A 144179-nucleotide genomic window follows, 5' to 3' on the forward strand; every position below is an offset into this window, starting at 1 on the left:
CAAGGCAGATGAGTATTCACTGAAAGCTTTTCATGGCAGAAATACACCCGGAGCGCTTGCCAAACACTGCCGAGGGGCGACCCCGCTTAGAAAAAATTTCTTCTAATTGAAAAACCTTATTTCTAAAATGTTTGATGTTGTTTTGCCCGGGGTTTGAACCCAGGGCATCCGGTGTGGTAGGCGGAGTACGCCACCATCACACCACGGTGGCCGCCACTTGATGGTTTATATTTAATAAACATGAAAAGTATAATCGCTCCCTGGGTTATCACCCACACACACATGCAAAAAAATAATTGTTTGTTTATATGTCTGTAGAATATTTAATTTATGCCACCACTTTGCTGCTTTTGACTCATAAAATGTTTAGCTTTTTTTTTTTTTTTTGGTTTTTATATTCGATCGTGGCTGGCTGCTAATTTTGTAGCGGCAAGTTTCTCTTTATGGTCAAATCAAAAGTTGGATGAAAACATTTTTGGTATAAGTTGCTATTGTTTGTCTTATTCATTTATATTTATGGTTTGATTGAATTGTAACAAACAAACATTCACTTTGTTATTTAGAACCTTCTTAAATTTAGCACTAAGATTTTACCTTTAAGGCTTTTATTGGGAAATAATTGAAGGAAATGCGACTCAATTGGCATTTCTGTGATTGTTGGTAATTGCACAACTGCACCTTTGATTGTGAATTACGCAACGACAAGTGTCAATAACTTTGTACAGCTGGCTTTTGTTGCATTGAATAGCCGAAAGGTTTCTGGTTGACAAGTTTTTTTTCGACATCGTACTTAAACAGGAATCAATTAAAAAACTACCGTCATGTCATTTTACGCAGATGCTAAGTTAAATTTGGCTATTCAAAAGCATTCTTGCCAATTTTTGAATAAATTAAGATGTTGTTTGAATTGTTTAAACTATTTTAGTATGTAGTAGATAAAGTTCGTTATAGTTAACTTAGGCGGTAAGCTTTTATTTTGTTTTGGATATTTCAGCTCATTAGCCAAACTAAATTTCAAGAAGTTCCACTTAAAATATGGATAAATAAGGTTAGGTTAGGTGGTAGCTGCTCTCATAGGGGAGGCTCACTTGGACAGAATCAAGGTCCGTTGTGATACCACATAAAACAATGGTGACGTCGGTTTAGCCACGTAATAGTTTCGAATGAGACTGATCTCAACCTTCGATAAATCCTCGGGAATACTTTCGCATAGTTATGGCAAAAGCTGGGCAGTCAAGCATAAAGTGACTCAATAATTTCACCTCATCATTTTCTATACATCTGCAGCAAGATGAGGTTTCCAGTATATTGAAACGTACCGCATGGATTCCCATTGGACATTGGCCTCTCAGAAACCCCAAAAACCATTGATATATGAGCCTTAGTGAACCCAATCATTTCGGCATACCTCCTGCAATCAACAACTTTCTGAAGAATATTTCTACCAAGTAAGGGGTCGAGGCCCATCTATGCTGGAGCAGACCACTGGAGCCCCAAAATCCTTACAGCCATCTTCACCCGGATAAATTTTACCGATGCTAGCTAGGAGATCCGCTAGACAGTTGCTCGGGATATCACTATGCCTCGGGACCCATATAGTCTTAATCACAAAATAGTTCGATGTAAAGGCAAGCGAGGTCAGGCACTCCCAGTACACCCTCGATCGCACTATAGTTGAACTAAGGCTTTGATAGCCGCTTGGCTATCAGAGTAAATGTTGAATTCCCAACCGTAGTAGTAATGGATAGCATTTGATACACGGCGTATTTAATCATGGCAGGAAAACGCTGCAGTGATCAACAAACTTAGACCTACGGCTTACATTGACAAAAGACCAACTGGGGTACTTGAAGTTAGCGCTCTGAAATTCTTTTTATAAAAATTTTAAATTCTCCGTAAGATAGATATGGAACAAGTAAAGTTGTAACATTAAAATTAAAAGGTTATTTCACCTTCACGGTATTTCTTTTTTGATATCCTAAACAATATTTTCATTATACTCAAAAGAAACCAAAAATTCAATCTTTTCCACCCTAATACATACACAAACAAACCTCGCTGAAGTTTTGTTTAATATAAAACTAATTCCAAAGTAATCTCAACCACTGAAAAATTTGATCATCTGCCGATTTCTGTAGCTTAACTCTTACTCCTACGGTTACTGCTCCCCTATTTCTTCTCTTCCTCTCCCTTTCTGTGGCCCTCGGCCTCTCTCTATCTCTTTAAGCCCCCCTTCCGTCACCCTTTTTTTATTTCTTACATTCCGTCTCTTTCTTTTGTTGTCTACCTCTTAACTCTCATTTTAATTTTCCAATTTATTTCTGCTGCTGTGTGAGATTAATCCCTCATAAGAAGCTTCCTCTAAGTTAAAAAGATAACTTGTCGTGCGTGTCAAGCGGGTCTTAGAGTTATAGAGAATTTAAGAAATGCTTTTACTGTGGCGTTGAACGGCCAAATTTGGTCGTTAATTAAGTAGCCCAAGTTATTCCCAATTAATGGGTTAGAAAAATGTAAGTATAATGGTTTGCATCTAATAAATAAAACTTATAAATAACGAATCGTCTTTTACGGATTTTATCTTGCAATTTTCGAATGATATGCTGCCATAGTTTGAGATATTGCAAATATTATACGAACGAATGAGGCGAAACAAACGTTCGTTTCGTAATGGAGAATGAGGCCCTCATTCTCAATAACGAGTGGATTTATTATTGCACATAAGCGTAGGTGTGATATTTATTCGCCTTTTGTTATATTTGGCCGTATTTAGCCAATCATTTGAGACACTAATTTGGCAAATTTACACATTCGAATCAGCATATATGTATGTATATGGGTGTATGTAGTGTAGTTAAAGCTTATAAACCATACAAAGCACGTAAACTTATATAAACAAAGACATCTTTGTGAGATTTAAACGTTAACACGGATACTCTGGGAACTTATTAAGTTTATAAATACCAAACCTTTTGATATAACCTTCAAGAACAACAAGTTATGACACATGAATTTTTTAAATTGCCAATACCTTACAATGCCTGCCTTTATTGCAGCCAATAGGCCTGAATACATTCACGACGGCGGCTACAAAGCAATATCTATCTACTTATTTGTACACATGTTCTTATGAGGGTCGATGTCAATAAAAACTAAAATAGAAGTAAAAAACAGATGATAAAGATGAAATCATTCATTTATATATATTTCCAATACAAACACATTTTTTTTTATGTTTCCCAACTGTTTGCAATAATTAACGTTTGTTGCTGCCGCGGTTAAACTAACCAAGTAACCAATCTACATATATACTTATACTGAACAATTTTCCGTCATCATTTGGTTTGGAGGCAAACCGGTTTCGCCGTTGCGCCTTAATCAGTGTCATTATTTATTCTGATCTATTGTGGTCGTTTGTCTTATATTTACACTAGCAGACCCGGCAGACATTGTTCTGCCCTAAATTTGGTCTATCTGCGTAAATTTTAATAAGCTTTTTCCGTCTAACTCTCCCTTTCCCCTCTTCACTTTTTCTTAATCCTTTTATTTACTCCTCCCTCCGTCTTTTTCACTTCATCTATCTCTATCTTCTTCTCACTCCATCTCTTTCTCAGTCTCCTTCTCCTTCCCTGTTTTCTCCTATCTCATGTTCTTCTCATTCTTCTTCATCATTTATTGCCAGTCCAAGAGGGTGGTATCTATTTTGTTCCAGTCCCGAGTCTCATCCCCAGTCCGTCTCTTGTCTACTTCCCGGAAAAAAGGATCGTAAATACTAATATAGGCAAATTTATATACCAAATTGCAGGAAAATCGAATAGTACGTATGTAAATAGGTATGTGGGTATTATTAATTCATGTCTTTATTTCGGCTACGCATGCATATTTATCAGTTTTGACAGGTTGATGTGACTATATCGAATATAACAATGAAAATTACTTTAAAGCTCTCAGGAACAGCTTTCATTTGTTTTCCATATTCTATAAACACATTCTAGGGGTGCCCGCGTCCACGTTTTCGCTTATACGCGAGACCCTAGTTACCCGCGGGTACGAAAAATACCCCGTATCAAAGTACTCATAAACAGCTTTCATTTGATACCCATATTGTACAAACATATCCCAAGATTACCCAGGTCCACGTTTTGATCTCAAGACCCTAGCCAGAACGGGATACAAATTATCCTATGTCTGTCTCCTGGTTCTAAGCTACCTCTCCACCAATTTTCAGCCAAATATGTTCATCCGTTCCTTCCTCTTCAATCACTCTTTATCTATTAAAAAAAAAAAAGCGCATTAAAATCCGTTGCGTATTTTTAAAGGTTTAAGCATACAAAGGGACATAGGGACAAAAAAAGCGACTTTGTTTTATACTATGTAGTGATGTACATCCATACATACCTATAAACCTACGCCCGAAGTTAAATAACGCAGCGAATGCTGTATATGTCACTCAAAAGCAATTAGCACGCACAGTTCACAGCGAACAACCACACAAACACATTTTTTGGTAAAAATGTTACTTTTGTTTAAACAATTTGGCTGATATCGATGATAGCTTTGTAAACAAAAATGTTATGATTTTTTACTACATTTTGGCAATTTGCCACGCCCCTTAAATATATATCTTCAAATTATATTAACTGTACCATCTGACGTAGCTAAGCTTTCAAATGCCAAAGACCGTTTTAAAATCGGAGCATTCTGTGTGAAGTTATTTTATAAGATTTATAGATAGATAGATATAGATATAGATTTCGTAGGTGCCTTAGCAGGTATTGTAAAATTTAATGCTTGTGTATGCACATACATATATATATGTGTGTGTTAAGTTTTCATGCAGAAACGGAGATGGATTTTTACTAACTAACTTGTGTTATCAGAGGCAGGTAAAAGTCAGTAATTTTAGTCGTTTACCCTTTTTTTTATGTGTCTGTTGATTTGGTTGATTTTTTTGTTTTGTGGTTATTTGTTTATCGTAAAGAAGTTTTAAAAGTTCAAATATTTTGTCAGAAATAATGTTTGTCTGTTCGTTTATCCAATCCTTGGTGGCTACGATGGTCGTCAAGCTCTGCCTTACTGTCGTTGTGATTTGCCGCCGTCGTGTTCAATGTAATCTGGCCGCATATTTAAATTAAACGCATTTTCCTTATACTCCATTTTATTTATTATCGTTAATAGTTTTCGTTTTCTTGCTTATTTCTTCATCTTAATTTTTCGTATCAACTACAATGCAATACTTTCATATGAGTTCTACTATTTTTTATAAATTTTTTGTATTATGTATTATTTTCACATTCTACACATATAAATTTTTATCTTTTTACCGAATCGTTTAATCTTTAATACTACATACAAATAATATTTATAAGTAATAATTACACGTTAGATAAAATACAATATAAATAGTTAAGTAGGCTTATAGACTAATATTCAAATGTATATAAGCATACTAGCATAAAGAATAAAACATAAAATTAATTAACAAAATAAAAAAATTAAAAACAAATTTAATTAAATAAAAATTAAATAAAATGAAATACAATAAAAATAAAAAATATTATATATTAAATTTAAAAATAAAATTAAACAAAATAAATAAAAATTAAATAAAATCAATAAAAATGAAATAAAATAAACCAAGCTAAAATAAATAAAATAAGATACGAAATAAAATAAAATAAGATAAAATAAAATTAAATTAATTTAAATAGAAATAAAATTAATATAAATAAAATAAAAATAGATAAAATAAAATTAAATAAAATAAAATAAAAAAATTTAAATAAAATATACATAAAATAAACTTAAATAAAATAAATTTAAATAAAATAAAATTAAACTAAAAAAATAAAATAAAATACATTTAAATAAAATGAAATACAATGAAATAAAATAAAATAAAATAAAACAAAATGAAATAAAATTAAATAAAATAGAGTGGAATAAAATAAATTTAAATGTAATTAAATTACATAAATAAAAATAAAGTAAAATAAAATAAAACAAAATAAAACTAAAATTAATAAAAATAAAAAATATTTTAAATTTAAAAATAAAATTAAACAAACTAAATAAAAATTTAATAAAATCAATAAAAACTAAATAAAGTAAATCAAGCTAAAATAAATAAAATAAGACATTAAATAAAATAAAATAAAATAAGATAAAATAAAATTAAATTAATTTAAATAGAAATAAAATAAATATAAATAAAATAAAAATAGATAAAATTAAATAAAATAAAAGAAAAATTTAAATAAAATAAACTTAAAATAGACTTAAATAAAATAAATTAAAATAAAATAAAAAATAAAATAAAATAAAATAAATTAAAATAAAATAAAATACAATGAAATAAAATAAAATAAAATAAAATAAAATAAAATAAAATAAAATGGAGTGGAATAAAATAAAATTAGCGATAATAAAATTAAATGCAATTAAATTACATAAATAAAAATAAAGTAAAATAAAATAAAACAAAATACAAATAAAATTAATAAAAATAAAATAAAAATCCAATAAAATAAAGTAATATCAAATAAAATAAAAAGCATTATATCTACTTAAGAAAAAAATATAAATAACTTTTTTTCTTACGTTTTGAGTTGAGTTTTATTGGTCTGACAACGTCTAAATATGGGTTTTGCTATTTTAGATTTGGTATTTTTTAAATTATTTTCAAAATATTTAGTGATAATACAAAAATTAAAAGAAAATAAAAGGTGACTAGAATAAAAAAGTATAAATTTGTTCTATTAATTAATATATTGCAACATTGTTAGAATAAAACTTGTTTATTTTAATTTATTCTTTTAATAAAGACTCATATATACATACACATAATTATAAATTACATTAAATTTTTTTATTTATACTCGTTTATAGAGCAAGTGACTTGAATTATTATTATATTTTTATTTTAACTCAGATATGTTCTCAATATATATATTATAACGTTACTCTCGTACACAAACATATTTATACTTAGAATGTTTAATAATATTTACCTTCATTAATATAAAATCATTTACAAATTTTATTTTCAATTTTTTTTAAAAGCTCTTATGCTAATTTTTGTGTATATTTTTTTTTTGTTGTGGTGCTGCTACACAATATGACGTTTAAATTTAAAGATGGCTGAATTTTTCATTTGTAGATTTGTATCGAATTTTTTTTTTATTGAACGACTATTTTTTTTTATATTAGTGTGGAGTTTATTTACAATCCTTTTCAAGGTAAATTTCCTTTAGAGTAAAATATTTATGAAATTTCATACAAATACATAATTCTTAAAAATATAATTCTTAAATATCTGTATATTTATATCATTATCTATAAAAGTGGCCAGCTCTACTACAACAGTTCTTGAGTTTTTTGAATTTTAAATCAAAATTACTTAACTTATTGCAAAATTGTTTTTTTTTTGTAATTATTGAGAAATATTTTACACTTCGAACTCATGCTAGAGCTGGTGTGTTTTATTTTTATTAAATATTTTTTCTTTTTGCGATTTTTTTTTTGTATTTTCTTAATTTTTTATTAAGTTTTCGAATTGCACAGATCAACCAATAAAACAGAAATACACGTCAGTAGGTTGGTTGACACAGTCCTTACAGTGATATATGTAAGTATATTTTATGTTTTTACGTAAACAAAACTAATCTAGTCTATAGAATATGAAAACTTTGGGTTTGTGTAACTTATTCCAGGCTTATCAGTTAGATTGGTAAGCCTTAACCGGGCAAAAGCGATCATCATCTATCTATTAAATGAATCGTAAGCATTTCTGTTGAAAACACGGCCTTAGTGTGATTGTTGTTGTAATAATGCTTCGCCTAATTCAATACCCAGCATCAAAAATCGATACATATTCAACACTTGTAGACAGTTTTTACTTTTCAACTACAACTCATAGTACTCTTCCAAAAGATTAATAGTGACGATTTAGAAGGTTCAACGGGGCCATAATAAATAGTTCCCGTGATAGTCCGGTTTGTGCCTTAATGGCGTCAGTTACCTAAACGTACCTCATATATCCCGCAAAAGATCATCCACAACACAAAACCTTCGGGGAGTGTATTTATCGGTAGAACAAGAGTACAAGAGTATGCAGTACCGTCTGCCTTACGACAACATATACCCAGCTATCTTAATCTCTTCTGATATTAATATCATACGGGGTTTAGCCTTGTTGTGACAATATATTCACAATATTTCTGACAATGAACGAAGGAAGAGAGTGGGTTATGGGTCCAGGTATATCCATTTAGAGCTCACATTTGCCAAACGTTAGGATGTGTAAGTAGTGTACCTCTCGCCAAGGGCAGAGATACATAAATAAGCCGGAACTTATGTACGCTGCCAAATCAATTCCGAAGTTATTAAAGAGCTAACCCCCTCCATTTGTTTGACTTGACTCTTCTCTCAAATGCATAAACTCCTATATTACATCTTTACTTCATCATATAGTCTGTGGTCTTAAGAATTGCAAAAACCTAATCATACTCTCCCAGAGAAACCTTTAATCAATTTTCGACACATCAATTAAAATTCCTTTACATCAAAACGCGTTTCTCCACCAGAAGCAGTAGCCCTTGTTTCCTATGCAGACGAATGCACCGAAATGGAAACAGGCTCGGGTCTCTCCATAAATGAACTGTGCTCCAAAATAAGCAGTTATCAATAGAACATTCACAGCATCTTAAAAGTATTAATAATTTCCTCCAGATACTTGCTGTAAGCCCTTATGGGACAGTTATCAACTATATACAAGACAATAGGACAGCAGCTCTTGTGTTACACGTTGCCAGTATGCTTACCCGACGAAATATTTGAGACTAGCAAGACACTTGAACACCATTTGCACAGCGATGTAAAAATAATAATGGACAAGGACTTCATGATCCAGTTCCACCTCCGTTGTGAATAGATGGACACAACAAAATGAGCTTTTTTGAGATCTGACATCACGTAACACAACAATTTGATCTTCAAATATCCTACTACTTATTGCAGACGATAAAATCATACCTTTTAAATAGTCGAGTATGAGTCTGGTCCAACTTGGATCTGAGTAGTGTAGTAGTTTAAACACGCACCTATTCAAACCCAACACCAACTTAGTTGAGGAAGGTCCTGTGTTGAAACTGCTAGTTTAGGTGGTCTTGCGATTGATTCTAATAACTTGTCAATGAGTGGTTAGATTCAGTGATAGAACGATACGAGTACTGAGTAAGTAGTATCGATTTGTATTATTTCGTTTTCGATAATTTTCAGTGAGTACTACGTAAAGACTTTTTAACAATGAGTCCACTTGCAATTTTGAGAATACTTAAGGCTTTATTAAGACTTTTTTCAGGTCCAATCATACATATTTACTGGCTTCCAGGTCATAAAGAATACAAGATAACAAAAAGGCTGACGAGCTGGCAAAGGAGGATGCTGCAATCGATGAAGTGATGGTAGAAATTCCAATATGCTTGGGAGAGATCGAAAGGAGGCAGGTGTTGCTTCTGATCATTCAAGGCGTGGAAAGAGGCGCGGGCGGCAAAATTTCTAAGATCAAGTGCAAATCCTATTATATTACATTTGGCAGATCTCGAGTCAGCTACTAAGCTGGGTGCCAAAAAAAAACTTCTCGTTTTTACCAAGAGTACGGGGTAATTTATTTCCGTTTGGTTGTCGAACAAATTATGGTAAAGCATTTAGTCTATGTTTGGCCGTTATTGACGGGCCAGCTGAACCCACCCTAACCTGAGACTTCCAATTAGATCTTTGTAAATGGGTTATGCGATTGAAAGCTTACGCTCCGGCCAAGAAAGTGTTTCTATCGGAACCCGCCTATGGAAGCAGAGGTAGAGGTCACATTCCGCTGGAAGGACCAGGTAGAAAACGATTTAAACTCCCTTGGTGTGACAAATTAGCGCCGGTTGGCAGAAAGAAGGAGCGACTGACACGCCTTGTTCGACGGCCATAACCGTTTAAACGGTTAAGCGCCAATTAAGTAAGTAAGTAAGTAAATGAGTATGAATTCTTCGACTGAAACACGTGTCACATGGTAGGAATGACCGGTGGCCGCCTGAGTGTAGTGACATCGTGCTAGCCTACCACACCAAAGGTATTGCAATCAAGACCCGGAAAAAGTATTATCGAAATCTGTAGTAAGAAAGTTTTTCAATTTGAAAACATTTTTCTAAGCGGGGTCTCCACAACGCCGAGTATCTTTCTGCCATCAAAAGTTACTCAGCGAAATTTCATCTGCTATGCAGATACGTTTCTGAGTTCGCATAAAATATGTAGGTGTGTCCCGCCTATTTGTTGTATTTGTAGGAAAAATAAAAAAGGAGCACGCCGCAATTTAGAAAAGTAGTCCGGCCTAAATCTGCTCTGAAACTTTTATCACTTGTCCTGTCTCTTGATTGGGCAAAAGTATTGTTACAACAACAGCAGCAAGATGCATATTCTAAATCTGGGACTAATAACTTGGCACAACATGCTGGCAAACTCAGCCAGAACTCTACTGCTGTTATGAACTAGTATTCTCCAGATATACCAGCAGATAAGCAATGGTTAAGCTGGTGAGCTTTGGGTATAACAAAAATATTGCATCAATTCAAAACATACCTCCCAACTAGTTTCTATTACTAGTTTACACTCTAATTTAATCACTTCCACTTAAACTAAAAAATTTTGAAACTTGGAAAACAATTTGATTTGTTGATTTCGTTTTCTCGTTTACAATTACGCCGCCTTCCTGATTGCGCGCCAGCCTGCTTTACAGCTTCTGCCTTATGGCATTAAAAAAAAAATGACCACCCGTTAAAACAATTCGCTAGCCTTGCTATCTCATTGCTCAATCTGCATTCAATTTGGATTCTGTTGCACTTCCATCTGCACTGGCACGTGCATTTGCATTTGCATTGGCACCGAAACAGGCATCGACGATACCGGCGACATAAGAATGATATTAGTTTTACCCTCCTTGTCAGTGGTGAATTGTCCATGAATTTGTAGTAATTCAGATTTCTCTGCAGCACCACCCGAATCATTACGAGTTATTACACAATATTGATTGCCATTGTAGGTGACGACCGGTACACTATTGTTGCTTGCAGCAATGCTAGCGTCACTACCTCCTCCACCATCACCACCACCACCAGCGCTATTACCACTACTAGCAATAACGGTAGCATTGGCATTATTTGTTGTATTTGATGTGATAGTGGCATTATTGTTATTTATGTTTGAACTTGTAATTGGATTAATATTGGAGTTGACGTTGATGTTGTTGTTGTTGGCATTGTTAACAGCGCCGGCAATATTGTTGATGTTGGTGGTAATATTTTGGTGATTATCTGCAGTGAAATTGATGCCATTTAGTTGCGCTTGGACGTATGTGGCTGCCGTGGGGGATTGTGCAAATAAATGGGAAATCTGGTGGAAATGAAGCGAATCAAAGTTAGTGAAAGTGTTGGTTACTGGAGAATTGTTTGACGAATAAAATGGAGTGAGTACAATCATAATATCAATAAACATTTAAATGCAGGAGAAAGAGGGAAAAGAAGTAGAAGAAAAAAGAAAAATATATAAACACATATGTATGTAGTTGTAAATAAGGCTACAATTTATTTTTTAAATAACATACAAACATACACATATACTTAAGGCAAGTGGGCAGTGGTGGGTAGGGATCTAAGAGAAAGGAAGTAGAGCAATTTTTCCTGGTTACCTCTACTATTGGGTTTTACAAATTTTTCCGTTTTATAGGGAATCGCGGAGTGAACACAAACAAAAGTTCAAGTTTGGATTGAACTAAATATTGTATACCCAGTAGTGAGTCGCAGCAGCATTCAGTTATTACAATGCTGGTATCACAACCAATTTAAAAAAAAAAAAACAAGTAAGGAAGGCTAAGTTCGGGTGTAACCGAACATTGCATACTCAGCTGCCAAATTACAGCTTGCAAAACTTTTATATTACCTTCTTTTAAAAGTGGGAGGTGCCACTACCATTGTCCAAAATTTTACTAATTTTCTATTCTGCGTCATAAGGTCAATTCACGTACCAAATTTCATCGCTTTATCCGTCTTTGGTAATGAATTATTGCACTTTTTCGGTTTTTCGAAATTTTCGATATCGAAAAAGTGGGCTTGGTTATAGTTCGATTTCGCTCATTTTAAATAATAAAAAAGCGATCTGACATGAGTGCCCAGTAACTTACATATAAAATTTCATTAGATACTTTAAAATTTACTCAAGTTATCGTGTTTACGGACAGACGGACGAACGGACGGATGGATATGGCTTAATGAATTTCTATTTTCGCCCAGATCATTTTGATATATAGAAGTATATATCTATCTCGATCAGTTTATGCCGTTACAGGGTACCGTTATGTGAACAAAATTAATATACTCTGTGAGCTCTGCTTAGCTGAGTATAAAAAAAATTTTGTATTTGTTCAGATAATAAAGGGTTACCCATTAGGTTAAGTTGAACTGGGCGGTCCATGAGGAACTCACATAGGCTGAACAAGTCTGTAGTGTTAACAGAATTTTTTTTAACGACTAAACTGAAAAATCTCATCAAAAACCACGACCTATTTTACAAGATAACTTCGTCCTCTTAACAAATGCTAGAAGCTTTCTAGGACCTTTGGCACTTGCTGCTTCTAGATCTGACTGCCGTATTACTCCTTATAGCTGTAGTCTTAGCGTGCCAAGCGTAGAGCACGAGCACAAGACGTGCTCGATCGTTTCCTCCTCCAACCCGCACTTCATACATCTGCTATCACTAACCAAATCCATTTTTAAGGCATGTGACGCTAGAAGGCAGTGTCCAGTCAGAATACCCGTCATGAGTCTACAGTCTTCTCTTTTTAATGATAGAAGTAACTTTCTTAGTCTAAGGTAGTAAGACCTACACATGATCTTCGACATTTTGCAGCACGCGCTTGGGTCCACGCCTTTTCCGCTTGGTCGATCATGTGCACCTCTCACCTTCTCTTAATCCCACCCAATCTAATTGGGACGTCTACGGGGCAAATTTCGAGCGATGCGCCCGTTTTAGTTTGTTCATCTGCTTTTTAAGTCCCATATGCCCTGGGACTCAACATAGATGTATGCTTCTCCCTGTCCTGATTCTTTACAGGAATTGCTTATAGTCTTACACAATTTTAGATGCTGTGCTATGCGAGGCTATTGCCTTAATTGCTGCTTGGCTGTCAAAATAAAAGTTGACGCGGCTGCAACTTAAGCTATTTTTACAGAGTTTCTACTACTTTGGTTACGGCTATTACTTCCGGATAAAAAGCGCTACAGTTATCTGGCAGGATCTGTTTATTTCAGGATCAGCATAATATACCACAGACCCTACTCCTTCCACTACTTTGGAACCATTTGTATACACATGTATCGCCTCGTTCGCAATTTGAGCACCCTTACGCCAACCATCCCCCTCTTTTGTGGCTCTAAGAGCCCCTTCGAAGCGTAGATACGGAATCGGGTAGTCTGTTCGCCCTGTAGTTGATGGCTTTAATCGATGGCGTTGCAGTTGCTAACGCTTTGTACTTTGCCACCAGGTCTACAGATAGCATGTGCAGAATGGCATACAGTCCAGCCGTCGGTGTATTTTTCAGGGCTCCCGTAATGCTAAGCATTGATAGGTTCTTTTTGTTTGGCTGCCCACCAAATTACGAGTCCATAGTTAGGAAGAGAGGGCGACTGTTGGACATTTTTCCCTCAATATCAATCGGATACAGACTCAACATCACGTTTGTTATTAGTGTAAGTGTTGTACTAAGGGCCCCGATTCCAGCCTTTCCGCAGTTTAAGAAGTGTTTAGTGCTCCATACCAGATCAGAACGCCATAGAAGAGAATCGGCTTGACTTCCATATCGTATAGTCAAGATACCACCCTTAGGGTAAGCCCCCGACGTTTCTTAATTGCCCCTTGACAGCAGTACAAGGTAACCGAGGTACTTGTAGCCCTGATTTACAAATTTCCCCAGAATTGGGATCTGTAATATATGTGAAAACTTCCGTCAAAATTTAAAATTTAAACGAATTAGGTCGAAGATTAGCTACAAGAATCCCTGGAAGGACTCGAAATCTCCATAGTTCTCGACCCACGTGCCACCTTCTGGAATTATATTTCTCCTTTTGTTGAATTGCCTTGGTCCTTAAGCTATGTGTGAAGTTGCAATTTCGTAGCTCAACTTAAATTTTCTTAAAATTTTATGGCAAATATTCTCCAATTGGTACGAGATTTCAATACTGAATCTCGCTTCTGGCGCCACATATCGGAAATTTTCCCCCACTAATGCTTTATCATCGAGTTCTCAAGTACATTTGGGGTATTAAGTTTGATCGCAATATTCCATCCCATCCCATTTTCGAAATATTCAAAATACCTTGCGACACTTTTTTGTCACAAGAGTTGAGTTGTCATCTCATATGAGTTTTCTTATTATCTGGACAAGTGCACCACCTCGCGGAATTTTTTGTTGGTAACTTTATTGCGTTGTCATGGTGTGCCGATCTAAATTTGAGAACCAATGAGAAGTTATTATCGCAATATCCACATGGTCTAAATGGATTTTCTATATAAGTATCCATAAATATCTTGATCTCTGCTTCATCTAGAAGCTACTTATATCCCGAAAATTATAATCTACTTAGAAAAGACGAAAACTATATTCAAGTTTCAGGTCCCTATGTTATCGACAAGTTACCCAAAAACCGATTTCAAAATCCCACATATCGCATAAGTTTATCTATTATCTCGATCTTTGAGAAGTTAAGTACTTGAAAATCGATGACAAGACTCGATCAAGATATCGGCCTATGCGCCACCTAGCGGGATTTTTCTCTTTAAGAATTTAAGTACTTGAAAATCTATCATAAGATTCCTTAATTTCTTATTGAACTTTGAGGACAAACATAAAGCGGACCTATTATAAAGGAACTATTAAAGAAATGTAGTTTTCAAAACATAAAATCGTATCCAGTTGGAAACACTACTGGGTATATATAGTATATACAATGAAACATGCATATTTATGTACAAACATACCGACTTTTACATACAAAACTGTAATAAAAGATAAAATTATTTAATTATAGTTACCTCATTGTGATTGCGGTTGTTGTTGCTATTGTTATTATTATTATTGCTACTGGACATATTATTGTTGTTATTCGACATTGCTGCCGTTGTGGAAAATAATGTCGATTGTTGCGTGAACTTCTTAAACTTTTTGCTCATATGAGATTGCTGTTGTTGCTGCAGATTTTGTTGTTGTTGCTGCTGTTGCTGTTGTTGTGTATTTATAATCATATGATTTTGTATGATTATTTTCTCTCGGCGTGCATTCGTCTCAGCTTGCATTTCATTTTGATTGGACTCATTCGGAAAATTATTTAGTTGTTGTTTCACTACTGCTGCATTGACTATTGTTGGTTTTACTTCATCCATTGTTTCCTGTTCCTGTTGTCAATACTATATGAAGAAAAAAGAAAACAACAAAATGTAATTGATACATTATTTTGGTTTCAATCCATATTCAAAGTGTGTCAAATTTTAGATCATCAACCAACCAACCTCCAGATGACTCTTAGCATGCAATGTCCATTCATCTCGATTTGAGAACATTCGTCCACATAGCTCACAAGTCCACGATAGTTGTTGTTGATGATGATGTGGTATGATGAGGCCTGGTATGGCTGTTGTTTGTGTATTATGCTGTCCGCTGGTTTGAACTATAATATTTTGTGTTGCTACTTGTACGGCTTGTTGTTGTAATTGTAATTCCAAATTTTGTTTATTGTCTTCCTGTTCGGGTTCCTTTTTTTTTATTATATTATTGAGCCGTTTACCCAATGGTGCTATGTTCGTTGGTGTTACATGTTTAAATTTATTCATATGAATCACAAGTTTATCGCGCCTAGCGAATGCTTTATTGCACACCTGCAATAGAGAAGAGTAATATTTTGTTTTTGTATTAGTTAAAAAGTATTCGTTTGATTATTTCAGGTGCGTGGTTTTATATACTTCACAAATATAGGGTTTCTCGCCAGTGTGAATACGCATGTGAATAGTTAGCTTATCCTTTCTTGCGAGTCCTTTGCCACAGACAGTGCATTCGAATGCTTTGTTGTTGGGATCTATAATTTGAATAAAGGCAATAAGTTTGGAATCAATTATTATTTTAAAACTTTGGATACAAATTCTGGTATGCTGATTGTGAATTTTTCTTTAAGCCCAAACTTGTAGTATTATTCCTATAACCAGACTTCTGAGACGCTCCTTAAAATTCGTTGAAGTTACTGCATAAGTAGGGCATAACAATATACACCGACGGCTCGAAAATGGAAAAGAGAACTAGAGCTGAGATGTACTCAACACATCTATTCCAGGCCGAGGTATATGTCATAGACAGAACAGCAAAGCTCATTCTAGATAGTGCGATCTCCTACACCGACTTTATTGACAGCCAAGCCGCCTTAAGGGCATTAGAGTCCAACATGATAAAATCGGATATCATGCGGAGGTGTAGAGCCTCTCTGGCTTCAATAAGTCATCTCAACGTCTCCCTTTGCTGGGTCCCTGGGAACAGCGGTATTGAAGGGAATGAACTCGCCGATGAGATGGCCAAGAAAGGTTCCGATTTAGACATAAGTGAGGTGGAAAGCTCCGTCCGACTACCTCTGAATTATCTCCTCGGGAGAATCGAAGAATATGAGAACAGGGCGACGGACGTGTTATGGACCATGGGTTGATTGTGAAGGTACTTATGACCATGATTGGATAGGAAAGGCACCAGCTTCCTTCTCTAACTGAACAAATCTGCAGTGAGGGTACTTACGGGTATCATCACATGTCATTTTGCCATCGCATCAAAGCTCCAACGGTGGCGAATACCAACAAGCTCCCTCTGCAGAAACTTTAAGGATGCGGAGGAAGAGCAGTCGATCTACCACTTTTTCTGGCGATGTCCGGCTCAGATTTCTGGGCTTACGGTTCCTAGACAACCTGGCGGATGTTGGGAAGGTGGACGTCTCGCTTCTTCTTGGGTTCATCAGGGAAAGCAAGTGGTTCGTTGAGGACCACTGGGAGGTAATGGGGTTCAACCAATGTGCCGCCAACCTGCACTTACTGAGACCACTCAAAATGGACAAATATATCTCCAAGTGGAAGTGCGGGTAATATCCACGCACGCCCTCTTAACGCATATATGTATACATATATAATTATATATATAGCCTACCACTTCTAGCACCCCCATCCTCCACGATTGCAGTTTAAAACAGAAAATATCGCACAAGAGTCTACCGTTCACCTATAAGAAGCCACCAGTCTTCATCAAACATGCACCGATCCATCGTGCACTATTTCCGCCGTTGTATAACTACTGGTAACTTTGGTAACACCGGTTTTACTATTAACCATCCGCCGTCAACTACCAACGATAAACTGCTGTATCGTTAAACAGTTCCTTTGTTCTATCCACTAGCACCGACTAACCCTCATCGTTCCAGTTGGACATACACCATCTATAATTCACCTTTAACAACCTTTTAGTCAAGAGTTCTTAGATCACCATCCCACGCGAATCTTCACCACCACCATACTTCACCAGTCGTTCTAGATACCAGGCAACTCCTCCTCCATTTGCAGTTCTCCGATGGGCAACTTTCGTACAGTTCACCGATCTCGAGGTAGTAGTCATCTACCGCTCATCTCTTCATCAAACCGATTAGTTACAGGTCAGGTAGTCACGTGTGCCTGACTCATATTACCTACGCACTCAAGGTATTTATAAGTAAAGGAAGAGAGGCCGTTACTAAGTTTTAGACTTGCTGAGTTCTATTCCTGCCTCCGACGAGATCCACCTTATATATGTCGGCACAAAACACCTCACCTTTCGTAACTGTGGCCTCTCAAATTGATGTATGGTTTTATAAAGCTGAGTTGAATGATTTTGTAAGCATTGCTTTCCCATTCGTAATTGTGGAAGCATCGCCAAAATGGCGGACAAAAGTAATTACACTACATATTAGTTTGATATGAGAAGAAAGCTCGGTCTTTAGGCACCCGAATATAGCCAAAGTGATTTGGTTACCATACCGATTGATTCGTAGCAAGCTCGTTGCCCTTCGTAAATCAGATTTTTCCATGAAATCTCCCACTAGTTGTCGCATAGAATTGTCAGTACGTTAATGTCATTTCAAAAAACCTAACATGTCAAACTTACGGTCACACTGGCTTCAGTACTTTGAGAGTCACTGCGTTGCAACCATAACTATCCGTAACATATTCACCAATCCACTGATTTAGAAATTGTTCGAAATGTCTACAATGCCTACACCGAGTATATTTGGTATGATGTTCAATGCCATGAGCTCTGTTTAGCCAATCAGAACTGCTTGCTACGTTTAACAACTTTTTGCAGGCAAATACTTTATTGCAGTGTATCGGTTTCACCATCATTTTTGATACTTTGCGGCATGTTTCGCCAATAGGCGTGGTAGTATAAAACGGACGAGGCTTTCCTAGGCCTATCTACCAACATAGGCTTAAAAGGCAGTTGCCTTCTTCTTATTAAACAAAATAAATACTTGGCGCGACTTACATCCGACGAGATTTAGGCCGAGGTTCTCTTCAAATTTGCATCGTGCTTCTTTTTTAATTTTCCCTACGAATTGGCGGGACGCGACCTAACTACGACTCCAGACGACATTTGCAAGGCAGATGTATTTTCACTGAGAAGCTTTTCATGGCAGAAGTACAGTCGAAGCTACCCTTTGCCTCTTTACGAAAATTTATAATATAGGTTCAACTTTTTAAATAGTCACCTAATGATATGGGTAATCAAAATCTATCCTTTAAATCTAGACCCACACAATTTTATACTTTCTACTTGCTGCCTAAAACCTGAAACATCCCCTCGTTATAGTATTCTATAAAACATGATTACAATAAATTTTTTATTTTTATTTTAACACAAGTTTCGACCCTACTCACTTTTAGATGGATTCGTTTTGCGTACACCCGATGAAGCCTGCTGCACCTGTTGCAACGCCTTCAGTCGACTGGCCGGATGCATTGAGCCACCCTCAACATAGGGTTCAGTAAATGGTATAAGATTTGGTTTAGGTATATTGTAGGTGACATTATCTGGCGACCAACTGCCCAAACTTTGTAGAACACGAACGCCACCCTCAAAACCCATGCCCACATCATCGGGTACAGTGAATGTACTCTCGGCGCCACCCGAACTGGAGGAACTTATTTGTGGCACTTTTATTGTGCTGGCATAATGTGCCTGTTGTTGTTGTTGCTGCTGCTGTTGCAATTGCTGCTGTGTAGAGTTGTTATTGTTGTTGTTATTATTATTGTTGTTGTTGGGTGAACTCTGTTGCTGTTGTTGTGCGGAATTCGTGGACGTTTGTTGTTGTTGCTGCTGCTGCTGTTGTTGTTGCTTAAATTGTATTGCCGCTTGTGCCATTTGTTGTTGTACGGCCATGTGCGCCTCAAGGTATGCATTCTTTTGCGCAACCGTCATTTTATCCATATTAACGGTACCGTCCTGTATGAAAAGAAAAATTATTTTTGAGAAATGCGAAAGTGAAAATGTAGGAAATAGTTAAGCTACTTATGCAGCTATTCTTGGTGTCAGGCTATCAAATCGGGCTTAGCGCCTAAAAGTATATATTTAGTTACATTTGCTACATAATTACCCATTGGTTGTTTTTTACTGTTTGCGTGTTTCGTTTCCACGCTGTTTCAAGCACATTTTTCAAATCAAGTTCACGCTCTAGTATTATCGCTCTCTCATTTTACTTCTATCTCCCTCTCTCGCTTCCACTTACACTTCCCCTCACTCACTTTCTCTTTCAATATTCTATCATTATTCAAGTTGCTGTTTTTATTTTACCCTTGGAACGTTTAGCTCTTTGAAACATATTTTCGAACGCATTTCATAAGCTTAACTTGCTTTTCGTAGCAAATCACTGCTTTCTTCATAACTTCGCTCATTATTTTTTGTAAGTGTATTTCGTTTTTATTTTTAAAAATTTGAGCTCTTACTGAAGTTATTCAACTTTTGTAAGCTGGTTAAATATTTTTTCGTAGAAATTGAAATTCACGGAAATTTTAATGAAATTACGTGTTTGTACGTATATATTTACTCACAGTTACTGATTCTTGTAATGGTACAATCCAATTTCATAATGTAATTTTGATTAATTACCTTCCTTCACTAAAAAAAATTCTCTGTGAACACTCAAAAAATTTAAATTGAGTTTTATGATTTCACAGCCCCCAGAAAAAAAAAAGTGGGATGTTCAACGGAGGAGACAGGTCAATTCTTATGGATTTTTGGTCGCTGAACACGAATCCGTTGTCGGAATTCAAAAGTTAGCTCTTGTTTTTTTCTATCCTCAAAAAACTCCCGTTTTTCGTCTCAAAAACTCGAAAAACGAAAGTTTTTTGAGGTTAGAAAAAAAACTCAAAAGCTAATTTTTGAATTCTGACCCACGATATTAAGCGTGTTCAGCGACCAAAAATCCATAAGAATTGACCTGTCTCCTCCGATGAACATCCCACTTTTTTTCTGTGTGGTTGTGTTTCCAATACCCATGATCCTCATTAGGTGGCTCTTAACCGCCTAACCAATTTTTGGCCGTTTAGTTACAAGTCACACCAGGTACCTATCCCTGTTTCGCGGTAACTGACGCCAAGTGAGAGCGAAGAGGGAGGTCAAGTTTTTTTCAATCTGCTTCTCCCAACTCACTGGAGGTCTCCCCTTTCCTCTGCTTCCAAATTGCGGTATCGACTGAAATACTTTCCTGGCCGAGGCGTCTTCGCTCATTCCAGCCAATGAAGTTTGTGGGGTTTTGTTCACTGCACTATCTTCATATCTGCGTAAATCTAATACAGCTCATCATTATACCTCCTGCGAAACTCGCTCGCCATCGCGGACAGGTCCATAAACCTTCCGGAAAACTTTCTCTCGAATACTCCAAAAGTCATCTCTTTTTTTCTCGACATCGTCCATGATTCCAAGCCATACATTAGGACAGATATGATGAGGAACCTTATTTTTCCATTGTCTACTCAGTTCATAGTAGCATTTGTGTGTCATTTAGTAGAGCTTTATTATATACAAGCAACCTATTTTCGCACTGTCAAAGGCTGCTTTGAAGTCGGCAAAAAGATGGTGAGTGTCTATCTTATCGTGAATCTTCTCAAGGATTTGGGACATCGTGAAGATCTGCTTGATAGTAGATTTACCAGTTCCAAAGCCGCCCTTAGATCCAGTGAGTTCGTTGACTTTTGGCTCCAGTCTATCGCACAGAACGCGAAATCGAATCAAATACACGATATTAAGCATGCTAATTTCGCAGTGATTGGTGCAGCTTGCGTGGTCGCCCTTCCTGTGGATTGGGGACAGCACACCTAAACTTCAATCTACATGCATGCGCTCATACTTTGCAAAGGAGTTGATGCATGCTCTTTACCAACCTTTCACTTCCGTGTTTGAACAGCCCGGCGGGTAGTCTGTTATTACCTGGCGCTTTGCGACTTTTTAGCCGGGATATTTCCATTTCGTCATAGTCGGATGCAAGAATGTGTTTTCCATCATCGGCGATGAGGTTCGCCTTATCCCTCCTTAACGTAAGAACACTGTGTACGTCAGTTCTTAGGTTGTCATTATCATTCATGCAGGAATGTGCCCCGGTCTTGAAACCTTCCGTCATCCGGCGAATTTTTTTGGAAGATTTTTCCTACCAGCCAGCATCTAAAGCTCTTCGCACACACGCCATTTTTCCTCAGGTGTTTTCTTCCTAAATAGCCGTCCCTCGTCCATCTTAGCCTTACCGTAATGTACCAATATGTCGCGCGCCACCGCGCCCGTACGCAGCGTGGCCCTAAGGGCAGGGTACTTCTCTTCCAAGACAGTGTCATAATCCCCATCTTTGCCAATTGTTTTTCCTGGCTCACCATAGGTTTCAAGGTGCCAGCAGCGGTGGTACGTAATGAGAGAGAAATATGCCCTAACTGCTCGGCCTCATTGTCAGTTTGAAGATTTCTCTATAGAGCGTCTCTTGCTGGGACAAAAATTAATATGTAACAATTTTTGTCCCAGTAAGAAACGGCAAAGGGATGCAGCACAGGGAAAGCTCAGATTATACTACTATCTAGAACGTTCATAGGGCCATCTAACCTTGGAACCCTGCAGAACACGCCTTAACTATTTTCAATCGGTACCAAAATTAATATATTAAATTACCAGCTATAGTATTGTCGTTTTTGCATATTGAAAATCAAAAAATTGTATTTGAATTTTTTGAGTCTCCGTAGGACAATCGAATTTTAACGACCCCTTTGCGATACCTTAACTATCTACAATCGGGACCAAAATTTACATGTAATATTGTGGCGAATATTATCAGTTCTATACATAACTACGCTACTACTAAATAAAAGCACAACAACAATAAAGGAAGCAGCCACACTTGTGTACATGAACACATCAAAGTAAGCCATTTACACATACACATATGTAGTCCTCAGCTAAGAGCAGAAGTTGTTACTCCCAGATAAACATGCATATAGCTAAATAACCAAGTATGCGATACAACTGTTCCATGTTCTTGAAAAGTCTAGACCTTAGGAGAAATATGCGAACGAGGCAACAGAGAGTATAAAAGCAACGTAAGCTTAGGAATAACTAATCAGTTTTATTTAAACACGCTATTAGTTAGAAGTGAAAATGTGAAGTCCTACGCCCGAAGTAGACTAAATAAAGACCATTCTGCAATACTGAATATTGGAGTTATTTATTCGACAGTTCAGCGATTCGAACGTTAGTAGAAGGTGATTCTTTACAATATTTTTGACCTTGAACCACCCTAATATACAGCTGCGAACACGAAAAGAGCGCAGACATTTTTTCTAAATTTCATCAAATAAATTTATCTTTTTTTGTTATAAATAATTGAAATAAGAACTATACAAACAAATCTCAAAACTGCTTTCGAAAAAATTTTGAAATTTAAAACATTTAAAAAAAAATTGTTCACTTTGTGTTCGCGGCTGTTATATCTTCAAAACATTTCGTCACATTTTGTAACCTTTCATATATTGTGCACTTAAGAATTTCTGTGATTTGATCGCATTTCTTCTTATATTTCCCAAACTGTATGGGATATTAAAAATGTATGTAAAAATTACCTTCTCTGAACTCGTAAAAATAATAGTACTTACGCTTCTTCAAGAAGAAAATTTCGTATTTGCAATGAAGTCAAGAACAAGTGTCCCATTTTAACTTCAAGTGATTGTCTGTATGGTTTGTGGGTAAAATAAATCTAATTTGTGCGTGTGCGCGTACCCCCGTTTGTTTGTGAGAGAAATTCAATTTTATTCTTAGTATTTATACCACGGTTGCCACTTCATTAACTTTGGATCAAAAATTGTCCATTAATTCACGATTGTTAGATTGTTCCTTATCCTCTGGTTTGTGACTTTTTATGGAACTACTTATTTATATGCAAATAGTAGTTTAAGCAAAAAATAAAAATTGTATTTTGTTCGTTTGTTTATTTATGTAGGTCCTTGTAGCACTAACAGAATGCCATGCGATTTTCGTACAGAACAAGCTCTGCCGAATATGCTAAGTAGTTGCGTAAATTAAACGAAATTAAAATCGTACCGTATAACATTTCAGGAAAATTGTGAAAGTATTCCGAGGTTTGTTGAGAGTGTTTGTCCTTTTCTTTATACATAGTTTTGTATCCCAAAAAAAAATTGTGTGTGGCAACCATGATTTTCATATGCCGGTTTGAGCTGTTCATTGCCGTCTATTACTTATGTAGTTATTTATGTATAGGTATGAGGTGAAAGTGCTTCAGGATGTTTTTTATGCAGAAGCGAACAATGCTCCCCGAAACAATGAAATAACCTTATAAAGTCCATAAAAGACACACTTTTATCTATGAATGTGGCTTGAAGTTGGTGAGTGAGTGTGGTTCATTGGGCAGTATTCAAGAATTTTGATGTATACAGACTTGTCATTAAAGTTCGTCAATTAAACTCCTTTTTTTCAAAATTTTGAAAACGAACTTTTTCTAATTTTGTAACTGAAACTTTGACAACCCGTCCCAAAAATATTTTCAAAAAAAAATCGAAAAAAATATTCAAAGTTATTATTTGAAGTTCTCCACTTTTTTTTTTTGAATATGCAGCCCAATCAATTCTAGCCTAACAAAGTAAAAATTATAGGTCTCTCAAAATAAGCATTGATTTTTCCAATTTTCTTCGAAAAGTATTTCAGACTTCCTGCCATAAAAAGAAAAAAAATTGTCCACGCTTTGCATTAAGAAAAATCTAGATTTCAGAAAGAAATTGCCAAATTTAATTCGAATTTTGAGAGACTTATAACTTGTACTTTGTCAGACTAAAATAGATTGGGCAGCAAAACTGCATATTTAAAAAAATTGCAGAGAAGTTCAAATGAAAAAATTAAAATTTTCTCGCATTTTTGAAGCTTTTCCGCTTCGTATTTGTGGTCCGATTTTGGCTCATATTTAGAACACACAATACACACATTAATAGAAAGCGACGTATGAAAAAAAATCGCTACCAGGTGGCGCAAGGATCGAGATAGTAAAAAAAATCGTATTTGGGGTCCGATTTGGCTCATATTTGCAACAAATATTACATACAGTGCGGTAGATGTGACATCAAAATCAAAATACTTTGGAGTTCGAGGAGGGACAATCATACGTGGCGCTGAGTCGAGTAAAGTCTTTGGAAGGATTATGTGTTGAGGACGTAGATTGTAACAAATTGGCAGGAAAGATTCCTTGTAATAATGAGTCAATAAATGAACTAAATAAGAATCAGAAATAAAATTAAATAAAGACTAAAAGCTTGAATGTAAAATAATTAAAAAAAAATGTTTAAGTTAAACGATTTTATTGAAAAAAATACTTACATTAAGTAATAATAATACTGAAAGCTAGTTAGGTCCTAGGAAATAGTCATCACATTCCTCATCAATCTAGGGTGTTGGTCAGACAATGAAATAAAAGCGTTGGGCGCGTGAAATTTCTAAACATGTGAGGCGTAGCTTAACATGATTAAAGCCGGAGTCATTGGTGCCGTATGTCGTATCGCTGTATCCGTACCCCTAACGTAATCAGCTATTTATCGTTACGGCGGTAAATCAAAACCCAATTGGTTGGCTACGATACGGTTACGCCCTTAGCGGCACCAATAATCGATTGCATTGATTCTCATAAGATTGGTCGAATCAGCTGTTAAAAGGTTACCGATACGGTTACCGATAAAGCACCAATGTCTCCAGCTTAAGGTTCAGTTGACATTACTTATGACTATCAATAGAAAATTGACGCGTCCAACGCTTTTGTTTAATTGTCTGATCAACACCCTAGATTGAAGAGTTGCGTGATGACTAGTACCTAGGTTAGGTTAGGTTGAACTGGCCGGTCCATGAGGTCCTCACATAGACTGATTGAATCCGTAGTGTTACCAGAAGTTTGTTTTAACGACCAAACTGAAAAACCTTATCGCTTCCTAGAAGCTTCCTAGGACTTAAGCCACTTGCTGCTTCTATATCTGACAGCTGTATCACTCTTAATAGCTGGAGTCTTAGCCTGGTAAGTGCAGGGCACGAGCAGAGAACGTGCTCGATCGTTTCCTCCTGCAACCCGCACTGCCTACATATGCTATCACTAACCAAGCCTAATTTAAAGGCATGTGACGCCAGAAGGCAGTGTCCAGCCAGAATACCCGTCACGAGTCTACAGTCCCCTCTTTTTAATGATAGAAGCAACTTTGTTAGCCGAAGGTTGTAAGACCCCTACATAATCTTCGACATTTTACAGACCCGTGCTTGAACACACGCCTTTCCCGTTTGGTCGATCATGTGCACCTCCCGCCTTCACTTAATCTCGCCCAGTCTAATTGGGACGTCTACTGAGCAAGCTTCAAGGGATGCGCCCTTTTTAGCTAGTTTATCCGCTTTTTCATTCCCATCTATTCCTATATGCACTGGGACCCAATATAGATATATGCTTCTCCCTGTCCCGTTTCTCTCCAGAGACTGCTTAAACTCTAACACACATTTAGATGCTGTGCTATGCGAGATTATTGCCTTAATTGCTGCTTGACTGTCAACATAAAAGTTAACACGGTTGCAGCTTAAGCTATTCTCTTCCAGGGTTTCTACTGGTTTGCTTACGGCTAATATTTCCGCTTGAAAAATGCTACAGTAATCCGGCAGCCTGTAGGATCTGCTTATTTCCGGATCAGTACAGTATACCGCAGACCCTACTCCTTGCACTACTTTGGAACCATCGGTGTACACATGTATCGCCCTGTCCGCCATTTGCGCACCCTTGCGCCAACCGTCCACCTCTATTGTGGCCTTAAGATCTCCCTCGAAGCGCAGATAGGGAATCAGGTAGTCTGTTCGTCTTGTGATTGATGACGCTATACTACTATGATCATATGGTCGGCACTCAAGCTGCCCCGAAGCACCGAGCCTGGTTTCGGTCGTTAGTGCTTTGTTCTTTGCTACCAGTTCTACAGGTGGAATGTGCAGAATGGCATACAGTGCAGCAGTCGGGGTTGTTTTCAGGGCTCCCGCAATGCTAAGCATCGATAGTCTGCATACCCCCTCTAATTTTTTGAGGTATGTTGTTTTTTGTGTGGCTTTCCACCAAACAAGAACTCCATAGTATAGAATAGGGCTTACAATCGCTGTAAAAACCTTATGAGAAAGAGAGGGCGATAAGCCCCACGTACACCCTAGCATTATTTTACATGCATAAAGTGCCGTTGAGGCTTTCTTCACTCTCGCCCCCACGTTGAGCTTCCATGGCAGCTTTCTGTCTAGGATGATTGCTAGATATTTTGGCAAGGCTTCTCCTGTAAGGTCACCCCTCCTAACTTAGGCCTGGTCTAATTTGGGACCTTGTACCTCTTTGTAAACAAGACCATATCCGTCTTATCCGCATTGACTTTCAATCCGACATAAGATGCCCAGGTATGAATATCCCTAAGCGCCCGACCCATTAAAGAACTAATCGTTGGAAGGCACTTTCCACTTATGACAATTGCAACGTCATCTGCGTAAGCCGTAAGCTTTACAGGTCATGAGGGGCTAGTACCTAGGACCTAACTAATTATTTTCTAGCTTTTAGTATATTTTTACTTAATGTAAGTATTGTTTTCAATAAAACCGTTTAACTTAAGATGTGTTTTTAATTATTTTATTATTAATATAAACAAAGTTCTGCCAATTTTTTTAATTGCAATAATAAAATTTAAAAAAATGTTATTCAATTAAAATAAACGCAAAATTGAAAGTAAAATTAAACAAAATAAAAAAATTATATAAAATAAAGTGAAATAAAATAAAACAAAATAAAATAAAAATAAAATAAAGGAAAATAAATAAAAATAATATAAAATAAAATAAAATAAAAAAATTTAATAAAATAAAATGAAATAAAATAAAATGAAATGAAACAGAATAAACTTAAATCAAATTAAGTTTAATTAAATTAAGCAAAGTAAAATAAAACAAAATTGAATTAAAAAAATTTAAATAAAATAAAATGAAAAAGAAAAAAATAAAATAAAAAATTAATTTCAATAAAATATAATATGGAGTAAAAAAACAAATGAAAAAAGAATAAAATAAAGCATAAGAAAATAAAATAAAGTATAATATAATAAAATAAAATTAAATTAAATTAAGCTAAACTAAATTAAATTAAATTAATTTGTTCCATTTAACAAAATAAAGTTACATTTTATTAAATTAAAAAATGAAGTAAAATATATAAAGTTAAATAAAATATAATAAAATAAATAAAGAAAAGTGAAAGAAATTTAAAACTAAATAAATGAAATTAAATAAAGCAAAATAAGATAAATTCAAATTTAAAAAAATGAAATAAAATAAAATAAATTTAAAAAGAAATTGCTTTAATTAAAAAAAAAATTCAATAAATGCTGAGTATTTCTTCAACTTTCGCTTATTTCTTTATACTATCGCTTATTATACTTCTTCAACCAAATAAAAATTTCATTTAACATTCTTCACCAAAAACAGTTTTTTCTTCACTTTTTTCGAGACATATTTTTTCTTAATTTCTTTGGCCATCATTTGTAGGTATGTATACTAATGGGGAGCTCACTACACCGCCATGCTCTTCCTTATGCCGTTACTATAGCCGGCTGCTTCCTGATTACAACACTGTAGCCAAGCTAGACATACATAACTACGCATTTATTTACATATGTACATTAACAAACAAATTTTTTGCAGATTTGTATGAAAACCAAAAAAAAAAATATGAATAGTTGTTACACATTCACCAGTTTCTGCTTCAATTTACCATTTTCAATTATATTTGCTTTGATTTGTTAAAATTTCATCGTTTTCGTGCTCATACGGAAAGAAATGGCACTTTTTTCATTGCACGCCATAAAAAACTTCGCACAGTCAGCAAGAAAAAAGTCAATCGATAACCGTCAATTTTGTTTGTCCTTTCGCAATTTAGCTTTGCACAATATGGGAATTTTCGCTTTCACTTGTGCCTTTCATCTGAACTAAAATTTTTTTGAGTTGCTTGAATTATCCTTTTCTGTTTTTAATTTTTTTTTATGCAACTTAATTTTAACTAAAGCAAACAGTATGCGCTTTGCGGTTTTTCTTAATTATGAAAGTATATTCTTATGAAAAAAATTTTCATTTTCATCATCACCTTTTGTTGTTTGTGTATGTATTGCGAAACTGATTTGCCACTCATGGTGTACCAGCAATCTTCAATTTAACTTTTTCGTACATTTGAATTTACATTTGAGTGATTTCATATTCAGAAAGAGCATATCACTTTTTGTTGTTGGTCCAAATGATTGTAAGTATTAAGTATTATATGATTCGTATCGATGTGAATCGAAGTGCCCCCCGAAGTAATTGCCGTTTTGTAATTGTTGGCACTAATAATGCCAATGTCCTTTCTACTTCATCAACTGTGCGCGCGTCAATAGAGCTCGGCCCCCAACTCACTAACAACACGACACTGGGTAAACGCTCCCCCAAAAATTATGCTTCGAAGGCGCTAATCATATTTTACTCATTTAAATATTTATAAAGAGGTATTTGTTTTCCTGTTGTATATTAATAATATTTTTACTCAATTTTTGCACAAAATAAATACTCAATTTAAAAATTTTGTTACTTTGCCGGTTTCCTCTTTTTGCACGTCCACAGCGCTATGACGCTCCACCGAAGAATGTCAGGAAGAATTATTCGTCCTCTATTAGGCATGCAAACGCAATTTAACTACGAGAGAACAATAAGCTTTTTCTTGCTCTATGCAACAACAATACACCGGTTGCCCGCTACATACTCGCTTGATTTCGTATCCTTGCTTTGTGTGCCGTCGTTTCCCTCCCACAGAACAAACATAAATAAAAAATGTTGCAGCGTTGCAAAAAAGCCATACGCAATGTCAAAGTTGGTGTACATTGAGGAAATGTTGAGTGAGTATCTACTCACAATGCCTTTCCAAGTGCGCTATGCCTTTCTCAACTTTTTTTCCGCATATATACATGCGTATTTGTTTGTTCAAATGCCGGCCGGTTGCCGGGGGTGTTGGGTGGTTAGTGGGTGGTTTTTGATGCCGTTTGGCATTCCAAGAGTCTCTTCTTACTGTGCTTGAGAATGGAACAACGTAGAAACGAAACAATGCAATGTACGTATTGTAGCGAAGTATAATTTGTATTTCCAATAAGCTTGAGAGTATTTTGTTGAAGGCAAAAGAAAAGTTTGATATGAAAATTATGTGTTTGAAAGATGGCATGATGGAATAATTTATGACTCAGCTCATTGCAAACGTGTTTCGAAAAACTTTTCGAAGTATGGAATTCAGAACCGAAGGTAAACTTGAAACATAAACCTAGTCCTGATATCTAAGCCGAAGCGAGTTCGAACCATGAAACAATACCGAAACGAATCCCGGATTAAAAACTGAAACATTAATCAAATTCCACACACTACCCGAAATCTAAATCGAATCAGTAACCGAATACAGATACGGAACATACTGCTATGCCGGATTTTGGAACATAGTAAAAATTAAATGTCGAACTGAGACCCAAACCAAAATTTTAACCAAAGCCGAAACAAGGACCGAGTCTGGAGTGTAACTAAAACTGAAGCAGCAAAGTCGAAACACGAAACGAAGCCGGTACCGATAACTGAATAAAACCTTTATTGGACCAAAATATAGCCGACGTCAGAACGAACCTAAAACCAGAATCAAAACTGTCCCTTAACCAAAATTTTAAGTGAAACCAAAGTCCAAATACGAACCGAAGCTGAAACTGTAAATGGAAAAAGAGTCAAAACCTAAGCCGTCGCGGAACTATAACCTTGACCTCAACTAAAATTCAGTGCAATCCAAAACCATTACCATAGCCGAAACCGAAACCGGAATCTAACCCGAAATTGAAACCGAAACGAAACTAAACCAAAATCGGAACAAATACGAAAAGTGTATTCAGAAACTGAACCAAACCAACACCGAAACTATGGTAAACCGAAATGGGGACCGAAACAGAGATGCTGTTGTAGTGTTAACAGTGCTCAGCTTCATTCAATCACTCAATAATTCACTATCATAAGACCTGCCACGGAGTCCAAAGTAACTTACAGTTGTAACACAGTGAGAGGATGTATAACGAAAGCCAACCGAAAACATAGCCCAGAACCCCAGACTGAATCGGAACCGGAATCGAAATGGAACCGGTGCCGAAGCTGGGCCTAGGCCGAACCCGGTACTATATGTACACATATTAAAGAGGCTAGGCCTGGCGACCCCAATTTCCTCATGGATCTAGGGGGTGGGAGGGCGGTGTGGCCCAGAATGTTTCATGTGGTCATACAACATACATTTGTCCCCGAGATGGTCTGGCTAGTACCTTAATGGTGATTTTTACCGGAACGTACCTGATCTGCATCCGGAAAAGGACCATCAACACCGATAACACTCCCCGAAACTTTAGTGGAGTGTCTTTATCGCTACAATAATAGTTACAAGGCAGATGAATTTTTACTGCGAAGCTTTTCATGGCAGAAATACACTCGGAGTGTTTTTCAAACCACTGCCGAGTGATGATCCCGCTTAGAAACTAGAAGCTATTAGAAACTCTTTTCTAATTAAAAATACTTTTTTCAAAATGTTTGATGTTGCTTTGCCCAGAATTTGACCCAGGACCTTCGGTGTGGTAGACGGAGCACCCACAGCGGCCGCAATATTACTGAAACAATTCTTGGTACAATTGTTCTATACCACAGAGACCTTTAACAAAAACCCTGGGAAATGGACTAGAAGAAAGTAAGGATTTTTTCCGTTTTCCGTAAATAATCGAAATTATCAGATTCCCTGAAGAAGACGCGAAAGCGTCGAAACGCGTATGAGGAAAAAGCTAACTTTTACTTTGCTTTCTCAATTCTCTGCCGAAAAGCTTCACCAAAGCAAAAACTAAGTTAAAATCTTTGTCCTAAAAATAAAACAATAGACAAAATTGTCCATTATATTGACGTTTTTTGATTAGTTTTTCAAATTATTTTGACTTTATTATGACGTCGAGTGGAAATCTTGAATCGAAAAGTTTGATCGAGAAAAACTTTAGAACATAATGACCAAAAGTATTGTCTCAAAAAGACAATTATTTTTATGTTTCATAGAACCTAGTTACAAGTTTGTTCATAGTAATTGCTTATGTCGTAGTATTGTAATTTACGATACACTCTAATGTGTGAATGGCTTGTATTGGTACGTCGTGACGTATGAGTAACATTTTAAGCTTCGGAAAAAAATAACGACACACCCTACTGCACATATCAATATGTACCTACAATATGCCTCAATAACACCTGTATATGAATGTATATATGTATGTATATATCTGCCGTAACCGTTAGTTACCTGAAAATTAATAGTTGCCGTCACCGCTTGCATTGAATCGGCATAATTTTGCAATATATTTTCAATCTGCAATGATGTTTGTCGCCAATCAAAGAGTTGTTCCACTTTAAGCACGCACTGCTCGCAGATATTCTTTGGTAGGTAGTCGTCCTTGGATATCTAAAAATGTACGAATATAAACGCGTATGAAAAGTTGTGCAAAAAAAAACAGAAATGTTGAAATTTAATCCAAGCATGCATTCGCTGTTAATTTTAGTGAATACTTGATATCTAATATTTTAAACAGTTAACTACTAACTTAGTACTGATTGCTAGATCTAAACATCAATAAACATTATTCAACTAAAATTTCCCGCAATTTCAGAGTTGATAACCTTAGTGAAGCACATGGGCTTAGCATAATGTAAACTTTGTATTATGTTAAACATTTCTTTGCACGCAGGTTACGATGCGCCCAAAAAATCGTTGACTTTTCACTCCACAGGCTTTTTTAACTAACGTGCCTCGCTGGTTACTTATTTTTCAGCAGGTACTAATTATATATGTATGTATATGTATATCGGGGCATTTCTAACTACCTAAAGATATCGGCACAATGAAATTTTTCACATAGATGCGTTTAACACAAGCTTATGCATTCCAGTAATATCGCCACAATCAACCAAGATGTTCCGTTTATAAATATTGTAACGAATTTAGTGCAATTCCGCTTATTTGCAACCTTCTGCTAACGTTCGAATCACTAAACTGTTGAATAAATAACTCCAATATTCAATAATGCAAAATGGTCTTTATTAGACTACTTTCACAATAACACTTCTACTTCTCAACGGATAGCACGCTTAAATCAAACTGATTACCATGCCTCAGCTGGCGCAGCTTTTATACTCTTCGGTTTCCTCGTTTGCATATTTCTAGGCGTTTCTAGAATTTACTATTTGTTTACCAGCTATAACTACAGATGCACTATTATAGATTGTCGCATAGCCATATGCGCGTGTATATGTGAGTGATACTTCCACCGATGATTTCCTACTTTTGTGAGTATCTCAGATATATGCATGTGTTTGTGCGTTTCTTCCCGCTGCTTGTGTGGACATATGTGTAGACATAATGATTAATTTGTTTACGTACATACAAGTGTGGCAGCTTGCTTTATTGTTGTTGTGGCTTTATTTACTTAGTTTCAGATTAGTGATGTGAGTATCACTTAGTGTCACTAGAGATAACTAAAACTACACACAACCTTGCGCAGGAAGGAATAAAGTCGCCTTACTTTTAACGAAGTTGAGGAAAAGAAGAAATGCCAAAACAGATGCAAGTATTCACGATTATGATAGGTTTGGTTAGGTTAGGTGGTAGCTGCCCTGATAAGGATAGCTCACTTGGACAACACGAAGGTCCGTTGTGATACCACATACACCAAAAAGACCGGTGACTTAGATCTAGCTACTTAGAGAATCGTTGAGTAGCAACGAATGATACCGATCTCAACTTTGGATAAATTCTCGGGAGATCCAAGTGAGTCGCGACCGAAATACTTTCGCCTAGTTCTGGCAAAAGCTGGGCAATCAAGCATAAAGTGATTTGGTGATTCCACCTCATCATCCTCCATACAGCTGCCACAGGATGGAGTTTCCAGTATATTGAGACGTACAGCAAGGATACCCATGGGACAGTGCCTTGTCAAAACCCCAATGATAATTGATAGGTGAGCCTTAGTGAACCCAATTATTTCAGCAGACCACCTGCCATCCACTTACGGCCAGAAAGATCTTGCTACCCTGCAAGACGTGTTTTCCGCCCAACGTTTGCTGAGCTGACTCGAGGCCCAGCTATGGAGGAGCAATCCAGAGGTGGTCAGCGGGATCCCGAAATCCCTACAGCCATCTTCATCCGGTTCAGTTGTACCGATGCGGGCTAAGAGATCCGCTTGACAGTTACCGGGGATATCACTATGGCCCGGGACCCAGATAATCTTAATTGTAAAATAATTCAATGCAATCGCAAGCGAGGTCAGGCACTCCCAGACCACCCTCGATCGCACTGTAGTTGAGCTCAAGGCCTTGATAGCCGTTTGGCTATCAGAGTAGATGTTAAATTCCCTAACCGTAGTAGCACTGGATAGCGCCGCATCCTTAATCGCAGCAACTTCCGCTTGGAATACACTGCAGTGATCAGCCAACTTAAACTTGCGGCTTAAATTTAGCTCTTGACAAAAGACATCCCCACCAACCTTTCCATCCAGCTTCGACCTATCCGTGAACAAGTTAACCGGTCCCATTCCCCAGATAATTCCACTTTCCCACTCCTCTCTCTCTGGAATGACTGGGGTGAAGGTTGTATAGGGAGCAGTTATCGGCATACAATAGTCCGTTCTGTCCGAAGATTATGATAACACGGCTAGAAAGTAATCTGAGAAATTATTTAAATAGCCTCGTCCCCATCTTGTTATGGGCTATGATATATAGCTCTGTCTAGGTCCCCCAGCACAGAAAAGGATTTTTTGCTAGCACTTAGTAAGAAGCTTTCGTCTTGGCATGCCACAACATAACTTTCAGTTCAGCTATGAATGATTGGAATGTGTGGGTGGAGCGAAAGACCACGTCAATCTTTGCAATTTCTATTATCAAAATTCTCGTTATTTGGTTCATTATAAGGTCCATCCCTCACTAGTGCTTGAAGCGTAGACGGGGCATTACCCTACAGGAATCCGTGCAATGGGGCTCAGTATTCTGGAAAAATCTATGTTTGTTGCATGGTGGATTACGAGGTGGGACATCCAATCATATCGTACTTGATTGCTCCCCTTATGTAAAGACAAAGCGTGAATATTTCGGTAAGAATGATAGTGAATCCATGTTGGAAGTTTCGGGGATAGATTTTTGTCTCATCCACAAGCATATCTTTACTACTTAATGATAATAAACCGATTTTGCTGTTAGTTAATGGGCATCACCTCGAGTTGTAAAGTGCTCGAGTGAGTCGACTCCGCCTTATTGAAGCAACGGTCTTTAAACTTATCGCTTATAGGGTCCTGTAACAACAAATCACTAACAAACTAGACCTTTCCGACCAGGGCCTTCTTGCCCTCTTCTCCAATTTACCATTATCAATGGAATACTCCACGTACATTCAAGCATTGGGTATAAATACAGCGTAGCCATCGAATATTTGCAGACAAGTACAAATGTATGTGCATACGTACATATGTATGTACAAAGGTATTCGTAATAATCAAACAAAACATTTGACCCCCTTATCCTTGTACATATAACACAAGAACTACATCAACCTACACACTGGTTAAAAGAATGTCGTTAGAGGCTTTCAGCCACCTCAAACAAAAAACTTTTAAAATTCGACACACTTACATACATACATACATTCATTAATATGCACATGCATTCATACATACTTTTTATATGAGCAAGTTAAAAATATTATTTGATTTTTATACTCAGCTGAGCAGAGCTCACAGAGTATATTAATTTTGTTCGCATAACGGTACCCGCTAACGGCATAAACTAATCGAGATAGATATAGACTTCTATATATCAAAATGATCTGAGCGAAAAAAGAAATTCATTTGGCCATGTCCGTCCGTCCGTCCGTAAACACGATAACTTAAGTAATTTTTGAGGTATATTATTGAAATTTGTAAGTTCCTGGGCACTCCTGTCAGATTGCTATTTAAAATGAACGAAATCGTACTATAACCACGCCCACTTTTTCGATACTGAAAATTTCGAAAAACCGAAAAAGTGCAATAATTCATTACCAAAGACGGATATAGCGATGAAACTTGGTAGGTGGGTTGGCCTTATGACGCAGAAAAGAAAACTAGTAAAATTTTGGACAATGAGCGTTGCACCGCCCACTTTTAAAAGAAGGTAAATAGAAGTTTTGCAAGCTGTATTTTAGCATTCGTTGAAGATATCATGATGAAATTTGGCAGGAACGTTACTCCTATTACTATATGTGCGCTAAATAAAAATTAGCAAAATCGGATGACGAACACGCCCACTTAAAAAAAAAAATGTTTAAAGTCAAAAATTATCAAAAAATTGAATATCTTTACAGTATATAAGTAAATTGTGTCAACATTCAACTCCAGTAACGATATGGTGCAACAATATACAAAAATTAGACAAAACATCAAAATGGGCTTGGCTCCGCCCTTTTTTATCCTTACTAAACTTAGTTAACGGACTTATCTGAACTCACTTCATCTTGGTATTAAAAACGGGCGAAATCCGACTATAACCACGCCCACTTTTTCGATATCGAAAATTTCGAAATATGAAAAAAATGCCATAATTCTATACCAAATACGAAAAAAGGGATGAAACATGGTAATTTGATTGGTTTATTGACGCGAAATATAACTTTAGAAAAAACTTTGTAAAATGGTTGTGACATCTACCATATCAAGTAGAAGAAAATGACAAAAGTTCTGCAGGGCGAAATCAAAAGCCTTTGGAATCATGGCGGGAATACTGTTCATGTTATTACATATATAAATAAATTAGCAGTACCCGACAGATGATGTTTTGCATCACCCTGGTCCACATTTTGGTCGATATTTTTAAAACGCCTTCACATATAAAACTAAGGGCCACTCCCTTTTAAAATATTCATTAATACCTTTAATTTCATACCCATGTCATACAAACATATTCCAGGGTTACGCTAGGTTAATTTTCCTACATGGTGATTTTCCCTTATTTTGTCTCCAAAGCTCTCAGCTGAGTATGTAATGTTCGGCTACACCCGAACTTAGCCTTCCTTACTTGGTTTTTGGTATTTTTTTTTTCTTTTTTTTTTTTTTGACACTAACATTTGTTGACATTAGCGTGCGCAGTTTGTAGACCAAATTCCTCTGCTCCGCCTCCTTTTCGAATAAATGAATTTTGGCGGGACCATTTCGTATTGAGCAGAGGCGGCAAAGTTCAGCAAATGTTGTAAAGTTCAAATCACCGTTGTAGACTTCATGTGTTTCTTGCTGTTGTTGTTGCTGCTGCTGCTGTTGATTATGTTGATGCTGTTGTTGTTGTTGTGTGTTGTGTTGCTGGTGCTGGTGCTGGTGCTGATGTTGGTGTTGGTGTTGGTGTTGTGCGTGATGTTGCTGTGTTGATTGTGTTTGTTGTTGTTGCTGTGACTGTTGCGTATTATTAGCGCTCAACATAACTAAGTTTTTCTTTTGCTTGCTGATTGCTGTTATTATCTGTTTACTTTGTTTACTATAGCATTATCGGCTTCCTCATCAGTTGTTTTACATTGAAATCTGCAAAAAAGGAAATACAAAATACAAAAAGTTATGTAGGTACATAAGTACGTATTTGGTATGTTGTAGTTGCTTTCAGTCAAAGAAAACGCGGCCGATATACTTAACTAAGCATAGTGCTTAAAGGTTTCCCTAATCGTTAAACCTTTAGTGATAGTGGTAGATGGTTTAAAGACAGTGAATACTTCTAGTTATATTGAGAATCTTTCATCGTTAGGATTAATTGGGGTTCAATCGCCATAGCGAATTATCACAACTCGCGCTATCCTTGTTTCGCGATAATTGATACCCATTGGGAGCATTAAGAAAGACGAAATCTTTCTCCACCTGCTTCTCACAACTTAGTGGAGATCTCCCTCTTCGTCTGCTTCCAAATGCGCTTATCGTTACTTTACTTTCTTTGCCGGATCGTCATTGTCCATTTGCATAACATCACCCAGCCAACTAAGTATTTAGGCTCTGGATCGTTGCACTATCCTCATATCTGAGTACGGCTTTACGAACAGAACCAGAAACCTTTCGGAGATCTTTTCTCTCAAACATATCCTGATATCACTTTTTGATCAACTCGGAACTAGGTATTTTAGTACTGTTTCGAGATTATTTAAGGACCATATGGGGACGAATTTAGGTTTGTTTAAAAACTAATTTAGGACAATTTTCGCATTACTTTCAGTATGAACTCAAGAATTTTCGTAATCTTTTTATATCATTTGGAAACTAATTGGATTCTTTGTTATAACTATTTTGGGATTAATTTGAGAATTGTGCACCAAATTCGAAAAATACTCATATTGCCCACAAAAATCTAAACAGCGATTAACTAAAAAAACTCAGTGTTTCGATCCGGAGTCTTCTCTATTCAATTCTTAAAAGGGTAGACATTTTATTGGATAGCCAGGCGGCTCTTCGGGCTCTAGGGTCGGTTTAATGTATCTTTAATATTTTGCAAATCGTAACATACGGATAGCATAATGGTTAGTAGACTTCCCCGACGTGGATCGGCAGAAGGGGTTGGTTTCCAGTCCTTATTAACGGTCATATATTTCAGCACCAACTTAAATAAACGGTTTGCAGGCCTCCAAAGTTTCTAGAATGTTTTAAGCTTCATACAGCAAAATTATCTTTGAATAGGACGGATTCACTTCAACCAAATACGTCATTCACTGGGTAGCGGAAGTAAAAATTGCAATGACCATTGGGGCACGGATGGGATTGAAATACAATATTTCGTGTTGCAGTTGGAGTTTTGCGTGGGAGGAAGAATCAGTAAAGCCTAGATGCTGCGATCGTCTAGCGAACTTCCTAAGTTAAATGAAATCTGTTGCACGTAATTAAGGCCTGCCAAAAGGCGTCCTATAACGACGACTTAACAATCCTTGTCAGAGAGAAATTATTTAATACACTGAGGAACATTTTACAAGAATACATTGGTGCCTGGAATAGGAAGTCGAAATAACGCTTTCAACCCTAGTAAAACGTAGCTCATTCTGTTCATGATGAGGTACAAAATTTCACCCTCAATTGGATATTAAGATGCCCTGCTATCAAAGAACGAATGCTGAGGACCCTTAAGCAAGAACCATTCATTGGCCTTATGATATCGCGTTCAAGCCAATTCTCTTATCATGATGTCTGGTCTGGTGAACAGCACTAGTCACCTCTTTCACGGTGAAGAGGATAAAAGTACTGGTTGGATCAGATCCTATCGTACCAATTCGAAGCGCAAAATAGTTGCAGGCTGGATGGCAATACGGCGATACGCAGAATTGAAGCTTGTGAATCAAGGGCAACCCAGCAGATGCCGTTACTGTTATGGATGCTTTAACAGTTAATGAATTCATTATTTACTCATATACATAATCGAGATGCTATCCAAGCACTTAGCTCTGCCACCATTAGATCGAGGCCTGCCATGGATTGCTTAACCTCATTCGCAGTGGCATCGAACTAATTTTTTTAATGAAACTTAAAATAAAAGTGGCTTGGAGAGCATAAGAGTCTCCCTGACAACTCTCACGTATGTACATATGTCTTTTTTAGTGAGCCCCCATCCACGGCGACGGCAGCGTATATTACTGCATAGGTGCACATAAATGGTTTATTATTTATAGTGACATCACGACGACACGCTCCTGCACAGCCGTAAATGACAGTACTCGGCAACGCCATTCATTTTCACCTGATCTACCCACCAAGTATTCCGTATGATAATGATGCCAACTTTTGCCTTCACGAAGACATCATACAGTGCGGGCATCGTTACCTCTCCTTGAATGAGTCCAGATAATTCAGTTATATACTTTCAAATCATAGACTTTAAAACGTTTGCCGTGGTCTTCATCAGAAAAAAAAATATCCTAATAAATTTTTATCAGGGATCCAAACTGTTATTCCTTTGATACTAAAAGTCCTTTAGAAAAAATTATTTTCGGACGTTTAACCTTTTAATCCGAAAAAAAAAATTATTTAATCCACACTTTTGTTTTTTTAAAGACAGAGTAAAAGTCCAAACCTATAACTATGAATGCTCATTAAAATTACTTACTTAATTGGCGCTTAACCATTTAAACGGTTATGGCCGTCCAACAAGGCGCTCCAGTCACTTCTTCGCTCTGCCAACTGGCGCCAATTGGTCACACCAAGGGAGTTTAAATAGTTTTCCACCTGGTCCGGTACTCGCCATCGCCAACGGATAAAGGTCCCTAAATATTTCGAAGAAATTTTCTCTCGAACACTCCCAGACCCGCTTCATCTCACGTTGTCATGGTCCATGCTTCTGCACCATATAGCAGGACGGGTACGATAAGTGACTTGTAGAGCATGATTTTCGTTTGCCGAGAGAGGAATTTGCTTTTCAATTGCCTACCTAGTCCAAAGTAGCATTTATCGGCAAGAGAGATTCTTCGCTGGATTTCAGAGTGGACGTTGTTTTTAGTATTAATGCTGGTTCCCAAATAAACGAAGTAGTTTACTATTTCGAAATTATGAGTACCAACAGTAGCGTGGTTACCGAGGCGCATATGCACTTACTCCTTGCTTGATGACAGCAGGTACGTTGTTTTGTCTTCACTCACCATCTAACCCATCTTTACCGCTTCTTTCTCTAGTTTGGAGTAAGCAGAACTAACGGCGGGGGTGTTCAGGCCGATGAAATCAATGTCATCAGCATATGCCACCAATTGCACGCTCATCAAACTATGGAAAGGAATACATACGTATAGTACTATAGGAGTTGGTTATAGTTTTTTGATGACACATTTTATAGTATTAGTAACAAAAATGTTGAAGTGTCCTTTCAGGCTTCAAATCCGGTTATTTAGGATAATAGATTAGTAAACAAGTAGACAGATTTGGCTGAGCCGTTCCTTAAATATTGTGCCGCACCTTTATAGTGCCCTTTAGAAACAAAAGTTCTTTTATTTTCTATTGATAGTTGTATATAAGACCAACTGAACCTTAATAAGGTTATGTTATGCCTCACATTTTTAGAAATTTCACGCGCCCAACACTTTTATTTAATTTTCTGATCAACGCCCTAGATTGATGAGGAGTGTGATGACTAGTACCTAGGACCTCCCTAATTATTTTCTAGCTTTTAGTATTATTATTACTTAATGTAAGTATTGTTTTCAATAAAACCGTTTAACTTAAACATTTTTTTTAATTATTTTATTTTCAAGTTTTTAGTCTTTATTTAATTGCCCATTATTTCTCATTCTATTTAGTTCATTTAGTGACTCATTATTACAAGGAGTCTTTCCTGACAATTTGTTACAATCTACGTCCGCAATACATAATCCTTCCAAAGACTTTAATCTACTCGGCGAAACAAATGCTTGTCCCTCCTCAAACTCCAAAGCATTTTGATGTCACTTCTACCGGACTGTATATAATATCTGTTCCAAATATGAGCCAAAACGGACCACAAATACGATTTTTATACCCAGTTGAGCAAAGCTCACAGAGTATATTAACTTTGATTGGATAACGGTTGGTTGTACAGGTATAAAGGAATCGATATAGATATAGACTTCCATATATCAAAATCATCAGTATCGAAAAAAAATTCGATTGAGCCATGTCCGTCCGTCCACCTGTCCGTTAACACGATAACTTGAGTAAATTTTGACGTATCTTGATGAAATTTGGTATGTAGGTTCCTGGGCACTCATCTCAGATCGCTATTTAAAGGGAACGATATCGGACAATAACCACGCCCACTTTTTCGATATCGAAAATTTCGAAAAATCGATAAAGTGCGATAATTCATTACCAAATACGGATTAAGCGATGAAACTTGGTAAGTGAGTTGAACTTATAATGCAGAATAGAAAACTAGTAAAATTTTGGACAATGGGCGTGGCACCGCCCACTTTTAAAAGAAGGTAATTTAGAAGTTTTGCAAGCTGTAATTTGGCAGTCGTTGAAGATATCATGATGAAATTTGGCAGGAACGTTACCCTTATTACTATATGTCTGCTTAAAAAAAATTTGCAAAATCGGAGAACGACCGCGCCCACTTTTTAAAAAAAATTTTTTTCTAATTCAAATTTTAAATGAAAAGTTAATATCTTTCCAGTATATAAGTAAATTATGTCAACATTCAACTCCAGTAATGATATGTTGCAACAAAATAAAAACATAAAAGAAAATTTCAAAATGGGCGTGGCTCCGCCCTTTTTCATTTAATTTGTCTAGGATACTTTTAATGCCATAAGTCGAACAAAAATTTACCAATCCTTGTGAAATTTGGTAGAGGTTTAGATTCTATGACGATAACTGTTTTCTGTGAAAAAGGGCGAAATCGGTTGAAGCCACGCCCAGTTTTTATACACAGTCGACCGTCTGTCCTTCCGCTCGGCCGTTAACACGATAACTTGAGCAAAAATCGATATATCTTTACTAAACCCAGTTCACGTACTTATCTGAACTCACTTTGTATTGGTGTAAAAAATGACCGAAATCCGATTATGACCACGCCCACTTTTTCGATATCGAAAATTACGAAAAATGAAAAAAAATGCCATAATTCTATACCAAATACGAAAAAAGGGATGAAACATTGTAAGGTAATTGGATTGTTTTATTGACGCAAAATATAACCTTAGAAAAAAACTTAGTAAAATGGGTGTGACACCTACCATATTAAGTAGAAGAAAATGAAAAAGTTTTGCAGGGCGAAATCAAAAGCCCTTGGAATCTTGGAAGGAATACTGTTCGTGGTATTACAATATATAAATGAATTAGCGGTACCCGACAGATGATGTTCTGGATCACCGTGGTCCACATTTTGGTCGATATCTCGAAAACGCCTTCATATATACAACTACCACCACTCCCTTTTAAAAACATCATTAGTACCTTTAAATTGATACCCATATCGTACAAACACATTATAGAGTCACCCCTGGTCTACCTTTATGGCGATATCTCGAAAAGGCGTCCACCTATAGAACTAAGGCCCACTCCCTTTTAAAATACTCATTATCAGCTTTCGTTTGATACCCACATTGTACAAACGCATTCTAGAGTCACCACTGGTCCACGTTTATGGCGATATCCCGAAAAGGCTTCCACATATAGAAATAAGGCCCACTCCTTTTTAAAATACTCATTAACACCTTTCATTTGATACCCATATCGTACAAAAAAATTCTAGAGTCACCCCTGGCCCACCTTTATGGCGATATCTCGAAAAGGCATCCACCTATAGAACTAAGGCCCACTCCCTTTTAAAATACTCATAAACACCTTTCATTTGATACCCATATCGTACAAACAAATTCCAGAGTCACCCCTGGTCCACCTTTATGACGATATCTTGAAAAGGCGTCCACCTATAAAACTAAGGCCCACGCCCTTTTAAAATACTCATTAACACCTTTCATTTGATACCCATATCGTACAAACAAATTCTAGAGTCACCCCTGGTCCACCTTTATGGCGATATCTCGAAAAGGCGTCCACCTATAGAACTAAGGCCCACTCCCTTTTAAAATACTCATTAACACCTTTCATTTGATACCCATATTGTACAAACGCATTCTAGAGTCACCCCTGGTCCACGTTTATGGCGATATCCCGAAAAGGCGTCCACCCATAGAACTAAGGCCCACTCCCTTTTAAAACACTTATTAACACTTTTCGTTTGATACCCATTTTGTACAAACGCATTCTAGAGTCAACCCTGGTCCACTTTTATAACGATATTCCGAAAAGGCGTCCACCTATAGAACTAAGGCCCACTCCCTTTTAATATACTCATTAACACCTTTCATTTGATACCCATATCGTACAAACAAATTCTAGAGTCACCCCTGGTCCATCTTTATGGCGATATCTCGAAAAGGCGTCCATCTATAGAACTTAGGCCCACGCCCTTTTAAAATACTCATTAATACCTTTCATTTAATACCCATATCGTACAAACAAATTCTAGAGTCACCCCTGGTCCACCTTTATGACGATATCTCGAAAAGGCGTCCAAATATAGAACTAAGGGCCACGCCCTCCTAAAATACTCATTAACACCTTTCATTTGATACTCATATCGTACAAACAATTTCTAGAGTCACCCCTGGTCCATCTTTATGGCGATATCTCGAAAAGGCGTCCATCTATAGAACTTAGGCCCACGCCCTTTTAAAATACTCATTAATACCTTTCATTTGATACCCATATCGTACAAACAAATTCTAGAGTCACCCCTGGTCCATCTTTATGGCGATATCTCGAAAAGGCGTCCATCTATAGAACTTAGGCCCACGCCCTTTTAAAATACTCATTAATACCTTTCATTTAATACCCATATCGTACAAACAAATTCTAGAGTCACCCCTGGTCCACCTTTATGGCGATATCTCGAAAAGGCGTCCAAATATAGAACTAAGGGCCACGCCCTCCTAAAATACTCATTAACACCTTTCATTTGATACTCATATCGTACAAACAAATTCTAGAGTCAGGCCTGGTCCACCTTTATGGCGATATCCCTAAATGGCGTCCATCTATAGAACTATGGCCCACTTCCTCTTAAAATACTCTTTAATACCTTCCATTTGATACACATGTCATACAAACACATTCCAGGGTTACCCTAGGTTCTTTTTACAACGTGGTGATTTTCCCTTACTTTGTCTCCACAGCTCTCAACTGAGTATGTAATGTTCGGTTACACCCGAACTTAGCCTTCCTTACTTGTTTTAATAATAATAATAATAATAAACCCAACGGATTAATACCCTCCAAAGCCCGCCCAACCGACACGAGGGGCGCATCCGCATGACGCACGGATTTGTTTTTGTTTTTGCCGAGTTGTTGATAGGCGGAGGTTTGTTAAGCGTCGAGATCTAAAACTGCTCAGCTACAGAATAAAAATCATCAGCTGAGTATTATATACACAACAGTAGAAAATTATACATATAGTAAATTGTTAAATAAGTTAAGGATTTAGCATATAAAGATTTTTATTTTTTTTTTTTTTTTATTTTGTTACGAGTTAAGATAGGATAGGACAGTTTTCCTTATAGTAAAAAGTGAATCCGTTATATCAAATGAATTCGAGTGAGAGTTAAAATCATAACACAAACACCGGAAAGGTTCATTTAATTCGAAGTTAGTTCTACACTGCCTCAAAAGAAGAGGTTTGTAATGTGTTGACACTCGTGATGGGACATTGAAGTTTACTTCGTTCAAAAGAAAGGGGCTAGAAATTAGTCCATTCAGTAGTTTAGCCATAAATAATACGCCTAGCATTTCTCTACGGCTAGGGAGAGTTGGAAGATTGATAAGCTTTAACCGACTAGTATAAGGTGGAAGATTATGTGCAGAGTCCCAATGAAAATTCCTTAAAGAAAAAAGTAAAAATTGCTTCTGTATTGACTCAAGCCTATCTGCATGAACTTGGTATCGCGGATTCCAGACTGCTGATCCGTATTCTAGTATCGGCCTAACTAATGTGGTAAAAAGGGCTTTGGTTACATAAGGGTCACTAAATTCTTTAGACCATCTCTTCACGAATGATAGAACACCTCTAGCCTTATTGGCAGTAGTCATAATATGAAGGTTGAAACTAAGTTTAGCATCCATCGTAACTCCCAAGTCAACAAAATAATTTACTGATGCAATACAAAAATTATCAATTACGTAAGAGGCTGCTGGCAAATATCTCCGAGAGAGGCACATGAACTTACATTTATTGATGTTCAGCGGCATTGAATTCGCGTTGCACCAAGCAACTAAGCAGTTTAAATCCGCTTGAAGCAATGGACGTTCTTCAATAGACTCATAAGACCTAAAGAGTTTTACATCATCAGCATACATTAAAATTTGGAAGATGACTGCCCTGTGGGACGCCAGAGGGAACATTAATGACCTCTGAAAGAGTATTCTTAAAAATTACTTGTTGCATTCTACCGCAGAGATAAGAAGATATCCACTGAGTGAGACCTGGTTGGAAACCAAGTCGATCCAGCTTGTGGATAAGCAATGAATGGGAAACTTTGTCAAATGCTTTACTGAAATCAGTGTAAATAACATCGGTGTGAAGATTTTCTCTAAATCCATTAGAAACATGCGTTGTGAATTCAAGTAGGTTGGTAATGGTAGATTTGCCTCTACAGAATCCATGTTGAGAGTTTGCAATTAATGCAGAAATGGAAAATGTTAGCTGATTAGTAACAATGGCTGCAAACACCTTTGGAATGGCAGACAATTTTGCAATTCCTCGATAATTTTCTACACATGACCTACTGCCGTTTTTGTGGAGGGATATTAGAAAAGATTCCTTCCAAGCGAAAGGAAAAACTCCATGTTTTAGGGACATGTTGAATAAATCAGTTAGGGGCAGATAAATGTGTTCTGCACATCTTTTAAGAAAACATGTGGGAATTAGATCAGGACCGTATTTATAAGATTCCTTCAAAGAGTTAAATATGTAAGAACCTCTTCTGGAGATATTGATGGAATATTAATTGCATTAAGTGAGTCAAGTTTATACGGGTATTCACTAGACAAAGAAATTATTTCAGCGGAATAGTTAGATTTGAAAAATTGTGCAAATAAATTAGCAATAACTTGATCGTCGCTAGAGAAATCATCATTAAATATCCTTGCGCTACCTAGCGGCGATTTTTTTCATAAGTCGCTTTCTATTCATGTATATATGTATTATGTGTTCCAAATATGGACCAAATCGGACCACAAATGCCATTTTTTGAAATATTTCGATGCATGCGCCACCTGTCAGAGTTTTTTTTCTTATTATTGCATTGTCATCGGGGTTTGACCTATATTCCAAGTTTCAAGCTTGTAACTTGTCGGGAAGTTACTTAAATTTTAATTACAAAATTCGTTCACAGCGGCCGACCGGTCGGCCGCTACACACTACAGAGACTAGCTAAATAAAATGGTTTAAAAAATGATTAGACCAAAAGCTGCTAATTAATATTCACTTCCCCGAAAATCGAAAAAATCGTTTCTCAATTGCTGTGGAATGCCTCTTATAATGTATACAAGCCGATAATCGGTGATGAAACTTACAAAATAGGGCATTCTTAAAACAGACGAATTAGCGCGCTGTCGATTCATTGAATTAGAACCGATGAAAACGAGTTGTTTAGGCACCTCAGAGGTCATACAAAAATGCATTAAACCATCGGTGCACCACTAAGCGAATTTGACGCATCAAGTTTAGAACTTTATGGTTAAGAATGCAGGGCGCCATGTAAAGGGTGCCAGGTAATAATTCGACGCCACCCACTAACCTTGGCGAAAAATCGATATTGCACTTTTCCAATGACACAAAATTCGTTGCAATATCAAAGAAAATGCCAACACAGCGAATGCGTAGATAAGTGAGGGGTGGAAAAAAGTATAGAAAAAGTGCATGAATACGTGAAAAAAATTTAGGTACACTTAAAAGTATATACATTGCAAAATTTTGCGAAAGAATCGCCTTTGAAAGCCAAAAAAAAAACCAAATTAATTTCACGCATCCATCCATAGCACAGTTACCTTTTTCGCATAAAAAATATTTGTTTGCTTTTTCCAAAAAATCGTTATCGAATGCGTTGCAATGCATAGGAATTTCATATTCGATGATCGCAATTGCTGACCCCGCTGACCACTTACTCTGAAGTAAAATTTGCCATTGCACAAAAAGTGTTTACTTCTACTTTTCGTCGTGTTTTTTTCTGGATGTAAGACCCCGTACATAAATTTCACGCTTTTTGTATATATTTTACTATTTGCTTTTTACTTTTTTATTTTTTTTTTATTTTTTGTTTCTCGTTATTAATGCAATTTCACTTCTCAAACCACTTGAAAAAATACTCTGCCACTGACATTCACATTTTCGATTTATTTGCCTTTTTACGCAGCAATCAAATCCTGCAAATATTACACTGAAAATAATTTGTATATTCATTTGCTTCTTTTGCACTAGCGTTATTGTATTGCTATTGTTGTTGTTTTGTGGTCGAAATGCACTTTACACTTTGCAGATTATTAATGCGGCAACTGAATGTTTTGACCAATAAAATTCCGGCCTACTGCCTTCCTGGTATCAGCTGGCCGCCACCTCCAACTTCTGCTGTTGCAAATGCACTAATGTCAAAATAACGTGTCCCAAAATTTATGGTTATCCTATCGTATGATGTCTGCAGTGCGGGAGTGTGGAAAAACTCACCCCAACATAAATTTGATTGGCATTTCCGCGTATGCGCAAGGCAGAAGCCTCGAAGTAGCGATGAAAATCGGTATGAAGGGCAGGTTTTGTTAAAATTTTGTTATGAGCCGTAATGATAGAGCACTCGGATGTGGACAAAAGCGGACATTACAGAACTAAAACATTTATAATAACAATTTGATTTGGAAATACCACTGCTTCCTTATATTCTTAGATTTTGGTTGGTGAAACAAGCCTGAAAGATAAGCAACATTCCTCTAGAACCGAATGTGCCGTACTCGGGATTTTAAGACCTGTCAAAAAAACGTCAACAGGTTGGCCATTAAAGTGTAAAGTCAACTCCTTCCCACACGAATCTACAAATTAAGTGCAACATTGTGTACCCTTTGCTAAAATTCTTTGCTGTACAAACCCAGCAGGAATAATATGCAACGAGCTTTTAAATATTCATAGGTAAGGTTAGGTTAGGTTGAGTAACGGCTGTCCAGTTAAGAAACAGCTCACTTGGACACTTTTATGTTGGTCCGTTGGGTTAACACATACTCTAACAATGAAAGTGGCTTCCAGTTATTCAGCGAATAAGGCACACATCGATCTCGGAAATTTTGTTCTGAGAGTTGAGCACGTCCCGACCGAGATGTGTACGCCTCGTCCTCGCAAAGGTTGAACAGCTAAGCATAAAGTGACTGGATGATTCCACCTCATCGTATTCCTTGCAACAGTTGGGTAAGACGTAGTAAGTGTTGACCCAGCGGGGTAGGGAACTTAGAATATACCCGCGGTACGTATGCCTGTCTTAAGAGGCGACTAAAATACCAAATTGATTCAAGGGGTTGTGTAGCGCAACCCTCTTAAGGGGCTGTCAGCGCAATTTTTAGCTTCTTCAACCCAATTGTCAACCTTACCTACCCATGGCGAATCCTGCTTCTTTAACAGCCGAGGCCCTGGCGACCCCAAGTTCCTCATGGATCTAGCGGGTGGGAAAGCGGTATGGCCTAGGAGGTTTCATGTGGCCAAAATAAATCGTTCCCGAGGTGACCGGGCTAGTACCCCTTAATGGTGCTTGTTACCGGAACATACCGGATCTGCATCCGGCAATGTACCTTCAACATCATTAACGTAGTAAGTGTAGTAAAACGTACCGCAGAAATAGTGCTCAGTGCGCTTTTAACACTCCAATAACTATTGGAAAGATGAGCTTTTCTCAACAACGGGACAGAAAGACCTCGACATATAGTAAAAAGCATTCCATAGCACAATTTTGCTATCATTGCGTTTACGAAAGGGCAATCACTTTAAATTTTTTGGAGACCCATACTTTATAGTGACCATAAGAGGTAGTCAATTCTTCCATATTCCAATGACATCACAACATTTACTGGATTGAGGTTGTCGTCTCCGCTTTTGTTACTTTGGCGCTAATTGAGTCAAGAAGCATAGAACAAGTGGCCAGTGGAGTCCCGAACTCTCCACTGACAAACCCGTTCAATTCGCGCGTACCTATCCGCGCCAAGAGATCAGCCGGATAATTGTCAGGGATGTCCTCACACCCCCGCATTCACAGAAAGTAGTTGAATGACATAGAAAGTGAGGTCAAGCAATTTTCCTAGGTAGCCAGGAACCGACTATTATTTTTTTTTTTTGTCCTTAAATAAGCAATTTACTACTTGTTTAAGGGTTTTAGAACGTCCAGACTCTTGCAGGAGAAGGCCGCTTGGCTGGATGTTGTGCTCGTAAATGGAAAGACTGACATCAACATCATACGGGAAACGCAATAGACGCGGCAATGTAGATTTATAATACGAACTTGCGTCACCTATCGTAGTTTACATAAGAAGGGAAGCGCAATTGAAGCCACATTGCTCCTTCAGTAGTGGAAAGAAGACTTCGCTGCCTACTACTATCGTTGCGGCCGACGTGAATAAGAACCCTTTATATTAAAAACTGCAAAGATACGTGATTTTATCGACAGGGTGGGCAAGGAAGGGGTCTTTGGTCCTGCAGTCGAACAATTTGGTCTCCAGGTTTATAACGAAAAAGTCTACGCGACGGAGAAGGTTCACCATATGAGATTTGACTACCATATTTTTGTCAGCTTCAAAGCAGCTTTCGACAGCGCCGAAAAAAGATGCTTATTGTCTGAAGTTTGAACTTAAGCCCTCTGCAGAGATTACACGGCTTTTCGAAATGACGTTGAGCAACACCATCATCTCCGTAAGCTTTGAGAAGACCTCTCCGATGTCAAACGTGACTTAAGACAAGGCGACTGGACAAGAATCTTTAGCACCAGATTCAACCGCAATGGCCTTAAGAAACGAAGTTCGGGCTTCTCATGGATAAAAACGCAAAAAAACTACGCGATATGGAAAACTAGGGTTACCCGAAGTACTTGATTTGATCAGAAAGAATAACATGTGTATTTGCGCCTTTGTCATCCACGTCACTGTTGAAACAGCTAATTACTCTAGTCAACAATCACTTGTTTGAACTCAGTAGGGAATTTAAAAGTTGAGTCTTCTTTTGACAAGGAGACCTCCTGATAGTGCCTTCTCAGGCTCATGCCGCCATCGGTTTTGCCAACCAACAAACCCGCAAAGCGTCTCAGTGTTGACATGGCAACATATTCGCAAAGTTACTGATGGTAGATTTGAAGGCCGTGGGAGGCCTCTAGAGGCTCCTTGTGACACTCCATCGAGACTGTAATAGTCGTATCGTATGTGGCAACATTACTATACCGCGATTTTTATTGCGCTTACCAATTTTCCGCAAGAGAAGACAATAACCTTTATACGGGTGGGTGTCACTGCAGGTGTTTCAAGTGCTGTCGATCGATCAGGATAGACATGGAACCAAGGGCGTGGCTGGAAAGTCTCGAAGACGATGTGCAGGTCTCATGGTCTGAATGTAGGCTCACGATGGGTATTCTGACTGGACACTGCCTTCTGGCGTCACATGTTTTAAAATTAGCCTAGTCAGTGATAGTAGCTATATGAAATGCGGATTGAGTAATTTGCTCTAGTCTTACGATCGGCAGAAAAACTGCAGCTATTCGGGTTGAGATAGCTATCAGATCTAGAAGCAGCATGTAGCATAGGTCCTAGAAATCTTTATCTCTTTGCAAAGAGGACGGAGGTCTTTTATAGCGTAGGTGCTGGTTTTTGATAGGGATTTCCATGTTGGTCGTTGAGCAAACTTCTGGCAACACTTTGGACTCATTCAGCCTATGTGAGGTCCTCACAGGCCGGCCGGTCAACCTAACCTAACCCTGTGAGGCCACGTAAAGCACACAAAAGTGGAAAGATTGGGTAATGTTTAAGATATAAACCCGTCATATTGGAGAGCTAAGACCAAATCTACCATCATAATTGGCGATCGGGCCGTTATCAGCGTCGAAATGTATAGGATTACATAAATGGCATTGCCAGATCCTGCTATCATTATACTCAGCTGAGCAGAGCTCACAGTGTATATTACTTTTGTTCGCATAACGGTAATCCGTAACGGCATAAACTAATCAGATAGATATAAACTTCAAATTGATCTGGGCGAAAAAGGAAATTCATTTAGCCATGTCCGTCCATCCGTCCGTCCGCCCGTCTGTCCGTTAACACGATAACTTGAGTAAATTTTGAGGTATCTTGATGAAATTTGATATGTAGGTTCCTGGGCACTAATCTCAGATCGCTATTTAAAATAAACGAAATCGGACTATAATCACGCCCACTTATTCGATATCGAAAATTTCGAAAAATCGAAAAAGTGCGATAATTCATTACCAAAGACGGTTAAAGCGGTGAGACTTGGTAGGTGGTTTGACCTTCAGACGCAGAATAGAAAATTAGTAAAATGTTGGGCAATGGGCGTGACACCGCCCACTTTTAAAAGAAGGTAACTTAAAAGATTTGCAAGCTGTAATTCGCAGTCGCTGAAGATATCGTGATGAAATTTGGCAGGAACGTTACTCCTATTGCTATATGTGTGCAACATAAAACCTAGCAAAATCTGATGACGAACACGCCCACTTTAAAAACAAAATTAAAGTAAAATTTTACAAAAAAATTGAATATCTTTACAGTATATAAGATCGCGGGTTCGAATCGAGCTCAAGGCCTAACAATAATTTTTTATCATTAATATTGTTATGATAAATTTTTTCTTAATTGAAAAAATTTTTTTAAATTAGAATAGAAGAAAGAAAAAATTTTAGACAACTGCCAAAGCTCGTTGTATAGATCCATTTCGGGAACTGCTAAATTCCTTCATCGGCAACGTTTAGGCGCCGCTGCTATAACCATTCAGCCATCACAGCGGTTTTTTGTTTGTCTTCATTAATCCTACTTCTATTCTGTTTCGTGCCAATTGATATTCACAACACTGCGACATCTGTTGCAGAATGGCTGTGAAAATTGGACTTGTTTGTTGGCAATGCCGCCATAGTGTCATAATTTATTGACACTTTTTTTTCCCCGTGCTCTGGGATGTATTAACAATTTTTGTTGTTATATCGGCCTACTGATTTTAAGATCGCGGGTTCGAATCGAGCTCAAGGCCTAACAATAATTTTTTATCATTAATATTGTTATGATAAATTTTTTCTTAATTGAAAAAATTTTTAAATTAGAATAGAAGAAAGAAAAAATTTTAGACAACTGCCAAAGCTCGTTGTATAGATCCATTTCGGGAACTGCTAAATTCCTTCATCGGCAACGTTTAGGCGCCGCTGCTATAACCATTCAGCCATCACAGCGGTTTTTTGTTTGTCTTCATTAATCCTACTTCTATTCTGTTTCGTGCCAATTGATATTCACAACACTGCGACATCTGTTGCAGAATGGCTGTGAAAATTGGACTTGTTTGTTGGCAATGCCGCCATAGTGTCATAATTTATTGACACTTTTTTTTCCCCGTGCTCTGGGATGTATTAACAATTTTTGTTGTTATATCGGCCTACTGATTTTAAGATCGCGGGTTCGAATCGAGCTCAAGGCCTAACAATAATTTTTTATCATTAATATTGTTATGATAAATTTTTTCTTAATTGAAAAAATTTTTAAATTAGAATAGAAGAAAGAAAAAATTTTAGACAACTGCCAAAGCTCGTTGTATAGATCCATTTCGGGAACTGCTAAATTCCTTCATCGGCAACGTTTAGGCGCCGCTGCTATAACCATTCAGCCATCACAGCGGTTTTTTGTTTGTCTTCATTAATCCTACTTCTATTCTGTTTCGTGCCAATTGATATTCACAACACTGCGACATCTGTTGCAGAATGGCTGTGAAAATTGGACTTGTTTGTTGGCAATGCCGCCATAGTGTCATAATTTATTGACACTTTTTTTTCCCCGTGCTCTGGGATGTATTAACAATTTTTGTTGTTATATCGGCCTACTGATTTTAAGATCGCGGGTTCGAATCGAGCTCAAGGCCTAACAATAATTTTTTATCATTAATATTGTTATGATAAATTTTTTCTTAATTGAAAAAATTTTTTAAATTAGAATAGAAGAAAGAAAAAATTTTAGACAACTGCCAAAGCTCGTTGTATAGATCCATTTCGGGAACTGCTAAATTCCTTCATCGGCAACGTTTAGGCGCCGCTGCTATAACCATTCAGCCATCACAGCGGTTTTTTGTTTGTCTTCATTAATCCTACTTCTATTCTGTTTCGTGCCAATTGATATTCACAACACTGCGACATCTGTTGCAGAATGGCTGTGAAAATTGGACTTGTTTGTTGGCAATGCCGCCATAGTGTCATAATTTATTGACACTTTTTTTTCCCCGTGCTCTGGGATGTATTAACAATTTTTGTTGTTATATCGGCCTACTGATTTTAAGATCGCGGGTTCGAATCGAGCTCAAGGCCTAACAATAATTTTTTATCATTAATATTGTTATGATAAATTTTTTCTTAATTGAAAAAATTTTTTTAAATTAGAATAGAAGAAAGAAAAAATTTTAGACAACTGCCAAAGCTCGTTGTATAGATCCATTTCGGGAACTGCTAAATTCCTTCATCGGCAACGTTTAGGCGCCGCTGCTATAACCATTCAGCCATCACAGCGGTTTTTTGTTTGTCTTCATTAATCCTACTTCTATTCTGTTTCGTGCCAATTGATATTCACAACACTGCGACATCTGTTGCAGAATGGCTGTGAAAATTGGACTTGTTTGTTGGCAATGCCGCCATAGTGTCATAATTTATTGACACTTTTTTTTCCCCGTGCTCTGGGGCATTGCCAACAAACAAGTCCAATTTTCACAGCCATTCTGCAACAGATGTCGCAGTGTTGTGAATATCAATTGGCACGAAACAGAATAGAAGTAGGATTAATGAAGACAAACAAAAAACCGCTGTGATGGCTGAATGGTTATAGCAGCGGCGCCTAAACGTTGCCGATGAAGGAATTTAGCAGTTCCCGAAATGGATCTATACAACGAGCTTTGGCAGTTGTCTAAAATTTTTTCTTTCTTCTATTCTAATTTAAAAATTTTTTCAATTAAGAAAAAATTTATCATAACAATATTAATGATAAAAAATTATTGTTAGGCCTTGAGCTCGATTCGAACCCGCGATCTTAAAATCAGTAGGCCGATATAACAACAAAAATTGTTAATACATCCCAGAGCACGGGGAAAAAAAAAGTGTCAATAAATTATGACACTATGGCGGCATTGCCAACAAACAAGTCCAATTTTCACAGCCATTCTGCAACAGATGTCGCAGTGTTGTGAATATCAATTGGCACGAAACAGAATAGAAGTAGGATTAATGAAGACAAACAAAAAACCGCTGTGATGGCTGAATGGTTATAGCAGCGGCGCCTAAACGTTGCCGATGAAGGAATTTAGCAGTTCCCGAAATGGATCTATACAACGAGCTTTGGCAGTTGTCTAAAATTTTTTCTTTCTTCTATTCTAATTTAAAAATTTTTTCAATTAAGAAAAAATTTATCATAACAATATTAATGATAAAAAATTATTGTTAGGCCTTGAGCTCGATTCGAACCCGCGATCTTAAAATCAGTAGGCCGATATAACAACAAAAATTGTTTACAGTATATAAGTAAAATATGTCAACATTCAACTCCAGTAATGATATGGTTCAACAAAAATAAAAGAAAATTTCAAAATGGGCCTGGCTCCGCCCTTTTTCATTTAATTTGTCTAGAATACTTTTAATGCCATAAGTCGAACAAAAATTGACCAATCCGTCTGTCCTTCCGCTCGGCCGTTAAAACGATAACTTGACCCAAAATCGATATACTTTACTAAACTTAGTTCACGTACCTATCTGAACTCACTTTATCTTGGTATTAAAAATGGGCGAAATCCGACTATGACCACGACCGCTTTTTCGATATCGAAAATTTGGAAAAATAAAAAAATGCCATAATTCTTTACCAAATACGAAAAAGGGATGAAACATGGTGATTGGATTAGTTTTTTGACGCAAAATATAAATTTGGAAAAAACTTTGTAAAATGGGTGTGACACCTACCATATTAAGTAGAAGAAAATGAAAAGTGAAAAGTTCATGGCAGGAATACTGTTCGTGGTATTATATTGTGACGAATTAATCATTATGTCTGCACACATACATGCGGGGCAACAGAGAGAGATATTCACAAGCGCATGTTATCATCAGCCGCTCACATATACACGCATATGGATACAAATTGCAAATATACGTGTATATAGCTCATAAACAAGCATCAGGTTCACGAAATTGCTAGACCTTACGAGAAATGGGTGAACGAGGAAACCGAAGAGTATAAAAGCGGCACAGGCTGAAGCATGAATAATGAGTTTCATTTGAGCTATCAATCAGTTTGGTTGTTAAGCAAGCTAGTTGCAAAGTTTAAGTGTTATTGTGAAGTACTTTAATAAAGGCCATTTTTCCATTATTCAATATTGGAGTTATTTATTCAACAGTTTAGTGATTCGAACTTAGCAGAAGGGCAAATAAGAGGATTTGCAAGTAATTCGTTACAATTGGTGTCAGAAGTGGGATTGTTGAATAAATTCCAGAGGACAACAAGGACATGGCAAAGTTCAGTGAATTGAAGATCCAGCAACTGAAGAAGGAGTTGGAGAGCCGTGGATTGAATACAACCGGCATTAAACTCGAACTTCAGGCACGACTACGAGAGGCAATGGAATTAGACGGAATTGACGTGGAAGAGTATGACTTTCATCTTGAAGGCGAGGAAACAACAAAAATGGAAGAGACAGTTACGCAGCAGTTACGAGCACAGACTTGAACATGATTTTGGCTGCAATATCTGCTCAAACATCGACAGTGGCTTCTCAACTGGAATCGCAAAAGACAGATATAACATCTCAGCTGGCATCTCAACTAGAAGAACAGAAAACGTATATGTCATCACAGATGGAATCGCAGGAGAACCGTATAACATCGAAGATTGAAGCACAAGAGGCACGAATATCCCAAATGTCGGGACAAATATCAGCGCAGATCTCTGCACAACTGAAAGAGCAAGAAGGACGTATTTCTTTGAAGATGGAGGCGCAAGACACAAAAATTTTGCAACTTGAGAACAAAATCGATGCTGAGATTGAAAAATTGCGAAGTCATATATAGGAGTTGCAACTAATTCGCCCAGTTATTTTAGCAAGCAATACGAAGGTAAAAACTCCATCTTTTGACGGCACTGTTCCTTTCCAGGTGTTTAAGATTCAGTTTGAGAAGACCGCAGCAGTGAACAACTGGAGTGCTGAAGATAAAGTTGCTGCACTATTCGTGGCATTGAAAGGATCTGCTGCTGAAATCCTACAGACTATTCCCGAGGGAGAGTGGAACAACTACGAAACATTGATAAGCGCTCTAGAGAGGCGATACGGAAGCGAACACAGGAAGCAGATACACCAAATAGAGTTGCAAAACCGCTACCAAAAAGCTAATGAGACTTTGCAGGAGTTTGCGTCAAATGTCAAAAGGCTTGCACATTTGGCGAATGCCGACGCACCCGTGGAATACACCGAAAGAGTAAAAATTCAGAGCTTTAGAAATGGCATTCGGGACGTCGAAACGAAGCGAGCCACATACGCAAACCCAAAGCCAACATTTGCAGAGACGGTATCACATGCATTGACTCAGGAAACTGCCTCACTATTGAGTAAACCAGCATACAAATCTCATCGTGTGGAAGTGGAAAGACCAGATTGGGTAGACACAATTTTGGAAGCACTGAAGGGATCACAACAGAAAAATGCCGTAGTTATTAAATGTTTCAAGTGCGGCAGCCCAGGTCATATTGCACGACATTGCAACACCAACCCTAACAGTTCCAACAATGTGGGTGGTAGTAAACGCAGAGCTGAAGGAGATGAGCAAATCTCCAAGTCCACTCAATCGTTAAACTAAAGAGAGTCAGCCGCAAGGGGCGACAGCTGGCTCCCTCAATTGAATGCCCCATAATCTCTATATCGCAAATTGGAAGAAGGTCAAGCAATCTTACTGTCGGAGGACATGTGGATGGAAAGGAACGGTTACTGACTGTAGATACGGGTGCATCCCATTCCATCATTCGATCAGATTTAGTCAACAAGAAGATAAGACCATTGCTTGGAGCAAGATTACGTACAGCCACGGGAGGGAACACCCAGGTAATTGGAGAAGTAGAATGTGAAGTAGCAATTGGGAACGTCAAGGTACTACACAATTTTATAGTGACAGGTATTGTTGATGAAATCATAATTGGAGTGGACTTCTTAATCAACCAAGGCATCAAAATCGATATGCAAAGCAAGACGATGCGATATAAGAACATGGATGTGCCACTTAATTTCGGCTACGAGAGAGGCTACAGCAGTAAACGAGTGCTGGTGGAAGAGAGTCAGCAAATACCACCAAAATCAGAAGCAGTCATCTGGGCAAAGGTTGATGGAGATTGTGGGACAAACAAATTGTGGGTGGTCGAAGCAGCAAATAAATCAGCACTGAACACACTTGTAGGAAAAACCCTCGCTATGACAAAACAAGATGGACGTATTCCGGTAAGAGTACTCAATGAGTTCAAGTCACCATTCAATTTGACCAAAGGAGCTATTTTTGGAAGATGCCAAGAGGCCGAAGTAGTTATGAACTGTGAACAGTTCCAGGAACACGTTTCGTCTAGTAATACTGATCTTTCAAATGACATCACGGCATGGACGAAGGGGCTAGAGGAAGATTATCAGAGTAAAGCAAAGCAACTGCTCCTAAAGTACGCAAACATATTTGACCAGGATGGTTCCAAACCAGGCCGCACCAATGTTGTGAAACATCAAATTGACACTGGAGACGCGAGGCCGATACGTCAAGCTCCACGTAGTGTTACACTGGCGAAGCGGGAAGTTGTGAGTCAAATTATACAAGAAATGAGCGACAGCGGCGTTATCGAACCATCAGCTAGTCCCTGGAGCTCACCGGTAGTACTTGTAAAGAAGAAGGATGGAAAAATGAGGTTTTGCGTGGACTACAGGAAGTTGAATGACGTTACGAAAAAGGATAGCTACCCATTGCCAAGAATTACCGACACTCTGGACTCGCTCTCTGGTACGAAATGGTTTTCCACACTGGACTTGAAAAGCGGGTACTGGCAAGTGGAGGTGAAGGAGGAAGACAAAGAGAAAACAGCCTCAGCGTTGGAGATGGTCTTTGGCAATTTACAGTAATGCCCTTTGGACTATGTAATGCACCAGCCACTTTCGAGAGACTCATGGATCAGGTATTGAAAGGACTACATTGGAAAACATGCTTGGTGTACCTGGACGACATCATCGGGCAAGAACTTTGATGAACATCTTAAAAACTTAGATGAAGTTTTCCAGAGAAAAGCTGGCGCTGGTCTGAAGTTAAGTCCCAAAAAGTATGCGCTGTTTAAAAAGGAAGTAAATTATTTGGGTCACTAGGTAACGACAGAAGGTATCCGTACAGCGAATGAAAAGATAGAGGCAGTAAAGGATTGGCCAAGACCACAGAATCTGCATGAATTGAGAAGTTTCCTTGGGCTGTGCACATATTACCGCCGATTTGTACCAAATTTTGCCAGCGTAGCCCATAGTCTCCACAAGCTAACAAGGAAAAATAAAAAATTTGAATGGAAGAAGGAGCAAGAAGTAGCTTTCCAAACATTGCAACGTTTATTCTAGATACAGATGCGAGCGGATATGCTATAGGAGGCGTTTTATCACAACTGGTCGATGGACAGGAGAAGGTAGTTGCATATTACAGCCGTTCAATTGGAAAACCAGAGAGGAACTATTGCGTTACACGGAGAGAGCTGTTGGCATTGGTAGAGTGCATTAAACATTTCCACAAATACCTCTACGGCCAGCGATTCCGCGTCAGGACAGATCACGTAGCGTTGAAATGGCTTCTGCAGTTCCGTAATCCGGAAGGACAATTAGCACGGTGGATCGAGCGACTACAAAGCTATGACTTTTCCATTGAGCATCGAAAAGGTACCACCCATGGAAATGCTGATGCAATGTCACGAAGACCATGTAGTTTGGAATGCAAGCACTGTTCAAAGGCCGAGGCTAAAGAAGACATTATAGATGTCCGGCTAATGACTATAACATGTACAGATGAATGGGACAAGGAACAGCTAAGAAAGTGCCAGCTAGAAGATACAGATCTGTCACGTGTTATGCAAGGGCTCGAACGAAACGAAAAACCAAACAGAGAAGATATGTCAGCAGAGAGTCCCATTGCGAAGTCATATTGGGCACAGTGGAACAGTTTAGAATTGATATCCGGTTGCCTTCATCGAGTATGGGAAAGTGAGGATGGTAAATGCAAGAAGAAACTGATAGTTGTTCCCAGAAAGAGGATTCCTGACGTGCTCAACGAGCTGCATAATGGTCCAAGTGGAGGCCATGTTGGAATTACGAAGACGCTGGAGAAAATTAAGCAGAAATTCTATTAGGTTGGTTGCCGTCAGTCGGTCACCGAGTGGATTGCCAACTGCGAGGTATGCAACAGAGCGAAAGGGCCCAAAACACGAAGTCATGGCAAGATGAAGCAGTATATTTCAGGTGCACCATTTGAAAGTATCGTTATGGATGTCGCAGGTCCATTTCCTACTAGCAACCGCGGAAACAAGTACGTACTGGTGGTTATGGATTATTTCAGTAAATGGCCAGAGGTATACCCAATCCCAAACCAAGAAGCAGGAACAGTAGCAGAAGTGGTTAAAAACGAATGGATTGCAAGGTATGGTGTACCAATGGAGTTACATTCTGACCAAGGGAGGAATTTTGAATCAGCTGTGTTCCAAGAAATGTGTAAATCATTGAACATTCGAAAAACACGGACAACTGCATTGCATCCTCAGTCCGATGGTATGGTGGAACGTTTCAATAGAAACGTGGAGGAGCATTTAAGGAAAGTAGTAGACAAGTACCATAAGGAGTGGGATACCCGCATACCATTATTCTTGATGGCTTACCGATCAGCAGTGCATGAGTCAACGGGTCAACCCCTGCAAAAGTAATTTTTGGCAATGACCTTCGACTGCCAGTTGATTTGAAGTATGGGAGAGGTGCCGATGCTGAGAGAGATATACGATCTTGTAAGGCAACGAGCAAAGATTATGAGTGACAAGATGAAAGCGAGGTACGATAAAGCAATTAATTCGGAAGGGTTTCAGGGAGGAGATTTGGTGCTGCTATACAACCCACAACGAAAAAAAGGTTTGTCCCCGAAATTGCAGTGAAACTGGGAAGGCCCATACAAAGTTGTAAAACGGATCAACGATGTAGTGTACCGCATACAAACCATTGGCAAACCACGAACCAAAATGAAAGTGGTTCATTTGGAGAGGCTAGCAGCGGTTAGATCGAGAGATTTGTCTGATCGGGACGATCAGGCTTAGGTGGAGGGCAGTATGTCGAATATCAGTGACACTAAGTGATACTCTCATCACTAATCTGATACTAAGTAAATAAAGCCACAACACAATGAAGCAAGCTGCTACACTTGTATGTACGTAAACAAATTAATCATTATGTCTGCACACATACATGCGGGGCAACAGAGAGAGATATTCACAAGCGCATGTCATCATCAGCCGCTCACATATACACACGCATATGGATACAAATTGCAAATATACGTGTATATAGCTCATAAACAAGCATCAGGTTCACGAAATTACTAGACCTTACGAGAAATGGGTGAACGAGGAAACCGAAGAGTTTAAAAGCGGCACAGGCTGAGGCATGAATAATGAGTTTCATTTGAGCTATCAATCAGTTTGGTTGTTAAGCAAGCTACTTGCAAAGTATAAGTGTTATTGTGAAGTACTTCAATAAAGGCCATTTTTCCATTATTCAATATTGGAGTTATTTATTCAACAGTTTAGTGATTCGAACTTAGCAGAAGGGCAAATAATAGGATTTGCAAGTAAATTCGTTACAATATATATATAAATAAATTAGCGATACCCGACAGATGATGTTCTGGGTCACCCTGGTCCACGTTTTGGTCGATATTTTTAAAACGCCTTCACATATACAACTAAGGGCCATACCCTTTTAAAACCCTCTTTAATACCTTTCATTTGATACCCATGTCATACAAACACATTCCAGGGTTACCCTAGGTTCATTTGTGAAAACTCATCTGCTTTGCAGATGCCGTTCGAAGTCGGCATAAAACATGTAGGTCCCTCCGGCCAATTTGTAGGGAAAATCAAGAGGAGCACGACGCAAATTGCAAGAGGAGCTCGGCCTTAGATCTCTTCGGAGGTTATCACGCCTTACATTTATTTATTTTTTTATGTGATATGGAATTAAAAACCATTTATAAACCATCTACGAAACCCTACGAAACCAACGCTGCTATAATTATACTCAGATGAGCAGAGCTCACAGAGTATATAAATTTTCTTCGCATAACGGTATTACGTAACGGTATAAACTAATCAAGATAAATTTAGACTTCCAAATATCAAAATTATCAGGGTGAAAAAGAAATTCATTAAGCCATGTCCGTCCGTCTGTCCGTAAACACGATAACTTGAGTAAATTTTGAGGTATCTTAATGAAATTTAGTATGTAGATTCCTTGGCCCTCATCTCAGATCGGTATTTAAAATTAACGAAATTAAGAATAAAGAAAATAATTAGGAGCACTTCGAAAATATTTCAAAGGGTGATTTAAAAAAAAAAATTTAAAAGAAATGCGTTCAAATTTAACAAAATATTCAAATAAAACAAATTCATAGCTGAAGAAAGATAGCAAAGGCAAGTTGCTCCACTTTTTAGTATTACCATTTGTAGGTATCCATGGAAAAGACAATTTTGTCTCCAAAGCTCTCAGCTGAGTATGTAACGTTGGGTTACACCCGAACTTAGCCTTCCTTACTTGATTTTGTGTAGCTTCGTAATCGACCGTCCGACTGCCTTGTAAGTTGCCAGCAGAGGCCCTTTGTTGTGGTTGCTGTTGTAACACTACCTCTCAACAGTACTTGGTCGGTACATCTACTCATGGAAATGAAACGTAGCGGGTTAACTCATATCTACACTGAAATAACAGCGATTCGTCAAGTAAACTCTAAAGTATTCCGTAACGGTATTACCGACCCAGCTGTCCCAGGAATGTATACATCTGCTGGATCGCCCTCGAGTCGATGGCCAGGACAAACAAAAATTAAAATTTAGTTTAAAAAAATGCCAATATCTTTCACAAAATATTCAATTTACATTCATACTAAAATCACAAGCACCATTTCCCACCAAAATATGATATAAAAATATTTTATGTTGGTACTGCGTAACCTCATTCCTCCATTAGAAAATGTTCCTCTTCATTTTCTGCCTCATCAATTGTCTCCATATCCTTTCCACCATAAGGTAGAACCTTCTTCATTTCTTCTTGATCAGCACGATCATCGCCTTTCCAACGCTGCATAAGTTCTTGACAAACTTTCACACACATTTCATCTTCACACTCTTCTTCGTCATCGTCGTCTACTCTGTTTTGCAGTGCTGCCGTCTTTGGTGCGAAAATTCGTTCGGCCTTCTTAATAACATCATCTTCGACACTCGCATCAACATCTGTATGATCAAACGGACGACATGTAATACATGATGAGCTGCTCATTATTGCGGAATCACCAGTGGATGAACATGACGAAGCAAATGATATGTCAGTAGAAGTCGGTTCGCTACCTGCACCATCAGTACGTAAGCTACATGGCTTTTTATCTTTGGAATCTAACAAATTGACTTGTTGAGCTTTGTCTTCAAAGAAAAGTCCACCACGCGATCTACACATATTGCTTACAACTGGCAATTCTGGATTACTAAGAGTCAACCATTCAGCTAGTTGAACTTTCCAACTTTTAGACTCATCCGGTTTTTGTGCAATTTCATACAGTTTACTGATGAACGGTGTCATTAGAGGATCTGTGGATCCTGGTATGGGCTCAGGAATATCTGTGATGTGGGAGAGGGAAGGCTAAGAAATAGAGGAGAAAACGGAAACAGATTTTCTTACAGTTTGGAAATATGAACTTAATTTCGCGACGTGCGCTCTCGGGACACTTTGAAACGTGAACATTGCGTTCCATTTCCGCCGATGAAGTACTGTTCGGGGAAAGAGGAAAAATAACTTTAGTCGTAATGGCCTTATTATAAATATAGAAGATTCCAGCAGATATTACAAATAGCAAATCATGGTGCAGAGCAGGTCAGCCACGGCATTTTCTTTGGTCAGTATGAAAGCTTCAGAGTTGCCTTTTGAAAGCAATATAACTTGCAACATAAAATCTTTGTCCTCCGCTCGTGGTTTGTAGAACTCCGCTGCATATTCTGGTGAAAATAATAGTTTCCTCTGTCCTTTGATCATAAATTCATGTTGCAATAAATGAAGCAAGACAGGCTTGCGCTTATGTACGTAGTCCGACTTAATTATGAGAAGAGTGTCCTCGAACATGATAATGAATAGATTTGTTCAATTTATCAAATATAGGACTTCAAAATAATAATGAAGTTTCTAATTTCAATTGGACAAGGTTGCTTTTTTCTTAGCTGAGCATAGCTCTTCACATACAAGAATTTTTTTTTTCAAATAAATCATGTAAGGTCTATGTCTCGCTACTGCAAACGCCAATAGGTTGAGCGGTTTAGAATGTTCCCGCGGTAAGATATCGATATCGTAAGAGGCGAATTAAATACACAGACCTAAAGCTTAGGGGAATCACACAAATCGTTTTCGCGCTTATTGAGCCAGGACAAGAAGAGATTATAACAGAAGCGTACGGGTTTCATATCGGGTTAAGGACTGAACATGCTCCGCCTGCAATCTAGACGGCCTTGAATTGGAGAAAAGAAATGTTTTCAATTAGTAAATTCTTTCTAGGCGGGCGGACGACCCGGACTCGGCGGTGGTTTGGCAAACACTCCGAACGTATTTCTGCCATGAATAGCTTCTCAGTGAAAATTCATCTGGCTTGCATATGCCGTTCGGAGGCGGCATAAAATATATAGGTCCCATCCCGCCAATTGTAAGATAAATTATAAAGGAGCATGACGCAAATTGGAAGATAAGCTCGGCCTAAATCTCCTCGGAGGTAAATCGCGCCAAGTTATTATTATATTTTTTTTTTTGATACTTTTATGTAGATTTTGTAAATACTCTGTTTTTCTGTTAGCACATTAACTAATAAGGGCCTATAAAGTTCGTAAAGATCCCGACCCGCCTATTTGTGAGTAAATTATGTAACCCCCTTCCATCGGTATCGCTCAAAAATTGCCATCTTCGAAACAGCCTCATTTATTTGGTCTGCTCCCCTATGTCTTATTAGGACGTCGTTTAAGCCCACCCCAGGCCTAAACACGTGGCCCCCAAAATGCGCGCGAATCACCCTGGCAGCTTCATGTTGTCCACGCTTGAAGACATCCATGCGTACTGCTCCCACCTCCCTGTAAAGGCTCCATTACTGATACTTAGCATAGACTTGACTTGGCTTGCGAACTGTCACTTACAGTTCTGTTAAATGAACATTGCATGTTACTGATTACTCAAAACTTAACTTGACTTAGAAGTCTGTTGAATTTTGATTTTCTATGTAGAGTTGGGTCGTTTCGTTCTGAACTTGTTCAATTGACCGGGTCTCTCAACTGAACAAGTGAACTAGATCTTCGATTTCGGTTCTTTTTGTTCTTTTAGTTCATTTGTTCTTTTAGTTCGTTTTATCTAATGTTATTCTTTCTCTCTTCTTGTTCGCGAACATTGTAAATTCATACATATATACGCAGAAATTCACAGTGAGCACGAATGTCGACGATGCCACTTACACTAAAGATATGTGTGGCCATCTTTGTGTGTGGCACTGCTAAAACAATGTATGTATGGACTATTTATGAAAAACATGTTTTGTAAAAATCTAATTATTACATTTATTAAACTTGAAAAGTTCATATTTATGTACAATTTGTGTCTGTACTCTTTCAATTTCCTGAATCTTCAAAAATTTGTAACTTTTTTTGAAGTTAATTATACATATACATATATAAACTTATTTATTCATTACTCATTTAAATATACGTACACAAAGCATTGCTGCATACACACCCCCATCTATACCTTGTTGCCTTTTTTCGCGGGTGCAAGCAGCAGTGATCAAATTTGCTTGAAAAAAAGAACAGATGAACAAAAAGAACAACTTGTTCGTTCATCAGAAAATGAACGAAAGATTCGAATCTCTGAAATGAACGAAAAAGCACAACTCTATTTCTATGTAAGTTCTAAGTGATGTTTACATTTTGAGATGCCATTTGTTTGTTTCCATTTCATTTTGACATTTTGTCATACAAATTGACATTTATTTAAAAATAAATTTCAACACTTATTATGATGCCAGATTTTATGCGCCAAGTGGAGTATAATCGTGGCTAAGTTGCCAAGTTTACGCCAAGTCAAGTCAAGTCTATGCTAAGTATCAGTAATGGGGGCTTAACGTTCATCTTATCGATTAAAATTCTGCTTAGGGAATCGAGAACTACACACCAGCCCTTTACCGTTTCCCCCCACTTTTTCCGGGAGAAGCTCTGTAGTGAGGCCATCAGCTTTCGGCTCCTTCTACTGTGTACACCAAATGCCAGCGAAGAATATACGCCACTGCCGGCTTATTGCGCTTGAAAGGTTTGTAAATAAGTTTGAACGGACTAACTAGAAATGTAAAGATTATTGTTGACTTCATGCAGCAGCACAACATGCGGCGACTTTGTTGACCACACAAAAGATCGATTTAGAGGCAACGTAGGCGGACTTGAATTGATTCCGGTGTAGTTACCGTCCCTACTTCAGTAACTCCAGGCTGAACATGAAATACTCCCTGGCTTAGTAGCTAGCCGATGCTAGGGAACATGAACTGGTAGAGTTACATAGATAATAAGACATTCAATACCTTGAGTGTAGTTGTAAGTGTTAAGAAATAAACATGAATTTCCGCAGGAACTTCGACTCGGCTTCGGCTCGCGAAATGCGATTCGAAAACTGCAAATCACATAATTTTTTTTTTTTTCAAATCCGAAAGAAATTTCTTGCGAATCGACTTATGTACATACGGGCCCCGCAGTTTTAACAAAAAAAAAAAACTCGTGCTCTGGTGCCATCTGAACGCACAAGCACCCACACGAATTACAAGAACATATAGATAGAAAGACTGGTAGACCTGCGTAGAGGAACAAGAAGACATTCACATTGGGAAAAAATGTCTTACCTGATCCACGGATTTGCGTGATTTTTTGTCGATATCTTCTAATGCATTCTTTGGTAAACTAGGTAAAACGAAGGGCGATAACAAACGTTAAGCTTAACCCTCGACAGCGGGGTGGCCCGATGGAATAGACATGCCGACTTCGAAAAAACTCACACTATCCTTTGTCATTCCACAAAAATGTATACAGGCCCTTGTCCCGTGCTTAAAGCTGGGAAGTTATCCAATTAAAGGAAATCATATTGTCCATTCTTTCGGCAGTAACGAAGACACTTGCAACTGTTCTTCTCTGTTATAACATCGGATATCTTCGGCAAACCACTGTTGTTGTTATAGCAGGGCTTCGCCCCATCCAATAGGTATGACCGATCACAAATTGTCATCAATATCCTCTAACGGGAGTCCAAGAAAACTTGCTGTTTCCACACGGTGGGCCATAATGGAGGGGTGATAGAGGCGTTGGTTCCACATTACAATTGAAGAGGTGGTTGGTGTCATGTGGCGACACATTGCAAGCAAGGCATACATTTTGCATGTCGGGGTTGATTCTGGATAGGTAAGAGTTTAACCTGTTACCATAGTACAGGTCTACAAGTAGGATATGTAGCAGCACGCACATACACAGCCACGCTCACCTGATAAAATGCTTGTTCTTGTTCGTTTTTTTGTGGATGCTATTTGGCACTGTTGTACTTCTTAGGTCCAAGAAAAGTGTACTAGCTGCTAACGAAAACTGCGTAAAAATTTTATTGTAAAATTACAAAGAAATATCCTTATTTACTTTCAAACGAGCACTTAATTACATCTCTCCTTAAAATCCATATGTTTTGGACAATTTTAATTAACAAATTGTGATACTTTAATACCGGGGACGATTGCTAAGACACGACCAAAACCGTCGAGGGGGTATTAATAGACGCGTTTTTGCCTCGCCTCCAATAATTCGAATACTTTTTCGCCTTTGAACTTTAGATAACAGGACAAAACACGTCTTTTTATTTCTCTTTCCACATTTTTGGACGGATTATTGCAGTCGACCTCGGTTCAAACTGTTTTTCGCGGAGGACTTTTGAATGGCTAGAACAACTTAGCACTCGTGTTTCTATTCTTAATGCTGCTATAACTACGCGTCCAATTCAAGACTTTTGTATAATTTTCTGTAGGACGCATATAGGTGCAATACATATTCATACCAAATTCGTAAATAAAAATTTACCATCACGGCACCCATATCTGATATTCCGCTCCTTTTTTTTCTTTCCCTGCGTCGCTTTCCACGACAGCAACCCCGGTAATTTTGACACTTCGTTCAGTTGTTGTTGTTGTTGTTGTAGCAATGCTCGCCCCACCTAATAGCCGCGACCGATCACAAATTTTCATCAATATTCTCTAACGGGAGTCCAAGGAAACTTGCCGTTTCAACAGGGGTGGACCATAAGGGATGGGGTGTTAGAGGCGTTGGTTCCACATTACAATTAAAGAGATGGTTGGTGTCATGTGGGGACACATTGCAAGCGGGGCATACATTTTGTATGTCGGGGTTGATTCTGGATAGGTAAGAGTTTAACCTGTTACAGTATCCAGAACGAAGTTGAGCAAGAGTGACACGCGTTTCCCTGGGGAGTATGCGTTCCTCTTCCGCGAGTTCTGGATATTTTTCTTCAAGTATTGGATTCACCGGGCAATTCCCGACATAAAGGTCCGACGCCTGTCTATGGAGTTCACCAAGGACCTGCTTGTGTTTTTTCGCTTCATACGGCTGTGTTCTCAGGTGCCGTATTTCCTCAAAATGCTTACGGAGATGACTCCTTAGACCCCTAGGCGGTGCTGGTTCGTCAATCAGATGTCTGTTGGGATGCCCAGGTTTCTGGGTATTCAACAGAAACTGTTTGGTCAGCATCTCATTTCTCTCCCTGATCGGGAGTATTCTCGCCTCATTATGCAGATGGTGTTCTGGGGACATAAGAAGACAGCCCGTGGCGATTCTGAGAGCAGTATTTTGGCAGGCCTGTAGTTTCTTCCAGTGGGTAGTTTTTAGGCTTGGCGACCATATGGGTGACGCGTAGCACGTAATCGGCTGGCTAATTGCTTTGTATGTGGTCATGAGCGTTTCTTTATCTTTTCCCCAGGTACTGCCAGCAAGGGATTTGAGGATTTTATTACGGCTCTGAATTCTCGGAACAATTGCGGTTGCGTGCGCACCAAAATGTAGATCCTGATCAAACGTCACACCCAAGATTTTGGGGTGTAGGACAGTCGGTAGCGTAGTGCCATCGACGTGGATGTTCAATATGGTCGACATTTGGGGCGTCCATGTTGTAAATAAGGTCGCGGAAGATTTAGTCGGTGACAATGCCAGGTTTCGAGAGGCGAAAAAACTGGAGAGATCAGGGAGATAGCCGTTTATTTTATTGCATAGCTCATCGATCTCTGGGCCTGGGCCTGTGGCCATTATTGTGCAGTCATCGGCGTAGGAAACGATTGTGACTCCTTCCGGTGGTGAAGGTAGCTTAGATATGTAGAAATTAAACAAAAGTGGGGATAGGACACCACCCTGTGGCACCCCTTGTTTAATTCTCCTTAGTTTTGATGTTTCGTTTATGAATTGCACCGATGCCTGCCGACCACCCAGATAATTTGCGGTCCACCTTTTAAGACATGGGGGAAGGGTAGACCCTTCCAGGTCTTGCAGTAACGAGCCATGGTTGACCGTATCAAAGGCTTTTGATAGGTCTAGCGCTACGAGTACTGTTCTATGGTGGGGGTATTGATTCAAACCGCAATTTATTTGGGTGCCAATGACATTTAGCGCGGAGGTAGTGCTATGGAGTTTTCTGAAGCCATGCTGATGAGGGGCTAGCTGCAAATGTGCTTGAAAATAAGGGAGCAAAATAGCTTCAAGCGTATTTGCCACTGGCGATAGGAGAGATATCGGACGATATGACTCACCTACGTTAGCTGGTTTCCCAGGCTTTAGTAGCGGGACCACCTTGGCCATTTTCCATTTCTCGGGTATGACAAAGGTGGAAAGAGACAGGTTGAAGACATGCGCTAAATATTTGAAACCCTCTTTCTTTAAGCATCGGCATGGCTATGCCGTCTGGGCCCGCTGCTTTGGATGGTTTAGCGCGACCAATGGCGTCCTCAACCTCTCTAGCGGTGATGGTGATTGGTGACGCGCTGAATTTGTGTTTATGTGCGTGTCTATTGGCTCTCCGTCTATCTTTGTCGACCGTAGGATGCATTATATATTGTCGGCAGAAACCGCTCGCGCACTTTTTCGCATCCGACAGCACCTTATCGCCAAAGGCGATGGAAACTTTGTCTTTGTGCTTAGTCGGATTCGATAGGGACTTTACGGTGGACCAAAGTTTACCTACACCGGTAGAGAGGTTACAACCTCTTAGGTGCTCTTCCCATTTCGCCCGCTTGTGTTCGTCCACAAGCAATCTGATGCGTTGGTTTATATCCCTTGTTTGGGGGTCGCCTGGATCAAGCTGTCTTATAAGGTCGCGTTCCCTCGCTAAGCTCGCGGCCTCCGCCGGGAAGTGGGGCCGGATTTCGGGAATTCTCCCGGCGGGAATGAAATGTGCCGAGGCGGATTCAATGACCTTACGGAAGGCACACTCCCCTTGGCGGGCATCAGTCGGGATAGGGAGGGCAGCAAAGCTGCTGTCTGTTGCAGATTTATATTCTTCCCACTTTCCTTTTTTGAAGTTTATGAAAGTGCGTTTTTCGGTGACGATGAAGTCGGCGGTACGCTCGAACGAAATAAGTATTGGCAGGTGGTCGGATGCCAATGTCACCATCGGCTGCCAGTTGACGCAGTTTACGAGTTCTGCGCTCACGATTGAGATGTCTGGCGAGCTATGACAGCTTCCTACCATACGTGTGGGGGCGTCTCCATTTATTGTGCAGAACGTCGTTTCTTCTATTTGATCCGCCAACATCTCACCCCTACTCTCCGCCCGCAAGTTTGAATGCCATAGGTCGTGAAGGGCATTGAAATCGCCTAAGATAATGCGATTGTTGCCTGTGAGTAAGGCCTCGATATTAGGGCGGTATCCACTGGGGCAACAGGTGACAGGAGGGATGTAGATGTTGATGATTTCTAGATTTGCATCGCCTGACCGGACAGATAGGCCTTGACGTTCTAAGACATTGTCCCTGCGGTCGATGCCAGGATCAAATATATAATATTGCACAGAGTGGTGTATAATAAACGCGAGGCCGCCTCCATTTCCGCTCTCGCGGTCTTTCCTGTGGACATTATACCAAGAGCAGGTCTGCAATGCAGATCTTGCTGTGAGTTTAGTCTCTTGAATCGCAGCAATGCGGATGTTGTGCCGCTTCATGTAATCGACTATCTCCGTAATCTTCCCAGTTAGTCCATTACAGTTTAACTGCAGAATTCTGAAGTGCATGAGGGGTGACGCCGCCACTCTAGGGGTAAGTGACGGGTGACTACGCCTAGGTTGTGGAAGGCCAGGACGCAATTGCTGTTGTGGCCTTGGGACTGGGCGCCCTTGGGCAAGCATTGGGGTACCCGGATGATTTGGGTTTGCGACCTGGCAACATGGCGCGATGAAACCCGTCGAGGGGTTGCCGTCGCGAAACCAGAACATCTAGGAAAGTGGCACCACCCAAGGCAGGAACTGCATTGAGCGGATGTCGCAAACCTATATATTCTGTGCTGGCAGACGGTGCAAACGGAGGTAGGGACTAAGAGTCTGTTTCCCTGACCTGCACGATTGCTGCCAGAAAAGAGGGGGGGAGAAGAAGACGGGGGCAGGGGTTGATGCTCAGCATTGCTACCAGCTCTACTACGAAGGTAGTAGTTATGAGTGGTATCAGCTGTTAGAGTTGTGGCGGTGTGGGGCGCGAGCAGCAGCGGGTACTTGTTGTGGCTTGCTGAGCAGCTAGGCTGCTGGAAGGTAGTGGGGGGCGCTTAGGCGTAGACTACGGGACGCCCTTTGGCGTGAGCAGCAAGGAGCCACAAAAGATTTATAAAAGTTACGTTGACGTCGTTTGGGATCAAGCCCAGAACAACCTGTCCGATGCAACCATCCCTTGCATGAGACACACTGAACAGAGTATGACCGTCCTAAAAAGATTCTTTTCTGGCAAATGCAGCAGGACCGGGGTCAGGAGACGGACCTGGATTGGGTTCGATACCTTCCCGGAGTAAGAGAATATGTAGCAGTCCTGCTGCAAGGAGCTGCTGGGAGGATGACAATTTGTGGGAGGGACGAAACAAATTAAATGGGGTCACACTGAAATGACAGTCCTTGGTCGGGAAAAATCCCGAGTCGCTCCGGTACATAGAACCGACTGCCTTGGGAAGCGACTTCGTTCAGTGTCAAACGCACGTTCCACGCAGGTTCCACTGAGTTCCACAATAGTTTGACACTGACCGAAGTGTCAAACGGCAGTGTTAGAAAGAGAAAGGAATTGTTTTCCTCTCATACATATCATACTTGTAAATCTATACTATGCCTGTTACAGTATCCAGATCGAAGTTGAGCTAGAGTGACTCGCTTTTCCCTAGGGAGTGTGCGTTCCTCTTCTGCAAGATTAGGGTATTGTTCTTTGAGTACAGGATTTACCGGGCAATTCCTGACATAGAGGTCCGATGCCTGTTTGTGTTGTTCATTGAGGACCTGCTTGTGTTTTTTGGCTTCATACGGATGTGTTCGCAGGTGCCGTATTTCCTTATAATGCTTACGGAGATAGCTCCTTAAGCCCCTGGGCGGTGTTGGCTCATCAATCAGATGTCTGTTGGGATGCCCAGGTTTCTGGGTATTCAACAGGAACTGTTTAGTTAGCATTTCATTTCTCTCCCTGATGGGGAGTATTCTCGCCACATTATGTAGATGGTGTTCTGGGGACAAAAGAAGATAACCCGTGGCGGTTCTGAGGGCAGTATTTTGGCAGGCCTGTAGCTTCTTCCAGTGAGTAGTCCTTAGACTTGGCGACCATATCGGGGACGCGTAGCATGTAATCGTGGTAATGAGCGTTTCTTTATCTTTTCCCCCCAAGTACTGTCAGCAAGAGATTTTAGGATTTTATTACGGCTCTGGATTTTTGATACAATTGCGGCTGCATGCTCGCCAAAATGTAGATCCTGATCGAACGTCACACCCATGATTTTGAGGTGTAAGACAGTCGGTTGCGTAGTGCCATTGACGTGGATGTTCAAAATGGTCGACATTTGGGACGTCATGTTGTAAATAAGGTCGCCAATGATTTAGTCGGTGATAATGTCAGGTTTCGCGAGGTGAAAGAAATGAAGAGATCAGGGAGGTAGCCGCCGACAAACCACCCAACATGGCTTCAGTTAGACTATAGCTCTACATATCTAAAGGTTTCAAGCGGTTGCCACAGCAATTTATAGCCTCTCCAATTCAATTGTTAACCTCCCCTACACGTGGCGAATACTGTTATTTTAGCAGGCAAGGCTCTGGCGACCGCAAACTCGTCATGGAACTAAGGGGGAAGGGCGGGATGGCGTAGAAGGTTCAATGTGATCATATTTAATCCTTCCCGAGATGGTCGGCCGTGTACTTTAATGGTGCTTGTTACCAAAACGTACCAGAGCTATATCCGGCAAAGAACCACCAACATCGACTCCCCAAAACCATCGGGAATTTATACAGCCTTCGAAGACAGGTACATGTGCCAAATGACTCGTGATATTTTAAAGTGTTGCTTTTAATTTAACTTAATATTCGAAAATTAATATACATTTTTTGCAGAGTTTTATGTTAAAATACACTTTTATTATTTCATGTACTACTAATATGCTACATTCCATAATAATAATTAAGTGGAATTTATTATAGAAAATATCGTCCGAATCGAATGTGACATTACAGACTTTACCGTCATATCAGTGCTTATCTTTTCGAAAATTTGCATTCTTGTTCTCAAATTAGTGCCGCTTATTTATGTATTCTGGTAATTTTCTTTTTTAATACATATGTATATTTATAATTTTTGTATTCTTATAAAAGAAAAATGGCGCTAGCATAACATTACTCAAATTTCTTAATCAAATAGCATAAAACATAATCATTCACATTTAGCATTTTAGAAATTTATATATCATATATATACATATAGATAGATTCTATGATGTCAAAGGCATATTCACAAATACGCAATTTCATAAAGAATTAAATTTTTGTGCATCTTTAACAGAAAAACGCTAAAATTTGTATAATCGAAATTTGTATTTGTAAATATTAGTAAACATAAATGTCGCAAATAAGTATCGTTGTTTATGATTACATATCATTGTATGGAAATGAAAAACTATAAAATTCACAGGATTGAAATTAGAATATCCAGTTTGATTGAAGTTGACCGCATTACAAATAATTACTTTTTTCATTCTATGCGTTTTAAAGCTTTAGAAATTTTGTTTTTTTTTTTTAAGCTGCAATTAAAAAAGTAAATTTAGAAAATCATAAAAATTTTTTTTTTTATACCAACCGGCAACTCGTGCAAAAGCCAAGCTGGACTTTTCATCACTGAAGCACTTTCCTATCTGTGAACAAATGTGTGTTTCGTCGGTTTCACCTTGACGTGCCAAATTCAAAATGCTTTGGCCATAAGTTCGAATCATGCGATTGCACTAAGACAAAAAGAAAATAGTTAAAGTTATCATATAGTATAGCTATACACAATCAACAAACTTACAATATCGTAATATTTCGCAGAGAGCGTTTGACAACCCTCCAAAAGCATATAATATTCAGTTACAGCTTCATGATCCAAATGTTGTTTGAAGTATGGCAGCAAAGCAGAGGTAGCACCATGACAAACGCCACATTCAATGACCTCATCTTTAAGTTCAAAAAGTATATAAATTTATAACTTGTAATTAAAGCTTAAATAAATCTCTTATCTTACCGCTCACAACTTCCAAGCCATTGAAGCATAATTGCATTTGTTGGCACATCATTTTAGGTGGTACACTATCAACCATATCTATAATCATATTAGCATATTGATCGATAAATTTGTTACAACTTTTAACAACAGTTTTAGGCATCATTTTGCAAATATTCTGTACGACATGTTTAATTTCATCCTGTGTGGTTACATTCCTCAACTCTGTTTCTAACTTAGTTATAACAAATTCGCATAGCACGCAAGATGGTGGATCTCTAACTATGTCATCCAAACCTGTTAGACGACCATTAGACTGTATTGCCTTGTGATCGGGTAATACAACCACATCATACTTCAATGCCTCATCAATATCTACTGTGTAAAAGAGGAATAAAGAAGTTTGGTTAAAGGGCTGTTTATGTGTATATTAGACATTCGTATCCACTTACAATCTTCTTGTTCACTCCAAAGACACAAACCAAGTTCACGACAAATCATTTTTGGTGCCATTTCCTTAAGCAATAAATCAGCTATCTTATCACCATATCTTTCAACGTATCGATGACATTTGTCACGCACGTTTCTGCGTAATTTATCGCATGAGTGATCTAGAGCTTTCTTGATATCCTCCTAGAAAGTGAGACAATGTAAACTTTAGTGTTAAATCAATAGTTTAAGAGGTGCGGTCATGCTGCACAGATCTGGTGGAATGTTAAGCCAAGCAAAAAGTTGAAATATGTTTAACAAATGGTATTGTACCTTGGTAGTGTGCTTTCCAATTTTCTTTTCTACAATTTTAATGAATTCTTCGCATAGCAAACAATTTGGTGATGTAATGCGCCCAAATGCAATTTCAACTGAATCGTGACTATCAATTTCATTTACGCCTGAAATATATAACAGAAAACAAACAATTATGAAAAATTATAACTCAATGAATAATGTAGTCTACACGCACGATCGTCTCGGTTGTTATCAAAACTAAAGTCCAGTTCATCTAATTCATCAGTTGAGTTTTCGCAAAGTTTTAAAGCAACACAAATTTCTTGTGGCTTAAAATCGGTAATCAACATATCGACCAATTCACTCGAATAGGTTTCTACAAAATCAACGCATTCCGTTTGTAATTTTGATGGCAAATGTACACATAAATGATCGAGCACCTGCTTGATGTTGGCCTGTGAAAGGATATAATAAATTATTAACTACATACACAACGTTAAAGCATAAAAATGTAATCTTTAAGTACCTTTGATTTATTATTCTTAATCTTTTGTTGAGCTTGTTCAACAGCGAATAAACATAGCGGACAAGTCGGCTTGTCGCTCTCATCGTTGTGCGCAATTGCTGTAGTGTGTTGCTTGGGAGTTTCCGGTGCAAATATCTCAACGTCATCGGAGCTATCATGATTGGGTGGGCACATAGCCAATTTAGGACAGATTTCTCGTGGATTTAAACCTTGAATGAGCAGTGCAATCACAACATCACCATACATATCAATGAAGTTATGACATTCACCACGTAGTGTTGTACCCAATCGGTTGCAGATGTTATTGACGACATCCTTGACTTTGTCCTGTAAAGAGAAATATTTGTTCATAACTTTGTTTCTGAATATTATTTGGAATAAAATAACAATATTTTGACGAATTGACGTAATTTTTGGCGAAAAATCCGTTTATATCTTTTCAGTTATTCTTTATGTGTTTTGTTCCTTTTTAATATGTTTTTATTTCTATTCTGACGTTTAATATCGGTTTTTCTCCTAATTTTTTTATTTTCACCTTTGTGTTTTTTTCTATATTTATGTTATTTTGAATTTTAATTTTGTTTTTTTTTTTTTTTAGTTTTCCTCATTTTCTTGTTCGACACCACTTTCGTACAGAAAACGCAGTTTTTAGCTATTTTTTGTTAAATTTTTGTTTCAAAGTTTTATTTTGTTTTTCTTTGATACTTTTTTTTATTTTAGTCTTCATCTATTTTTAAAATTTTTTATTTAAATTTATTAGTTTCGTTGTTTTTCAATTTTTTTTTCCTTTTCTTGTTTTGTTTTTAAATTTTTGCTTTTTATTTGTTAATTTAGTCTCCTTTTTAATATTTGCTATTATCTTATTTTTATTTTTTTTTGTGGTTTTTTTTCTTTTACTTTTTGTACTCAGTTGAGCAGAGCTCACAGAGTATATTAAGTTTGATTGGATAACGGTTGGTTGAACAGGTATAAAGGAATCGAGATAGATATAGACTTCCATATATCAAAATCATCAGGATCGAAGAAAAATTTGATTGAGCCATATCCGTCCGTCCGTCCGTTAACACTATAACTTGAGTAAATTTTGAGGTATCTTGATGAAATTTGGTATGTAGGTTCCTGAGCACTCATCTGTTGTTGTTGTTGTTGTTGTAGCAGTGCTTCGCCCCACCTAACAGCCGCGACCGATCACAAATTGTCATCAATATCCTCTAACGGGCGTCCAAGGAAACTTGTTGTTTCCACAGGGTTGGACCATAAGGAAAGGGGTGCTAGAGGCGTTGGTTCCACATTACAATTAAAGAGATGGTTGGTGTCATGTGGGGACACGTTGCAAGCGGGGCATACATTTGGTATGTCGGGGTTGATTCTGGATAGGTAAGAGTTTAACCTGTTACAGTATCCAGACCGAAGTTGAGCAAGAGTGACACGTGTTTCCCTGGGGAGTATGCGTTCCTCTTCCGCGAGTTTTGGATACCTTTCTTTGAGTACTGGATTCACCGGGCAATTCCCGGCATAAGGGTCCGACGCCTGTTTGTGGAGTTCACCAAAGACCTGTTTGTGTTTTTTCGCTTCATACGGCTGGGTTCTCAGGTGCCGTATTTCCTCAAAATGCTTACGGAGATGACTCCTTAAGCGCCTAGGCGGTGCTGGTTTATCAATCAGATGTTTGTTGGGATGCTCAGGTTTCTGGGTATTCAACAGGAACTGTTTGGTCAGCATCTCATTTCTCTCCCTGATTGGGAGTATTCTCGCCTCATTATGCAGATGGTGTTCTGGGGACATAAGAAGACAGCCCATGGCAAATCTGAGAGCAGTATTTTGGCAGGCCTGTAGCTTTTTCCAGTGGGTAATTTTTAGGCTTGGCGACCATATGGGTGACGCGTAGCGCGTAATCGGCTGGCTAATTGCTTTGTATATAGTCATGAGCGTTTCTTTATCTTCTCCCCAGGTACTGCCAGCGAGGGATTTGAGGATTTGGTTACGGCTCTGAATTCTCGAAACAATTGCGGCTGCGTGCTCACCAAAATGTAGATCCTGATCAAACGTCACACCCAAGATTTTGGGGTGTAGGACAGTCGGTAGCATAGTGCCATCGACGTGGATGTTCAAAATGGTCGACATTTGGGACGTCCATGTTGTAAATAAGGTCGCGGAAGATTTAGTCGGTGATAATGCCAGGTTTCGCGAGGCGAAAAAACTGGAGAGATCAGGGAGGTATCGATCTGTGGGCTTGGGCCAGTGGCCATTATTGTGCAGTCATCGGCGTAGGAATCGATTGTGACTCCTTCCGGTGGTGAAGGTAGCTTAGATATGTAGAAATTAAACAAAAGTGGGGATAGGACACCACCCTGTGCCACCCCTTGTTTAATTCTCCTTGGTTTTGATGTTTCGTTTCTAAATTGCACCGCAGCCTGCCGACCACACAGATAATTTGCGGTCCACCTTTTAAGACATGGGGGAAGGGTAGACCCTTCCAGGTCTTGCAGTAACGAGCCATGATTGACCGTATCAAAAGCTTTTGATAGGTCTAGCGCTACGAGTACTGTTCTATGGTGGGGGTTTTGATTTAAACCGCAATTTTTCTGGGTGCTAATGGCATTTAGCGCGGTGGTAGTGCTATGGAGTTTTCTGAAGCCATGCTGATGAGAGGCTTGCTGCAAATTTGCTTGGAAATAAGGGAGCAAAATGGCTTCAAGCGTCTTTGCTACTGGCGATAGGAGAGATATCGGACGATACGACACTCCTATGTTAGCTGGTTTACCAGGCTTTAGTACCACCTTGGCCATTTTCCATTTCTCGAGTATGACAAAGGTTGAAAGAGACATGCGCTTAATATATGAGACCCTCTTTCCCTAGGCTTTTAAGCATCGGCATGGTTATGCCGTCTGGGCCCACTGCTTTGGATGGTTTAGCACGACCAATGGCGTCCTCAACCTCTTTAGCGGTGATGGTGGTTGGTGACGCGCTGAATTTGTGTTTATGTGCGTGTCTATTGGCTCTCCGTCTATCTTTGTCGACCGTAGGATGCATTATATATTGTCGGCAGAAAGCACTCGCGCATTTTTTCGCATCCGACAGCACTTTGTCGCCAAAGGCGATGGAAACTTTGTCTTTGTGCTTAGTCGGATTCGATAGGGACTTTACGGTGGACCAAAGTTTACCTACACCGGTAGAGAGGTTGCAACCTCTTAGGTGCTCCTCCCATTTCGCCCGCTTGTGTTCATCCACAAGCAATCTGATGCGAAAATACTCATTAACACCTTTCGTTAGATACCCATATTGTACAAACGCATACTAGAGTCAACCCTGGTCCACCTTTATGGCGATATCTCGAAAAGGCGACCACCTATAGAACTAAGGCCCACTCCCTTTTAAACCCCTCATTAATACCTTTAATTTGATACCCATATCGTACAAACAAATTCTAGAGTCAACCCTGATCCACCTTTATGGTCATATCCCTAAATGGCGTCCACCTATAGAACTATGGCCCACTCCCTCATAAAATACTCTTTAATGCCTTTCATTTGATACACATGTCATACAAACACATTCCAGGGTTTCCCTCGGTTTATTTTCCTACATGGTTATTTTCCCTTATGTTGTCACCATAGCTCTCAACTGAGTATGTAATGTTCGGTTACACCCGAACTTAACCTTCCTTACTTGTTTCCTTTTAAACTTTTTGTTTTTATTTTTTTTTTTTTCTCTTTTACTGTTCTTTATCTTGTTTACTCGTTTGCTTGTTTGGTTTTTATTTCATTAATTCTTATATATATTTTTTTATTAATTAATAAATGTCTACTTATTCGTTTATTTTTAATTGTTTCCTTTCAGTAATTTTTTTTTTTGTTTTTGTAAATTTTTTTGTTGAATTTTTTTTTCAATTTGTTTATATTTTTTGTTATTTTTTTTATTTATTGTTTTATTAACTTAGTTTTTCTTAGTTATTTTTTAACTTTTTTTTATGTATTTCCCTTTAGTTTATTTTGTTACTTAAGGATACATTTGTTCTTTTTTTACACTTCTTTATTTATTTTAAGTTGATAATTTTTTCTTTTCCGAATTTTTAATATTCTTTTTTATGATCGCGGGTTCGAATCGAGCTCAAGGCCTAACAATAATTTTTTATCATTATTATTGTTATGATAAATTTTTTCTTAATTGAAAAAATTTTTAAATTAGAATAGAAGAAAGAAAAAATTTAGACAACTGCCAAAGCTCGTTGTATAGATCCATTTCGGGAACTGCTAAATTCCTTCATCGGCAACGTTTAGGCGCCGCTGCCATAACCATTCAGCCATCACAGCGGTTTTTTGTTTGTCTTCATTAATCCTACTTCTATTCTGGTTCGTGCCAATTGATATTCACAACACTGCGACATCTGTTGCAGAATGGCTGTGAAAATTGGACTTGTTTGTTGGCAATGCTGCCATAGTGTCATATTTTATTGACACTTTTTCCCCGTGCTCTGGGATGTATTAACAATTTTTGTTGTTATATCGGCCTACTGATTTTAAGATCGCGGGTTCGAATCGAGCTCAAGGCCTAACAATAATTTTTTATCATTATTATTGTTATGATAAATTTTTTCTTAATTGAAAAAAATGTTTAAATTAGAATAGAAGAAAGAAAAAATTTAGACAACTGCCAAAGCTCGTTGTATAGATCCATTTCGGGAACTGCTAAATTCCTTCATCGGCAACGTTTAGGCGCCGCTGCTATAACCATTCAGCCATCACAGCGGTTTTTTGTTTGTCTTCATTAATCCTACTTCTATTCTGGTTCGTGCCAATTGATATTCACAACACTGCGACATCTGTTGCAGAATGGCTGTGAAAATTGGACTTGTTTGTTGGCAATGCTGCCATAGTGTCATATTTTATTGACACTTTTTCCCCGTGCTCTGGGATGTATTAACAATTTTTGTTGTTATATCGGCCTACTGATTTTAAGATCGCGGGTTCGAATCGAGCTCAAGGCCTAACAATAAATTTTTTATCATTATTATTGTTATGATAAATTTTTTCTTAATTGAAAAAATTTTTAAATTAGAATAGAAAAAAGAAAAAATTTAGACAACTGCCAAAGCTCGTTGTATAGATCCATTTCGGGAACTGCTAAATTCCTTCATCGGCAACGTTTAGGCGCCGCTGCTATAACCATTCAGCCATCACAGCGGTTTTTTGTTTGTCTTCATTAATCCTACTTCTATTCTGGTTCGTGCCAATTGATATTCACAACACTGCGACATCTGTTGCAGAATGGCTGTGAAAATTGGACTTGTTTGTTGGCAATGCTGCCATAGTGTCATATTTTATTGACACTTTTTCCCCGTGCTCTGGGATGTATTAACAATTTTTGTTGTTATATCGGCCTACTGATTTTAAGATCGCGGGTTCGAATCGAGCTCAAGGCCTATTCTAATTTAAAAATTTTTTCAATTAAGAAAAAATTTATCATAACAATAATAATGATAAAAAATTATTGTTAGGCCTTGAGCTCGATTCGAACCCGCGATCTTAAAATCAGTAGGCCGATATAACAACAAAAATTATTCTTTTTTATACTCAGCTGAGAAGAGCTCACAGAGCATATTAATTTTTTTTTTTTTTTTTTTTTGATTTTAAGTTACTAATATAGATATAGACTGCTATATATCAAAATGATCTGGGCGAAAAAAGAAATTCATTTAGCCATGTCCGTCCGTCCGTCCGTCTGTCCGCGAACACGATAACGTTAACAAAGAAACGGCTGATCCGAAATAAAACAAGTAAGGAAGGCTAAGTTCGGGTGTAACCGAACATTACATACTCAGTTGAGAGCTGTGGAGACAAAGTAAGGGAAAATCACTATGTTGTAAAAAGAACCTATGGTAACCCTGGAATGTGTTTGTATGACATGTGTATTAAATGGAAGGTATTAAAGAGTATTTTAAGAGGAAGTGGGCCATAGTTCTATAGATGGACGCCATTTAGGGATATCGCCATAAAGGTGGGCCAGGCCTGACTCTAGAATTTGTTTGTACGATATGGGTATCAAATGAAATGTGTTAATGATAATTTTAAAAGGGCATGGGCCTAAGTTCTATAGGTGGACGCCTTTTCGAGATATCGCCATAAAGGTGGACCAGGGGTGACTCTAGAATTTATTTTGTACGATATGGGTATCAAATGAAAGGTATTAATGAGTATTTTAAAAGGGCGTGGGCCTAAGTTCTATAGATGTACGCCTTTTCGAGATGACGCCATAAAGATGGACCAGGGGTGACTGTAGAATTTGTTTGTACGATATGGGTATCAAATGAAAGGTGTTAATGAGTATTTTAAAAAGGAGTGGGCCTTAGTTCTATATGTGGACGCCTTTTCGAGATATCGCCATAAACGTGGCCCAGGGGTGACTCTAGAATGCGTTTGTACAATATGGGTATCAAATTAAAGGTGTTAATGAGTATTTTAAAAGGGCGTGGGCCTTAGTTCTATAGGTGGACGCCTTTTCGAGATATCGCCATAAAGGTGGACCAGGGGTGACTCTAGAATTTGTTTGTACGATATGGGTATCAAATGAAAGGTGTTAATGAGTATTTTAAAAAGGAGTGGGCCTTAGTTCTATATGTGGACGCCTTTTCGAGATATCGCCATAAACGTGGACCAGGGGTGACTCTAGAATGTGTTTGTCCGATATGGGTATCAAACGAAAGGTGTTAATAAGTGTTTTAAAAAGGAGTGGGCCTTAGTTCTATGGGTGGACGCCTTTTCGGGATATCGCCATAAACGTGGACCAGGGGTGACTCTAGAATGCGTTTGTACAATATGGGTATCCAATGAAAGGTGTTAATGAGTATTTTAAAAGGGCGTGGGCCTTAGTTCTATAGGTGGACGCCTTTTCGAGATATCGCCATAAAGGTGGACCAGGAGTGACTCTAGAATTTGTTTGTACGATATGGGTATCAAATGAAAGGTGTTAATGAGTGTTTTAAAAGGGAGTGGGCTTTAGTTCTATAGGTGGATGCCTTTTCGAGATATCCCCATAAAGGTGGGCCAGGGGTGACTCTAGAATTTTTTGTACGATATGGGTATCAAATGAAAGGTGTTAATGAGTATTTTAAAACGGAGTGGGCCTTAGTTCTATATGTGAAATTCTTTTCGAGATATCGCCATAAACGTGGACCAGGGGTGACTCTAGAATGTGTTTGTACGATATGGGTATCTAATTAAAGGTGTTAATTAGTATTTTAAAAGGGCGTGGGCCTTAGTTCTATAGGTGGACGCCTTTTCGAGATATCGCCATAAAGGTGGAGCAGGGGTGACTCTAGAATTTGCTTGTACGATATGGGTATCAAATGAAAGGTGTTAATGAGTATTTTAAAAGGGTGTGGGCCTTAGTTCTATAGGTGGACGCCTTTTCGAGATATCGCCATAAAGGTGGACCAGGGGTGACTCTAGAATTTGTTTGTACGATATGGGTATCAAAAGAAAGGTGTTAATGAGTATTTTAAAAAGGAGTGGGCCTTAGTTCTATGGGTGGACGCCTTTTCGGGATATCGCCATAAACGTGGGCCAGGGGTGACTCTAGAATGCGTTTGTACAATATGGGTATCCAATGAAAGGTGTTAATGAGTATTTTAAAAGGGCGTGGGCCTTAGTTCTATAGGTGGACGCCTTTTCGAGATATCGCCATAAAGGTGGACCAGCGGTGACTCTAGAATTTGTTTGTACGATATGGGTATCAAATGCAAGGTGTTAATGAGTATTTTAAAAGGGCGTGGGCCTTAGTTCTATAGGTGGACGCCTTTTCGAGATATCGCCATAAAGGTGGACCAGGGGTGACTTTAGAATTTGTTTGTACGATATGGGTATCAAATGAAAGGTGTTAATGAGTATTTTAAAAGGGCGTGGGCCTTAGTTCTATATGTGGACGCCTTTTCGAGATATCGCCATAAACGTGGACCAGGGGTGACCCTAGAATGCGTTTGTACAATATGGGTATCAAACGAAAGGTGTTAATAAGTGTTTTAAAAGGGAGTGGGCCTTAGTTCTATGGGTGGACGCCTTTTCGGGATATCGCCATAAACGTGGACCAGGGGTGACTCTAGAATGCGTTTGTACAATATGGGTATCAAATGAAAGGTGTTAATGAGTATTTTAAAAGGGTGTGGGCCTTAGTTCTATAGGTGGATGCCTTTTCGAGATATCGCCATAAAGGTGGACCAGGGGTTACTCTAGAATTTGTTTGTACGATATGGGTATCAAATGAAAGGTGTTAATGAGTATTTTAAAAGGGAGTGGGCCTTAGTTCTATATGTGTACGCCTTTTCGAGATATCGCCATAAACGTGGACCAGGGGTTACTCTAGAATGTGTTTGTACGATATGGGTATCAAATTAAAGGTATTAATGAGGGTTTTAAAAGGAAGTGGCCCATAGTTGTATATGTGAAGGCGTTTTCGAGATATCGACCAAAATGAGGACCAGGGTGATCCAAAACATCATCTGTCGGGTACCGCTAATTTATTTATATATGTAATACCACGAACAGTATTCCTTCCAAGATTCCAAGGGCTTTTGATTTCGCCCTGCAAAACTTTTTCATTTTCTTCTACTTAATATGGTAGGTGTCACACCCATTTTACCAAGTTTTTTTCTAAAGTTATATTTGCGTCAATAGACCAATACAATTACCATGTTTCATCCCTTTTTTCGTATTTGGTATATAATTATGGAATTTTTTTAATTTTTCGTAATTTTCGATATCGAAAAAGTGGGCGTGGTCTTAGTAGGATTCCGGCCATTTTTTTACACCAATATAAAGTGAGTTCAGATAAGTACGTGAACTGAGTTTAGTAAAGATATATCGATTTTTGCTCAAGTTATCGTGTTAACGGCCGAGCGGGAGGACAGACGGTCGACTGTGTATAAAAACTGGGCGTGGCTTCAACCGATTTCGCCCATTTTCGCAGAAAAGAGTTATCGCCATAGAAGCTATGCTCTAACCAAATTTCACAAGGATTGGTAAATTTTTGTTCGACTTATGGCATTAAAAGTATCCTAGACAAATTAAATGAAAAAGGGCGGAGCCACGCCCATTTTGAAATTTTCTTTTATTTTTGTATTTTGTTGCACAATATCATTACTGGAGTTGAATGTTGACATAATTTACTTATATACTGTAAATATATTAACTTTTATTTTAAAATTTGAATTAAAAAAATTTTTTTTTTCAAAAGTGGGCGTGGTCGTTCTCCGATTTTGCTAATTTATATTAAGCAGACATATAGTAATACAAGTAACGTTCCTGCCAAATTTCATCATGATATCTTCAACGACTGCCAAATTACAGCTTTGAAAACTTCAAAATTACCTTCTTTTAAAAGTGGGCGGTGCCACGCCCATTGTCCAAAATTTTCTTAGTTTTCAGTTCTGCGTCATAAGTTCAACTCACCTACCAAGTTTCATCGCTTAATCCGTATTTGGTAATGAATTATCGCACTTTTTCGATTTTTCCAAATTTTCGATATCGAAAAAGTGGGCGTGGTTATTGTCCGATATCGTTCATTTTAAATAGCGATCTGAGATGAGTGCCCAGGAACCTACCTACCAAATTTCATCAAGATACCTCAAAATTTACTCAAATTATCGTGTTAACGGACAGACGGACGGACGGACGGACGGACATGGCTCAATCGAATTTTTTTTCGATACTGATGATTTTGATATATGGAAGTCTATATCTATCTCGATTCCTTTATACCTGTACAACCAACCGTTATCCAATCAAAGTTAATATACTCTGTGAGCTCTGCTCAACTGAGTATAAAAATTGTTAATTCGGATAAGCCGTTTCTTTGTTATCAAGCTGGACTTTTATTTTGGCCTTAAAAAAGAAAAGTCCGGATTTAACTTTTATTTCTGGACTTTTATTTTTAAAAGTCCGAGTTTAACTAGTTCTATCGGACTCAAAAAAATTAAAATACAGATTTTACTTTTATATGTGGCCTTTTATGGAAAAAGTTCGAAAAATAAAAAGGTTGCATGATTCGACATGATATTGCTGTAGGGATACCTGGAACTCAAACATTTTCACCTAGGACAATTTTTTGACCCGGACTTTTTCGACTCCGAAAAAAAAATTATTATTTTCCGTCCCTGTGTTTCGTTTTTATGTTCTACAAAAATATTTTCTGTTATTCAAATTAATACTATAAATTTTTTTATATTCTTTTGTAATATTTTATTTATTTTGATCATTCCTAATTTTATCCTCTTTACTTACCTCAGTAGTTGGCGTCGACAATTCCACTTGAATGTAGTGCAGCACATATTCACAGAAAGTACACAGCTCTCCATTCTCCACGAGCATTCCAGGATTAGCAGCACCCATCAGCGTATCAATTGGCAAAGTCATTGCATGAATCTCCGCTTGAGTAAATTTCGGCTCATTTGCACCCAATTTACGTATTTTAACATCGATTTTAGCTGGTGGGAAAGTGGGCAGCAATGGTCTAATATCACCTTTGTACGCCTCGCCATTTCCTTTGGGGCAAACGCCGATAAGGAAACATGCACCATTCGAATCCAAATTGTTTACCAATGCATTATAAATAACATCATAATATTGATCGACGATGCTATTGCATTCCTCACGGAAGCCTTTAGTTTGATTGCACAATCCATGCAAAACTTGCTTAAATTCACTTTCAGTTGTATTTGCAATTAATACGTCACGCAAATGTTGTACTAATTGTTCACACAATTTACAGGGAATATCATCACCTAAAGTGGATGCAAGTGCAACAGCATCTTCCGGTTCTTTGGCATCCTCGGCATGCTGATGATAATTAGCAACACACGAAGCAGACATATGGCATATACCATTCGCATTCAAATGCTTCTTCAGGTGTTCATATATGTCATTGAAATAGGTAAGCACAATATTAGAGCAGGCATCAGAGAAGGATGACATTTCACCACATAAATGTAAGATATTTTCAAGCACTTGATCGCGGTTGGACTTATTGAATTTTTCAGTGATGAGTGTGCCCAAATGTTTGCAATTGCCGCAGGTAAGTAAATGTTGTTGAGGTGTAGTGCTTTCGACAATTTCTGGTTTGGTCTCCTCCTTCGTTTCCTTTGACTCAGACGAGTGGTCTTCTTTAAGCGTACCATCCAAAGCTGATTGGAAGGAAGTAATAAGCAATTCGTCGATATGTGCATTATTACAAAGGCCAGCAACTGAACACACTTGCTGCAATAACATGAAAAAAAGAGTACGAAGTTTAGTATGTTTATTTGCAACACCCATAATAATACATTTCTTACATCTGGGTTCATTTGGGATGAGAGTGCCTCAACCAATTCAGGCACAAAATCATCGGCCAATTTGTCACATTCCTTTCTAACAATTTTAATCGGTATAAGATCGCAAGAACCTTCAAATACTTCCTTTAGTTCTTCCATTGTTTCGTTGCTACGCAACTGATCGCGAGCCTGTGTCACCATATCCTTACATATTTTACAAACGGAGTCATCATCTACAGGCACGTTCTGTTTTTCCCAAACAGTTTGAATACAATGGCGCACAGCATGACATCCCTTGGCATTTCTGAAAATAATGAATATCATAGCTTTAGTTAGGTTAGGAAAGGTTGAGTGGTAGCCACCCGATAGGAAAAGCTCACTTAGACTACATGAAGGTCCATTGTCATTGCACATGACTGACCTCGACCTTGCATAAGTCCCCAGGGGGATGGAGTAAACCGAGGCCGAAATACCTTCGCCTAATTCTGATAAAAACTGGACAGTCAATAATGATCGTATTCGATGGCTAGACTTTATCAGCAAGAAAGGTCTTGTGAGAAGTTCAGACGTACCGCATGGACTCCCATTGCACAATAATGAAGGATGAATAAGTCTTTATGAACTCAATGATTTCGGCAGAACGCCTGACATCCATATCGGCCAGAAAGATTTCGCTAGCCTATTTATTTGCTTATTCGATACCAGTCGAACCCCAATAACTTACAGCCCTTCACACCCGGTTCAACTGTACCCATTCGGGCTGAGATCGGCGTGACAATTACCTGCGATATTGCTGTGGCCAGGAACCCAGATGATCCTAAACTGAAATTAGTTTGAGCCACTCTTAGCGAGGGTCATGCACTCCTAGATCACTTTTGACAGCACCACGTCAAGTTTAGAGCCTTTACTTCTGGTTGACTATCCGAGTAGTTGGTAAACTCTCTAATCGTAGTAGTATTGTATAACATCCACTGCATCCTCAACATGCACTTCCGTTTGGAAGACACTACAGTGATTGGGCAACTTAAACTTGCTGCTAACATCGAGCACCTGACAGAGAACTTTGTTGATAATCTTCTCTTCCAACTACCCCACCGTGAAACAGATAGCTGACCCACTGCACCAGCGCTAATCGCTGTATGAACACAAGCCTATTGGTAATCGTCACGTGTCCACTGCGTTCCACCAAACCAACTTCCCATAGATACTGCCTAGTTAAAGCACCCCAGAACTTTCGGATGGCCCCCTACAGCGTTACAAGGTGGCCGAGGCCCTCTTAGCCTTATATTCAACATTAAGTTTTGAAGACAGCTTCCTTTCCAGGATAATTCATAGCCTGAAAGCAAACATCTTATATCTCGTGTAAAAATAACTACTTCCGCTTTTCTAGAGTTAACAGCCAATCCATTTTACTCTGCCAACCAGAGTAGAAGATATAGTACACCCCACTGTGGGGAACTTATCAACCTTTCTATCGATTGTGATGCCACAATTCAACCAGAGCGCTTGTTAGTTCTCAGATACACGTACTGTTAAATAGAAGCACTCCAAAGGATAGTGTTCTCTATGCATTACTTTGGGTGGTGACTGTTAACCCACTAAAAAGACTCCTAGATATGGGGAACCTTAAAGTAATTGCGTAAGAGGTTAATATTTGGATTATTGCAGGGAAAATTTCCCCAAACACTCTGTAACGTAAGGAGATATGTCCAAAAAGTCTCAACAAGTTCGAAGCTCTGCATTCGCGGCGCTCCTGTCACCACTACCAAGAAAGCACTCTACTGAAATGCTGAACAAACCGTTTCTGTTAAATATACTCAGAAACCTGGACAACCTAACACACATCTGATTATAAGGTGCCGCCTTCGAGGGAAATAAGAAGTCACCTTTCGCAAGCAGTATGAAGAAATCCGGCACATTAGAATTCAGCTCTTTGAATCAAATGAAGCGTAAACAGGCCCTCAACCTACCCCCAGCGGGTTAGGGGGTCAGAATATACCCGCGGTAGGTATGCCTGTCGTAAGAGGCGACTAAAATACCAGATTCAAGGGGCTGTATAGCGCAACCCTTTCAGGTTGCCAGCGCAATATATAGTTTCGCCAAACCCAATTGTCAACCTCACATATCCGTGGCGAACCCTGTTTCACTAACAGACAAGTCTCTGGCGACCCCAAGCTACTCATGGAACTAGGGGGTGGGGAGGGAGGGATGGCCTGAAGGTTTAATATGGCCATATAAATCGTTCCCGAGATGGTCGGGCTAGTACCTTAATGGTGCTGTGTTTCCGGAGCGTACCGGATCTGTATCCGGCAAAGGACCATTACATCGATAACACTCCCCAAAGCCTTCGGGGAGAAACCTTATCACTATAACAACAACAACAGTCCCTCAACCTCATCGATGAGTTGGCAAAGTTCCCAGAGTCCACCCGAAACTCGCAGTTGAAGAAAACAGATTTCACAGGAGGGCGCGTATCACTCTGGCACAACTTCGATGGATACTGCAACAGGTGAAACTCTTTCTCATCCATAATCAACCCCGACATAAGCAAGATATGCCCTTCTTGTAATGTGTGCCCATATGACACCAACCATATTTTCAATTGCAATGTAAACCAACGCCTCTAACACGCATACCTCTCTGGTTCAACCCAAATGAAATTGCCAGCTTTTTAGTAATACCATTAGGGGATATCGATGATAATTTGTGAGTTATCGCACCTATTGGTTGGGCGAATCACAGCTGCAAAAAGAAAAAGACACTCAATCCTATGCTGCACTTACCAAAATTTGATTAAGTAGTATTTCTTTCACCAGAAAAGATCGCAACTTTTCGAATTAGAGTAACTGGTATTTGAAAAATTTAGGAAATGGCCACGCAATCTTTTTGGCCACTCGAACCAACTGAAGGATGCAAAATAATTTGCCAGCTTTTCCGGGATTGCTATTTAGCCTTAATTCTTCCTGTTCGTCCAAAGAAAGCTCGTTTCGACCTAAAGCTGGATTTACAGAGAACGCTTTGGTCAGAGTTTCAAGTTTACAGATAAGCTCAATATATGATTTAGTTGCCATTTGTTACACTGAGTTTGAGAATTTAAAGCTAATCATAAACCTCACGCAGACTGAATGTGTCCATAGTGTTTTTCGACTCGATTCCCTACGGCCACGTTTCAGGTGGGTTTGAGAATAGGAAATTTCTCAATTTGAAAACTAGCGAAACTCCCATATGAAATATGAGCTTTTAGTTTAAAAGTATAATAAGAGAAAACAATTAGCTCTCAAATGCTTCCCTCTTAGATCCACAATAGATGAGGATGGTTGGCGCAAGGGTGGCAAAATGGCGGACGAGGCTGTACACGTGTACACCGATGGTTCCAAAGTAGTGGAAGGAGAAGCGTCTGCGATATATTGAGCTGATCGGGAAATAAACAGATTCTACACACTGTAGCGTTTTTCGGGTGGAAGTAATAGCCGTAACCAAAACAGTACAAACACTGGAGGAAAATAACAGCCACATCAGTTTTTATATCGACAGCCAAGCGGCAATTAAGTCAATAATCTCGCATAGTCCAACATCCAAAAGTGTTTAGAGTGTAAGCAATCCCTGGAAAGAATCGGGACATGGAGAAGCATACATCTATGTATATTGGGTGCCAGGGCATATGGGAATAGATTTCAATGAAAAAGCGGATGAACTAGCTGAAAAGGGCGCATGCCTCGAGGCTTGCTCCGTAGAAGTCCCAATTATGTTGGGCAAGATTAAGGTAAGAGAGGTGCACATGATCGATTAAACGGGAAAGACGTTGGGCTGCAAAGTGTCGAAGATCATGTGTAGTTCTTGCAGCCTTAGACTAACAAAGTTACTCCTTAAAATGAGAATGATGCTGACTGAACACTGTCTTTTGGCGTCACTTGCCTTTAAATTGGCTTAGTCAGTGATAATAGATGTTGATGTTGTTGTTGTTGTTGTAGCGATTAGGTTACTCCCCGAAGGCTTTGGGAAGTGTTATCGATGTGATGGTCCTTTGTCGGATACAGATCCGATACGCTCCGGTAACACAGCACCATTAAGGTGCTGGCCCGACCATCTCGGGAACGATTTATATGGCCACATTGAACCTTCAGGCCATCCCTCCCTCCCCACCACCAAGTTCCATGAGGAGCTTGGGGTCGCCAGAGCCTCGTCTGTTAGTCAAACGAGATTCGCCGCTCGAAGGTGAGGTTGACAATTGGGTTGGAGAAGCTATATGTTGCGCTACACAACCCCTTGAATCCAGATGTAAGAAGTGCGGGTTGGTGGAGGAGACGATCGAGCACGTTTTGTGCTCGTGCGATTGTCAGGCTAGGACTCCAGGTATTTAGAGTTATACAGCTGTTAGATTTAGAAGCAGCAAGTGTGATAGGTCCTAGAAAGCTTCTAGTAACATAGGTTCTGGTTTTTGATGGGATTTTTCGGTTTGGTCGTTAAACAAACTTCTGGTAACACTTCAGACTCATTCAGTTTATGTGAGGTCCTCATGAGCCGGCCAGTTCAACTTAGCCTAACCTTTCCAAATTGAAATTGAACAAAACTATTAATTGGGTGGTAAAAAATAATTTGGTATATCAGGAGTTTAAATAACGGTTATCCTCAAAAAATGCTTTGAAATTTATTAATATAAGAAGCACTATGTGATGAACGGAATAAATCAAAAATTTCGGGGTGGGAAATACACAAGGAGAATTCATTACTCACAAAAGTATGTGCTTAACGAATTAAAGTAAATTATCTTCAATGAACAATATTCTATAAAGCTAATTGACTTTCAATAGAATATTTGGATATAACATAAAAATGTTTTCTTATTTATGTTCGAAAAAAATTGTATTAATAGTCGTTTATTCATTGAGTATCAATCACCGTGGTGTGATGGTAGCGTGCTCCGCCTACCACACCGTACGCCCTGGGTTCGCACCCCGGGCAAAAATTTTAGAAATAAGGTTTTTCAATTAGAAGAAAATTTTTCTAAGCGGGGTCGCCCCTCGGCAGTGTTTGGCAAGCGCTCCGGGTGTATTTCTGCCATGAAAAGCTCTCAGTGAAAACTCATCTGCCTTGCAGATGCCGTTCGGAGTCGGCATAAAACATGTAGGTCCCGTCCGGCCAACTTGTAGGGAAAATCAAGAGGAGCACGACGCAAATTGGAAGAGAAGCTCGGCCTTAGATCTCTTCGGAGGTTATCGCGCCTTATATTTATTTATTTTTTTTTTTATCATTAAAAAAGAAAACTATTTTCTATTGTGCGTGTAAGCAACCCCTAAAATTAATAAATAACAAGGAAGTCTAAGTTCGGGTGAAACGGAACAGTACATACCCAGCTGTACACTTGAAATGCTGTTGTTGTTTGTTTTGTGTGCTTAATAGTGTTACAAGGCTACGCAATAATACATATACATATGGTTCTATTCTGAACTAATTTTCGTTTAAAAGAAGCAAAAAGGATACAGAGGCTAACACCAATGACCTTGAGCGGGTAATAATGCAGTTTTCCTTCAGATATGGGGATTTCCCTACTGTTTATTGTTAAATAAGGATATAACAGAACAATAAAAATACGATTGGTACAAAACAATTTTTCGCTAAAATTTAACTTATTATTTTTGTCTACGACCCTTTTTAAAGTCATTTATATAAAAGTGGGCGTGGTTCTTAACCAATCTTATCCATTTTTTACTAAAAATATTTCCTTATTGTTCCGGCCTTGAGCTCGAATCGAACCTTGAATCATTTATCAATAGGCCGATAAAAACAAAAACAATTGTTAATAAACCATGAGCACTTGGGAATGTCAAACAAAGTAATTGACAATAAACAAAAATCCAGCATTATCAGTGATTTGCACCAGATGGTGAAACACTGAATGAATATAGTTGGTAAAAGGAATAGAAGTAGAAAACTTGCCAGTCAAACAAACCACCGCCGTATAGCTAAATGGTTAGCGCAGCATGCCTAAAGCGTACTGATGATGAAGGCTTAGCACCCTTCGAAATGGATCTATCTGCGCAGCTATGGCAGGTTGTCTGACAAATTTTCTACTTACTATTCCAAAAACAAAATACAATTTTTCAAATTTAGAAAAATTAAAAAATAACAATAATTATCATTAGAAAAAAATTATTGTTCTGGCCTTGAGCTCGAATCGAACCTTGAATCAGAAATATTTCCTGCTATAAGGAAAATATGTGTACCCAATTTTGTTAGGTTGGGATTAGGTTAGGTTGCGAGGGCTGAGCTGAACACTATGATAACAGCTCACTACTTAGGCCACCGATGGGCCCATTGTAATACCCAATACGGTCTCAAAGAGGACCCCTACCCTGCCTAAAGCGGGTCAAACCACTTCGTGGAATTTATGTATTTTGCTAGAGCCTTGACTTCATAGCTAGAGACCTCAGCAAGGTCATGTAGAAAAGGTTTACCAAGGATGGCCAACCTACGCCTACCGACGCTGCGACAATAGTCGAAGGACGTTACCCCCATTCCAGCACCATGCGTGCCTATTAAACAATGCCCTGTTAGAACCTTTATCAGGGACGATAGAACTGATTTGTTTAAAATCAGAAGCGCTCTTGTGCGCCCTTGTCATATGAGGGCCAGGTTAGCCTGGATGTCTCATACGATGATATGGCTGACCATAGTCCATTTGCAATTCTTATAGTGCTTGTGTTCATACGATGCCTGAAAGTGGCTATAGGTATACCTACCGAATCATTTCCCGGAAGGATATGGTCGGTGGTGCCTCTTCTGGCCAGCTCGTCTGCTCTGAAGTTGCCTTCAATATCCCTGTGCCCAGGTACCCATATAAGGCTGATACTGAAGTGCTGAGCCATCTCGTTAAGAGATCTGCGGCATTCAGTGACCGACTTTGCGTTGTCGACGAATGAGTCCAGGGCCTTTAATGCGGCCTAGCTGTCTGAGAAAATAAACACCCGTTTACCATTCTTAGGCATCCAATTTTGTTACGATCCGTTAAGTTTGTTCGAGTTATTCGGGAGCCAATCATTGAAAATTGCTCAGACAAAAAATGGGCGGTACCACACACATTTTCAAAAATTTTAGTGTTTTCAATTTAATGCTATAATTCAATTTAGAAAGTAAAATTCTACTGATACAAAGCTCTTTTCCGCTAAGATATAGCTTATTATTTTCGTCTACGACCGACCTTCGTGGCCGACAGGTAAAAGAAATTGCAGCATAGAAAGTAGCTTTTTGGTTTCGAATGGCGGTGAGTTCCTTCCCAATTATAATGGGTGCTTAAGGTTTTGCAGGGAACTCAAATTCAGATATTGCGGCACGAGGCAAATCGTTTTTGACAAAAAAACAAGGATTAAGCGATCGTCAAAACATGGTTCTACCGTCATTTGGCAAACATCTCAAGTACACATTTCGAACATTGTTACTTTAGCCTGTATCTTAAGCTCCACGCACTCCCACTTCTCAACATCACTTTTTTCTTCTACCTAGGCGTTTCCTTCCTTTTCTGGTTACTAAAAGCCACTGGCAACCTATACATATATCGCTAGAGACAGGTGGGCAAATGTGAGCGTGCTGACTGTCAACCGACAAATCACGAATAAATCATTTCTTCGGCCTCGCTCATTAACCCACAAATGTCGAAAAATTAGCAAATATCGCAAAATGAAAGGTAGAACTGCATGATAGAAACCTTTAACCTTGTGCCTAACGAAAAGATGGCGCATGAAGCATTGAAACGCGTTGAAGCAAAGTTAACAAAAACAAAGTTTGCTTATTTAGACGACTAATACGCTCAAACCAGAAAACGAAAAAAATGCCTTTTGTTGATTATGATTAATAAGAAGAAATATGTAAAAAAAGTCGATCTATAGATACGAGCACGAATACAGGAATAAATACTAACACATTTAATCAATTATGTTCAACCATTAGTTATTGTAGTTGAGTAAGAAAAAAAGCTCATTGAATTCTTTAAATGAAATTATGTAAATCCATATCAAAAACGTTTTCGAAAAAATTCGAAAACCGGAAAAATGTTCAAAAAAAGTTTCATTTTTTTATTTAGCACCGTGTCCGCATACAATTTTAATGGTATGGCGCATTCCATGCCAACTCATTCTAAAGTTGAATATTAAAGTATTCTCAATTAAATTTTAAGTCTACGCTGTACAGTGGCTTAGGTTGTAGCGGTAAGCGAAAAAAGTCAAGATCAAAGCCAAACTTTAATATATTTGGATAAATCTTAAAACCAAAGAGATTTTCGAGCACTGATTAAAAAATTCAAAACGGCGGATCTTGTATGGCGGCAGAGTTTCCAAAAAAAAGAAGCCGTTTTAACTAAAAGTTCCTATGTGAGCTGTTTTGCGATCGCTCATCACGTATCAAAAGATTTTTTTTAAGTTCAGTTGACGAATGAAATGTATATATGTATATGTATCTAAAATAAAAGTCTCAGTTGTTCGCTGATCAGTATATGAAACGGTTTTGGAATTCTTAAATCTATTTCTTTTTCCGCTTTTGAACCATTGTGCGCCAACATGACATGATATTGAGTTAATGTTCTAAGAATTAAGCAATTTCGTGATACATCAAAATGTGAATTGTAACATTTTTTCTAAGCATCTTCCATTAAAAGTAAACATTTTTCAACATTCAACACAAGGTTTTGGAACTCAAAAATTGCCCATTTTTACATATTGCCCCTGTTGTTGTTGTATTAACGATAAAGACTGTTGCTGTTGTAGCGATAAGGTTGCTCCCCGAAGGCTTTGGGGAGTGTTATCGATGTGATTTATGTGGCCACATTAAACCTTCAGGCCATACCCCCCTCCCCCTCCTCATGGAACTTGGGGTCGCCAGAGCCTCGGCTGTTGGTGAAACAGGACTCGCCGCGGATAGGTGAGGTTGACTATTGGGTTCGGAGAAGCTATATATTGCGCTGGCAACCTGAAGGGTTGCGTTAAACACCTTGACTCTGGTATTTTAGTCGCCTCTTACGACAGGCATACCTACCGCGGGTATAGTCTGATCCCCTAACCCGCTGGGGTCGATAAAGACACTCACCGAAGGCTTTGGGGAGTGTTATGTTGTTGTAGCAGGGGAGTGTTATCGATGTTGATGTACTTTGCCTGATATAAATCCGGTACGTTCCGGCAACAAAGCCCGTTAAGGTACCAGCCCGACCATCTCGGGAACGATTTATATGACCACATTAAACCTTCTAGGCCATTCCGCATCCCCACCACCTACTTCCATGAGGAACCAGAGCCAGAGCCTCGGCTGCTAAATATGTGTATGATACATTCATGTTTGTAACAGCATTCCCCTCGCGTAGAGGAGGTTGACAATTGGGTTGAAAAAGCTTTGAAGCTATAAAGCTTTGTATTTCGCTTATCAACGCCTTGACCACTTGCACAACGCCAAGTTTTACTTTCGACTCAAGAGTTAGATTGTCATAATCAAACAATTTGACAAATTTAAAAATTAACTCTCGAGGTTAAAAGTTCTGCAAGTGGACCCAAGTGGAATATCACCCTATCTCGCCTGTCATTTCCAAAACGCCGTATCAGCTCAAAATCTGTGGAATTCATGTTGAGATTGGGCTTTTTGAGAAAAAAATGCTGCGTTGTTCAAACAAACTCCTTTATATGGCGTTTTTTTTTTTTTAAATAGTTGAGGTAGGACATTTTTGAAATGACAGCCGCAGCAAGGCGATATTCTACTCAGCAGTCGATATAAGAAACTAGCTTTACCCGGCGTACGTTGTAACGCCCGAGATCGAATGAATGTTGCGTTATTTTTTCTGTTTTGTTTGTTGATAATTTAGTTTATTGTTCTATAAATTGAATTGAATTTTGTACGCAAATTTTGTGAAATTTTCGTTTAAAACATTTTATTATTATATCTTATTGTAATGCAAGTGGGTACACAATATTTTTGGTTTTTTTCGTTCGGTGCAAAGATAAACAAATTTTTTGGCGTTCCAACTCTAGAGCAAGCAACATATAGCTGGCCATGGGAAAAGCACGGACTCTCTAAATTTAATCCTGCAACATTAAGCGATTATCCTTGTGCTTATTGTAACTTCAGAGATTCGATTACTCGATGCGAACCCATTATTGAACCTGAAGATGCTTACCACCCTTCCTCAAAATAGTTTACGAAGTTGTAAGTAATGCTAGTAACAGCGGCAATAAACGATACAACTCCAGTTATCGCTTTGACTTTGCGAAGGCCAATTTCAAAAAATTAAATCATGATCTATCTCGAATAGTGTGGCCAATATTTAATCCTGAAGTGGAGCAAAGCGTTTCTCACTTTTACCATACCATTTACTGTCTTTTTGAAAAATACGTACCTAAGCGGATTTGTGAACATTCCGATACAAGCCAAGTATGGATCACTAAAGAGCTGAACATTTTAAAGAATAAAAAGTCTCGATCTTTTAAGTTGTTCAAAAAGACGGGTTTACATGACCATTACTTACAGTACTCGATTCTACGCTGCAAGTATTTTCAATTGAACAAAAAGTTTTACAAAGCTTATCTTTGTAAAATGAAAAGAAATATAACTTGCAACCCGAAGGCATTTTACGGATTCGTAAACTCTAAACGCAGGGTGAAAGGGTTTCCATCATCCATGAAATTCCAAGATAATATTTCCAGCGATGATGAAGAGATCGCCGGCTTCTTTGCGGAATTTTTCAAATCAAATTACTCTATTGAGACAAACGTTTCGCCTAATGAATACCCATACCATATCGATACATGTTATTCAATCAGAGCTCCATTTATATATTCAGAAGATGTATTATCTTATTTAAAAACTTTAAAAAAAGTATCATATACATACGGCCCTGATAGGACCCCGATACACTTTTTTAGAAAATGTGCTGCAAACATCTATCAGCCGCTAACAGATTTATTTAATTTATCTTTATTTTGGCGTTTTCCCAACAATGTGGAAGGAATCTTTTCTTATCCCGCTTCATAAAAATGGAAGCAGGTCTTCAATAGAAAACTACCGGGGCATATCAAAGTTATCCGCTATCCCAAAGTTATTTGAGGCTATTGTTACCCACCACCTAACATTCTCTATTTCCCCCATAATTGCAAGCTCGCAACATGGATTCTGTAAGGGCAAATCACCTATCACCAATTTACTTGAATTTACCTCCACGTTTCTAATGGATTTAGAAAAGGCCTTCACACTGATGTAATTTACATCGATCTCAGTAAAGCTTTCGACAAAGTATCACACCCATTACTTATTCATAAGCTCGGTCAACTCGGTTTTCAACCCCGTCTTATATGTTGGATTTCTTCGTGTCTTGGTAATCGTACACAAAAAGTAATCTTTAAAAATACACTTTCTGGGGTCATCAATATTTCTTCTGGTGTTCCTCAGGGCAGCCATCTTGGTCCGATTCTGTTCTTGTTGTTCATAAACGATATATCTAATACAATTAAATACTCAAAAATCTTGATGTACGCAGACGATGTAAAACTTTTCAAATCATGTGCCTCGGTTGAGGAACATTCCTAGCATCAAATGGATTTAAATCACTTGGTTACCTGGTGCAATGTAAATTATATGCCGCTCAATCTCAAAAAATGTAAATTCATGTGCTTTTCTCGGAGAATTTCGCCACCAGCTTCATATACAATTAACAACTATAGTCTAGAAACTGTAAATAATTTGATTGACTTGGGAGTATTGATGAATTCCATACTTAGTTTCAATCTTCATATTAATACTACAGTGAATAAAGGCAAAGGTGTTTTTGCATTTGTTAAACGGTGGTCAAAAGAATTTAACGACGCTTACACAACTAAAGCACTTTTTACAACATTAGTTAGGCCAATATTAGAATACGACCCAATAATTTGGAATCCGCGTTATCAAGTCCATGGAGACAGTCTCGTATCAATACAAAAACAATTTTTACTATTTGCCTTAAGAAATTTTCAATGGGACTCTTTAACTAATCTTCCACCTTATACTAACGATTAAAGCTTATCAATCTTCCAACTCTTGCTAGTCGAAGGGAAATGCTTGGTGTAATATTTATGACAAAACTTTTAAATGGATCCATTTCGAGCACATTCCTTCTGAATGAAGTGAACTTTTGCGTTCCCTCTCGGACATCGAGACACTTCAAACCTCTTTTGCTGAAACAATGTAGAACGAATTTCGAACAAAATGAACCTTTTCGGCGTTTATGCCAAGATTATCACTCTCACTGAAACACATTTGATAGCTCGGACACCCTTTTTTCTATAAAAAGGATTGTTCTCACCTCTCTTAATAATTAATGTATAATACGTTTGCTTCTGTTCTCTTTACGTAGTAGGCTTGGCTGATGAAATCTCTTCTGTAGCCGAGCAGTCTCAGATCGCGACGCTTGACAAACCGTTGCCCATCAAAGACTCGACCAAAACAAAAAACACAAAAAAAGTTATAAATCGTTCGCGTGAACAGGATTAGCCTGGTTTCATTGGGCCACTTGAGGGCAGCGCGCTACCACAACGTCCATTCAAAAAAAAAAAAAAGCAAGGCGTACAGGAAACTGTAAGAGCTTAAAATTGAATGGCAAATCTGTAGGAATCATTGGGATCCGTGGTATGAGCACATCTTCACCTTTGCTTTTACCTCTGATGATTGTTGCTTCGATTACATTCGGCATTAATTTCTTAACGCAAAGTCTGGTTCCATTGCACAATTTTGGTGGGTCTAAATCTCGAAGAAGCATGATTGGTGAGCCAATTTTCAAAGTCAATATATGCTCAGAAATTCCAGGTGGTTCTAAAGAGTTTAGAAATTCAATTTGATAATTCGCAATTTGATCTTCATCTGTAATTGTGTCGATCGATTTATATTTCGTCACTTCACCAGGAATTTGGTTTTGAATGCGATCATTGATTTTGTGTACATGATAATTTTTGAGAGGTAAGTTTGCTCGTTCGCATAGCCAAAAAAAACCATTTAAATTTAAAATTCTTAACTCTGAAATATGAAAAACCTTCGTCTTGATCGAAGGAACGTATAGCCAAAATTTGGTTATGATTGAAGTGTGGGAAATACGTTTCCATAGGGAACACACACACAGAATTTTATATTTATAGAAGATGTAGATAGACTGAAGATACCAAATTTTTTTAACGGCGGCAGATTACTAAACGTCCAAAAGGAATAACAGCCAAACTCAACAATGCAGTAAAACTTTAGGTATTAAAATAACCTAAGTTTGTATGGCAGCCATAGTTCTGAAAAATCCCATTTGGAGGGAAGGTGCCACGCCCCTTTTTTTCCCAATTCCACATTTTACTGGAGGTGTTAGGACTTAACGTCATATAGCTAATTACCAATTTTCATTATCCTACTACATCCAGAGATATGCAGTATGATATATTCCATTTGTATGGGAGGTGCCACGCCCTCTTTTTACCAATTCCACATTTTCTTGGTGGAGTTAGGGATTGACCGCATATAACTCCTTACTGAATTTCTGTTCTAGCATGTATACCTTCAGAGTTATGCAGTACCAAAGATTCTATTTGTATGGAAGGTGCCACGCCCCTTTTATATATCGAAATTAGTTTTAGCCTAAAACCTTCCTGTTGATCGGAAGAGCCATAGCCAAAATTTGGTGATGATTGAAGTGTGGGGACTACGCGGACATACACATACACACAGAATTAGATTTTTATATATGTGACCCGGTCTATGAAAAGGTGGCTTATGCCTAAAAAATACAGCTGTTTCCAGCTGTTTCGCGCAATTTCTTTTTTGAGTCATAAGCCACCTTTTCATAGACTGGGTCACATATATAGATTTAACTAAAAAACTTATTTTCCAATTTATAATGTATCTCAAGTATTTTGGTAGAAATAATAAAACACAGTATAAAATTATAGGTTTTGCATTTAGAACAGTAGCAACAACAAGTTATAGTTTCGAAGGGAAATCGGTCCGATTTCTTTTGAATGAAAAGTGTGTAGCCATATATGCTTTGAAATTTTGCGAGCTCAGCGAATATAAGCAATGAGTAAAGTTCAATATAAAAGAAATTTGATACAGTCAGCTGTCCATCATAATCCTCCAATACAAAGAACATATACATATATATGTGCCAATATGTAAGTATCAGGAACATAATATTGTACTCAATATTTTTACAAATATGCGAAAAACAATTGTGAGAATCTAAACAAACAATAAACCCAAATATATATATACGTAAGCATATTTGCAAATATATATTATTTAAACAAACAACCAGAGCTTCAGCCTGCATTGGTTTATAATTTCATACTTAAAAGTCAGGTCAACGATATATTTAGTCTTAATAGTCATGCCAAATGTAAGCGGTGAGTAATGAGAAATAATGTTTGATAGCATTAGCGATTAATGCACGTTCGTAATTAACAAAAAAACAGCCTTTTAAATAGAAGAGCTCTAACTTTAAATTAACGCTTATTTAAAGAGTATATGAGCGTGCATTCGAAGTAAACAATTCATATGTACATACATATATACAAATGTTGATGTGAATATGAATAATGAGCAAAGAGTTACTGCATCAATAATCCAAAGTAAACTAAGGGTTATCAGCTGAAAGCTGTTTGTGGTCTATATTTTTCAACCAATGAGCGGTTGCATTAAAAATAAATTAAACTAATTGCATCGTCTATACGATGGACTCTTGTCACAGGCACAACAAAGACCAAATCGCGAAGAACGTACATGCATATGTAGGTATGTACAAGTGTGTAAAGCAATTCAATGCTTATCAAAACTTTTTCTTAAAATAACAAACTGGAAAAAAACGATATGCACATTAGAGCGTATAATGAGAATTGAAACCCTTTTTCCCCAAAATATAACTTCGCTATTTGATCTTCACCCAAGGCACATAGCGTCTGTAGAAGTCGTTAACCTATTAGCCAAATTCAATTCTTATACACGATTTTCTAAGCCCGACACACTTCATTAGAGCCGTACAATTTTCTAATAATTTTAGCGTCTATCGCCAAGAAGTACTAATTCGATACGTTTTGTAGTTACAAAGGCGATATAAATTCATTTCACAGGCAAAAAATACTTTAACGGAATTTTTTCCTCAAAGCAGATATTAAGGCAACATATAACTGTAAAGTTTTGAATTTTTCCTTATTTCAATAATTTTTGGGAACTCTTTTTTCAATTAAATGTTTTTCATTTCCTGAAGTCGTTGTTCTGGTGCATGGCCCAAACAAAGATTTTGTTTGTAAATACTAAACAGGTGAGCAAATCCCATGATTTTGCTTTACTCCATTATCTTGCAAGAACATACATATATCACAGCCTGGTTTATGGGACACAAATACGTTTGCATTTTGAGATGCCCTGACTTCCCAGTGGCGTTTCCTGTTAACTCAGCTTTAGAAAAATCATTGGCGACCGTTTCTCTCTTTATCTCAGAAATGGCAACCGGCCCACTTTTGTCATAAGATTTGCTCATACTATTATGAATCATCTTTGATAATGTTAACTTCCCAAAATATCTTATCGAATTAGTTACTTTCGCGATTCGGAAATACTATCTTCCTCGACATTTTTTTCTTATCGCTTTAGTTACTTCTATTCCTATCGAAATAGTTTTTTAAATGCTGTATCGCTTTCGTATGTAAATGTCGTTTCGCATTGGGGAACAGATCTTCCCGTAGGCTGATAAGAATTCGAAATAAAGGCGATTTCTCCGGCGATCATCCAAATACCGGCCAAATTGTAGACCAAGCGTGGCGTTTTTTGGAACGATTTTCCTTGATCCTTTGTCAGAAAAAGGGAAAATCACAATGTAGGAAAATGAACCTAGGGTAACCTATGTCCGTCTCCTAGTGCTAAGCTACCTCTCCACCAATTTTCAGCCAAATCGGTTCATCCGTTCTTGAGTTATACCAAAGGGTATCACATTAAAAACTTCACAAATAACAGTATTTCTCCACTATTTAATGGATGCTATTATACATATAAAACTTCCTCTTCAATCACTCTATCTATTAAAAAAAAACCGCATCAAAATCCGTTGCGTAGTTTTAAAAGTATTCAAAGGGACATAGGGACAGAAAAATCTACTTTGTTTTATACTATGTAGTGAAGTGATACCACGAACAGTATTCCTGCCATGATTCCAAGGGCTTTTGATTTCGCCCTACAGAACTTTTTATTTTCTTCTACTTGATATGGTAGGTGTCACACCCATTTTACAAAGTTTTTTCTAAAGTTATATTTTGCGTCAAAAAGCCAATCCAATCACCATGATTCATCCCTTTTTTTCTTTTTGGTATAGAATTATGGCATTTTTTCATTTTTCGAAATTTTCGATATCGAAAAGTGGGCGTGGTCATAGTCGGATTTCGCCCACTTTTAATACCAAGATAAATTGGTGGATGAACACAAGCGGGCGAAATGGGAGGAGCACCCAAGCAGTTGTAACCACTCTGGCGGTGTAGGTAAGCTTTGGTCCACCGTAAAGTCACTATCGAATCCGTCTAAGCACAATGACAAAACTTTCATCGCCTTTGGCGATAAAGTGCTGTCTGATGCGAAAAAAAGCGCGAGCGCTTTTTGCAGACAATATATAATTCATTCTACGGTCGACAAAGTTAGACGGAGAGCCAACAGACACGCACATACACATAAATTCAGCGCCTCCAATTACCATCACCGCCAAAGAGGTTGAGGATGCCATCGGTAATGCTAATCCATCCAAAGCAGTGGATCTAGACGGCATAGCCATGCCGATGCTTAAAAGCCTAGGGAAAGAGGGTTTCAAATATTTAGCACATGTCTTCAACCTGTCTCTTTCCACCTTTGTCATTCCCGAAAAATGGAAAATGGCCAAGGTGGTCCCGCTACTCAAGCGTGGGAAACCAGCTAACATCGGAGTCATATCGCCCGATATCTCTCCTATCGCCAGTAGCCAAGACGCTTGAAGCCATATTGCTCCCCTACTTCAAACCAAATTTGCAGCTAGCCTGTCATCAACATGGCTTTAGACCGCGCTAAATGCCATTAGCACCCAGATAAATTGCGGTTTAAATGAAAACCCCCATCATAGAAAAGTACTCGTTGCGCTAGACCTATCAAAAGCTTTTGATACGGTCAACCATGGCACGTTACTGCAAGACCTGGAAGGGTCTACCCTTCCCCCATTTCTTAAAAGGTTGGCCGCAAATTATCTGGATGGTCGGCAGGCATCGGTGCAATTTAGAAACGAAATATCAAAACCAAGAAGAATTAATCAAGGGGTACCGCAGGGTGGTGTTCTATCCCCATTTTCGTATAACTTCTACATATCAGAGCTACCTTCGCCACCAGAATGAGTCACTATCGTTTCCTACGCCGATGACTGCACAATAATGGCCATAGGTCCAGGCCCACAGATCGATGAGCTTTGCAACAGAATAAACGGCTACCTCCCTGATCTCTCCACTTTTTTCGCCTCGCGAAACCTGGCATTATCCGACTAAATCCTCCGCGACCTTATTTACAACATGGAGTCCCAAATGTAACATACAAGCGTTATAGGCTTCTGCAAAGAAAATGTTTTCATAACAAATTTATTTTAATTCAAAATATATTACATATTAAATCTTGCTTTTACTAAAAGAATTATATTTTTGTGAACCGGGCTTTACAGATACAATTTTCCGAAATTAGTCAAATCGAGGTTTAGCCGTACATTAGGATTCAGGTTTGAAAATCAGTGAAAATAATTAACGAATTGCATACAACAGCGGGTTAGGGGGCTTAGAATATACCCGCGGCAGGTATGCCTGTCGTAAAAGGTGACTAAAATACGAAATTGATTCAAGGTTAGGTAGATTCAATTGTGTAGCGCAACCCTTTCAAGGGTTTGCCAGTGGAATATATATGTAGCTTCTCCAACCCAATTGTCAACCTCGCCTACCCATGGCGAATCCCGTTTCTTTAACAGCCGAGAATCTAGCGACCCCAAGAGGGCGGGATGGCCTACAAGGTGTCATGCGGTCATATCAAATCGTTCCCGACATGGCCGGGCTAGTACCTTAATGGTGCTTGTTACCGAAACGTAACGGATCTGCATTCGGCAAAGGACCATCAACATCGATAACACTCCCGAAGACCTTCGGGGAGTATGCTTATCGCTACAACAAAAAATTGCATATGAACATAAAACGTTGTTAGTAGAACTACAATCACATTTACATAAATGATTTAAACTGCTACCAAAACAAGCATTGCCTGTAGCTAATTTAACAAAAGGAACTTCTCAGCGCTGCTGCCGGCTGCGCAAATTCTAAAATACAGCAAGTAAATACATACGAGAATTTCTTTTGTTTTCATTAGACAAAATAAAATATACATTTGTTAAAAATGTTAACAATGTTGCCTTTGTTTGCATTGCAACAAATTTTCCCTAAACTCACTTTTCTTACGCTGTTTCTATAAACGTTTTGGACGTCACGCTTGGAAAGTTTATTCCTTTCGTCTACACATGTTTGTATGTAAATGTAATGGGCTATTCTTGTCGGCTTATCTTTATTCTTTCTCTTAGCATTTCTCGATTGTTTTGATTTTTGCCATTGCGGACATTTTTTGCGTCTCACTCAAAGTTAACACTAATTGTGCACACGGAGCCATGAGCGTACAAGCAGGTAAATAAAGTGCAAAATATACATAGCAAGAAAATAGATGACACATCAATTTGAATTAGTAGTCACTTACGTTAAATTTTTGCACCAATAGCTGGGACCCCAGGTGCATTGTCTGGCTCCTAGCATTGGTGTTGCACCCACGAGGCACACACCTGAAAAAGAAGACACTAAAATTGTAGAATACTTATTTGAAGGGGGTGAAAAATAGCGCAAGAAAAAGTAGCGCAAGAAAAAGTAGCGAAAAACAAAGTAACGAAATATATGTATATCTATATATGTATACGTTAAAATATGTAGTTTTATTGCGAAAGCACGAAATAAGTGCATATTTTGATTTTTCCTTTTTTCACTTACCAGCGAGAAGCGCAATTACAGCGCAAATTAGGAAATTGCTTCGCATTTTGCTAAGCGTTCTCAAACAACCCTGTTAATTTGTTTTAGTTTATTAAATTATCCAATCTCACTATGAATATGAAATAAATGTAATTTTTTTTTTAAATTTTGGTCAATTACTAATTTTTATATAAACACTATGCAGAACAACTTCACTCGATAAACGACAAAAGATGAATAATCGAAAAATGCAAAGCAAAATTTGACATTTGCGTTCAGTGACATCCATGGCGCAACGATACAAGGTGGCAGCATGGAACAGCTGATTACAAACTTTTTTTATTTGATTTGATACATCAACTTCCGGCGCAGTACGATTTTGACATTTGTCCATCGAATTTACAAAAACAAAGTACATGGAATTTTTATTTATGTTTGTAGGTATGTCACCATGCTGCCACCTGTATCGTTCCGCTATGGTGACATCTGTTGTGGAAAATTGAGGTTTTGATGCTGCCTGATCGACTGAAATATCTTGATTCAATTTTTTTGGGATTGGTCTACATACCTACCCTGCAAAAATTGTTGGATTACGTGTTCTATTTTCTTCATGTTGGAGTACTCTAACAATACTCCTTTGCAATGCGTTTGCGCACCACCATCAGCCGATTCATTGTTTACTATATAGTTTGGCAGCTTAATTCGAGGTTATGTTGCGAATAGGGTGGAAGGCACTCGCAGGCCGTGAAAATAGTCACTCGAATGGAGTGGAATGAAGAACAGTAGGAAGACCAGAGTTGCAGTGATTCAATCATTGTATCAACATTAAAGATAAATTTGGAAAATATAATTAAATACTTGAGTATAAGCAAACATTTTCTTTCAATTACTGCAATTAAGGTGTCCTAGATGCTATATATTCCAAAATTATAACATTTTATGTCTGTTTAAAAATTTTACTTCAATTTCCCTAAGATTTCCGTAATATGGCCATTAGTGATGTTTTTGTGTGTGTAAAAATTTTGAGCGATCAGCTGTTAGTTGCGCTACTTGGTAAAGTTTACAATGAGCCGATTATTGCTCGTTTTTTAACGACCGTGATCACGAGAAGATGACGATCGAACAGAGTTGCCAAAATTAAAATATTGCATACAAATAACTGATAATAAAATTTACTATGGCAACTCTGATAAAATGCAACCGCGCACTGGTTTTAAGGCGGTGGCACAATGACATTTTTCATATTGATGCGTTTAACACAAGCTTATGCATTCCAATAACATCGCCACAATCAACCAAGATGTTGCGTTTGTAAATATGAAGGAACTTCAGACTTGGCAATTGAAGTTTATTACGCCTTGCCCATTCACATACAAAATTTCGCGAAGCACTGTTGTAAACATTCTCTCTATACAATAAAAATACTTGCTAACATATTTTGTGTCGTATTCGATTGTAATATTGCAGTTTTTAATTGTGAAAATGTTAAAAAATTTACCAACCAGTGGGAAAAATAATTTGACTTGCAAAGTGTGCCAACACCCTTAGCCAAAGCAAATGTCAAATTCTTCTTCTTATGATTTGCTTTGAACAAAATTGGGGAGTTGGCTACTTTTCAATATCAGATGGCGCTAGTGTCGCTCATTTAAGCATTCTCCATAAAAATGCGTGCAATCTACTCATAATGCATAAGCTTGTGTTAAACTCCTCTATATGAAAAACTTTTTAAATGTCGGAGCTGTTATGTATACACAGCGTTGACAGATTGACGACCCCGTCGTCATTTTGGAGATTTTCAACTAGAATGACGCTTGGACGATTTTGTTATGAAAAATGACGATTTAAGCCTGCCTTCTATATAAGATTTATTTTGTTTATTTTAGGGGGACACTACAGTAATAAATATTGAAGTGATCAACTTAGCTCGTGAAAACGGAGTGGTGATGATATCATTGCCTCCGCATTCCACTCATAAAATGTAACCGCTAGACAGAGTATTACAGTACCGAATGAAAGCGTTTTATGAGAGCAAAGTTACTAAATTCGATTTAGTTGGTTGCAATTAACGGTTTCAGATGTACTGGTATATACCCATTCGATCGAAATATTTTTACTGATGCAGACTATTTTGCTGCAAATGATATGTATGAGCACGTAACTGCCGAAAACTCTGAAGTTTCCGAGCAAAATAATGCAACTGGACGTACTCTTACTTCACCGACATCTAATACAAATCGAGTGACTTCTCCAGAACCAGTAGCATCAACCAGTAAAGGAGTCGTTTCACCATGGCAGATTTTACCATTGCCAAAGATTAGAAAGCTAGTTGCTACCGGAAGAAGAAGAAAGTCAAAAGCGACAGTATTAACAAAATAACCAAATAAGAATCATTTGGAAGATTGGGGAAAAAGTGAAGCCAAATATTAAAAAATAAAAGGAAGCTTCAAAGCTAGAAAAGCTGAATGTGAAGAATTAACCAGTGACTCCGAAGTAAGTGTCGTCTACGCAGAATCGAACCAACGGGATTTTGTTGAAATACCTCCAGACGGAGCAATTTGCTCCTTTTGCGAAAAGTTTTGGAAGGACGAAAGAAATATATCAGAATGGAGCGCTTGTTTACAGTGCGATACGGTTTGGGTTCATAGCGTCTGCATTCCCAAAAAAAAAATCAATTTTTATTTTCGAGACTTGCACAAATTGATGTTTTAAGCAATTTTGATATATCCAATAACTTATTAATTTTTAATATCAACGAGCCAAGGAAGCATTTTATTTTATTTTTTGAGAAGCTATTTATCTTTAATTAATAAAATTGGTAAATTTAAAAGAAGTTTTTGTAATTGATATTAGAGAAAAATTGTAAGTTTACAAACGGCGATGGTTACTAGGACATGTTTCTGAATTTCACTACTTCATCAGCTAGCTTTTCGGGAGCTGAGCGTTGAACTCGAATCTCCAACATTCATATCAGTGCAAAGGCTGATGCTTTTAGCTGCTAAGCCATATGAATGTCCCGTTGTTCGCAATTGGTCTCCAAGAGTTGCCTTTTTGTTTATATTCAATTATTCAATTATTTCTACTATCAAAAGAGCTGACTCTACATACGCTTTTTCTAATTTATGAGCATTCGTTGCAGATCTAATGTGCTCGCCACACTCTTCAGAGTATGTAGAACGAATTTTTTCTAAAATAAACTTAAACAAAACAAAAATCCGAAACCGTTTGGAATCTGATACATTAAAAGGGATATTGCTAGCCCAAGATTATTTAGAATTGAATAAATTTTCCTGTTATAATATTGAACCGCAAATAAATATGCTAAAAAAATGAACGCGAAAATGTGTAACTAAGACACTAAAATGATATAGGAGGATCGATTCGAGCTCAAAGAAAAAATAATAATAATTGTTAAAATGACTGAAAATAAGTACCTTTTGTATGTAACACAAAAATTTATCTTTTAAGACGGTTTTGTTATTTATAAAATAAAACGAAATTAATTTAAAACGATTTTATATGTTGTATGTGGCAACAAAAAATAACAAACAAAGACAATTTTCAGAAAAGCGCTTTTAAAGTTAATGTTGTTGAATGAAATACAGCGATCTCATTTTAGGTTCCGGCGAATACAATCGTACATCCCCTGGTAATAACCCAACTTCCTAATTCAACTTTGGTTGTTATTGGTTGTTGCGATAGATGTGACGATTTTTGACGATTTTTTGGGCGGTGTCTGACGACTTGGAAAAAATATATATTGCAACGCTGCGTATACATACTATAGTATGTATAGAGAAATATTAGTTTCTTTATTCACGCAAATGCTAAATAACATAAGAATATTCGTAGTATAAAATATAAAAGTTGTATTGCCCCTCTTAATTTACTTTCATTTTAAATTAAATTCACTCCGATAATTCTTTCCGACACAATTCCTCTTTAGTATTTTGGCACATGATCCTCTGTGGGTGCTCCATGGAGAACTACAGTGAAAGTACTTTGGAAAGTACTCTCACGTATGTACTCTATGGAATACTCACAAACAAAGCGAGAGTGGGATCACCTATTCCTCTCCTAGGACGTCGCAATGTTAATTGGAGCACATTTTTTGTATGAATACATATTAGTTTTGGAATACTCCTATACTCCCAAAGGAGTATTCCTTACACTATTTATGGAGTCCTCGCGTTTTTTGAAGGGACAAGAACACTTAATGGCTCATTACTCATACTTAGCATAGACTTGACTTGACTTGAGAACTGTCACTTACAGTTCAGTTAAATGAACATTGCGTGTTACTGATTACTCAAAACTTGGCAACACTTAAGTTGACTTCAGGCTCCATTAAGGGCCCATTGCTGATATTAAGCATAGACTTGACTTGACTTGACTTGGCGTAAACTTGGCAAATTAGCCACGATTATACTCCACTTAGCGCATACAATCTGGCATCATAATCAATAAATGTCAATTTGTATGACAAAATGTCAAAATTAAATGGAAAGAAACAAATGGCTCTCAAAATTTAAACGTTACTTAGAACTTACATAGAAAATCAAAATTCAACAGACTTCTAAGTCTAGTTAAGTGCTGCTAGTTTTGAGTAATCAGTAACATGCAATGTTCATTTAACAGAACTGTTAGTGACAGTTCTCAAGTCAAGTCAAGTCTATGCTAATACTGTTTTCACACAGACGGCTTATTGAATAATAAAGGCAGTTTTCTACATTAAGACGCTTATTGAGCTCAATCTTCCCTACAAAATTCCAATCTATAATTATTTCATTAGTAGCTACCCTGCAAAAATTGTTGGATTACGTGTTCCATTTTCTTCATGTTGGACATGTTGTTCATACTCTAACAATACTCCTTTGCAATGCGTTTGCGGACCACCATCAGCCGATCATTGCTCGTTTTTTAACGACCGTGATCACGACACGATGACGATCGAACAGAGTTGCCAAAAGTAAAATATTGCATACAAATAACTGATAATAAAATTTTACCATGGCAACTCTGGTAAAATGCAACCGCGCACTGGTTTTATGTATACATACTATAGTATAGAGAAATATTAGTTTCTTTATTCACGCAAATGCTAAATAACATAAGAATATTCGTAGTAAAAAATATAAAAGTTGTATTGCCCCTCTTCATTTACCTTCATTTTAAATTAAATTCACTCCGATAATTCTTTCCTCTTTAGTACTTTGGCATATGATCCTCTGTGGGTGCTCCATGGAGTACTACAGTGAAAGTACTTTGGAAAGTACTCTCACGTATGTACTCTATGGAATACTCACAAACAAAGCGAGAGTGGGATCACCTACTCCTCTCCTAGGACATCGAAGTGTTAATTGGAGCTCATTTTTTGTATGAATACAGATTAGTTTGGAATACTCCTATACTCCCAAAGGAGTATTCCTTACATTATATATGGAGTATTCTCGTTTTTTGAAGGGTAATCGAATGCCTAATGAAGTCAAAAGCACAATGCAACTCTGTTGGCAGCGTTCCGCTTCTTAGTTTTTGGTGTGTTCAGTGCTTAAAAATGTCATTTGTCAAAGTAAAAGTCATTGTCTGCATGGCGGAACGATACGAGGTGGTCGCATCGACAGTTGATACACCAACTTCTGGCGCAGTACGATTTTGACATTTGTCCATTGAATTTACAAGTACATGGAATTTTGTTTTTTGTAGGTATGTCACCATTCTGCCACCTTGTATCGTTCCGCCATGATCTGTCATATAGCATTGTCATTTTATTCGCTTGACATTTCATCCTTCATACTAATCGAGCAGTTACTTCTGTGTGAAAGCAAAAAATTTACGATTTCATTAGAAGGTGAAATGAGATCATTAAGTTTCTGTGTGAAAACAGTATAAGTATCAGTAATGGAGCCTTTCGAAGTCTGTTGAATTTTGATTTTTTATGTAAGTTTTAAGTGACGTTTACATTTTGATATGCTTAAGCTGCATGAAAGCGACAAAGCATGAAAGCTTCATGTGGCTAAGTGTACAACAATGTTAGTCGCTGAGCGCACGAACGCTTAAAAAAATGAAGAGCAAGATGTTTGTTTACATTTTTTTGTATGCAAATTTGTGCAATTAGTTAGAAAATATTAATTTATTTAATAAAAGTGCGTGAAAGGTATATTACCAAAGCGAAAAAGAGTATTCAACGCCATAAAAGCTTGGTTAGACATTGTTGAAGCGATTAAAAGGCTAAAAAGTGCTGGAAAGTAGAAATCGCTTTTTTCTCTAGTCCGCAGTGGTGTAAAGTTGCCTTTTATAATTTACAAAGGTACGGGGATGCAAACAACATATTTTCCTTTGATGTCGGGGACGGATATACCCGAAGAAATTTAATTTTTTATTTTTTTCAATAATTGTTTGCTTTTTGTAGCGACGATCTAAAGTAGCTTCGTGACCAGATCTTGAGACGTAGAGATATCGTAGCTACATGTCATACCTTGTACGCGAGTTAGTGCAACAGAAAATACACTACTGTACCGATAACATCATCCCATGTATGATATAGAACCAGTAGTTTACATAAAAAGTATGGTCCTCTTTAAACATTGTCTATCTATCTATTAACCATTATCAGAAACCAAAACATTGTAAGCAAAGATAAGATTTCTATTTAAACATAAACCAAATACAAACATAAACAAAACCAAATAAAATATTATCAGCGAACAAAAGATTCCTATTCAACCATTGTAAGCATAGATAAGATTTCTACTTAAACATTATCAGCAAGATCCTTTTTTGAACATTATCAGCAGCCACTAAACAAAAGAAACCAGAGCATATAAATAAACGATTAAGCATAGAAATAAGTTAGTCTTCTATTACACTGAAGCATATGAACTTCAGTTTAGAATTCATTAAAGTACATATAGATACAAATAAAGTATATTGTTTTATTTAAAATCGAAAGTACATACTTAACTGGGGGCTCAATAAGTGAATAAGTGAATAATAAAAGGAACTCCTAAAAAATCAAATTCCACACGTCCTGAAAAAGAGGACAAGGAGAGCCAGAAAATAAAACTGGACCTCTTCCGCAAAAAACGATTACAAGTGTTTGACCAAAGCAGGGGAATCATTATGGAAGCAAGGTTAGTAACCTTGGAACAAGCTCATGCCGCTATAGAAGCACAATTAGCCCAGCTGCGGCAAGCGCAAGTACCTAATATCGAAGAATTCCAACCGATAAGTCCCAGGATAAACAATGCAAATGAAATAAATCTGAGACTATTCGAACGGCTGCCAGTGTTCAACGGAGACACATCCAAATACAGGACATGGAGGGCAACCATTATATCAGCAATGAGTCCCATAGAAGCCTTTATTAATACCAAACTATATTACGATGCATTATTTATAATACGTCACACGAAGATCGAAGGAGAACCAGCAACTCTTCTACAGAATCATGGCACAGTGTTCCACTTACAAGCAATACTCAATCGCCTAGATTACAGCTACGCCGATACTAGAAGCTATAGCGCCCTCATAGAGGAAATGAAAAGACAAATACAAGGAAAACAGACGCTATCCGAATTCCACAGCAAGATCTGTCAAATCTTTAATTTAGCAATGACTAAATGTGAAATTGATTACCCAGGGAATACTCACTCTCTACAGCAGGTCACAAAAGAAATGGCCATAGATTGCTTCCGCAATGGCATAAATGATGAATTTACTCAACACACATTATATGCAGCAAAACCAAGAGATTTAGAAAGTGCATACGCAATTGCCACGGAGATTCTTTATAAAAGGCAGAATAATCCGATACGACGAGAAGCGTATAACTACCCTAAACAGCCACAAAATGAAAGGAGGTATCAACCAGGAGTTCAACCTATTCCCCATATGGTAAGATCAAACCCGACACCAATGGACGTGGATACATCAATAGGAAGATTCCGGCAATCCACGAATAATCAGCATAAACAACAGCAATCGTATCAACAGAATCCTTTCAGAAACAACTATGAACGACAAAGAGCAGGATATGCACCTTTTAATCCCAATAGAGGAGAACCATTTAAACGAAACCACCAACCAACGTCATCAAGATATAATATAGTACCGCAGAAACTACAAAGGATCAATCAAATAACGGATAATAATAGTGATCAGTCATTAAAGGTAAATATAGATGAAAGTGAATTTGAAAATAGAGCTACTTTTTTAGACGAGTAAATAATCTGCCGTGTCTTCAGATTATTTTACATGATAATAAAAAACTTTTAGTTTTAATAGACACAGGCTCGACATTAAATTATATTAGGAGAAATATTCCAAATGGAAAGACCTTTCCAGTTAAACAATTTGTTAGTAGAACTCTGAATGGTTCAAACACAATAAACTCAGCTAAGAAGATAAGAACGCTAGGACAAGAATTAGTATTTTTTGAAATCGAAGAATTAAAAGAATTTGATATGATATTAGGAGAACAATCCTTGAGAGAAATGAAGGCTAAGATAGATCTGTTCGAATATAAAATGATGTATGTCAGGAGAACAGAGCAGAAGAAAAAAGAAATGGATGTCAATCAAGTAAATTTCACAATAGATGAGAGCAAATATAAAAAAGAGGTTGAAGAAATTATGAGAATTAATGAGGAAACAAATCCTATTTTACCATTTACAACAACAATTGAAGCCACGATTCGCACTAAAACTGAAGAGCCAATATGGACGAAACAGTACCCTTTTCAGACAATAATTTCATAAATAAATAAATAAATAAAATGCTAGAGAATAATATAATTAAACCCAGTAAGAGTCCCTATAACTCACCCGTTTGGACTGTACCAAAGAAAGGAACTGACGAGTTAGGAAACCCTAAGAGAAGAATGGTCATAGACTTCCAGAAATTGAATAGCGAAACCATTACCGATAGATATCCCATACCTGATGTCAACATGACAATACAGAATTTAGGTAAAGCAACTGTTTTTACAACCCTAGATTTGGAAGCAGGTTTCCATCAGATAAAAATCAAGGAGTCAGACACCGAAAAGACAGCCTTTAGCATAAACGGAGCAAAATATAAATTCTTAAGGCTGCCGTTTGGACTAAAGAATGCACCTTCAATATTTCAAAGATGCGTAGATGACATATTAAGAAATTACATAGGAAAATTCGTACATGTATATATGTAGAGTCACAGTTAAATTAAACACATGACCGTTTAAAATGTAGTGGATTTATTATTTTATTCTATATTTAAACTGTTGAAGTGTAGAATAATTATAAAAATACTTATAGTCGAACTAATTAGATTGGCTTATATTTAGGCGGTCCGTGTCGTCTCGAATTCAAATTGCAACTGTCCATTCGTTCGTCAATGTCGTTTTATGCTGTCCTCGTTTTGCTGTCGTTCGTCACGAAAGGGTTGTTGTGCAAGGTTGCATATTAGTGTATTTGCAGGATCGTACCTTATGGCACGTTTAGGGATATCACGTTAAGGCATGCAATCCCACATTCGGCCATCCTGACTAATCGTTCGGCTCGAACGATGGGTCCCACTTTTTCATATACTCGGCGACTGTGGTTGTTCGTCCCGGACCTTCACCTTCACCAACTTTTTCTACCTCGTAGCGATCATGAGCCAGAACTTTCACAATCTTGTAAGGGCCAAGGTACTTCGGCCTTAACCGAAGGCAACTCCCAAATTGAGTGCGCTTAATGGCAACTAACTCGTTTTGTTTGTACCTCACTGCTTCTTTTCTTTTAGTATCGTAGCTACGTTTATTTTCTTTCTGCATCAACGCAATATTTTCTTTGGCCTGTTCCCGTATAGTTTCACGTTCTAAATTTAGCTCATCGAAAGCTGCATTCTGTAAAAACTCATTTAATTCCGACAACCCGGTTACCCTCATATCACACCCCGTCAATATTTTAAAAGGTGAAAACTTTGTACTACGCGTTGGAGTGTTATTTATGGCCTACTGAACTCTTTCTATGTGCTTATACCAGCATTTCGGCTCCTCCGCGCACAACTTTGACAACATTGGCACAACTATTTGGTGCATCCGCTCGACTTGGCCATTTCCCCTCGGAACTCCCGTTGCTATTAATAAATGCTCAATACCTTCTTTTTCGCAGTATCCTTTAAAGAGGTTACCTGTGAAAGCGGCTCCACGGTCTGTTATTATACGCCTAGGATTCCCGAAATTCGCTGCCTGTTTGGAAAGACGGTCAACGACAGCTTCAGCACCAGTATTTTTGGTTGGGTACAACCACACAAATTTGGAAAAGGCATCCACCACAACCAAAATATAATTGTAGGCCTTCTTTGTTGGCTCCATGGGCCCTACATGGTCGATATGGTAAGTGCTTAGAGGACGGGTCTCTTTATCTATGGGATTCAGCAGACCTTCTTTCCTCCCGGCCTTCGCGTCAGTAACAATGCATTCTACACAACTCCTTACGATTTTGCATATTTTTGAGTTAAGCTGTGGTATGAAAAAGTTTTTCTCAACAGCGTCTTGGGTTTTCTTTATTGAGAAATGCCCCTGCTTGTGTGCTGTTCTTATTATCTCGTCTTCCATAACCGAGGGTACTACTATAAGTTGCTTTACAAGATCCTTATACAAGAGGTTGTGCTTCATAAAGAAATCTTCGTACGTCTCTCTCTCCAAGACCTTACAAATCGCTCGAATCCATTCATCCTGCTGCTGAGCTTGTTTGAGTCTATGGATTAATGAATCCTCTAGCATCAAACAGGCTACCCTACTTAACGCGTCAACGTGACGCATTTTGGTGCCACTACGATGCTCGATCTCGTAATCGTAGTCCTGTAACATCATTGCCCAACGAGTTACCCTTAGAGGGACGTCCTTTTTCTTCATTGTCATGGTGAACGCGTTGCAATCCGTGACAATCTTGAAGTGAATTCCCATCAAATATACCCGCCATTTCTTGAGAGCTTCCACTATAGCTAGCACTTCCAGCTCATATGAGTGGTACTTCTCCTCAACCGGTTTTGTCTTTCGGCTCATATACTGGACCGGATGGAATAGCTGGTCTTCACTGTCTCTCTGTAGGAGTACTCCTCCGTACCCATACATAGACGCGTCAGTATGAACCTCAGTAAAGGCTTTTGCGTTATAAAGTTTCAAAACCGGTGCACTGATCAATGCTACCTTCAGCTGCTGAAACGCGGCCTGTTGACATTCCCCAAAAACAAATTTGGCGTCTTTACGCAAAAGGTCAGACAATGGTTTGGCGATCATTGCATACCCTTCAATAAATCGGCGGAAATAAGACGTTAAACCGAGAAACCTTTGCAATGCTTTTTTGTCATTTGGGATCGGAAAAGTCTTTACTGCTTCGGTTTTACCTTCTGATGGTCTTATCGTACCTCCCTCCACTATATACCCTAAGAAGTCTACTTTTGTTTTGAGAAATTGACATTTTTCCCACTTAATGTGCAAATTAAACTGTGCTGCCCGTTCTAAAACTGCCTTCAGCTTTATTATCCCCTGATCCACATCCTTAGAGGGAATGATAAGATCATCCATGTATGTTACTACAGTGTTATTCCCAACAAGATCCCTAAACACGGCGTGAATGTATCTGGTAAATACAGCAGGAGAATTCGAAATTCCAAAGGGAACATACAAAAATTCGAATTGTCCTTGGTGGGTAACAAACGAAGTGTATTTCCTGGATGCTGGTTCGATTGGGACGTGGAAGAAACCATTTCTCAAATCTAAGGTTGTGAATACGCGTGCACTTTGCAGCCACTCAATCACATCATCCATGAGCGGCATGGGAAAATTGTCTTTGATTATCTTCTCATTAAGACGACGATAATCGCAGCACAATCTCTTACTACCGTCCTTTTTCGGTACAAGGACAATTGGCGATGCATACTCTGAGGCACTGGGTTGGATAATGCCTTCCCTTAGCCACTCCGCAACTTGATTGTCAACGATGCACCTGTCAGAGTATGACATTCGACGTGGTCCTTGAAAAACAGGACTATCATCAGTTAAACAAATTTTCATCACAACTGGGGATTCCTGATGCTTCATCGGCGAATAACCTTTCACAGCAGTTTCAATTTCTTTAGCTTGCGCGCTGTTTAGGTGGGATAGGTTAATATTTACTTCGTTTTTAGGTTTTATATCGATTGATAACGACAAGTCTTTAAACTCCTGCAATACGCACATCTCTAACTCTGGCTCCCTCAACCCAGGAGACTCAGTTGGTTTCAACTTACCTTTCGCCTTAAACTCGACTTTGTCTTCCGAAACAATCAAGTCAACCTGTTTCAAAACGTTGTTGCTAATGATTGCCTGATACACAATGTCTCGCTCACGGACGACGTGAAATGTTACATCTAGTTCGACGTCATCTGCTTTTAATTTGATATTGAATCCGCCAACTGTATGAAGAACACTATTGCCTATGCCTCTTAACTGGTGTCGTTCCCTAGATAAGTCAATATCTCCTAGCATCAAGAGAACGTCGTATCTCAAGAGACACAGGTCGCACCCTGTATCCAGCAACGCCGAAAATGTGAAATTATTTATTGTCAGATCTTTAAAAATAACACATCCTATAGAGGATGAAGCACGCACCGATTCTAAAGTGTTGACGCGAGGCGTCTCTTGCTTGACTTTAGCTTCTTTTTTCGGACACTCAGCAATGCGATGCCCAGTTTGGTTGCAGCCAAAACATGTCGACTTGCGTTCGCGTTGGCAGCCATTAGCTAAATGACCTACTTCACAACATCGATAACATCGCTTGGTATCAGTTACTTGCGACTTGCCTGTATTTTTGTTGGAATCCTCACGTTTTCCCTGCGACACACCTGAGCTAACCTGATGACTTGATCGTATCTTTTCATATATTATAATCTGTGCTTTCAACTCGACAACTGACCTAGCTTGATACAAATTTGCTTTTCCTGCCCTGGAGTCAGGAATACCTTCTACAAAATACTCTATGAGGCTTTTGTCGTCTAAATTTACGGGCCTGCCTATCTCCATAAGGCTATATAGATACTCCCGATAGTCCTCGTTTGGACGTTTCCTACGATTCCTAAGCTCACGGTGCACCTCAATAGAAGAAGCTATAACTCCAAATTCACTCTTTAGTGCTTCCTTCAGCAAACACCAACTTTTTATTCCGCGTTGGCTGCGCACGAAAATTTTAGCGGCACCCTTTAACAGCTGCTTGCCATATATAAATTTTTGCAAATCACCCCACTGCACAGCCGTGGCATTATTCTCAAAATCGTCAAGCCATTCCTCAACCGAGGGATGTCCGATACCACTAAACGATGTCAGGGAACTTTCTATATCACGCAATGTGAAGGCCGGACGACTACCCACCCCTTCTTGCATTACGTTGCTCTGAAACGAATCATTACTGTTGTCAGACCCATCGTCGTCACCGATGGTCAGGCCAAAGTGCTCACAAAGACGATCCTGCAAAGTAGCTTTGCGTCCAGTCGTTGGAAGTCCGACAGCTACCAATTTCTCTTTCAACTCATTTACTGTTAATGTGAAAATTTGTTCCCTGTCCATGTCGAGCTTATTACATACTAATTTATTATAACCGAATCTAAATGTAAAATATTTTCAGAAATATGAATTTAAAATAATATTTATTAGGAGTAAAATTGCTAAATGATTTTTCCTGTACTCACATGTGTTATTTATTGAATTAGTTTTAGCTTTCTTTTAAACAATAACAAACAATATTTTATTACAGTTAGTCGTTTTTGATTTCACAGTTTATTATTATGTTTTCTTTAATATTTTGATTTTCACATTCAATAACTCATTTCAATATGTGTGTATTCTTTTCCATCTCTTTTGTTTTGATTAACACATTCGTTTTCTTCTTCTTACTTACTAGCTTTTCTTCAGATATTCTACCAATTTTAGTAAAGCACTATTCTCTACTTTTCTTTTGTTTTGATTAATACATTCAATTTACCTCTTCTTCTTTTGACTTTCTTTCACTTATTTACTATTCTTACCACTGCTTAAATTATTTTTTGTATTGGCTTTTTGTTTTGATTACAACACTTTTTTTTCTACTTTACATACTCGTTTCCAATTCGTATTAACTCTTTACATTACCATTTAATTTTTCTGAACAATCTTCTCTTTAAAATTTTTTATTATTATTTTTGTTGTTGTTTCTTTTTCATTTGCATTACAAACACATTCGTTTTACTTTACTTATACTTAGCCTATACCAATTTGCAATGAACACACAACTACGTAGCGTTTGCCCTTTCGTCAACTTTCGTTTTCGTCTTACACTCGTACTCTCTCTCTTCTTTTGTATTCTCGACTTCGTCGGCCACTGCCTTCTTTGTATGTAACACTCCGTCGTACTCGCTCTTACACTTCAATTAGCCAGCAACGCATCTGTCCAGCATTGCACTCCCTTTTGTTTTTTCTCGTTGACTTTGCATTTATTTCGACGCCTTCGCCAAATGCTCACAACCACTAACGCAATATTACCTTTTCGCCTATGCCTTGCTGTCCAGCAACGACACGTTTCTTCACTGCAACAACGACTTCGGACTGTCGTGTATTTTGCTCAAACTCGCCTTTATTTGCTCACTCTGCTCAAACAGAAGTACTTATGACGACGCAATGCCTTCGCTGCTTCTGTCGACTGCGCTTGTCTACTTGGCGTTGGGATAGCTTCGGTTAACGGAGCTCTACTGACGCCTATTTCGACACGCTCATTTATGTGTACAGCACCCAAAAATTTCAAAAGTTCTAGAACCTTCTGGACGCCACTTGTAAAATATTTAAACAAATGAAATTGGTATATATTCGTACGCACGTACGTATGTTTTCATGCTTTTCAGAAACTGATTTTTAACACATTTTTTGTTTAGTTTTTCGATTTGAGTTGATTATAATTGTTACTTAGCGCCACGGTTTTATGATTATAATCAACAGATTTTAGTATATGTGTATATACAGTAAACAATGCTAAATAAAATTGTGTGATTTTGATCACGTTCACTTGGCAGGATTGCGATCCACGCCTGACACCACTTGTAGAGTCACAGTTAAATTAAACACATGACCGTTTAAAATGTAGTGTATTTATTATTTTATTCAATATTTAAACTGTTGAAGTGTAGAATAATTATAAAAATACTTATAGTCGAACTAATTAGATTGGCTTATATTTAGGCGGTCCGTGTCGTCTCGAATTCAAATTGCAACTGTCCATTCGTTCGTCAATGTCGTTTTATGCTGTCCTCGTTTTGCTGTCGTTCGTCAAGAAAGGGTTGTTGTGCAAGGTTGCATATTAGTGTATTTGCAGGATCGTACCTTATGGCACGTTTAGGGATATCACGTTAAGGCATGCAATCCCACATATATAGACGATGTGTTAATATATTCATCCTCACATGATGAACATATGGAACACATAAGAATTGTTATAAATGCACTGCGTCAAGCAAATATGAAGACTTCATATGAAAAATCTCATTTTTTCAAAGACAGCACTGAACATTTAGGACGTATTATTAAACATAACAGAATAACTGTAGACCCACAAAAAATGGAGACCATAAAAAACTACCCTGTGCCTATGAATCTGAAAGAATTAAGATCATTTTTAGGGCTAGCAGGATATTATAGAAAATTAATCAAAGACTACGCCAAGATTACCAAACCCCTAACATTGTTTTTAAGAGGAGAAAACGGTATCGTAAAGAAAAAACAAAGTGAAAGAATGCAAATAAAATTAGATGAAGAAGCCATAAAAGCGATGAATATATTAAAAAGGAATTACAAGCACAAGTCGAACTCTTTCAACCCGATTTCAATAAACCCTTTGATTTAACCACGGACGCAAGTAATTTTGCCATAGGAGCTGTGTTATCCCAAGGTAGAAATCCCATTTGTTTTATATCCAGAACACTAAGCGAGACGGAACAAAAATATAGCACAAACGAAAAAGAGTTATTAGCCATAATTTGGGTACTACAAAAACTCAGAAACTATTTATATGGACGATCAGACCTTACAATCTATACGGATCATCAGTCCTTAACCTACTCTATTTCAGAGAAGAACCCTAATAATAAACTAAAAAGGTGGAAAAACCAAATAGAAGAATACGGTGCCAAATTGGTATACAAACCAGGTTCTCAAAACATCGTTGCGGATGCACTAAGTCGGCAACAAATTAATCAATTAACCGACTCAGAATCACAGCACTCTCAACTCAGCTCACCCACTGAAACCATAAGAAGGGTAGACACTAACTTAAACCATTTTAATAATCAAATTATTATCCAAACTAACAATGGATTAGTAAGAATAGAAAGTAAAAATATATTCGGAAAATTTAGACATACCATATACTTCACAACTATAGAACAATTGATAAGTGATATTAAAGGCGTACTACACCCAAACAATATTAACGCCATAATCACTACCGAAGAAATTCTATACAAAATAAAAACTACACTAGTACAAACTTTCCCAACCTCTACTTTTGTAATAACAAATGCATTAGTCAGAGACATCACTGACGAAAATGAACAGAATGAGATAGTTGAACAAATACACAGAAGAGCACATAGAAATTATAGAAATAATATAAAAGAACTGTCTGAGAGCTATTACTGGCCTAACATGCGAGATATGGCAAAGAAGGCAGCACAAATATGTGAGATATGTAAAAAATGTGAATACGACAGACGTCCTAATAAATTACTTTACGGAAAAACACCAATTCCAAATGAAGTAGGTACACATCTGCACATGGATACTTTTTTTTGGACAACCAAATATATATAACTACAGTAGATAGATACTCAAAATTCTGCTATATAAGAAAAATACCAGATAAGAAAAACTCATACATATATTTGAATGAAATACTATCCCAAATATTCCCATACGCAACGAACCTAACAACTGATAACGACCCGACATATGTTAATGTAGTAGCAAAATCCTTATACGATCGACTACATATACAGCACACAGCAGTGCCACCACAACATTCGACAACGAACGGTCAAGTAGAGCGGACGCACAGCACAATAGTGGAGCTAACTAACTTACTAGTAAAGGAAACCAAAGGTAAACACGAAGAGGTAATATTCGAAGCAGTACGACAGTACAATAAAACCATTCACTCGGTCACAGGACATAAACCCGGGGACGTTTTTTTCAACAGGGGAGGATACGACTATACAGTCATCAGAAACAGAATTCGTTATAAGCAAGAAAGAGATATCACCCAACAGAAGGCACCGAACAAACAAATTATTTACGAGAAAGGTGATATTATTTACGTTAAGAGAAGCCGAAGAAATAAAAAACACGATAGATTTATGAAAAAAATAATTGAACAGGATAACGGTAAAACAGTCACAACAACTGATAAAAGAATAATACACAAAGATAACATCCGTACGAACTAGAAATGAATCTCACAATAATAATAATCTTGCTGTGCATAAACAGAATTAGTTCAGACACAGGTATTACAGACCTGAAAGGAAAAGATTATATATTAATAGAAACGAATCCAGCTTTTATATTTGATAGCTATGATTATTTATATCATATTACAAATTTAACTAGAATATTAACACCTTACCAAAATATATTAAACTCAAAATATAATTCAAATCCTGAAGTGAAAATATTACACCGAAAAATTTAAATATTAATAAAACAGATTAATCCAGTTAATAGATTTAAAAGAGGATTAAACGCTTTAGGGACAATATTAAAATGGATAACAGGTACACCAGACCACGATGATGAAGTAGAGATACAGACAAGAATCAATCAACTAATTGAGGGACACAATAAACAAAAAATAATAAATAGTAGTTTCGAAAAAATGTTAAACAAATTAAACCCCAAGGATTTCTCTGAAAAATTAATACTCACAGAAGTCTACAATGAAATTAATACTCTCCTAACTACAATTAATTTAGCAAAAAATAACAACTTCCGGTCAACTTCATTGGACTTAGAAGAAATTACAGAAATCGTTGCGAAAGAAAAAACAAATGTTTTAACCATAAATATTTTAGAATATGCAGAAATTAAAATTGTAAAATTCAAACAAAACTTTGTAACAGTTTACAAATACCCAAAAATCAAAGAAAAATGTGAACAATTCTACATCCACTCATTAGCTTCAAAAAAAGGAAAATTAGTTATGGATAAAAATATTGCTTTATGTAAAGGAAATCAATACGTAAGAATCAATAAATGTAAAGATTTTATAGATCAAACTATATGTAAGCAGAATAAAAAGGACGGATGTACAATACAAATATTAGAGAAAAATAATGCTCAATGTAAAATGATAAAAGAAAAGAATCCACCCTTTATTAATTATGGTAACGGAAACATTATTATTAGCGGATTCAATATATTAAACAACGAGATTTTAGATGGAGATTTTTCAATTTATTTCAAAACCAATATAACATTAAATAACGAAGTATATATAAACATTAGGGAAACTATGGTAAAAATACTCCATAAAAAGCATAAAGAAAATCTAGATATATTAGAATATTTAGAATCTCAATCAGAATACAAGTTCAATAATCTAGACGAAATATTATCCATATTTGTACCAATTGAACAAAATTAAATCAAGACTACATTTATAACTATATTAATTATAACCCTATTAATCACAATAACCAAACTATTATTAGAATTTAGAGTAAGGAGAAGGAATATACTTTATCAAAGAGCACTAATACAATGTCAAAAAGACCATGAAGAAAGAAAACAAAAATTACTAGAGTCCAAATTGTAAATGGGGACATTTAATTTTAAGAGGGAGGAGAGTTAGTGCAACAGAAAATACACTACTGTACCGATAACATCATCCCATATATGATATAGAATCAGTAGTTTACATAAAATGTATGGTCCTCTTTAAACATTGTCTATCTATCTATTAACCATTATCAGAAACCAAAACATTGTAAGCAAAGATAAGATTTCTATTTAAACATAAACCAAATACAAACATAAACAAAACCAAATAAAATATTATCAGCGAACAAAAGATTCCTATTCAACCATTGTAAGCATAGATAAGATTTCTACTTAAACATTATCAGCAAGATCCTTTTTTGAACATTATCAGCAGCCACTAAACAAAAGAAACCAGAGCATATAAATAGACGATTAAGCATAGAAATAAGTTAGTCTTCTATTACACTGAAGCATATGAACTTCAGTTTAGAATTTATTAAAGTACATATAGATACAAATAAAGTATATTGTTTTATTTAAAATCGAAAGTACATACTTAACTCGCGTCTATGAAGCTACGCCTCGTGTACATCTTGCCTTATGGATAGATAGCTATGCACCAATGAGCCGTTTAAACTTGACGTATCCATATCCATATAAAACAGCTGATCCAACCAACCTTTTGGAAATCAATGTAATTGTTCCATGGTGCTATACCATAACGCCCTAGCCATGACCATACCATAGCCAACCAATTGGTGTTTGGTTTTTCGCCATATCCAAAACCTAAGAGATTTTATTAACTTTTTGTTGATTTTATTTATTTGTAAGAGCTTTTTGGTCGTTCAATTTAAAGCAAAAACATTAGTTTTTCTTTTTTCTCCCACGCGTTTCGATACGTTATTGTGTCTCCTTCAGGGAGACTATGTATTTATTTTGACAAGAAAACATAATTAGAAAATATTTTTCTAAATTATAGTACATACATACCATAACATAAATTGTAGATTGCAAATTAACTACACATTTTTAAAAAAATACATACATTTAACATAAACCAAATTTTTACATTTAAAAACCATCTACACTCTATCCCAGCTGCTCGTCAATTGTTGGTTATCACATATTTGTATGCACAGCTGTTATTATCTACATCCTCTTTGTAGTTCATTGCATTATTTATCTGCTGTTGGATTCGAAGCCCTTCCAACATTAATCTTTTCTTTATTTTGCTTTCCACATCTATTATTCGTGTATTGTCGAAATCAGCTGAGTGATCGAATTTGTTATGTGCTGCGCCAAGTCTGTTTTGTTTATTTTTTCACTAAGAAGAGACTTATTTTTTGTGGTATATGCTTGTAATTTTTTTGCGTTTTCTTAATTTTGCTGCTTCAAGGCTGTTTTGTTTATTTTTTCACTAAGAAGAGACTTATTTTTTGTGGTATATGCTTGTAATTTTTTTGCGTTTTCTTAATTTTTAAGCTATTGTATAGATTTTATCGCGGGCTTGGCGACTAAATCAAAAAAACCGTAACGGATATTTGTCAAAAAAGGTTCGAAAAGGCTCGAAAAGGTTCGAGAGGTTCGCGCGTGCGACACTTCCTCACCGTACGACCATCGAAATCAAACTAAAAGAGCTGTCATTGATATTCACGAAGTAGCCATTGTGCTATCGCTTATCGTATACATATATGGTCGCTTACAAGCCAACCTAATAAAACCGCACTGCGTTTTTTTAGCGCACACAAACAACCGGCGTTTTTGCCCGAACCCAAATAAGCGACAATGTAAAGCATGTGTGCAAACGTCAAATCTAAATGTCACGCAGAACAAAAATTGGAAATCGAGTTAGGTTCAAAATTCAAATTCAATTTGAGTTGCTCTCATACAAGTTGTATGTGCATGAGACATTTTTGACAGAAAATGACTTGCGTGCGTTTATATTAGGTTGGCTTGTTAGCAGGTGCTAAGCTCATGCCCAGCCCGGATCATAAAGTTAAAGTTGAAAGTGAATGTTAAAGTTAAAGCGAAAGTTAAAGTTAAAAATAAAGTTAAAGTTAAGGTTAAAGTTAAAGTTAAAATTAAAGTTAAAGTTAAAGTGAATGTTAAAGTTAAAGCGAAAGTTAAAGTTAAAGTTAAAAATAAATTTAAAGTTAAAGTGAAAGTTAAAGTTAAGGTTAAAGTTAAGGTTAAAGTTAAGGTTAAAGTTAAATTTACCGTTAAAGTTAAAGTGAATGTTAAAGTTAAAGCGAAAATTAAAGTTAAAGTTAAAAATAAAGTTAAATTTAAAGTTAAAAATAAAGTTAAAGTTAATGTTAAAGTTAAAGTTAAAGTGAATGTTAAAGTTAAAGTTAAAGTGAAAGTTAAATATTAACCTCATTTATTCAATAAAAGTAAAAAATTTGTTTTCTTTTCGGTCACCACACTTAAAAAGGTTAACTTGAATTAATATCAAAGACAAAACTTGAATTAATATCAAAGAAAACAAAATGTTGCATAAATATTATAATTGCATAAGTTGACAATATGCAATAGCTTTACCGCGGCAGTCCCCGAGTGCCACGCGTCCTTTTTTATGAAAATTTCACGATTTTAAGCTAAGGCTACACTGAGCTGTACTACACTGCGCTTCACTTTTTGCCTATTTGATCAACGTGGCCGCGCCGCGCAGTGCTGCTGCCGCTAGGTGTGAGTTGCTTCATAAGATACATTTGAAGAATATTTAGCAGCGCAGTGTACTGCAGCTCAGTGCGGCCTTAGCTTTAAGTTAAGGCACCAATAATTGATGCCAATTGATATTGTTACGGTCTGTTGCTACGGTCTACGGCTACGATCCACTTGGGAGCGTGTTCACGCGAACACACCTAGTGATGTGGCGAAAGTTGCGATAAAAAAGTATCGAAAAAGAAGGAAGAGACCAGACCGGCCATCACTAGGGAGAAAAAACTTTCTTTTAGCATGAGGTTCCGGCCATGGAAAGAGGTAGACATTTTTATTTGTACGTCGCTTGCAAAAATTTTATTATAAATTAGAAGAGATACATAAAAAAGAACCTTGCTTTGTGTCAAAAGTATTTGGTTTTTAAAAAAATTACAAAAAGGGCCAACAGACGCTGCAAATACCCTTAGCGAGTCAATTAAAATTAACAAAGAAAATGAAGGAAGCGACACATAAGCGACAGCAGTGAAAACCCACCAACACTGACTGGTAAAAGTGCTCCTATTAGTTGCACACTGCTTGCCGTTTAACGGAGTCCCACATACTTATCAACCAACTAGCCGGTCAGCACACGGGCAAAATAATTTTTGGGAATATTTTTACGCCTTCTAATTGTGGTGAAGCTTTTAACTAATATCGAACAGTTTGGAATCTTCCGTTTTGCAATTTATTGCGGACCATAAAGGACAATACAGGGTCAAGCGAATTACGAGAAGACTCTTAAACCAACACCTTCGCCTCCAGGGCCAGCAGTACGCGGCAGCGTAATACAACGAAAGCCAAATTTAGCACCAATTCATTCCGAAGTTTCATTGCCACCAGGTGCACTCGATCACCTCGGACCAGAGCGCAACAACCACCAACAGTACCAGCACAGCGCGCCCAAGACCGCACACCACAACCAACATCAGCGTCAACTTCACCGGCAAGGTCAACTCCACCAGCGACAACACGCCGGCAGAGACCCATGGTACGTACTCTGTCGGCCATGTAAGTACCAGCACGGTATAAATTTAGATTTAATTACCCTACAAAGAAATTCTGGTCATGAAACTTATCCACGCCCATGCAAATGTGACTAAGAATATAACCTATGATCGTATAGTAACTAGTCCAAACGGCGTGGAATGACGAGAGCATTTTTGCAGGGTAGTTAAAAGAACTTCCAAGTGGTACTTAGAGGGTTTTATATAGCCCGGGTAAACCATTCGACAAGGATCGAACATTTTTTTTGTCAAAATTACGACATTTTTTTAAGACTTATCAACATGAAAGATGCAAGGATAGTTTAGCGTATTATAGAAGAAAAGTTACGCATAACTGATTGCCACTATTTAAATTTAGCTTGTAATAATTATCTAACCAAAAGAATTGCTACATGAACACTTATGTTTTGCAACTTGACACAATATTAAAGAATGCAACCACAGTTTAATATATTTACACATTTTAAAGGTTTGTTCACAAATAAACAGGCAGTTTGTCTCAGTCAGGTCAAGCAGCACTTACCTGTTAGAACGCTTAACACTAATTCCACCATACGCCGTTTATTTGAGAATGCATCTTATATATAATATATCAATCAAAGCTCTTTAAATATGACTAAAATTGTATTCAGCAATTCACTAGTATAATTCCATTTACCTAATACCTACCTAAGCATTAGCTTTACATAAAAAGAAAAAGCATACATTTTTTTTTTTTTTGATAATTTTAAGAATATATTTTGTCACCTTAAGATGTTTGAAGTTGGCTCTATACATTTTATGGATAATAAGCCGTCGCTATCACGTGAAACGTTTTAGCGATTCATTTTGGAAGCTTAACCATAAATTTAATGAATTTTTTTGCGACAGCAGCCATTCGTCGATTGTCGAGTATGCCCGAATTGGCAAAGGGATTTTGAATTCAAAATTTTTTTTTTTTATCTTGCAAATGCAATATATAGATATATATATATATACATATGAATCCCTATGGCGGGCAATATCTTTCGAATAACAAGACGAAAGTGATTTACGTGTACGTAATACATATTGCTATCGCAATTTTATCTTTATTGCTTTTGGTAAATACTCTTTTAGTACATATTAGATGTTATTATCGTTATACTAGGCGCATTAGCATTATACCGATTCGATGTTAGGTTACACTCAAAAATGAGTTCTACTATAGCACTTTATATATACTATTCGTTAACCGAACATAAGCAAAGTAAATAATATAATAATATACGTGGCTACAACAAGAAAAACCAAAAAAAAAAAAACAATTTTTTTTTAATGAATAAATTTTGCTTGAAATTAATAACAACAAAACCAAGCAGAGTCCCAGACATGGAAATTTGTAAATCTCTATTCAAACTTTATAGTTCTAAATTATATTTTGTTGAATGAAAATATTTTAATTTTTTTTGGTAGTTAACAAAAACAAAGAAAAGAAATTATATCTAACCATAGCAAATTTAAACTTCAACAAAGTATATTTACAAATCATACAAGTTTACTTGCTTCGTCAATTTTAATGTAACGAAGTTCTGGTACGTTTTGCTTTGAGCAAACCAAGTATAAGGAGAAAAAGAAACTTTTTTTTTTAAAAATAGTGATTATATGCAAAAGCATTTTTTTTTATAAGTAATCGCTTAGAAACATTAGACTAAACGGTGAACGTGAAGGTTAAAGCCAAGACAAGATTTATCTATGAAAAATGGCTGATTAAGTTATGATTAACTGCAACCAGATAAAATGTCCTAATGTAATTCCAACTTCGAAATTTAGAGAATTTTTGCCCTAGCTGTTCGTACTTCAAAATTTTTTTTTTGGACGGCGCTTATAAGCAGTCTTGTTTTGGCTTGGAGCCTAGGCTGTAGCACCCTTGTTAAGAAGCCCGCGCTTACCTTATTTTTTCAAGTTACATACATATGTTATTAATAATGAATTGTAATTAATAAATTTTATATGGAAATGCTGATGGTTCTCCTCATTTAGAAGGCACGTAGGTAATACAGGTAAGGGGCCACCGAAAATTAGGTGCGTCGGTGGCCATGGTTATTTGAGGGTGGGACTAAGCACCGGGCGTCGCAGCAACACCCGCGGCGCCCCTCTATATATTCGGCCCTTTATGTTTATTTCCATTTTGGTTCTTTTATTTTAATTTCAGCATTTTTTTTTCTCTTTGATTTTATCGTTTGGTAACCGGTCATGTCCGGTTCGGTAATTTTTCTTGCGTCAGTTTTTGAATTTTGAATTTAGATTTTTGAATTTTTTGAATGTTAACGGTCTGTCCGTGGCATCCGGTTCGGCCGGATGTCGTTTCAGTTTGAATTTGTAAGCGTTTTGAGTCGGTCTCTGCGCTTCTGCCATGTTTTTTTTGAATTTGACAGCTGTTCGTTTTGATAGGCATGATAGGAACTTTTTTTTCTGTTTATGGCGCAGGAACAGTAAGGTTGGCAAGGACCCGCCCCAGCCGACAATGACTAGCCACTGTGCACCACAAAATCATGCCGACCGCCTTCCTTACTGATTCCACCGAAAATGCGATACCATAACAATATGGATAAGTAAATTACGGTTATGACTATGGCTTTATGACTATGGTAACTTTGCCAGACCCTTAAGTTACAAGGTCTACCCCATGGTTCAACTATATGGTTGGCATACCCGCGGCAAAAAACGCGAGTACTCTATAAATAATGTAAGGCAGGCATCGGCGTTTCATACATCTTAAGCTGGAGACATTGGTGCTTTATCGGTAACCGTATCGGTAACCTTATAACAGCTGATTCGACCAACCTTATGAGAATCAATGCAATCGATTATTGGTGCCGCTAAGGTCGTAACCGTATCGTAGCCAACCAATTGGGTTTTGGTTTACCGTCGTAACGATAAACAGCTGATTACGTTAGGGATACGGATACAGCGATACGACATACGGCACCAATGACTCCAGCTATAAGATGGTGAGCAGCTCACACAGATAGCCTGCGCTCTTTGTTTAGTGAATGGTTCAGTCTGCAATGAGCAGTTGGCGTGTCAACATCGAGTGTTGGTATCGCTAGTTGCGCAGCGAAAAATGTATGCACGTATTTACGTAAATACATTTTATTAATATGAATTAATTTAACTAATTTAATATGAAAAAATGCAACTCTCCTCAAAAAGTTTTAATTTTTTTGTTGCATTCAACTTATTTAAGTTTTTATGCGAACTTTCAAAATGTCGTTTGATGTTATTTACATACGTCGCTGAAAATGTTTTGTAGCATAAACCCCATTGAATTTGCCCAAAGGCGTTGTTCAACATAAAATATTCGCTTGCCATTGTGCGCATCAATAATTTATTATTTATTGCGTGCTTAGCCGTTGCAGTTTTACAAGCGAATGATCAGTGAATCAATTGGTTCGTGCGATCAAAGCGCTCTCACTAATCCATCCACACAACATTTTTGCCGACACTTGATGTAAGGAATACTCCTTTGGGAGTATAGGACTGCTCCAAATCTAATCTGTATTCATAAAAAAAATGTGCTCCAATTAACATTGCGATGTCCTAGGAGAGGAGTAGGTTATCCCACTCTCGCTTTGTTTGTGAGTATTCCATAGAGTACATACGTGAGAGTACTTTCCAAGGTACTTTCACTGTAGTACTCCATGGAGCACCGACAGAGGATCATATGCCAAAGTACTAAAGAGGAATTGTGCCGGAAAGAATTATCGAAGTGAATTTAATTTAAATTGAAAGTAAATGAAGAGGGGCAATACAACTTTTATATTTTATACTACGAATATTCTTATGTTATTTCGCATTTGCGTGAATAAAGAAACTAATATTTCTCTATACATACTATAATATGTATACATAAAACCATTGCGCTGTTGCATTTTATCAGAGTTGCCAAAGTAAAATTTTATTATTAGTTATTTGCATGCAATATTTTACTTTTGGCAACTCTGTTCGATCGTCATCGTGTCGTGATCACTGCCGTTAAAAACGAGCAATGATCGGCTGATGGTGGTCCGCAAACGCATTGCAAAGGAAAATTGTTAGAGTACACCAACATGAAGAAAATGGAACACGTAATCCAACAATTTTTGCGGGGTATCTCTATAGCCAAAGTATTTTTTTATGCTTTGCTTGATTAATTTTAGAGCTAGTGACATCTGTGAGCGAGAATTGTTTTATTGGATATTGTCCTAAAATTTGTGGAATCCAACTCTAATATACGTTCCGCTTTGCCGATAAAGTAGGTTACACTTTATTATCGACGCTATAAGTACAGTTCTTAGCTATCAGTTACGTTTGTACTGGAGGTGGCGCTGACTTCAGTTAGCGCAGTGGCTAGAATCACAGTTTATATGGCAAAGAAATTAAATATTGTGCATTACACTATGCGACAAAATCAACTTATTTCGGGTATTGGACGAAACCAATTTTTTTTGAGGAGATTGAGGCTTAAGTATTTCATTTCATTAGTTATAAGTCCCATTAGTACAATGAGATCTATGATCTCTTATAGTACAACAGTATATGGAACAGCAAAAATACATAAAAAAAATAAATGTAAGGCGCGATAACCTCCGAAGAGATCTAAGGCCGAGCTTCTCTTCCAATTTGCGTCGTGCTCCTCTTGATTTTTCCCTACAAACTGGCCGGACGGGACCTACATGTTTTATGCCGACTCCGAACGGCATCTGCAAGGCAGATGAGTTTTCACTGAGAGCTTTTCATGGCAGAAATACAATCGGAGCGCTTGCCAGACACTGCCGAGGGGCGACCCCGCTTAGAAAAATTTTCTTCTAATTGAAAAATCTTATTTCTAAAATTTTGATGTTGCTTTGCCCGGGAGTTGAACCCAGGGCATACGGTGTGATAGGCGGAGCACGCTACCATCACACCACGGTGGCCAGCAAAAATACATATACAGCCCAATTCTAAACCAAAATTCCGTGCGAGTTTTTTTCCTTCTCCCATTCCTCGTATTCTAAATAAAAATTCCTTGTGAGTTTTTTCACTTCTCCCTCTCCTCCTATTCTGAACAATGTTCGAAAAAGCGGAAACCGGTTATGGGAGAAAAGTAGGTATTATGAATGTGATGGAGAGGGAGATTTCTCTGCCATTTCATAGGAGTTTTTTCACTAGTTAAATTAAAGGGAATGCATCAAAATAGTTAAAGGAAATTGGTTCTTTTAAGAAAAACACTTATTTGCACAAATTTGTGCTAAAATATGTATTTACATTCTACCACAATATTCTCACTGTTAATACAACAACAACCACAATATTCTTTAAGTCGAAAAATATATCATAAGCAACGGAAGAGCTCTTCGCATATTTGATGCAGCCACTCAGAAATTGCGCAAGGATTAAATAGATTTTGGCATATGGCGAAAGGCGAACTCAACTCGACTTGGCCGCCAGAAAATTGCTTTGCTGAATGAAAGCAGGCAACTCCGGCAGATTTGTGTTATGCGGCCGTCTTCTTCTTATGTTCCGCTGTTGATGTTGCTGTGACACCAATTCATTACTCATTTCAGTGAATACCACATGAAATGCAATAAATACTGTGCAATGTTTATATTTTATTTCTTAATTTCCAACAAATTTGCAACAATAATTAAACTTTTCAATTTTTTAAACAAAATAAGAAATGTGCAACAAAATTTCAATTGACTTCGAAAATTCGAAATTCCTATTCCCCAATTATTGTTCTCCCTAGGAGAACAGAATTGGAGGAATTTTTCCGCGGGAATAAAAAAATCCGCGAGAACAAAATTCCTCGAGAATATTTAGAATTGGTCTGATAGAAAATAAAGCATGAAGTCAATAATCTCAGATAAAATTATTTAGATAGCGAAACTTGTGACCAAATCAACTTGAGTATCTCCGTTTTCCTAAGTTAACCTCCAAAAGATCGATATCGGCTTTCGATGTTCTACATTTCGAAATTTTATTTTTTTGTTAACGCGCTCAGCAAATTAAAAAAGCAAAAATGTGGTTGTTGTTGTTGTTGTTGTAGCAGTGCTTCGCCCCATTCAATAGGTGCGCCATGTTGTTGTTGTTGTAGCAGTCCTTCGCCCCACCTAATAGTCGCCACCGATCACAAATTTTCATCAATATCCTCTAACGGGAGTCCAAGGAAGGGGTGTTAGAGGCGTTGGTTCCACATTACAATTAAAGAGATGGTTGGTGTCATGTGGTGACACATTGCAAGCGGGACATACATTTTATATGTCGGGGTTGATTCTGGATAGGTAAGAGTTTAACCTGTTACAGTATCCAGAACAAAGTTGAGATAGAGTGACTCGCGTTTCCCTGGGGAGTATGCGTTCCTCTTCCGCAAGTTTTGGGTACTGTTCTTTGAGTATTGGATTCACCGGGCAATTCCTAGCAAAAAGGCCCGACGCCTGTTTGTGGAGTTCACCAAGAACCTGCTTTTGTTTTTTTGCTTCATACGGCTGACTTCTCAGGTGTCGTATTTCCTCAAAATGCTTACGGAGATGACTCCTTAAGCCCCTAGGCGGTGTTGGCTCATCAATCAGATATCTGTTGGGATGCCCAGGTTTCTGGGTATTCAACAGGAACTGTTTGGTTAGCATCTCATTTCTCTCTCTGATGGGGAGTATTCTCGCCTCATTATGTATATGGTGTTCTGGGGACATAAGAAGACAGCCCGTGGCGATTCCGAGAGCAGTATTTTGGCAGGCCTATAGCTTCTTCCAGTGGGTAGTTTTTAAGCTTGGCGACCATATAGGGGACGCGTAGCATGCAATCGACTGGCAAATTGCTTTGTATGTGGTAATGAGTGTTTCTTTGTCTTTTCCCCAAGTTCTGCCAGCAAAGGATTTGAGGATTTTATTACGGCTCTCGATTTTCGGAACAATTGCGGATGCGTGCTCACCAAAATGTAGATCCTGATCAAACGTCACACCCGAGATTTCGGGGTGTAGGACAGTCGGTAGCGTAGTGCCATCGACGTGGATGTTCAAAATGGTCAACATTTGGGACGTCCATGTTGTAAATAAGGTCGCGGAGGATTTAGTCGGTGATAATGCCAGGTTTGGCGAGGAGAAAAAACTGGCGAGATCAGGGAGGTAGCCGTTTATTCTGTTGCAAAGCTCATCGATCTGTGGGCCTGGGCCTATGGCCATTATTGTGCAGTCATTGGCGTAGGAAACGATAGTAACTCCTTCTGGTGGCGAAGGTAGCTTAGATATGTAGAAATTAAACAAAAGTGGGGACAGGACACTACCCTGCGGCCCCCTTGTTTAATTCTTCTTGGTTTTGATGTTTCGTTTCTAAATTGCACTGATGCCTGCCGACCACCCAGATAATTGGGGTCCACCATTTAAGACTTGGGGGGAAGGGTATACCCCTCCAGGTCTTGCAGTAACGTGCTATGGTTGACCGTATCAAAAGCTTTTGATAGTTATAGCGCAACGAGTACTGTTATATGGTGGGGGTTTTGATTTAAACCGCAATTTATATGGGTGCTAATGGCATTTAGCGCGGTGGTGGTGCTATGGAGTTTTCTGAAGCCATGCTGATGACAGGCTAGCTGCAAATTTGCTTTGAAGTATGGGAGCAAAGTGGCTCTGGCCATAGGAGATATCGAGCGATATGACTCTCTTATGTTAGCTGGTTTCCCAGGCTTTAGTAACGGGACCACCTTGGCCATTTTCCATTTTTTGGGAATGACAAAGGTGGAAAGAGACAGGTTGAAGACATGCGCTAAATATTTGAAACCCTCTTTCCCTAGGCTTTTAAGCATCGGCATGGCTATGCCGTCTGGGCTCACTGTGCATTTTGGATGGTTTAGCATGACCGATGGCGTCCTCAATCTCTTTGGCGGTGATCGTAATTGGAGACGCGCTGAAGTTATGTTTATGTGCTCGTCTGTTGGCCCTCCCTCTATCTTTGTCGACCGTAGAATGCATTATATATTGTCGGCAGAAAGCGCTCGTGCATCCGACAGCACTTTATCGCCAAAGGCGATGGAAATTTTGTCATTGTGCTTAGACGATTACGGTGGACCAAAGTTTACCTATACCAGCAGAGAGGTTACAACCGCTTAGGTGCTCCTCCCATTTCGCCCGCTTGTGTTCATCCACAAGCAATCTGATGCGTAGGTTTATATCCCTTATTTGGGGGTCGCCGGGATCGAGCTGTCTTATAAGGTCACGTTCTCTCGCTAAATTTTCCGCCGGAAAGTGATGATGGTCTGCTCTTTTCCCTTATTTGAAGAGCTATTATACGAGGTGAAAAGTAAGAACTTCGAAAATATGAAAAACCTGAAATTTCCGAATTTCTGCTACACATACGAAAGATCTTATTATTGCTGTGAACGTGGTTAAATGGCCTTTATTTTGACATGTATATCTTTAAAGAAATTTTGCAAAACGCCTGTTTAAGCGAAAAAATGCGTTTTTTCCAAAAATTTATTTTAATCAACACAATTTCTAGTTGGTAAAACTATTGGATATTAAATAAATCATAACTTACTTACTTAATTGGCGCTTAACCGTCTAAACGGTTATGGCCGTCCAACAGGGCGCGCCAGTCGCTCCTTCGCTCCGCCAACCGACGCCAATTGGTCACACCAAGGGAGTTTAAATCGTTTTCCACCTGGTCCTTCCAACGGAGTGGGGGCCGCCCTCTACCTCTGCTTCCATAGGCGGGTTCCGATAGAAACACTTTCTTGGCCGGAGCATCATCTTTCATTCGCATAACATGGCCTAGCCAGCGCAGTCGCTGCGTTTTAATTCGCTGGACTATGTTGATGTCTGCGTATAGCTCGTACAGCTCATCATTAAATCTTCTTCGGTACTCGCCATCGCCAACGCGTAGAGGTCCATAAATCTTTCGAAGAACTTTTCTCTCGAATACTCCCAAAGCCGCTTCATCTGCTGTTGTCATGGTCCATGCTTCTGCCCCATATAGCAGGACAGGTACGATAAGTGACTTGTAGAGTATGATTTTCGTTCGCAGAGAGAGGACTTAATTTTTCAATTGCCTACCTAATCCAAAGTAGCATTTATTGGCAAGATTGATTCTTCGCTGGATTTCAGTGCTGATGTTGTTGCTAGTGTTGATGCTGGATCCCAAATAAACGAAGTCTTTTACTATTTCGAAATTATGGCTGCCAACAGTAGCGTGGTTGCCAAGGCGCATATGCGCCGAGTCTTTGCTCGATGACAGCAGGTACTTCGTTTTGTCCTCATTCACCATCAAACCCATCTTTACCACTTCTTTTTCCAGTTTGGAGTAAGCAGAGCTAACAACGCGGGTGTTTAGGCCGATGATATCAATGTCATCAGCATATGCCAGTAATTGCACGCTTTTATAGAATATTGTTCCAGTGCGGTTAAGTTCTGCAACTAGCATAATTTTCTCCAGCATCAAATTAAAGAAATCGCACGATAGGGGGTCACCCTGTCTGAAACCTCGTTTAGTTTCGAACGGCTCGGAGAGGTGCTTCCCAATTCTGACTGAGCTGATGGTGTTGCTCAACGTTATTTTTCACAGCCGTATAAGTTTTGCGGGGAAACCAAATTCAGACATAGCGGCATATAGGCAGCTCCTTTTCGTGCTGTCGAAGGCGGCTTTAAAGTCGACGAAGAGGTGATGTGTGTCGATTCTTTTTTCACGGGTTTTTTCCAAATAAATCATAAACTTGCATTAAATGTGCTATTTTCAAATCAAAGCACTGCGTTTTTATACTTGTGAGCTCTTAACAGTACTTACATATGTCCACAGTGCTCCCCAACAAATTATGATTTTAATGTGTGTAAAAACGACAACTAAACCAGTCCCTACATAAAAATTTTGTACAATTAAATCAAAGCTTGATTACACAGTAGAAAGGCAGTTAATCTTGTGTTTTGTTAAGCTAAATTTATTAAAATATATACATATTACAAATGATTTTACATACATATGTATTGCTTGAAACAAGATCATTTTCTTAATCGGGTGGATTATGATTTATACTCATCTCGTGCATCAATCCGGCGACATCATGGCAATGGGTAAACGAGTTAGCATCATTTACAGTAAAATATTGTTTCCATACTTTAAAAATTGTGCCAATTCTTCGGATTGTCTTTTTGATAGGGCGAGTTTTTTCACCACTTCATCCCGTTGTATAATGAGCCTCACTAATCCAGTTGATTCAGAGGGAGCAAATGTTTCATCACCTTCGTATGGAATATTCACATAAGCTGTTTCCAGCGTTGCTTGGCAGTCGCACATACAAACTTTCAATGCACTCTCTTTTGCGACGTTTTATCCGGTTATCACCAATATGGTAAATATACATGACAAGTGCTTCTGTTATGTACATCTAAAAGAAAATAGTTGTATTATGGTCATATACAATACTGTATCTAAGTACATAATTACCTGGTTTATACCAAATTGCAGGAACTCCAAAGGGCAATTGATTAATTTCTTTGGTAGATCATTTTTCTAAATGGTTATAGCAGGCTCGGCATATCTTGTTGGGAGCCCACGACTCGCCTTTTATAATCGGCTGATCAAAATACTGCGTATAGAGTGATTCCACTACTGGAGTAGCATTTACCAAACTTGTTTTAATACTAAACTTAGCGCACACCAAACAAAACTTGGATTGCAGAATTTCTTCACATTCTTTTTCAGACATTTTATTTTTTTATTTTAGAGCTTGTATATACACCTTTATGAAATTTTGATGCCAATGAATGATTACTAAATCTCAGCTGTTCTCATTTACTCGCTTTAAAAGCATCGCACGCTTGATGACCATGGGAAGCATAGTGGACATAAGTACTGTTAACAGCTAGTAAGTATAATAAAATAATTGAAAAAATTTTTTTTAATACAATTGTTTTTAATATCTCGATCCTTGCGCCACCTAGCGGGGATTTTTTCATAGGGCGCTTTCTATTCTTGTATGTATTATGTGTTCCAAATATGAGTCAAATCGGACCACAAATACGATTTTTTGAAATATTTCGATCCATGCGCCACCTATCGGACTTTTTTCTTATTATTGCATTGTCATCGGGTTCTGAACTATATTCCAAGTTTCAAGCTTGTAGCTATCGGGAAGTTACTTAAATTTCAATTACGAAATTCGTGCCGCTCAACTATTTAAAAATGCAGTGCTTTGATTTGAAAATAGCACATTTAATGCAAGTTTATGATTTATTTAATATTTAATAGTTTTACCAGCTGGAAATTGTTTTGGTTAAAATAAATTTTTGGTAAAAAAAAAATTTTTTTCGCTTAAACAGGGGTTTTGCCAAATTTTTCTTCATAAAGTTTAAAGACATGCATATCAAGTTTGATCCAAAACCAAGCCGGCTGTTGCACAGTGTTATAATAGCTGTGTTTTTTTATACCTTTCATGAACATGAAATGATATATTAACTTTGGTCTGATGTTTGTAACGTTGAGAAATATCGAAGATAGACTCACCATTAAGTATACCGAATTGATCAGGGCGACGAACTGAGTTGATATAGCAATGTCCGTCTGTTCGTCCGTCCGTCCGTCTGTCTGTTTGAACGCAAACTAGGTCCTCAAATTTTGAGATATGTCAATGAAATTTGGCACAAGGATGTATTTTTGTATTATATTAGACATTTGTCGGATCCGGTAGGATCGGACCACTATAACATATATCTCCCATACAACCGATCGTTCAGATAAGATGATTTTGGGCAATCCCTGCCGCAATTTAGAAAGTATAAACGTGAAACTCGGTGATACATATTTTAATATATCTTAGAAGATTTTCTGAAAAAATCACTTTGATCGGAGCTATATCTAATATATATTATAAATGGCAAAGTTTGGATGTGAAGATGTTTGGATGTTTGGATGTTTGGATGTTTGTCCAGACGTTTGTCTTTGTGACTCAATCACGCAAGAACGGCTGGACCGATTTGGATGAAATTTTGCACACATATAGCCAATAGTCTAGAAGGATCTACTAACTATATATTTTTGAAAAGGGGCGTGGTCCCCGCCCCCTAGTATAGTATATATCCCATACAACCGATCGTTCACATAGAAAGATTTTTGGCAATTTCTCCTTTAATTTCCAATATAAAATCGTTAAACTTGGTGATATTTATTCTAATATATCATAGAAGATTTCCTGCAAAAATCATTTCGATCGAAGCTATATATAATATATATCCCATCGGTTGTATGATAAGGGGGTTTTTTGCCGTTTTTTATTTTATATTTATCTTAAAAATCGTTTAGGTATGTACATATTTTCACTATATATTTCTTATTTTATACATCCGATTATTTGGAGATTACGGACGGGATAAGATTATTGTTCAGCCCCATCCATGAAAGGCATGAAGTCTTCGGCACAGCCGAAGACAGTCCCGTCCTTACTTCTTTTTAATTATTTTATTTTCTATCTTTTAGTATTATTATTACTTAATGTAAGCATTACTTTCACACTTGTTTTTTCAAATTCGATTGCAAATACAACAATTCCGGAATGCGGGATGCGGGGCTAATTTGTTTATGGTGAAACCGGTTCACTTTTTGAATAGGTTACGTTTCTAGAATTGGTTATATTTTAGGAACCAGGCACTTTTTGGAGCCAGCTGCTCTTTTTGTTGATGTTCAAATTTTTGGAACCAGACACTCTTTTGGGAATCGTTTACTTTTGAAACCGGGTTATATTTTGCAACCGTTTACTTGTTTGGAACCAGTTACTTCTTTGGAAAGTGTGCTTGTAAAATTTTTTGGATTTAGTTTTTATTTACTAGTTAGTTTAGATCTCTTTTGAAACTGGTTAGTTTTTTTGGTGCCTGTTACTTTGTGGAAACGGTTACTTACTAAGAGTTTTTATTTTTTAAGAAACCAACTTGATAATTATTTTGAACCAGTATTCGTTTTGGACCTGGTGTTGTTTTGGAGCCACTTACATTTTTTGTAACTGTTTACATTTTTAACTTTTCTTTTAGGAATACACAATAATATTCCGTCATAAAAATCTTGCAAATTTTCATTCGTCATTTTACCTATTCTAAAGGTCATTCAATCAATTATGACTTATTTAAATACATATGTATGTATGTACCAAGTATTTTCCCAACATCATTATTTTGAATTTTCTAGCAAATATTTTTCATTGCTTCTATTGTTTCTTGGCCATACATTTGGTGCTTATGTTAATCGTTATGTCTAATTGTGCATTGGGCTGGGCGTTCAGCAAATACATTTTTTTTTAAATAACCTACAAGCGAAAATTGCAATAAATTAATTGTTTGAGTAAAGTTTTTTCGGTCATTTGTTAGCAGCAGATTTTAAGTTTTTGTTGTAGTATGATAAGCGTTTTTGAATGCGCATTGACAACAAACTGGCATTACGAATTGTGTTTGTCATGCCGATTGATATACCGATTGCTAGCGCAAAATTAATTATAATTAACCGGCATGTGCGCACACACACACAAATCTATATATATAAAAAGAAGTGTACATTTTGATTGTCACTCCATAACTCGAGAACGGATAGAAAGATTGCCATGATATTTTTAGTTTGGTATATAAATTTGCCTATATTAGTATTTACGATCGTTTTTTAGGACTAGGACTGGGACTGAGACTCGGAGTGGGACTGGGACTGAGACTCGGAAGGGGATTGGAACAAAATACATACCACCCTCTGGGACTGGAAATAAGGGATGAAGAAAAATAAGAAGAACTTGAGAGAAGAGAGAAGAGAAGGAGACTGAGAAAGAGATAGAATGAGACGAAAATGGAGATAGATGAAGCGAAAAAGACGTAGGGAGGAGTAAATAAAAGGATTAGGAAAAAGTGTAGAGGGGGGAGGGCAGAGTTAGACGGAAAAAGCTTATTAAAATGTATGCAGATAAACCAACTTTAGGGCAGAACAACGTCTGCCGGTTCTGCTAGTACTTAATAAAAATAACAATAACAAAATGGCGCTAATATAACTCCGGCGCGTTTCTGATTAAATTTGAGCTAAGCTAATTCTTAAATTTCTACTGAAAACTAGTATTTGCTAGGGCGTCTAAAAATGTATTATGTGAGAAGTTTTTTACGGCAGAAATACAACGAGATCATCAAAGAGGGGTGACTCCGTTCTGAAAAACACGTTTTCTAAAGTGAGAATTGAACCTGGGCCTTCGGTTAGTACACTACCCACCACGCAAAATAACTGCATTCCTCAGCGAAGTGCGAAGAAGCGAGAGTACAGTACGCAGATTTTTTCGTATTCCTATGCGTATTGATTCCAAACAATGTTACGCATACGCCCCCGCCTCTTCTTAAAAAGCATTTATTGTGTATGCAACATGGTGGAACGATACAAGGTGGCAGCATGGAACAGCTGATTATAAACTTTTTTTTATTTGATTTGATACACCAACTTCTGGCGCAGTACGATTTTGACATTTGTCCATCGAATTTACAAAAACAAAGTACATGGCATTTTTATTTATGTTTGTAGGTATGTCACCATGCTGCCACCTTGTATCGTTCCGCTATGGTATGCATTAAATCGCGTCATCGATTTTTCGATAGGATTTGGGCTCAGGAAAAAAAAGTTCCACTACGCATACCCAAAAAAATAAGTTTCGAGCCTGCGAAATTTCATTTTTTATGACTTTTTTTCGACTTTGATTTTTAAGGTTCTTTTTCATGACCTACTATAAAAATTTTCATTTGATTGTAAAATTTTCATGTATACCCTGTCCGACGCAAAAATGTCCGCCAAAAACGTTTGTGACAACAGTTTGTTTTTAGCGGACATTTTTGGGTCGGACAGTGTAGTGTATACATATGAAAATTTTTTTAGTAGGTCAGCAAAAAAACCTTAAAAATCAAAGTCGAAAAAAGTTAAAAAAATGAAATTTCGCAGGCTCGTTAACCTCAAACAGTGGCTATTACCCAGGAAGAGGCACAACTTCTCGAAAAGGGCTTGAAGCACAATATAATGGACCAAAATACAGTAAGAAAAACGGAGCAAGCGATTGTAGATGCGGAGATCGCAATATCATTGATACCACAGGAAGAACAGGAGCACACAAGACACATGTGCAGGGAAATCATAAAAAAGGAGATGAAAGCACAGGAAGGACAAAAATCTAATACAGAGGAGAAAACAATAAAGAATCTATGGCATAAACTAAGGAAAAACAATATTGTCACAACGAAAGCGGACAAAGGAAACACCACTGTGCTAATCGAAAAAGATATAGTCCAAAACCGAAGATATCATAGAGGAAATGAAATGTCGTAGAATGAGAGAGGATCCCACAGATGAATACGAAAAACAAATCAAAGTTGCTATAAAAAAATGCAACAAATATAGTAGATTCTAACATGGCACATATATTGGTCAAAATGAACCCTTCGGCTCCTCCACTGTTGCGTTACCAAAAATCCACAAGCCGGACACGCCAATGAGTCCCATCATTAATTTTAAATCGGCAC

The 144179-nt window shown here is 37.9% G+C and overlaps 3 protein-coding genes across 4 annotated transcripts; all 3 read right to left on the reverse strand.

Moving 5' to 3' along the window:
* Positions 1 to 7510: 7510 nt before the first annotated feature.
* LOC137237368 (uncharacterized) lies at positions 7511 to 47911 on the reverse strand. The gene is given in 8 exon segments (XM_067760913.1): positions 7511 to 11433; positions 15127 to 15498; positions 15601 to 15966; positions 16051 to 16163; positions 19024 to 19588; positions 32037 to 32195; positions 36877 to 37323; positions 47341 to 47911. Coding segments are annotated over 7 exon segments (2493 nt in total). The 5' UTR covers positions 37225 to 37323; positions 47341 to 47911; the 3' UTR covers positions 7511 to 10863.
* Positions 47912 to 62803: 14892 nt separating this feature from the next.
* On the reverse strand, positions 62804 to 63961 carry LOC137240565 (uncharacterized). The gene is made up of 3 exons (XM_067767011.1): positions 63690 to 63961; positions 63524 to 63612; positions 62804 to 63462 (listed from the first exon to the last, which is right to left on the reverse strand). The coding sequence occupies exons 1-3, from the start codon at positions 63959 to 63961 to the stop codon at positions 62804 to 62806; spliced, it is 1020 nt and encodes a 339-aa protein (XP_067623112.1).
* Positions 63962 to 73442: 9481 nt separating this feature from the next.
* Sap-r (Saposin-related) lies at positions 73443 to 106453 on the reverse strand. Of its 2 annotated transcripts, none has more exons than XM_067760915.1 (12): positions 106240 to 106453; positions 105956 to 106037; positions 87215 to 87497; positions 86169 to 87140; positions 75895 to 76221; positions 75604 to 75823; positions 75405 to 75532; positions 75095 to 75275; positions 74664 to 75017; positions 74451 to 74596; positions 74244 to 74385; positions 73443 to 74187 (listed from the first exon to the last, which is right to left on the reverse strand). In XM_067760915.1, exons 1-12 carry the CDS (start codon positions 106283 to 106285, stop codon positions 74183 to 74185), a joined length of 2886 nt encoding a protein of 961 aa, XP_067617016.1. In that variant the 5' UTR covers positions 106286 to 106453; the 3' UTR covers positions 73443 to 74182. The 2 variants fall into 2 exon arrangements, with proteins under 2 accessions (XP_067617016.1, XP_067617015.1); XM_067760914.1 differs by having other exon boundaries at positions 74664 to 75020.
* Positions 106454 to 144179: the final 37726 nt, after the last annotated feature.

Source organism: Eurosta solidaginis, chromosome 1 (assembly GCF_040869045.1).
Source record: "Eurosta solidaginis isolate ZX-2024a chromosome 1, ASM4086904v1, whole genome shotgun sequence".
Classification (NCBI taxonomy): Eukaryota; Metazoa; Arthropoda; class Insecta; order Diptera; family Tephritidae; genus Eurosta; species Eurosta solidaginis.

What these genes read in the sequence shown, in the direction of transcription:
- LOC137240565 (XM_067767011.1), bottom strand. Translation starts at nt 63,961, where the DNA reads ATGTTCGAGGACACTCTTCTCATAATTAAGTCGGACTACGTACATAAG. An exon ending in TGCACCATGATTTGCTATTT is followed by an intron (nt 63,613 to 63,689) that starts GTAATATCTGCT and finishes TTCCCCGAACAG; the next exon opens with TACTTCATCGGCGGAAATGG. An exon ending in TAAGTTCATATTTCCAAACT is followed by an intron (nt 63,463 to 63,523) that starts GTAAGAAAATCT and finishes CCCACATCACAG; the next exon opens with ATATTCCTGAGCCCATACCA.
- Sap-r (XM_067760914.1), bottom strand. Translation starts at nt 106,285, where the DNA reads ATGCGAAGCAATTTCCTAATTTGCGCTGTAATTGCGCTTCTCGCTG. An exon ending in TGATAACAACCGAGACGATC is followed by an intron (nt 75,533 to 75,603) that starts GTGCGTGTAGAC and finishes TATATATTTCAG; the next exon opens with GCGTAAATGAAATTGATAGT. An exon ending in TTGGAAAGCACACTACCAAG is followed by an intron (nt 75,276 to 75,404) that starts GTACAATACCAT and finishes CTCACTTTCTAG; the next exon opens with GAGGATATCAAGAAAGCTCT.